This window comes from Equus przewalskii, chromosome 29 (assembly GCF_037783145.1).
Source record: "Equus przewalskii isolate Varuska chromosome 29, EquPr2, whole genome shotgun sequence".
In the NCBI taxonomy this organism is placed as follows: Eukaryota; Metazoa; Chordata; class Mammalia; order Perissodactyla; family Equidae; genus Equus; species Equus przewalskii.
This window is the reverse complement of record NC_091859.1, coordinates 46,599,329-46,725,735: the sequence shown is the minus strand read 5'-3', so window position 1 is coordinate 46,725,735 and position 126,407 is coordinate 46,599,329. Positions and strand designations below refer to the sequence as shown.

At 51.0% G+C, this 126,407-nt stretch overlaps 9 protein-coding genes across 44 annotated transcripts; 6 read left to right on the top strand and 3 right to left on the bottom strand.

The window, feature by feature from the left end:
* Positions 1-8,110: 8,110 nt before the first annotated feature.
* On the bottom strand, positions 8,111-39,174 carry MAPK8IP2 (mitogen-activated protein kinase 8 interacting protein 2). Its single transcript, XM_070599367.1, has 14 exons — positions 39,093-39,174; positions 38,584-38,715; positions 18,373-18,825; positions 17,313-17,418; positions 15,679-15,975; positions 15,445-15,538; positions 14,142-15,362; positions 13,719-13,794; positions 13,420-13,592; positions 13,224-13,333; positions 12,446-12,550; positions 12,230-12,300; positions 9,369-9,467; positions 8,111-8,944 (listed from the first exon to the last, which is right to left on the bottom strand). Exons 3-14 carry the CDS (start codon positions 18,435-18,437, stop codon positions 8,872-8,874), a joined length of 2,490 nt encoding a protein of 829 aa, XP_070455468.1. The 5' UTR covers positions 18,438-18,825; positions 38,584-38,715; positions 39,093-39,174; the 3' UTR covers positions 8,111-8,871.
* CHKB (choline kinase beta) lies at positions 38,709-42,667 on the top strand. 4 transcript variants are annotated; one of them, XM_008540652.2, is made up of 11 exons: positions 38,709-39,799; positions 39,894-40,002; positions 40,180-40,293; positions 40,489-40,622; positions 40,908-41,003; positions 41,140-41,198; positions 41,284-41,365; positions 41,494-41,602; positions 41,746-41,849; positions 42,114-42,195; positions 42,364-42,667. In XM_008540652.2, exons 1-11 carry the CDS (start codon positions 39,576-39,578, stop codon positions 42,436-42,438), a joined length of 1,188 nt encoding a protein of 395 aa, XP_008538874.1. In that variant the 5' UTR covers positions 38,709-39,575; the 3' UTR covers positions 42,439-42,667. The 4 variants fall into 4 exon arrangements, with proteins under 4 accessions (XP_008538874.1, XP_008538873.1, XP_070455471.1 ...); XM_008540651.2 differs by lacking the exon at positions 41,746-41,849; XM_070599370.1 differs by having other exon boundaries at positions 39,894-40,293.
* Positions 42,668-43,060: 393 nt separating this feature from the next.
* CPT1B (carnitine palmitoyltransferase 1B) lies at positions 43,061-78,482 on the top strand. 18 transcript variants are annotated; one of them, XM_070599362.1, is made up of 20 exons: positions 43,065-43,307; positions 43,748-43,907; positions 44,312-44,451; positions 44,744-44,921; positions 45,146-45,247; positions 45,433-45,570; positions 45,667-45,744; positions 46,708-46,815; positions 46,891-46,975; positions 47,640-47,835; positions 48,218-48,403; positions 48,485-48,590; positions 48,680-48,796; positions 49,238-49,402; positions 49,482-49,616; positions 49,755-49,907; positions 50,543-50,656; positions 51,216-51,308; positions 66,243-66,351; positions 68,171-68,550. In XM_070599362.1, the coding sequence occupies exons 2-20, from the start codon at positions 43,767-43,769 to the stop codon at positions 68,329-68,331; spliced, it is 2,505 nt and encodes an 834-aa protein (XP_070455463.1). In that variant the 5' UTR covers positions 43,065-43,307; positions 43,748-43,766; the 3' UTR covers positions 68,332-68,550. The 18 variants fall into 18 exon arrangements, with proteins under 18 accessions (XP_008538871.2, XP_070455467.1, XP_070455463.1 ...); XM_070599351.1 differs by lacking the exon at positions 68,171-68,550 and adding an exon at positions 78,174-78,482 and having other exon boundaries at positions 43,071-43,377; positions 47,406-47,835; XM_070599357.1 differs by having other exon boundaries at positions 43,071-43,377.
* Positions 78,483-78,661: 179 nt separating this feature from the next.
* KLHDC7B (kelch domain containing 7B) lies at positions 78,662-83,543 on the bottom strand. The gene has a single exon (XM_008540653.2). The coding sequence runs from the start codon at positions 83,416-83,418 to the stop codon at positions 79,804-79,806; it is 3,615 nt and encodes a 1,204-aa protein (XP_008538875.2). The 5' UTR covers positions 83,419-83,543; the 3' UTR covers positions 78,662-79,803.
* Positions 83,544-92,056: 8,513 nt separating this feature from the next.
* Positions 92,057-94,325, top strand: CIMAP1B (ciliary microtubule associated protein 1B). Of its 2 annotated transcripts, none has more exons than XM_008540654.2 (7): positions 92,057-92,193; positions 92,587-92,728; positions 92,913-93,116; positions 93,383-93,487; positions 93,662-93,783; positions 93,921-94,061; positions 94,197-94,325. In XM_008540654.2, the coding sequence occupies exons 2-7, from the start codon at positions 92,620-92,622 to the stop codon at positions 94,275-94,277; spliced, it is 762 nt and encodes a 253-aa protein (XP_008538876.2). In that variant the 5' UTR covers positions 92,057-92,193; positions 92,587-92,619; the 3' UTR covers positions 94,278-94,325. The 2 variants fall into 2 exon arrangements, with proteins under 2 accessions (XP_008538876.2, XP_008538878.1); XM_008540656.2 differs by having other exon boundaries at positions 92,092-92,193; positions 92,439-92,728.
* TYMP (thymidine phosphorylase) lies at positions 94,199-99,298 on the top strand. Of its 6 annotated transcripts, none has more exons than XM_070599346.1 (10): positions 94,606-94,812; positions 94,999-95,231; positions 95,398-95,600; positions 96,084-96,182; positions 96,621-96,750; positions 97,103-97,221; positions 97,715-97,877; positions 97,976-98,206; positions 98,424-98,564; positions 98,743-99,298. In XM_070599346.1, exons 2-10 carry the CDS (start codon positions 95,009-95,011, stop codon positions 98,913-98,915), a joined length of 1,482 nt encoding a protein of 493 aa, XP_070455447.1. In that variant the 5' UTR covers positions 94,606-94,812; positions 94,999-95,008; the 3' UTR covers positions 98,916-99,298. The 6 variants fall into 6 exon arrangements, with proteins under 6 accessions (XP_070455446.1, XP_070455443.1, XP_070455447.1 ...); XM_070599347.1 differs by having other exon boundaries at positions 94,651-94,807; XM_070599345.1 differs by lacking the exon at positions 94,606-94,812 and adding an exon at positions 94,199-94,332 and having other exon boundaries at positions 98,424-99,298.
* Positions 99,282-114,475, bottom strand: NCAPH2 (non-SMC condensin II complex subunit H2). 6 transcript variants are annotated; one of them, XM_070599338.1, is made up of 20 exons: positions 114,117-114,475; positions 109,120-109,221; positions 106,419-106,474; positions 106,224-106,308; positions 106,074-106,142; positions 105,865-105,944; positions 105,653-105,786; positions 105,266-105,349; positions 104,709-104,839; positions 103,877-103,948; positions 103,524-103,590; positions 103,265-103,372; positions 103,118-103,171; positions 102,891-102,961; positions 102,717-102,810; positions 102,558-102,629; positions 102,402-102,457; positions 102,217-102,318; positions 101,982-102,131; positions 99,282-101,915 (listed from the first exon to the last, which is right to left on the bottom strand). In XM_070599338.1, exons 1-20 carry the CDS (start codon positions 114,366-114,368, stop codon positions 101,775-101,777), a joined length of 1,980 nt encoding a protein of 659 aa, XP_070455439.1. In that variant the 5' UTR covers positions 114,369-114,475; the 3' UTR covers positions 99,282-101,774. The 6 variants fall into 6 exon arrangements, with proteins under 6 accessions (XP_070455439.1, XP_070455442.1, XP_070455438.1 ...); XM_070599341.1 differs by having other exon boundaries at positions 106,419-106,597; positions 109,128-109,221; positions 114,117-114,343; XM_070599337.1 differs by having other exon boundaries at positions 100,276-101,915; positions 102,402-102,454.
* Positions 100,691-101,519, top strand: SCO2 (synthesis of cytochrome C oxidase 2). The gene has a single exon (XM_008540661.2). It carries the CDS (start codon positions 100,691-100,693, stop codon positions 101,489-101,491), a length of 801 nt encoding a protein of 266 aa, XP_008538883.1. The 3' UTR covers positions 101,492-101,519.
* Positions 114,472-119,261, top strand: LMF2 (lipase maturation factor 2). 5 transcript variants are annotated; one of them, XM_070599331.1, is made up of 15 exons: positions 114,525-114,658; positions 115,181-115,434; positions 115,587-115,615; positions 115,753-115,970; positions 116,046-116,224; positions 116,687-116,828; positions 116,997-117,131; positions 117,202-117,307; positions 117,381-117,477; positions 117,564-117,746; positions 117,871-118,039; positions 118,118-118,229; positions 118,302-118,398; positions 118,488-118,547; positions 118,676-119,261. In XM_070599331.1, exons 1-15 carry the CDS (start codon positions 114,565-114,567, stop codon positions 118,883-118,885), a joined length of 2,085 nt encoding a protein of 694 aa, XP_070455432.1. In that variant the 5' UTR covers positions 114,525-114,564; the 3' UTR covers positions 118,886-119,261. The 5 variants fall into 5 exon arrangements, with proteins under 5 accessions (XP_070455433.1, XP_070455431.1, XP_070455434.1 ...); XM_070599332.1 differs by having other exon boundaries at positions 114,472-114,800; positions 118,488-119,261; XM_070599330.1 differs by having other exon boundaries at positions 114,499-114,658; positions 118,488-119,261.
* Positions 119,262-126,407: the final 7,146 nt, after the last annotated feature.

Sequence of the window (126,407 nt, the reverse complement as noted above, 5' to 3'; positions counted from 1 at the left end):
GCCCCCCGCTGCAGGCTGCAACTTCTCTTCCAGTGGGGCCTGCAGTCACCTAAGGGTGCCTTGATTTCAGATTTCTTGAGGACAGAGAGGAACTGATGCAGGCACACATTCTGTGCATCACATCCAAAGACCAACACTCCACAAGAACTGAATGAGTGCTGATACCCAGGCACAACCTGCAGGCACCTTCTCCAGGTCTGCCGCCCCACCTGGGTGGTGAGCATCACTTGTTAGTTCAACAGATGTTTATTCACCACCCTATGCTGTGCATTGTGCTGGGGCCCAGATCATCAGAGGGGACCCATCCCTGCTCCCACGCCTGCTTACTGTCTAGCAAAGGAGATGAGCATCGACCCTGGGATCTCAGACACGTGTGGAATTCCAGTGTGCTAGAAGCCTCTACCTCTTATGAGGTGGGACATGTGGATATTGCCTGGGAGGGGACACTAGGGAACCTTTGGGTGCTACAAATGTTCTCGGTCTTGATTGGGGGTAGGAACGTTGTACATACATATGTGCAAAGCAATCATGCTACACAAAATTTGTGCACTTGATGTCATGTGTATTTTATGCTTGAATAGAAATAGAAGTTTAACCATGATAAATGCCACAGAGGAAGAGCACTTGGTCCCACAAAAGCATAATCATTGGGGTGGGGGCAGATAACTAAACTGGCCAGGGATGCTGAGGACTGAGGAGGCTGTTCAGACCTACCCTCTGCACCCCCACTGGAGAGAGAACCAGGTTCTCCCACTCTCCCATTCCACTTTTGGTTTTGCTGTGATGCTTTTATGTGCAGAAATGCTTGTTTCTCATTGTTTTGGCTGCTTTAGCGTGATACACCCTCATACAGGCAGTCGTGTGCACACACTTTCCTGTATTCATACAGACTCAATCGCAAACACACAGGCACAGAGACATGCACACACTCACTCACATATGTGTGTGCACACTAGCACACATACACATGCAGCCACATTCAGACACACACTTCTCATGGCCCCAAATGCTGTCTGTAATGTCCCTGCACCTCCCCTTCTCTCTCCTGTGAGCCTGAGATCATCAATCCAGCAGGCTGACAGCTTTCCCTTCCACAGAGCAGCTTCCTCAGGGAGCCTGGAATCCTCTGGAAGGAACTAAGTGTGTTTGGAACGGATGGAACAAACACGGTGCTATGGTTTCCCCTCAGGTGCACTAGGAAGGAAGAGGAGATATTGGAGCCCAAATGACCAGCAGGCAGAGGGACTGCACCAGCAGGAAGACCATCCTCCCCTCCCCATCACCCCCTCCTTGCTCACGTGCTCCCCTGTCCCCCAAGTGACCAGAAGGGGGAGGGAGTAAAGGGGATGTTTCCATGGGACAATATTTAAATTCAGCTCTTCTCTGAATGTTTTTAGTTACAAAAGTAACATATACTCATCAGAGCACCCCAGGCAGCGCCTGCAACCTCAGTCCGAAGTAGGCAACGCCGTCCGCTGGGTGTGTGTACCTCACACCACTCTCTGTGCTCATGCAAATCATGTGTTTTAACCATGAGCCTTCAACTCAATTCTCATCTCCCCTGAGACGCTCGCTGCCTTTCAGATGCTTGGTAAGTCCCGTCACCTCCTTGGCCTGATGTAGAGGCAGCAATCACAGAGGGAGGGTGCACATTTTTAGGCACCCCCAGCCTCCTTGGCTTTTTTGTGTGAAGACCCTTCCTCAGGGTGGTCACAGCTGTGGGGTCGGAGGCATGACCCCCCTCCAGCACAACCTGCATCCTCCTGGACAGCCCAGCACCCTGTTCAGCAAGGAGGGAGAACTGAGTCCCTCTCCTCAGGCTGTGCCCGGGATTCCACGGCAAGAGCAGAAACACTTCCTCATCATTTTGCAAACACAAAAATATGGAACAAGCGGCCACGTTAGACATTGGGTGCTTGGAGCCTGCCCCTCCCAGGGAGCACCCAATTCCCTGTTGAGGACTACAGCCCCGCTCCAGCCTGGAGAGGCTGTCAGTCCAGCTGCCCGCCCCTGCCCAGAAGTGGATCTCCAGGTGGGGGGGACCCACAGGGTCGGGGAAGAGGGTCAGTTCATCAGCCCACAGCAGAGCTGGGCCAGGCTGGAGGCAGGAGCTGCTACCCACTCATCCCCAAGGTGGCCACTTGCCCCCTATAGTGTCCCTGGTCTTGCCTTCTTTTCCAAGCTAGGAATCCTCAACACCCTCCCAATAAATTCTCTTTTGGTTAAGTTACCCAGAGTCAGTTTCTATGGATTGGTTGTGACCATGGAATGCCAAGTGATACAGAAGGAAATTAAATACTAATCCTCACCCCACTAATCTCAGCAAATGGGCTAGGGTGAGAGGAGTGGGACATGGTTCCTGCCATCCATGGGGATGGATGCTACCACAGCTGGGTTCAGTGTAATGTGCTGATTTTGGGGAGGTGGAGGATGGGGGACTGCTTCTAGGAGACACTGAGGCGGAAACCTGGGGGTCCGCCTGTGCCCACCCTGCCATCCCCTCCCAGGGACGTGCCCTCCTGGGGGAGGAGCCTCATCTGAACGGGTTCCTCCCCCTCTTTTGCCACCCCTGACTGGACAGGTCACCTGCCCTGAGACACCTTCCTGTGTGAATAGACAGTCCAGTCCCTCACTGGGGGTCCCTGAGAAGGACGGGGCGAGGTTCCAGTGGTGGTGGGGCTGAGGCAGCTCACTCCATTCCCCTTCCCAGGAGCTTCTTCCATGCCCCTCAGCTGATGTAAGAGTAATGCTGCCGACACCTGTGGGGGCATGAGCCTCCTCTCCATGAAATCTCATGCAGGACGCCCCAGAAGAGAGCAGGTGTGTCATGCACTCTGGGGAGCAGGTTCTGTCCAGACAAAGGCCATGGAGTAAGGGGCCCACAGAGCAATGAGCAGGGTTCTGCAGAGGTGGAGGTTTGCACAGGGCAGGCACCAGGCCTGTACATACCAGGTAAATGCCAGGGACCAGCTGCTCTTATCTGCTCCAATGTGCACAAAGGAAGTGAGAAATCAAATCAAAGTTGTCCTTTTGTCAGCAATTCAAATGATAGCTGAGATAGTTTTTAGGGCTAGATTGTTTTATCCTCCTCTTTGCAGAGCTCCATGTATAAGAGGACTTCTCATTCACAGGTGCGAGGGTGCAGTACTCAGTGCAGCTGACTTTGGATTCTGTGGGTGCTGCCACAGGACAGGAACCAGGACATGTATGCTGGGTTTTATGCCAATTCCATAAAACATGACCCAGGCTTGGGGGGGCCACATTCAGGGAGAGACCCCATGCTGAGTATCAACTCCCATCCCACACATCCCTCCACTCCTGTGTCCACAACTGCAACAAGGTGAGCCAGCTCATAAGGTGGCCTCAGGGGTGAGGAGCCTACACTTCTGCTCTGCTCAGCACCAAGGCTTAATGAGCTCTCTCCGGGGGGTGCCACTTACTTCTCCATCACCCTGACCCTGTCGGGGCCTTTCGACCTCCCCTTGGTGGGCAGAGGTGGGTCTTCCACCAGGCTCCCCGGTCACAGGTTATGCTCTCTGTGCCTCTTTCCAGATCAGAACCACCACTCAGCTCTAAAGGATCAGAAGCCAGGGTGGATCTCGCTCCTTCACTGTGCTCTCAGCCTGCACGTGAGCTGCTCTGAAGGGGTGAACACACCTGGGGTGGCTCTCAACCCATGGGGGCCAGGAGTCAGCAGTAAATGTTCCTGCGTCCCATCCTTGGGTGGACGGTTCAGGGAGGAACTCTCATGCTTCTCGGAGGAGCACCCAGCCTTGAGGATGGGCTGTGCCTGCCTCCTGCCCACTCCTCACTACAGCACTCAGTGGGGCTTTTGCAAAATCAGCCAGCTGCCCCTTTGCCCTTGCACTTCCTCCTGCCTGGAACTGAACACAATGCTTGGAGATACCGCAACCTTCAGGCAGTCATGAGGACAAAGGCCTCAGGACCAGGGAGGAGCCTTCTAGCAGCCACGCCAGCCTCCAAAACTCCTGCTGCACAAGAATTGCCCTGACTGATTCCACTCTCCTCCTGGGTTTTCTCTTGGAGGTGAGTGCTTTGCCTCACACCTGTTACATGATCCATGGTTGAAATATCTCTATTAACATCCAAAAAGCATATTGTTCTCTATATGTAGAATATAAAATCCAGAGTGTACATGTATTCGTTTTACCTTATTAATTACATTTTTAGCTCTACATTTCTTTCTTGTGAACTGATCAAGAGAAATTCAAATCCATTGCCATGATTATGTGTTTCTCCTTTTTCTTGCCACACAAACATTTTTTATTTTGCTGAGGAAGGTTGGCTCTGAGCTAATATCTGTTGCCAATCTTCCTCTTTTTGCTTGAGGAAGATAGTTGCTGAGCTAACATCTGTGCCAATCTCCCTCTATTTTATGTGAGATGCTGCCACAGCATGGCCACCAATCAGTGGTGTAGCTCCACACCCAGGAACCGAACCCGGGGCACTGAAGCAGAGCACACCAAACTTAACCACTAGGCCTCAGGGCTGGCCCCCAACCACACAGACATTTTGAATCAAGTATTTGTTAGTCTGTAGTTTCATAACTAGAGACTCAGGTGCTAAGATCATCATTCTTCATTGCACCTGTGTCATTTCAGCCTTGGCTACTTTGCTTTAATCTTTTTGCCTTAAATTCTTCCTTGATTCCCCTGATCTTCCTCTTGCCTCAAACAAAATCAAATAAAACCCATATATAGAAGAGAGGCTGAAAAAAAATACACCAAAATATTAGCAAATAGTTGTCTTTGAGTTGAAAAGATATAAAGATTTTTTACCTTCTGTTTTCTGCAGTTTCCAGAATTTCTATAATGACCATGTGCTACTCTTTATAATGGATAAATAATACTTAAAAAAATAAAACAGAGAAATCGTACTGTCTGGCGTTTATAAAACAGTGATGAGCACTAATTCAATAGGGCACTGCTCCAGGCCTGTCTGACAGGTAAACTTGTCTAAGCCTCTTAACAATGTTTTGAGATGGGTACTTTTATTGTGACCAAAACAACTTTTTTGGTTTGAGTTTAGTTAATATATGTTTACTTATTTTATTTTTAGTTTTTCTGTGGATGTTTCTATTTGTATTTGGAGGTCTCTAATAAGCCACATATAATACTTGAAACAATTAAGACATGTTCAGAAAAAAAGGAAGACACCCTCTGACTGACCCCCAGTGACAATGACTGCTAGCCTTCTTTGTATTTCCTTTCAGTTTTTCAACATATAGTTTCCAGCATAGATTCTGTTTATGTATTTTCCCTTAGCAGCAAAACAAATATTTTCTGTATTATTACTAAATGTAGTAAGCACATTTTTTAACATCTGCCCAATATTTCAATTAGGTAAATATATCTTAATTTAGTTAACCCTACTTGATGGTCAATATTTAGACTATTTTTATGCTTTCAATATTTTAAACAAGAATGTGTACAAAGCTTTTTATTTAGGATGCTACCCATGACTAGATTTCCAGAAGTCAGTCCCGGTGCTGGAGGTTAACTTGCTCATCACACAGGGTTCTGCAGGCCCCCAGCATGTGTGCCAGGCTGCTCCAGGCTCTGGGAGGACAGGGAGCATCAGCCATACACCTGCTCTCTCGGACTCACAGTCAGCAGCCTCTGCCAGGGGAGCAAGGGGGAGTGACACCTCACCCAACTCCAGGGCCCAGAACCCCCCAGGACCCAGAAGAAGAGGAGGTCACCCAGCCATGTACAGTGAAGGGCAGCAGATGCCCATAGGAAGCTCAGAGGTTCCAAGGGCAGAGGTGGGGTGGAGGGAAGAGGGGACTGGAGAAGGGCAGGGACAGGGCAGGCTGAGGCTCGACAGGGAGCCACTGCAGAGTTTGAGGGAGAGTGGCCTGCTCATGTTTCTGTTTAAAAGCCTCAGTCTGGTTGCAGGTGCAGGTGAATTCCCAGATGTAGGTGGAGGCAGGGAGCCTGGAGGAGGCTGTTTGATGCACAAAGATCCAGGAGGAAACTCAGGGTAGTTTGATCAGGTAGAGAAGGGGGGATGGAAGGACAGACTTAGGGGCGGGGGTGTAGCAGGGAGTCTACGGTGACTTCCGGACTCCAACTCAGGTGACTGAGAAAAATGTAAAACACAGAACACAGATGAATAGGGCAGGTGGGGAAAAGGCTCATGTAAGTTTGAAGTGTCTGCAGCACCCACTAGGCAGTGTAGGCTCTCTGCATCTCAGTGCCCCTTGTTAGGGTCATTATATTTACAGAATCCTGCAAAGCACCAGCCCAGTGACTGGCCGAGGGAGTGCCCCTGGTGGTCAGCTGGGGTTGGTGAGTTAATACACAAGGCACAGAGCTGAGCCAAGCCGTGCTGAGGCAGAACACTGGGGCCCTCGGCACAAGGAAGGCATCCAGTCTGAGGAAGGGAGGAAGCCAGAGAGGGAGAACCCAGGACTGAGCCAGGGACAGGGTCTGGAGCATAGCTGAGCTAGAGGAGACCGTGAGATCTGAGAAGGAACAGCTGGAGAGGGGAAGGAAAGTAGGCAGGTGCAGCTGACCAGGTGCAGGAAAGGAGGCTAGAGAGGTGGAAGAAAGGTGGGCAGTTGCGGGAAGGGCCCTACCAAGAGGCAGCTGTTCCAGGTAAAGGATGCCCAGCATGTCCAACCGCTGTCCTAAAGGGCCAGCCAGGAGGGAAAGATTAACAATAGAGAAAAATGGGGAGACGAGTTGGAGGCAGGGGCCAGGCCCAACAGGGATAGGGGGGTGCCTTCCCTGAGATGGACAAGGGTAGCGGGAGGGCAGCGCGTGAATTCCCACCTGCCTGAGAGTGAAGGAAGTGCAGAGGGAGCAGGTGGGTGGGTGGTGGGTCCCCGTGGTGGTGCAGCGGTAGGGGTCTGGGGGCCATGCCCCTCATGCCCAGGTGCAGAGGGGGTGCAGGTTTCAAAGATACACATCCAGGAGCTCTCTGCCTCTTTGCGACTTTAATTAGTGAGAGTTTTCTCAGAGATGTTCTACTTTGTCTTCTTGACGGGTGGAGTTGGAATGTTCCATGTGCTGGTTAACAAGCTGTTTCCACCATGCCAGGGTCTGGTCCCTGGTCTGTTAGTGGGGCTGTCTGCATGCTAAAGGGCTGGGTCATTTACTGACTCTTAACACCACGACTATATTTCTCTGTTTGCTGGCTGCCCTTAATTTGAGTAGAGGAGTGTGATTTTTATAGATAGTAGTTTTAAACTTTCATGTAGTGAATTTGTCTGTACTCACTCTCATTTGATATCCTTCACCTTGTCTTCCTGGTGTTGTACTAGTCCCCAAGTCAGGAGAGGCACCCAGGTCACCCTCAGGAAGGTGCTGACTGCCATGCTTACCTCAGCACCTGAGAGCAGGGCTCACCCCAGGGAAGCCTGGGAAGCCCTTTCTCTGGGAGATCATGTCTACACTCACCTAAGGACATGGTGAAAACAGTTACCTCTTCTTCTGGCTTCTGTGGAGAAGGTTTTTTTTTTAAGATTAGCCCTGAGCTAACATCTGCTACCAATCCTCCTCTTTTTTTGTTGAGGAAGACTGGCCCTGAGCTAACATCGTGCCCACCTTCCCCTACTTTATATGTGGGATGCCCGCCACAGCATGGCTTGACAAGCGGTGCGTAGGTCCAGACCCAGGATCCTAACCGGTGAACCCCGGGCCGCCAAAGTGGAACATGCAAACTTAACTGCTGCACGACCGGGCCGGCTCCTTCTGTGAAGAATTTTTTAAATACTAATTTTAAGATCTAAGCAGATTGACCCTTGCTCTCTCACACACACACACATGCTCACTCAGACACAGTATGCACACACTGATCTGAGCCATGCCAACTTCCCTTGCACACCTGCTCCACTGTAGGTGGAAGGAACACACGTCTCATGGCAGGGCCCTCCCTCTCCAGCCTCAGCTTCCTCGCTGGCCAAGTAAGTGTATTTGGGGAGAATCCCCAGGGGCCCCAGAGGGCACCACTGGGCACCTGGTGTGATTTTGGAGAGTACTGAAGGGGTGAAACTTCTCTCAGTTCCATCACTCTGGGGTCTTGGTCCCCATGGCCCCTGGCCTCGTATCTGCCCCCAACCACCACCACCCAGAGACAGCCAGGGTCACACCAAGCAGAGAGTTTATTGAGGTGCTAGACTGCGGGGAGTGTTTGCAGCGGCAAAGCGGATGCTGGTGTGGCCGGGACCCGGGGCAGGGTGCCCTCCTCCTAGCAGCATCTGGGGGCTTGGGGTGAGCATCAAGAACTACTCCTAGTCTCCCCCAAGGCCCTTCTGGGGAACCCCTCCCTGCTTCCCCCTGAGCTCCGTGCAGGACGGTATAGGGGATCCCTCTCTTTGTCCTTGTGGTCAAGGATGGGATGATCCCTTGAGGTTCACTATAAAAATTAAAATTCCTTTATAAATCACAGGAGGGGCAGGAGGGGATCACCCAGGAGCCTGATGTCACTGGCCACCTACAGCCTCGCCATCCTCCAAACCCCCCTCCCAGTTCTGACCCCAAAGTAAAGAGCAGAGGGTGAGAGTTTGCAGGCACAGAGAGGGGCAGAGACAGACACGAGGAGAAAGGAGGGAAGTCAAGGGGCAGAGGAAGAAGGGATCAGAGGGGAAGTGGGGAGGGGCAGGCTCCATTCTCCCGCAGCCCCTGGGAATGAGGAGGAGAGTCCTCAGCACAGCCCCGGAGACTCCCTGGACAGCAGGTCCACGTGCCCCCAATCCAGTCCTTGCCAAAGCCGCAGTGGCCTGTTGAGACACCCCCAGCCCAGCTGCACCTGGAGCAGGAGAGCGGCGGGCGGCTACTCCAGGTAGATGTCCTCTGTGGGGCAGGCGAACTCCAGGTGCACCTGGAGCAGGAGAGCGGCGGGCGGCTACTCCAGGTAGATGTCCTCTGTGGGGCAGGCGTACTCCAGGTGTTCCTGGTAGTACTCCAGGAAGGCGCGGCTGGGAGAGAGAGCACCATTCACCAGCCATTTAGGGTGTGGCTTCAACGTCTGAGCCACCCATGCTCACACTCCTCCCTCCCCACCCACCTGGGTCAGCCCATGTGCCCCTAGACTTCACTCCTCAGCTCTCCTGGCCAGTGACCTGCCCTTTTCCTCGCTCTCTGGCCTCCAGGCTCCATTCCCACCCCCACCCCCTAGCTGGGCAATGTGCCTGCACCACTTCCACCCCTAGTATCCTCCTCCAATGTAGCTTTCCAGCCCACATCTTCCTGACTCCCTACCTCCACTGCTTCCCACCTGACCTTCCCTCTCACTCCTGCCCAAACTCTCCACCCCTTCCCTGTTCCCAAGTCTCCCCACCATCATCCCATCCATCTCCACACCGTCCACCCTAATTCTCCATCACCCTGCCAACCACTCACCCCACACTCTGGGCCACAGGCCTCATGGACTCCTGGGAGACGAAGACGTGGCAGGCGAAGCGGCTCAGCAGAGGGTGTTTGGTGATGAAGCCGAAATAGCTGCAGCGGGAGTCGGTGTGGAGGGTGTCAGAGCATGGACCCACACCGCAGCCCCCCAGCACCTGGAGAGAAGAAGCAGGGCTCGGGGCGGGAGTGGGACAGGAGAAATGTGTGTGTCACACGATTTCAAGGTTTGAGGGAGCCTTTTTGGGTCCCAGTCCAAACTCAGTGCTGGGCACCTCTGAGGAGACAGTGATCTGGGTTGACTCCTCCATGGCAATGGCGTCCAGCTGCATCCTCCATCTCCAGAGCCAGCACCACAGGCCTCTGTGCTGCGCCCACCTCCCCCCAGTCTGCCCCTGCACCACAGAGCAAGGCCTCTTCCCTGCCTTCTGGGTGCCATGTCTCGACTGACTCACGCCTTGCTCGTGTCTCCTGGTACCCTGAGCCTGCCTGGTCCCACCTCTGGTCCTGCAAACTCACAGCTATTTTCCGAGCTCTGATGTGGGTCTTAACATCCCCGCTGGATCTGCACAATCCTCTTCCCGGAGAAGAACCTCACACCCTGGCTCTGTCACTCATTTAGTCCCTGCTCCAACTCTGCTTCATATGTGCCTTTCCTGAATTCGCCCTTCTTGTTCTCATCCATTAATAAAAATTAGTGTCCAGAGGGATGATCTGTTGGAGTCGTGCAGCATTGAGACTCGAGACTCCCCAGCTGTGGCCCATCTGATCCACATCGGGTCAGATTAGGGTTTCATGGCTCCACCAAAGTGGAATCCACGTGATAGTATTGCTGCCAGGACCACGTGTTCATGTTGTCTGTGAACACGTCACAGCCTTGTCTTAAATGCTGTGTTCAAATAATCACACTCGGTCACTGATACTTAGATGCTGCTCACCAACCGCAAGCACCAGCCTAAGCAGCTGACATTAATTCACACAAACCTCAAGCAGTGCTCTCAGGGAGGTGTCCCTATCTATCATCTCTAGATGAGGGAGCTAAGGCACAGAGAGGTCGGAAACTTGCCCAAGGATACACAGCCAGTCTGCAGCAGTGCTAGGAGCACTTGTGGCATCTGTAATCTTAAAGGTCACAGGCTCCACCTCATGCAAACACAGCACCTCAGCATATTGCTGACCCACTATTACTTCACAAAGAAAAGAGTGAACCATCTGCCTAACACCGTGAGGGATTGGGCTGAGTTCTGGAGGAACAAATATTAGGAAGGAATGGGCCAGGACAGCAGCTCCTCGGTCCCCTCCCCCTCCCCTGCCATGTCGTGGTCCTGAACCAGTGGCCTGACCATCCTTCTCCCATAGAATTGCTCCCAGGTCAGTGTCCAGCTCAGGAGGCCTGAGCTTGTGACATCCAGTTTTCCTCTTCCCCTCTCGACAGTGCTATCCTCAGCCCAGGTCAATATGGGCTGTGGGCTGCCATGCAGACGGGTCCTCATGGTTTCCGAGTGGCCCCGCTGTCTGGTCTGAGCCCTGGTGTTCTATCCCATCTCTTCAGCCCTCAGAGCAGCATCTAGACGGGGGATTCCATCAACCATCTCCCTCTTCGATGGAGAAGCAGCCACACTAGGCTCTGACTCTACTGAAGGGCAACACCATCCCCCAGCCAGCAGATAGAGCCCTCCTCATTCTCTTTGCCACAAAAGTGTCCAATGACATACATGGCAGCCTCAACGTCTGTCACAAGCCTCAGCCCCAGCTGCACTGTGCCCTTCTTACATCTCACCTGCCTTTGAGGACCTGCTTCCTCCAACACTCCATCGAGTCCTTTTGAGCCTCTGGTTGGCCCTGTCTGCTCTCTGGTTACCTCCTCCTATCTCCTTCATTCAGGATACTGGGATCCAGTGGGCAGGAGTCTGGCTGGGCAGGAAGACTACAGCCCCCCTACAAACCCGCGGGTTACAATGCCAGTACTATCGCTCCGCTCTCACTCCTGTCTCTTCTTGCCCCATCTTGTGCCTGCAGGGATCTACCTGCTCCAAACGTATTCCTTTCCTCCAGGTCTCCCTCCTACACTCCAGACCGATGTTAACAAATGGCCATTCTAATCTCCTGCCTCTGCAGTTGAATGCCGCATCTCCAGGCTGTCAGGCCCTTTCACACTGTGCCCCTTCTCTTGGTGTGTGGGTTACTATCTGTCCATCACCCAGGTGGCATGTCACCCTTGATTCTCCCTCCACGCCAGCTTCTACATCCAATCAACCCACGTGCTGCTTGTTCCACCTCCTAAATGCACCGAGATAACCTCAGTGGCCACTTGACCTCCTGCCAGCAGCACCTGAGTCCATCCACTCCGCACAGCAGCCAAAGCCAGTGTGTCAACCTGACTGTGCCACACCACGGCTCCATCGCCAACTGGATTAAGCACAAGCTCCTTGGCATAGTCAGAAGGGCACAGGTACCCCTAGTGTCCCACTAGCCTCATCCCAGCTGCTCTGGAGACCCCCAGTACCCCTTGCCCACAGCCTTGGCTCACCTGGTTTCCTGCCAAGAAGATCTACCCTGGCACCTACTTGTCCTTTCAGGTTGCAGTTGCCTCCTGAATCCCAGAACTCACCCGCCTGCCTCCCTGCTGGAACTGCTCGCTGGGGCCACAGAGAGCCATCCACCAGACCTCTCACAGATGCTTCTAGCACTTACTTGTCTGTGTGTCTGTCTCCCCACCCAGACCAGATGGGAGCCTGTTTGATCCGTGTCTCCTGAGCCCAGTGGGTGCAGGTGGGGGTCTGGGGGGTGGAAGGTAGGGATTGTGTATGGGCAGCCCTCAGGGTTTGTGGGGACTCTGAAGAGGGTAAGGCTCTCACCAGCTGTTACGGGGGTGGCAGCCGCAGAAGGAGATGTTCTTCATCTGGAAGAAGTGGCTGCAGTGCTGGAACTAGAGCACAGGGGAAGAAGCACGCCGAGTTAGACGGAGATGACCTGGGCTACTCCTGCCACCCCTGTGGACGTCCTTTGGTCAGACCTTCTTGCTTTACCCCACACCCAGCCTTCCCTGTGCCTCAGGCCCCCCACACCCCCACCTCTGGTCCTCCGCTTAGACTCAGCTTGACACCCCGAAGAGAAATCTCCAGGTCACAAGAGGCAGGAGGACGCAGGTGGACGGTCAGTTTCCGAGCAGTGGCAATCTGGGGAAGAAGTCAGGGTCTGAGAAGAGGGTCTCAAGGGCCTTGTAGGGCGTCTTTCTCTCCTCTTGGAGGAATATTTTAGAAAATGTTTAGAGACTCTTGGCACTGATTCTGGAAGATGGGAGCTGGTGGTCTTGGCCATTCCTCAGTCTCAGGACCAGCGGTCACCTCTCGCACTCAGCGTGCCTCATCTTCCTTCCATTCCTCCAGCCAGGACCACAGCCCCTGCCACCCCCGGCCTCCTCACTGCCCATGCCCATAAGCTGGTGAAGCGATCAGGTGCAAAGCTGTCCTGCGCCCCTGCTGCTCTCCAACTCAGTCACAGGACCAGCAGATGGCAGGCGCTCACGAAATGTCTGCTGAGTGAATGAGTGAGCAAATGAGTCCCAAGAAAGGGACTCTGTGAAAGTTGGTCTTGATTTTCAGACAAGAGGAGGATGTGCTGAAGGGGAGGAGGGGCCAGTGGGAAGGTTGGGACCCCACTGAACCAGCTGAGAGAGCCCAAGGGGTGTAGGACGGCTGCTGAGTTCTGCCCTAAGCACGTCTGCACAGGCCTCTGAAACAGGCTCCAGGGGGCCTGCCCCCTGAAGCCCCTGAGATACCCTCTGAACCCTCCATGGAGGAGGTGGGAGGCCTGGGGCCTCCAGGGACTGTGCCACACCTCCAGACTGACCTTCTGCATGGCTGCGCACAGGATGCCATTGCCCTGGTGACAGGGCACCTCCACAGAGCCCAGGAACTGCACATCAAATCGCTCCACCCAGCAGGGACTCCGCTTGCTCCCTGGGGGTGGGGGTCACAAGGGGATGGGGTCAGAGGAGTGAGGGGGGTCAGGAGTAACAAGACGTCCCTTGGGAAGGGGGACTCACCCAGCAGGTCCTTGGCAGGACCGGGCACTGCGTGGGCGTAGAAGGCAGGGAAGACCCCACGCTCGCCTGTGCGCATGTTGAAGCCACGGAACCAGAAGTCGTCCTCCTCAGCTTCCACCAGCACGGGATCATCCACATCCAGCTCCAGCTCATCGGGATGGCGAGGGATGAACCTGAGATCAAGTCACAGGTGGGAGGTCATTGGGGGAGGGGTGGGACTGTCCAGACTGTGTCCAGCAGTGTTCTGTAATGTCTGTAGACTGAGGCTAGGGGCACCTATGGCAAGGGGAAGGCTGTACCTGAAGACAGCCCGATGGGTTTGCTCTCTCTCCTCGCCATTGACCAGGCAGGAAAAGAGGCCAAAGGACTCGGTGCCTGAAACACAGAGACAGGAGAGACAGAGACTCAGAAAGAAAGGAAGGAAAGTCCTGCAAGGCCTGGCCAAGTTCTCCTCCCCTCAGCAGCCCGGTGTGGGTGGTCCTGAGTCAGGGAGGGAGCAAGAACCCACCCATGAGGGACTGGAGGCAGAGCAGCCCTCCCCACCACACTCCTCCCCGACTGGGGGTCTAGGGAAAGCCCCAGGCCCATGTCCTGGGTAAGACAGCAGTGCCCAGCCCTGACCACGGGCCCCCCCTCCCCCAGATCCTTAGGCTGCCCTGGGCACTCTGCCTGGGAGCCTGTTGTTCCCTGGGACCATCCCCCTTTCCCTACCGCCCACTCACTGGAAGATCGAGATGTGCTGTTGACAAAGACATTGAGGAACTTCTTGGAGAAGGTGAGGTCTGGGCTGTCTGGGGAGGCGTCCCCAGGGCCCTGACCACCACCTAGCAGTGCAGCCCCAGTCTCTTCTTCGCTTGTCTCACCACCACTGTCCTCGCTGTCGTCGCCCAGGCCTGCACAGCGCCGCAGGCTCACCAGCTCCAGCTGCGTGTGCTCATCCACCACCAGCGTGTACTTGACCGCATCGTACACCAGCGAGGCGTCCAGTGGCGCGGCAGGGCCCGCACCCATGCTCCCAGGGGGCCCAGCCTTGTCCGCGGCTTCATCCTCCTCTTCTTCGTCCTCATCATCCTCCTCTGAGCAGGCGGCGGAGCAGGCGCGGCCAGGGCGGGTAGCGCGGCCCGGAGCGGCCCACAGCGGTGTGATGGTGTCGCGTGTAGGGTTGCTTAGGAAGAGGCAGGGCCCGGGCTGCGCGGGGCCAGGCCGGGGTGCGGAGGGCGCGGGGGGCGGCGGCCCGCACAGCGTCTCCATGTCCACCAGCTCCACGCCGCCTGGCCCCACATCTGCCTTGGGTGTCTCGGGGACCCCGCCGGCCGGCGACGCAGGCTCCCCCGAAGGACGCGGCGCGGGAGACAGGCACTGGCCGGGGCAGCGGATGGGCGAGGAGCCCTCGGAGATCATGCGGCTCACCAGGTTGCTGAGCAGCCAGGGCGAGTCCGCGTCCTCGCTGAGGTCTGGCTCCGACTCGGACCCCGATTCGTACTCACTGTTGGTGTCGTCGGGGCCCACGGGCAGAAAGGCAGGGCGGCGAGGGGGCTCGCGCGGGGGCTCGGGCTCAGGCTCGGGCTCCGAGGCAGGAGATGAGGCCTCCTCGATGGAGTTGGTGAGGTGGGAGGAGCGGCCGCTGCTGCTGCTGCCACCGTCACTACTCAGCTCCAGCTCCGTCTCCGAGATGGAGGAAATCATGCGCCCCAGGCGCGCGCCCGCCGCGTCCTCCGAGTCGGAGCCCGGGGACGATAGCTCCTGGCTGCTGCGCCGGTCCCCGCGGCCCCCGCTGGAGCGGCTCCCCAGGTCCGCCTCGATGCCGGGATCCGAGGAGGGCGAGGCCCCATCTGGCGCTGGGGGACCCGCGGGCTGGTTCCCTTCGCAGTCGCAACCTGGGGGCACAGACGACTGTGCCCCGCTGGAGCTCCCGTCTGTGGGTGGGAGGGGTGCTGGCGGCTCTGCGGAGCAGGGAGATGCGTCAGCCAGCCTACCCCCTCTACTCCTCCCCCTCCGCTCGTGTGCCCCTAGCCTCCCGCTCACCTCTGAGGGGCTCCTGGGGGGGTGAGCGCAGCACTGTCTCCTGCCAGGAGGCTGGAGGCGCTGGAGCAAAGCCTCCATTGTTGTTCAGGGAGTCCTGGGGGAGGGACAAGAAACCAGCGCTGAAGACAGGCTCCAGCTCTCAGGGGTACGAGGGGCAGGCTGTCATGAGAAGAAGAGTCCCGGATGCTGGGAACCCAAGTTTAGCTCCAGAATGCTGTGGGTCTGGGAGCTCACCTGGGCTCCCAGCGTGGTCAGGTGGAGCGTGGTGGGCCGGTGCTTGTGGGGCTCCTCCAGGGAGGGGGAGGGGATCAGGGGCTCCCGGGCAGGGGCCTCTGAACTAGGGCCGCCTCCCTCCTTTCCCTCTCCTTCTCCTTCCTCCTCTTCTTCCTCTTCTTCCTCCTCCTCCTCTTCCTCCTCCTCCTCCTCCTCCTCCTCTTCTTCATTGTCATCAATCATCTCAAACTCCTGGAAGTCATCCTGGAAGGAGCAGATGGGGTGCGGCTGCTCCGAGCGCCCCAGGGAGAGGCTGTCCTGCAGGAAGGAGGGACAGGGCAGAGCTAGGGCAGAGCTGGGCCAGAGTGTGACAGTGACTCGTGGTCCCAGGTGGCAGGAAAGGGGAGAACAGGAAGCAATAAGTCAAGGGAGAGAAGCCCCCAGTTCACTCTGCTCCCCACCAACAGCAGTTTTTTAAAAAAAATCTGCTTAAGATTCATAAGGATCACCCCAGTTCTTGGTAAGAGACCAAACTCCTAAGCCTTGGTGATAGATTCTCAGAGTGGCCCCAACCCAACTGCCAGCCTCATCTCACCCCCAAATCCTTTCCTTCACAGCATTTTAATGCAATTCACGATTACTGCACAGTCTTTGGTCTGTCTCCCCCACCAAGCTGCAAGCCCCACCAGTGCAGGGCCATCTCCATAATGGGTACTGGTGTACCCCACCCCTGAGAACAGGACCTAGCCATGTGGATGCTCAGTAAATACCAAATAAATGTATGAAGGGAGAGACGGCCAGCACCCAGGATTCAACAAGCTTGCATCAACCTCAGGGCCTTTGACACAGTTAATTCCTTTGCCGGCAATTCCTCTCCTCCATTCCCTCCTACCTCCCTCATCTGCCCAGCTCCAGCTAGTCTTCCCTAAGGGCAGGGTTGTGTGCCATTTCCACTGGGAAGTCTCCCTAAAGGCTCAGTCTCAGTCTCGGTGGGGTTCCTAGTGTCCTCCTATTGGAATCCAGTCCCCGACACTCAGGCAGCCATTCCCTCTTAGTGTCTTTCCCCCCGATTAGGTTATAAGCTCCCGAGGGCAAAGGCCACATCTGTCCTGTTCTCCTCCCAAGCACCAGGAAGCCCCCAGCACTTGCCACATGGCAGTCGCTCAGAAATATTCTTAAATGAATGAAAAGAGAAACATGGAGAGGCAGCAAGGAGGAGAAGCAGCAGGAGATGGGGGAGAAAAGATTTCAGGGGTGGAGACACGAGGCGGACAGAGGGAGGCTTGAGAGGTGGGGACAGAGCTGGGGAGGAGACGAGGTGAGATGGCAGCTGGAAGGGGTTAGATCTTTCTGGGAAGTGATCTGAGGACAGAGGGCACCCAAAGCAGAGGCACAGCTCCCCTCCCCCAAGCTAGCCAGGTGATAGGGGTCAGGCGAGGACTGCTGGGGAAGGCCCTCTGTGGAGGGCCTACAGTCTGTTAGAAAAAGAGGTTTGATATCAAAGAAGACCCCAGGCCAAGAGGCCAAGAGAAAGGAGGCAAATTAGAGGATTCCATGTTTCAAAGCTGAGCGCAGACCCACCCTATAACCCCAAGTGAATGCTAAGCAGAGCCAAAGTGAGGCTCTCCCTTGAGAGCCCCCAGCCCCTGCCCCACCTTCTCGCAGTGGTCCGAGTCATAGCTGAGGCCCAGGCCACAGTCATCGGTGATCTCAGACAGGTCTTCATCGTCAAATTCTTCCAGGCTTATGTCCTGGGGAGGCCTGGAGGAGACCGGGGTCAGAGAGCAAGGGCAGGGCTCCTGAGAGAGCCACCAACCCTGAACTCCCCGCCAGGGAGCTTGTCCTAAGGAGGAGCCAAGGGAGACCCCCAGCCCCTGGGCCCCATGGTGTCCAGAGCCCCCAACTCCCAGACCCGCATCCTGCTGTCATCTTGAACCACAAGATCTGCTCTCCAAAGGATCCCCCCACAATCTGAGCCATGACCAGCCCAGAGGAGCCACTTGTCCCCCCAACCCTTCTCCTAGTCCTCCTCCCTCACAGAGCCAGCAGCCTCTCCTCCCTCCACACTCAGCTCCAAGCCCCTCTGGGTCACAGCCTCAGCCTCAGGGGAGTCAGGCTGAGCAGAGCAGGGGGAGGGGTGAGCAGAAGCTGCAGCAGCAGGAGAGGGAGGAGTGTTCTAGGAGCAAAGTCTGGCCACTTTGTCTCCCTCCTCCAGCCCAAGGCAGGCCTACACCCAGAGGTCCAGCCCTCTCCCCACCCCAGCCCCTTCCCCCAGGCTCCAGGCTTGATTTCAGCTCTCTCCCTCTCTGAGCCCTACAGGCCAGGCCAGGCCGCCAGTGAGAAGAGACCAAAAGGACACTGCCAAGCACAGAGGACGTGCTTCTTGTCCTGCCAGGCAGGCTGTCCCTCAGAGGCTCTGGCCCAGGACCTCCACCCTTGGAGGGGTCAGTTGCCCAGGCCGGGTGCGGCAATGGATCCCAGCGGGAAACGGGGGGAGACAAGGGGAGGACAAGACTGGAGAGACCCTGAACCGAGGCTGGGGGATGGGGAGCAGGAGTCAGAGGCCTCAGGACCAGAGAGGGGCCTGGGGCTTGGGTCCCCAAAGGTGATGGGGGAGGGGTGGCAGGGTGGGTCGGAGGGGTCTGGGGACAGGGTCAGAGAGGGGGCTGCAGGAAGGAAAGGGCATGCCAAGGCCCAGAGCGCCAAAGTGCGTACCTGCAGCCTGGCGGCGACAGCGAGTGGAAGGTGGAGAGAGAGAACATGTCCGCGCGGTCCGCCATCTTCTCGGGGAGCCCTGCCGACCGCGGGGGGGCCGAGAGACGGCTCCTCCCTCGTCCTCGCCTCCCGACGCACCTCGTGACACGCCCTGCGACACCCGCCCGCCGGCACCTCGACGCCCCGCAGACTTCGCGCAGCGCGAGTGGCAACGCCGCAGGGACAGGAGGGAGGAGGAGGGACAGAAGGGAGGAGGGACAGGAGGGAGGGGCTGGGACGGGGGAGGGGGAGGAACAGGAGGGAGGGACCGGGAAACGGGGGAGGGGACAGGGCAGGGCAGGGGACGCTGGTTGGAGGAGAGAAAGTGGTTTGACTGACAGGTTTTGGTTGGCGAAGCACGGGGTTTGTGTGGTTTGGTCTCTTTCAGGTGATCAGGTTCGCGTACAGGAGGATCTGCGGGTGGGGAGACATGAGCGTGAGAGCCTTAAATAAGGAATCTGCGGTCGGGAAGTCGGAGGAAGGCAGCGGTCTGGGTCCGCAGATCTCTGGTTAACTGGTTTTTCTGGAGGGGGAGGGACTCATGGAGGGGTGGGTGCGGCCCCAGGAGCTGCACAGACGTCCCAAGGAATCAGAACGGAAGAGTTGGGGTCCCAAGCCTGGAGCAAAGATGGTTAGGGCTGAGCCTGGCACGCATCGAAATAGGCTGGCGGAGCTGTCCGCCTTTAGGTGCTGATCAGGGATGGTCGGAGCTGTCCCACACAGCGTGCTGATTGGGCCGACGGAGATTTCTCCCTAGAAGGTGCTGACTGGGGCTGGAGGAGCTGTTCCCCCAAAGGGTGCTGATCGGTGCAGGACGGAGACATCTGCCCAAGGAATGCTGATCCAGGCTGGATTTCGGAGTTGACCGTACAGAGGATGCTGAAGGGCTAACACTGGACTTTCAGCACACAATACAGACTACGCAGGCTGGACAGAGGTACTGGTGGGCATTGGGTGAAGACTACGTTCATTCAATTGGAAAAACTGTTTCTTGAGCACCAAGTGACTGGCACTGTTTAGGGCACTGGCATGTTCTGGCTTGATATGGAGCCATGTAGGAGAACGAGGGTTGAAACTGAGCTCAAGGAGTCAGATTAGGTCAGTGTCAGCTGGCGCTAGAGTTGGGGAAGGGCAGATCAAGGTTGTGAGTACAGTGGATAAAGACAGGTTGGAGGAGCAGGTTAGGGACTTTGTGGATAAGATTTGGCTAAGGAAGGAGGTTGGAGTTTCAACCAGAGTGCAGTGAAATTATCCTTTTTCCCCCTTGATCAAAATGATGTGCCCTGACATTTGTCTAAATTATTTCTGTGGAAAACTATTTCTGAGGGAAGAATGAGGCACTTGAGTGATTAATGCCTGGAAACCGCAGGGCAGAAGGAGTGTGTGCAAGTTGCAAAGGGCAACATCATTCTTTGGGTGGTGATCATTTCAGCTCGGAGAGAAGGCCTATGGCCAGGGGGCAGATCATGCCCTCTTTTGTGCCCCAACTACAATTTACATTTTATCTCAATTATAGTGTTTTCCCAAGAATGGCATTTACTAGTTTATGTTTCCCTCCCTAATGACTGAGAGCTGCAGAATGGAGACACTATCCTATCTCTCTTTGAACTTCCAAGCTCCAAGCACGGGGCCTGGCACACACTAGGTGCTCAGTAAACATGCGAATGAAGGAACGAACGAGTGAGAGGGCTTAGGGGCTCTACCAGGTCTGGGCTATTAAGTCCTTGTTGTCATGTTGTCTTTTCCATTTTAGGAGCATTAAGAACATTCCCCATTTCTGAGGTTCAAGGAACCTGGACATATCAACCACTTCCTGGCTTTTACCACAAAATTCCAGATCTCTTCCCAGAATTCATGAAAAGTTTTGACCCCCAACTTCCCAGACTTCCTTTCAATCCTGAGTCTTGTCACTGAACTGGTTAACTTGGACATCCACATAAATGAGGCATCCAACACCTTGGTCAGTCAGCTCCTTGACTTCTGACCAGACAACAGTATTTGACTCTCTCAACTCTAGTGACCTCTCCCATTAGGAGCCTCCAGATTTACTTCCACCTGGAATTGCACCAACCTGAAGCCTTATATTCCTAAATCCCATCTCAGATCATCACTGCCACAACCCTCCTCAAGCCTCTCCCCTTCCTTCCCTCTCTCTTATCGGAGGATTCACCCTCAGATTCCAGGAGTACAAAAGTCATGAACTGTGGGGGCTTCCACCTCCAATTTTATCTGTGAAGTCTTCCATCTGTCCCCAGAGCACAGATGGAAGGTCACCAGTCTTAGAGTCTGAGAGACTGTGGTACCAATCTTTACTTTTCCATCAAGTTTCTGAACGTGGGCACGCTACTCAATTTTATGGACCTCAGTTTCTTCATCTGTACACTGATGCTATGAGGATCACGTGAGATATGCGTGTAAAGCCTCAGGCACAGGCCCTAGCTCTTATTCATGAACATTCAATGTTCCTCTTCCCCCTGCTCCTCATACTGGGGCCCATCTCTTCCCAACCCCTCAGGACTCTGCTCTTTCCAGCTCAGGGATACATTGATGAAAAGACAAAATCCTTTTCCTGAAGAGGTTTATGCTCCTTACATCTTGCACATTTTATCAAATTTATATGTGTTACATCATGTGATCCTCACACCATCCTTGTATGGATGAAAGAAGTGGGATCCACTGGGAGCTGACCAATTCCTCCTTGAAGTTCTTTCTTCCCTCAGCTTGTGGGCCCCATGCTGTTTTTCCTCCTACCTTCTTAACCACGCATTGTCAATGTCCTTCCAGACTCCTTTTCCTTCCCTTATATGACAAATCAAGATGTTTTGAATCTACCATCTTAATACTTTGGTTTGCTCTATGGTCCACTAATGGTACCGATAGTACAAAAAATAAAATTGACTGGACTTATATGGGAAAATTAGAGTAGCAACAGTTTCAGCGATTCTGACCACAGACAAATCCTTAAAAGTCAAAGGTCATTTTCCTGACAATTTTCTCATAGATAAGAAAATAAGTAAATGCAAACTATCAGTCTTTTATTCTACTCAAATAGCACAGAAATCACAAACACAAAGTAAAAATGCCAATGGCTAAAACTGTGAACAGAAATATATAATAAAGATGAAAAGCTTAACAGCCATAATTTGTTGGGAATGCTGTCATAATCAATAACTTCACCACTTCCTGAATCTTGATATTAAGCATCCAACTTTCTGACCATCACCTCCTATTTTTCTTGTTTTCTTACTGTATTACCATGACGTCCACAATTCTCTGACTCCATAAGAAAATTGTTCCAGTTACTATGGCTGTGTAGCAAATTACCACCAAATTTAATGAATTAAAACTACCTTTTTACTCTGCTTACAGTTTTAGGGTCATAAATTTGGGAAGGACTCCAGTAGGAAGTTCTTGTCTGGGGTTTCTCATTTGGTTTGGCCAGAGGTCAGCTGGGCTGGATGTCCAAGATGGCTCACTCACAAGGTTGGCAATTGACACTGACTGTTGATGGAAGCTCAGCGGGGCTGTCAACCAGCACCTACACCTGGCCTCTCCAGCATGATGGTCTCAGGGTAGTGGGACCTCTTACATGATGGCTGGCTTCGTCACAGTGAGTGTCCTAGGAAGGACAGTTGGAAGCTGCATGGCCTTTTCTGATCTAGCCTTGGAAGTCATATGCATACCTATTGGTCAAAGCAGTCACAAGCCCATCCAGATTCAATAGAGAGGTCAGAGACCCCACCTCTCAATGAGAAGAGTATCAAAAAATTTGGGGGCTGTGTTACAAACCACCACAGGCCTCCAGTCCTCCCATTTTTCTCATCACCAATTCAAGTCCTTTGCTTGGAATTAACCCTCTCTCTTGCATCATCAGCTTTTCCTTCTCTTCTGGATCACTTCCATCAGCAAATTAGCATAATCTAGTGTTAAAATAAATGGTATATTCTCATCCCTGTCCATATAAGGAATCCAAATTCATGGGGTTTACAATACCGTTATGTCTTAAAGGAAAGGGCAGTAAAAAAAAAAAATCCTTCTGGTTTAAGAAAGAAATCTCACAAATAGTTATACCTTTCAGAAAACAGATTTCTACCAATGAGGAAAAATATTATGACAATTAATGGGAATTTGAGTGTTTTAAAGGGATTGTTACTATTAGGAAAGACCAACAATCTCTGAAATCTAAACATCTTAAAAAAACTCCTTCATGCCATGTACATGCCCAAAGACAGTTATATAATAATCAAATACAGAACAGGATTATACATTTTCACACAAGTCTTTGCACTGGACCAATGTCATAGTCCCATATAGGACTGCATTGGAGCCTTGACAAAAATTCTCTCTCTGACATATGAATCAGAGAATTTCCTGTTTACTGTGATACAGGCAAAGAGAACACCCTTGGTAAAGCATTCCAGGAAATGTCAGGCTGGGGAATGCTTGGTAAGAATGGCTTCCCAAGTTTGCCCAGTTCCTCCCAAAGATGCACTAAAGTTGATGGCAATGGTGGTCTGCCTGACCAGGGAGAGGTCCTAATAGGTTGTGGAAGGCCCTGAGTAGGGACTTACCAGGCCTGTTATACCCACAAATTTGTCACCCTGGAATTCCAGCATAACTACCTTATTTGGTTAACAAAAACTCCCTTTATCAAGCTATGTCTCCCCACCCTAACATCTAGGTTCTAGGTAAAATATTACTACATAGACCACAGATTAGATAATAATGAGCAGGCAGCTGGCACTTCTTCCCTTCCCTGCCTCACTTTCTCACCCACGCACCTGTATTTCCTGCATCTCTAAATAAAGTACTTGCACTTGAATGCTTGTCCCAGCCACTACTTCCCAAAGAATCCAATCTAAGGCACCCTCTTAATTATGAAACCCACATTGAACTTAACAAACCCTAAAGGCAACCAATATCTTTACCTTCTTCCTGAACGATACAGGACCCTAGGAGACTCTGACTCTATTTACTCCAGTCCCAACTTAAATTCTATTATTATGTACTTAAATTTTTCTCAAGGTCCCAAAAGGAATCGTTTATTTTGCTTTAAACAGTCAATGTTTACTCAGACTTACCTAAATGCTTACCTCTTTCTGTGTTCTTCATTCTTTTTTGAATCTCAGACCTTCCTGTGATACCACTTTCCTTTTGCCTGAAGTATGTTCTTTAGAATTTTATTTATTGAGAGCTTTGGGTGGTAAACTCTCAGTTTATATAAAAAATGTCTTTATTTTGCCCTGACTCCTAAAGAATATTTTTACTGGATATAGAATTCTAGGTTGGGTAGTTTCCATCATCATCTCAGAGGCGTCAGTCATTCCACTGTCTTCCTCTGAATTCTCTTGTTGCTATGAGAAGTCACCTCTCAGCTGCCACTCCCCTGAAGGTCGTTTCTCTTTCCTTCCCAGCTGCATTTAGGACTTCTTTCTTCGTCTTTGGTGTTCTGAAGTTTCAATACAGTGTATCTAGGTGTATATTTATTTTACATATTTTTTTCCACCTGAGGTTCACTCAGCTTCTTAACTATATGGATTTTTCTCTTATCAGTTTAGAAATTTTATAGCCATTCTCTCTTCAAATATTGCCTCTGCTCCCTTGCGTCTCTTCCCCTTCTGGAACTCCGATTAGACTCATGTTGGAGTTCCTCATTCTAGCCTCCATACCTCTTAACCTCTTTCATGTTTTCCATCTCTGTGTCTTTCCAGGCAATATTCAAGACAATTTATTCACATTTCTCTTTTAGTTCACTAATTCTCTTTTCAGTTGTTTATAATCTGCTGTTAAAACTATGTACTGAGTTTTAGGGGCCAGCCCAGTGGCACAGTGGTTAAGTACACACATTCCACTTCAGCGACCAGTTCGGATCCCAGGTGTGGACATGACACCGCTTGGCATACCATGCTGTGGTAGGCATCCCACATACAAAAAAAGTAGAGGATGATGGGCATGGATGTTAGCTCAGGGCCTGTCTTCCTCAGTGAAAAGAGGAGGACTGGCAGCAGTTAGCTCAGGGCTAAGCTTTCTCAAAAACAAACAAACAAACAAACAATGTACTGAGTTTTAAATTTAGTTGAAATTAAAATGCAACCACAATTTCAACTAAATTAAAACTTTCATTTTAGAACTTCAATTTGGAATTTTTCAAACTGCTTGATTAGTCTTTATAGTTTCTTAGTTTCTGCACATATTTGCAACCTTGCCTTTTATTACTTTAATTATATTGAACACAGGCATTTTATAATCTGCTTGATAATTCCATTATCTGAAATGTGCTGTCTGTGGTTACTGCTGGCTTGCTCTCATGATTGCTCGCTATCTTGCTGCTTAATGACTTTATATTTTTTAACTTAGAGATACTTGTTAGCCTTGGGATTGTCTTTATGAGAAACTCTGAGGCCTAGGAACAAGGTAGGTACCTTCAGAGAGAATTCATATTTGCTTCTACCAGGCACCTATAGGCATTACCAACCTGAGATCACTCTATATTCAATATTCCACCAACGGTTTCTTGGACCACCCTGACTGTATGAATTTGATCTGCCCACCCATGTGAGAGCCAGCTTCTTATCCTAAATTTTCAGCATCTATCTCACTCACTCACTCACACGCGCACACACACACACACACGCACACCACTTTGCCCTCAAATTTGAAATAGTCAATTTTCTTTGCAGTTGCCAAAGGAGGCTAGAAGTCCAAAATCAAGGTGTCAGCAGGGCCACGCTCTCCCCAAAGGCTCTAGGAGAGGATCCTTCCTTGCCTCTTCCAGCTTCTGGTGGTTGCTGGCAGTCCTTAACTTGTAGATGCATCACTCTGATCTCTGCCTCCATCATCATGTGAACTTCTCCCCTATGTTTCCATGTCTGTGTCCAAATTTCCCTCTTCTTATAAGGACACCAGTCATTGGATTAGGACCCACCCTAATCCAGTGTGACCTTATCTTAACTAATGTCATCCGCAATGAATAAGGTCACATTCTGAGGTCCTGGGTGGATGTGAATTTTATAGCCTATTCAACGCAGCATAAGCTTAAAACCCCAAATCCAAGTTCTCTTGGTTCACCAAACGCCTCTGATCAAAAGCAGTGTGCAGTGCTCCACTGGCTCCTCGGGGCTCACATTTTACTTAGTCCCTTATTCTCTTACTAGATCATTAATGATTTTAGAAAACACTTTTTTAGAAAGTAGCTTATCCTGGACTTTTAACTGTTTTTAGCAGAAAGTTCTATTTAGGAATCTAGTTTGCCATATTACATCTCCATTTATTTTATCAAGCTACAATGCGATAAGAATAGCTCAAGAAAATTAATGAATTATATGTCTATTTCACTTATAAGCATATATACAAAAGCTGCAACAAAATATTAGCTAACGAAATTCAACAGTTTAATTTTGTAAATGCATTCTGATCACATGGGGTTTAACCCAGAAATCCGAGGATGGCTCAACATCTCACTTTCACTTTCAATGGTAATCCAACATATTCACAGACTAGGAAAGAAAAACTGCATGATCATGTCAATAGATGTGAACTTAAAAACATTCAACAATTACAATTTTTAATGGCTTACAGCCGTTATGGAATAACAGTTATTGAACCTGCCCTCCTGCCAAGGGGGGAAAAAACCCCAGGACACTGAACAAAATATAGGAAGAAACTATTTTCAGACATTTGGACAAAGGACAGTACAGGCCTGTGATCCCTGAGAGAAGGGAAACAACTGACAAAGGCCTACAATTGTCTTGGTTTTCCATATGGAGGCATTTCCAGACTGCAGTGCACTTAGAGAGAGGCAGTCTTGATGAGTTTAGAAGATAGAAGTCAGAGTTTGGGGAGACCGAGTTATTTGGAATCTCCAGATAAAAGTACTACAGAGAAGGGAACTACTCAGAGAAAGAGTTTCAGAAATCTACAATAGGATCCCCCTAAGTTTTGGTAAATACTAAATTGTGCTTGTGTAGAATAAAATTCCATAAGGTGGGATAGAGAAAAACTATTGGGGGAACTGTAAGGTGGGAATTCCAGAGCTCGTGTAGGACTCGGAGATATTCAAGATCCAACAGCTAGATGGTGAGACCATATTGAACACCTGGCACATTCAGTAGAGCTAAACCAGCCCCAGAGTAAAGGCCACTTTAGACCGCCGCTAACAAAGTTTTAAAACAAGCCTCAAAAGAATCAAGCTGATCCAGAAGAAACTTAACTGCCAAAAGCAACTTCAATACTCTTTAAAGGAAGATAAGGAAACGCAGGCACTCATGTCCTGCATCCAATAAAAAGACCTGCAATGAAGCAGGAAAAACTTGGAGGGAAAAAATCAGTAAAAACAGATTCATAAAGAATAGAAACAACGGAATTAACAGACATAGACTTTAGAACAGCTATTATGAATATACCCATGGACTTAAAGAAAACATGAATACAGTGAGCAAACAAATGGAAGATGTAAAAAAAAAAGAACCAAATGGAACTTTGAGAGATGAAAAGTGCAGCATATGAAATTAAAAATTTACTGGATGGGATTAGCAGTGCATTAGACACAGAGGAAGAAAAGATCAGTGAACATGAAAACAGAGTAATAAAAACTATGCAAACTGAAGCAGAGAGAAAAAGAGACTGAAAAAAATAACAAAGCCTCATTGACATTTGGGAAAATATCAAGCAGTCTAACAAGTGGATAATTGGAGAAACAAAGGGCCAGCAAAAAAAAAAAAAAAAAAAAAAGTATTTGAAGAAATAATGGCTTGAAAAATTTCCAAACTTTTTCAAAACTATAAACCCACAGGTCCAAAGTACTCAACAAATCCCAAGTAGGATAAACACAAAATAAACTACTTCAAAGCACATAATGATCAAATTGCTGAAAATTAGCAATAACAAGAAAATATTAAAAACAGAAAAAGAAGACACACATATCAGGAAACAAAGACAAAAATTCTTTCTGATTTCTCATCGGAAACAATGCAAACCATAATAAATGAAACGGCATCCTTAAAGTGCTGAAAGAGAAAGAATATCAATGTGCAGTGGAAATGTCCTCCAAAAGTGCATGTGAAATAAAGACAACTTCAGACAAACTCTGAGATAATTTTTCACTAGCATATCTGCAATGCGAAGAATATTAATGTAAGTTCTGCAGAATGAAAGAGTGCACCTGAGGAGAACCTGGGTCTACAAAAAGTAATAAAGAGGACTGAGGGAAATCCTAAAAGGCTTTTTTCTAATGTTTGAATTTCTTTAAAATACAATTGACTGTATAAATTTTAAAAATCAGCAATGTATGATAGAGTTTAAAACATATGTGTAAGTAAAACATATAAGAAGAATAGCAAAAGATGGGAGGGAGAAATGGAACTACACTGCTGTAAGGTTCTTACATTATATGTGAGACAGTATACTGTTACTTGAGGGTAGACTATGATAAGCTAAAAATGCATAGTACAAACCCTAGAGAAAACATTTTTAAAAGTCACAAAGCGATAGAGCTAATTAGCTAAGAGTGGAGATAGAATGGAATTCTAAAACATATTTGGTTAATACAAAAGAAAGCAAAGAGGGAAAATAGACAAAACTAAGATGGGACAAATATAAAACAAGTAGTGAGATGGTAGCCCAACAATGTCAATAGTTACATTAAATGGAAATGTTCTAAATACTTAAATTAAAAGGCAGAGACCGTCAGATTGTATAAAAAAGTGAGACTCATCTATAGGCTGTCTCAAGAAATGAACTTTAATATGAAAACAAAGGTAGGCTAAAAGTAAAAACTGGGAAGAAAAGAAAAGAACCAATGCATTAGAAGGAAAGAACAGAAATCAATGAAATAAAAAACATACAAACAATTGAGGTAAATCTATAAAACCAAAAGCTGGTTCTTTGAAAAAAATCAATAAATTTGCTAAGCCTCTAATTAATCAAGGAAAAAAGTGAGTAGCTAGACACAAATTACCAGTATCAGGAATAAAATCAGGAACATTACTATAGATTCAACAGATACTAAAAGGATAATTAAAAATACTATGAACAACTTTCTGCCAATAAATTTGACAACTTAGATTAAATGAATAAATTCCCTGAAAGACACAAATTACAAGAACAAAGAGAAAAATCTGAATGGCCCCATAGGTATTAAAGAAATCGAATTCCCAATTAAAAACTTCCCACAAAGAAAACTCCAGACCCAGATTGCTTTACTGGTGAATTCTAAAAAACACTTAAGGAAGAAATAACACCAACTTTACATAAAACATTTCAGAAAACAGGAGGAAGGAATCCTTCCCATCTCATGTTACAGATCTAGAATTAGTCATTACAGAAATTTTGGGGAAAACTGTATTACCAAAGAAACTATGATCCTGGTTTGCCAAAATCTGTGACCATTGACTCCTAGAATAATCCCTACAAACGCTAGTAAGCATCCGACCCCACAGAAAAAGCTGTGCAGACTCCAAGTAGGGTATGCTCTTCAGTGCCCTCCTCAGATGTGGACATGATGCATAACACAGGAGGAACATCCCAGAGGACAGAGCCAGGGGCTGTCAAAACAAGGAACTTCTTCTCCTGCCAGGGAAGGGGTCTTCACTGTTCATGCTCAATAGGATTTGGAAATTGCCATAGACCAGAGACTGCTATATGTTTCCCTTGTTACCTTTTCTGAATAGCAGTTTTCATTGTATTTATCTTTTTCTTACTCTCTCATTGTATGTTTAGGACACATAAAATATCTTTGTTTATAAATCACTGAATTTGTAAACTATAGTTCATGGATTATGTTGGGGGGACAAATAATATATCTCCATTTTTAATGCACCAGACCACAAGGATCTACATCTGGACCTTTTGGAAGAAACAGCATATAACTCAGAGAATCTAAACTTTGACCTGGATGCTGCAACTTTTACAAATGGTGTCCCTCAGGGATAAGATGGGTGTGTTCCATATATGGGAAAAAGAGGGTGCATAGATATATAAATGGCCAAGGGAGTGGAGTGTAGCAGAAACTGCTAATTGCGTCCCCCCCCCCCAATATCTATTCGCTTGTTCTCCTATAATTTTAGAATCCTTGTGGTTTTTTTTTTTTTTTTTTTTGAGGAAGATTATCCCTGAGCTAACTACCGCCAATCCTCCTCTTTTTGCTGAGGAAGACTGGCCCTGAGCTAACATCCATGCCCATCTTCCTCTACTTTATATGTGGGACGCCTACCACAGCATGGCATTTGCCAAGCGGTGTCATGTCCACAACAGGGATCTGAACCGGCGAACCCTGGGCCGCAGAAAAGCGGAACGTGCGAACTTAACCACTGTGCCACCAGGCCAGCCCCAGAATCCCTGATTTTCAATTGGCCATTTAGCCCTCTAAAATAAATATATTTTTCAATCTCCCTTGCAGCTAGTGGCATGTGGCAGCTTCCAGGTATTTCCCTTAAGAGACTGCTGGCACAAGACATTTGATCTTCTTACTCAGCCCATCCTTATCCAACTGCTGGCTAAAAATCAGAAGCACTTGTTAGAGCAGTCATATTGGATCATAAAGTAACCTTGGGAATGGAGGACATAAAGGCAGAACAAGATAAAAGAAACCTGGATCCTTAAGGACTTCATGGAATAGAGCCACCATTCAAGCCCTTATCTCATGTAAACTGCATAGGATTGCACAGGCTGTGCACTGTGTAATTCCAGGGACCCCATTTAGTGTATTCTATGTGTTCAACCACACACAGCATCACTAAAATTTCCCTTTAAGTCACTGTTATCTTGGGCCTTTGTGATTAATGGCCAAATATTATCCTAATTGCTACAGAGTACAAATTGCGATCACCAGTTTAGAGAGAAATTTAGCAATATTTAATAAAACTGAAAATACACATATCCTATGATCGCTACAATATATTATCGCATTGGTTCTCAAAATATAGTCTGTCTCCAAAGACAGTGGAGTCTCCAAAGGTCAGCGAAGTCAAAATTATTTGTGTAATACTAAGATGTTATTTGCCTTCCCACTGTGTGGACCTTTGCACTGACAGTGCAAAAGCAATGGTGGGAAAAACTGCTGGCTCCTTGGCACAAGTCAAGGTGGTGGCGCCAAACTGTACCAATAATCCTCACATTCTTCACTGCCACATGCCTACAGTGTAGGGGGCGCAGTTTCACTTACGAATTTTCTTGATGAAGCAATAAAAATTAATTTTTAATTACTTAACAATTCTTCATATTCAGAGTGATGACTAAACCCCTACACACTAAGATACTGTGGTTGTCACCACCACTTACACAACTGTTTAAGTTGGCAGCTGAACTAACCACTTTTTTCATGAAACACTTTTTTACTTGAAACAAAACTGACAAACTATGGTTATTCGCACTTGGGTATGTGGCAGACACTTTCTCAAAAATGAATAAAGTGGGGCCAGCCCCGTGGCCAAGTGGTTAAGTTCGTGCTCCACTTTGGTGGCCCAGGGTTTCACTGGTTCGGATCCTGGGCGCAGACCTAGCACGGCTCATCAAGCCACACTGAGGTGGCGTCCCACACAGAACTAGAAGGACCTACACTAGAATATACAGTATGTACTGGGGGACTTTGGGGGGAAGAAGAAAGAAAAAGAGAAGATTGGTCACAGATGTTAGCTCAGGTGCCGATCTTTAAAAAGAAAAAAATGCACAGAGTGAGCATATCACTTCAAGGAAAATAACTGATGGTATTTGTTGCCAATGATAAAATTTGAGTTTTAAGTAAAAATTAGAATTTTGGAAAACCTGTGTCCATCACCATGAGCTTTAAGTTTCCCAATACTTAAATATTTTCCTGATGAACTTGGTGGTAACATTAACAAGTATGATTTTTGGGTATTACATAATAAAGTAAGTCAAAATTTGGAGGAGCTACACAATTCAGTGAACTGATGTTTTCCAAATGACCAATGAATGCATGATGTTTCAAAATTATGCATGAGTAAAAGACCCATTCAGCGTGCAAGATAGACCAATGGATTTACATGTAACAGAAGACAAAAATTCACTGATAAGGTTTCAAATTCCAAATTGCAACTAACCTTTAAGAAACCACCCCTTGTCAAGTCTTGGTGTAGTTATCAACAAAGATCCACAAGTACCTGAAAAAGCTATTGAAAATGTTTCCAACTACACGTCTATGTGAAACTGGATTTTCTGTGTATATTTCAACCAAAACAACATATAGCAAGCGACTGACTGCAGAAACAGATATGGGGAACCAGCTATCTTCAACTAAGCCAAATATTAAAGAAACTTACAAAAACGTAAAAACAATGCTATTATTCTTAGATTTTTATTTTATAAAAGTTATTTTTATAAGAGTATTTATGTTAACATGTAAGGATTTATCATTTTTTTTCAGCAAATTGATGTAATCACTTATTTTTATTTTCAGATGTACATCATATTTCCAATTCTGTGTACATCATGTTCACCACCTGAAAACTAATTATAGTCCATCCCCTCACATGAGAACTGATCACCCCTTTTACCCTCCCCACCTCCCCCATGGTAACCACCAATCCAATCTCCAATGCTATTTTTTGTTGTTGTTGTTTTTATCTTCTACTTATGATTGAGATCATATGGTATCTGACTTTCTCCCTCTGACTTATTTCACTCAGCACAATACCCTCAAGGTTCATCCATGTTGTCACAAATGGCCAGATTTCGTCATTTCTTATGGCTGGGTAGTAGTCCATCGTGTAGAAATACCACATCTTCTTTATCCTTTCATCCCTTGATGGGCACCTAGGTTGCTTCCATGTCTTGGCTATTGTGTATAATGCTGCAATGAACGTAGGGGTGCAAGTATCTTTATGCCTTTGTGTTTTCAAGTTCTTTGGATAAATACCCAGCAGTGGAACAGCTGGATCATATGGTAGATCTATCCTTAATTTTCTGAGGATACTCCCTACTGCTTTCCATAGTGGCTGCACCAGTTTGCACTCCCACCAGCAGTGAACAAGGGTTCCCTTCTCTCCACATCCTTGCCAGCAATTGTTGTTTCCTGTCTTGTTAATTATAGCCATTCTGACCAGAGTGAGGTGATACCTCATTGTAGTTTTGATTTGCATTTCCCTGATAGCTAATGATGTTGAGCATCTTTTCATATGCCTGTTGGCCATCCATATATCTTCTTTGGCGAAATCTCTGTTCAGATCTTTTGCCCATTTTCTAACTGGATTGTTGGTTTTTTTGTTGTTGAGCTGTATTAGTTCTTTCTATATTTTGGATATTAATCCCTTATCTGATATATGGTTTGCAAATATCTTCTCCCAATTGTTACATTGTCTTTTCGTTGTGTTGATGGCTTCCTTTGCTGTGCAGAAACTTTTTGGTTTGATGTAGTCCCATTTGTTCATTTTTTCTTTTGTTTCCCTTGCCTGGTCAGACATGGGACTTGAAAAAATGCTACTCAGACCAATGTCAAAGAGCGTACTGCCTATGTTTTCTTCCAGAAGTCTCATGGTTTCAGGTCTTACATTCAAGTCTTTAATTCATTTTGAGGTTTTTTTTGTGCATGGTGTAAGGGAATTGTCTACTTTCATTCTTCGGCATGTGGCTGTCCAGTTCTCCCAACACCATTTATTGAAGAGATTCTCCTTTCTCCATCGTATGCTTTTGGCTCCCTTGTCGAATATTAGCTGTTCATAAACGTGTGGGTTTACTTCTGGGCTCTCAGTTCTGTTCCATTGATCTGTGTGTCTGTTTTTGTGCCAGTACCATGCTGTTTTGGTTACTATGGCTTTGTAGTATAACTTGAAATCAGGGAGTGTGATACCTCCAGCTTTGTTCTTTTTCCTCAGGAATCCTTTGGCTATTTGGGGTCTTTTGTTGTTCCATGGATTTATCATCATTTTAAATGAATAAACAAATTACCATACTTCTTCAAGGATTCAGGCAGAAAAATCAGGCTGGACTCAGAACTTTTCAACTGCAATATTCAAGGACTAGGACACAGTGGCATGATGAACTGAAAGCTGTGAGGGAAAGCAACAGTGACTGTGGTAGGCTGAAAAATGGTCCCCCCAAAAGATATCCAAGTACTAACACCTGGAACCTGTAGATGCTACCTTGTTTGGAAAAAGGATCTTTGCAGAGGTGATTAAATTAAGGATTTTGAGATGAGGAGATTATCCTGGATTATCCAGGTTGGCCCAAAATGTGATCACAAGTGTGCTTACAAGAGAGGCAGAAGGAGATTACACAGACAGAAGAGGAAGCAATATTGACCATGGAGGCAGAGACTGGAGTGATGCAGCCACACACCAAGGAATGGGTGCAGCCATCAGAATCTGGAGGAGGCCAGGAATGGATTCTCCCTTCGAGTCTCCAAAGAGAATGCAGCCCACACCTTGATTTTGGCCCAGTGATACTGATTTTGAACTTCTGGTCTCCAGGACTGAGAGAGAATAAATTTGTTGTTTTAAGTTACCAAGGTTGTGGTAATTTGTTACAGTGGCAATAGGCAACTGACAGTGACCCAAGAATATTCTACCTAGTCAAGTTGTTATCCAATCACAAGCATATGGATACTAATTGAAGTCGTGGGCATAAATGAGACCAATCAGGGTTTACAACCCCAACAGACCCAACACATATCAAATACTTTACAACCCTTCACCTCCTGGAAAAGAAATTCAAGACATAATCTATCAAATATATTTTTTAAATCAACATAACGGACTAACGAAGAAAAATATAGAGACTGGGGCCAGGTCATATACATGACAAGTCTATTCCAGTACATTCTTATCTTCTCATCAAGTAAGATGCCAATGAGTCCAGGCTTCATTCAGCCAAGAAAGCACAGTTACAACTATTTCCAGCACTTTAACCAAAACACTGAGTCCAGAATCCCTTTGGAGCACACCCTAGTCGATAAATTTGAAGTACAGTTAATTCTTGGCTTTCTCGCCTCATAATCCATTCCCACACACATTCCCCCAGATTTTTTTGCCGATATAAACTGGAAATAACCTTTCTTTTAGTGTGTCTTTTTTGGGTTCTTCTGAAAGCAGAGCCTAAGACAAAGACTTGGGTATAAGTGGTTTGTTCAGGATATGATCCCATGAAACAGAAGTGACAGAGGGGGACAGTGAGACAGGAAAGGAGGTATCAAAACATAGCAGTGTGTTCCTGAGGTTACTGCTCTGGGTAACAGCACTTTGACTTCACCAGGACCTCCTGAGAAGTATACAGGATGCCTCCTAGGGTTGTCCAACTATTCATCCACTGACTCCTGTCTCCAGTCCCTGAGGTTGCCCCCAGAGACCTAAGCTGTGTTGGTAAGCAGGCCAAGTGGGCTCCTGTGGCATCAGAGAAGCCCTGGGGCAGATGGTGCAGAGACACACAGCAGGTGCCAGAGAGGCAGCTCTGTAAGTCCACTGCAATTAAAGGTGTGATGAGGGCATCAGTCAAGACACCAGCACTTGCACCCCTCAGATCTACTTGGGCACCATATTAAGTCCGTTCTGTCATGATTCTTTGAGGTGAAGGCTGGTTACAACCTTTACAAAAGACTTAATATAAGAGGGTTAAAACAAATACAGTCCCCACTGCTGCAGCTGCTCTTGAGGCTGTAAGTGCTATTTATTATCTCCCTTCTCCTCCACCTGTCCTAGACTTCCCTCATCCTCAGCCAACATCACAGCTAGCTTACATGGCTTGCCTGATGGCCTTACCCAGATCTCCATCCCTGAGGGGTCTGAGCCCTTGGCTGCCTTGCCCTTGGCAGGCTGTGGCTGCTGAAAATGCCTTTTCACTGTTGTCACTTGGCATGGAAGCAAGCAGACAGACCCAGGTGAAGCCTCCAAGTGCCAGACCAAATCCTGATTGCCCCATTAATTAGCAGCAACCCTATCTCCTCGTAATAATCAGGATCAATTATCCCCTCCTTCTCTGCCTGCTGGTCCACCAGCATGAGGAGTTCAAAGTGGGTGGAATTCGCAGATTCAGGTTCAGCAGAGGTGTCCTTCCCTGGAAGCAGTGGAAGACCCCTCATGGAAGTGTTCCCTACCTGGAAACCAGGGGCTTTAATCCAGCAGACCTTAATGCTGTAGAGACACAATGTGCAAATAATACAAGTGGAGCACAGAGAATGATGGTGACAGAGAGCTAATCTCAACCCCTGGATTCTTGGACCTGTGTCTTTGTTCCTGGATCCACATATTCTGTCCACTGGAGGCACAGCACCATATACTGGGCTTTGATTCAGGTTATATACCCCAACTCCTCAGATACATCCTAGAGCTAGGACTTAGCTAAGTCTTTAAGAGATCATTACATCTTTCAGTTAGACTGACTGCTTGTAGACAAGGCAGGATATTAGAGAAGCAGTGGATCCCTTGGCAATCCATACACCATTGTACCTCTTTCACTGTAAAATGAGTTTCTTGGCCCAAAGTGATGTTATACATGAACTCACGTTGGTAAATCGAGCATTCTCTAAGCTCCTGAATAGTGATGCCACTCAGACATCGTGGATCAGAAAGGCAAACCCGTACCCAGAGCATGTGTCAATTCCAGTAAGATGAATTAATGCTCCCTCCTGGGTGGAAAGGATCTGCTGTAACCACCCCATCGCCAACTCATCCAGGGATGGTACCATATCAGGAGCTCAGCACTACTCTTGGCTGCTAACAGGTCAGAAATTCAGCAGCAATAATAATTAGATAAGCCCTGATAAGAGACCCCGTGTTGGTGGGCATAAACTGCAGTCCTACCACGATGGCACTCCAGTCATGGGCCTGATGCACAAGCACAAAAGGACAGAAGCTGGCTGAGCTTTATCTAGCCCCCTTTGTTGCTCAGTGACCCCTCTGCAGTGAGTATTAACATGAGGCACAAAGATTCACAGCCTTGTGATCACTCGCAGAGATCCATCTTCTTTCCCAGACCTCCTTGTCTCCAATATTCCCCTCCTGCTTTTTCCAGGTGCCTGACCAACTAGCAAGACATCTGTCACAACCCAGATGTTCATGTGCATCTCTTCCTTACGCCACTACAGTGTCCACTCCACTCCCTCCCTCCAAAGTGGATATCCAAGCATACTGCTTGAAGCTCCGCCCTCTGGAGGATTTCTCATTACTGTCATTTAGAGCCACCCTGAGAGGGACTGCAATGCAGCAATGGTTCATCTTCAGCTCATACCAACACATCAAGCTGATCCATCTCTGAACCAGACCTGAATTTTTCTTCCTGTCTGCTAAAAAAGAGGCATCGGTGCAACAAGGTAGGAGATGTGGAGGCCACAGCCACCTCTTCCTATAAACGACTTGTGCCCTCTATACAAGCTTGGGTCCTATCCTTTTTCATTGTGCCATGAGTTGCTACTGAGCCTGCCTAACCTATTGGTTTGGTGGGTCTGTCAGTATCTGGCTCAGGTCACATGGTCATTTGATGCCCCATAATCAGGCACTCAGTCTCTACTTGGGTCCAGCAGTGTACCAGGAGCTGCTTTCAATTGCTGAGTAGTTCTCCACTGCAGTAGGCATCGTCTTGCTTCAGAATCCTAGGAGTGTGCGCTGCAAATCTCCTGTTACAGCCTGCCAAAGGTGCCATGCAGGGTCCCTACCTACCACAAATAAGCCCAACCCTAACCCATTGGTTTTGCTAAGTGGCAAGGGAACTCACCCTCCAATATGGATCTTCAACAGAGCCCTCCTTTACTCTGGGCCCCACTCAAAACTAGCAGTCTTCCAAGTTACCCAATAAATAGGTCAGAACAGTATTCCCAAGTGTGGTACACACTAACTCCAAAATCCCAACATGCGTCAAGCGCTATGCCTCCTTCTTTGTGATAGGGATACCAAATGCAAAACTTGTCCTTATCTAAGAGGTGATGCCCTGATCTGCCCTACAATGCTGCACCCCTGAAAACTTCACTGATGACAGGCTCCAGAACTTCTGAGGGTTTCTCTCTCACCCCCTGACATGAATTGTCTTACCAAGGACAGAGCACTTGTCACTTTCTTCTTCATGGTGTCCAACTAGCATGATGTCATCAATGTTATGTGGAACATCCAGATGAACAAGGTCTCAATGGATTATGTTGTGACAGAGAGCAGGAGTGTCAAAACAGCCTTGAAGCAAGACAACGAATATGTTTGGCTGTCCTTCCCATATAAACGTGAACTGCTGTTGGAAATTTACTCTTTATTACTGGAAATTGAAAAGAATGTTAACCACATCAATAATTGCATTATTAAGTGCCAGAGATGCATTAATTGGTTCCAGTAAAGATACCTCATCTGACACAGCTGCTGTGATTGGAGATACTACTTGGCTAAGTCTGTGGTACACCACCATTATTTACTTGAATCCATCTGGATTTTGCAGAGACCATTCAGGTGAATTGAAGGGGATGTAAAGGGGACAACCACTTTTTTGTCTTCAAGAGTGACACAACCTCTGCAATCCCACCTGAAATGCAGCATTGTTTCTGATTTAGTATCCTGGAGGGGGTGGCAGAGGGATGGGGAGTTTCAGGGGCTTCCACTTTGCTCTTCCTACCATAATCTTTCTTATTCCACAGATAAGAGATCAATGTACAGGCTCTTCCTACTGCTACATGTAATCATCCCAAGTGTGCACTGGGACCAGAGAAGTAACCACAGGACATGGGTCAGGATTCCATTTATCACCTGACTTCCATAGCCCCTATTCTAACCAGTGGCTCACGATGCTTCAGGTACCCTGGCATAAGTGTCAGCTCAGATCCTGTATCTAACAGTCCTTGAAAGATCTGGAGAGTCGCTTTTGCAAAGTCAATTAGTTGCTTTGTTAAGTGGCTCTAGATCCCTTTGGGGAAGGACTGGAGGAGTATGTTTTGTATATACTTATCGTGGCATTGTAGAATCCTTCCTGGAAGGGACCAAGGTCCTTTTCGACCAGTGAGCTCTAGGTGTCAAAACTAGATTTAAATAGAGTGAGGGATCGTGATTTTCCACTGCAGCAACTGACATTCGCCTTCTGATCAACAACTCTTGATGTCTTTCTGGTTACTCAAATCAAACAGCTCTAGTCAGCTGCCTACCTATTTCACCCCAAAGAACACCATGGTCCAACAGGCACTGCCACAGATCCCTGTGGGTCAGGTCATGCTGGCTGCCACTCCAGTCTGGGGCAGAAGCAGAAATGCAGAAGACGAACCTCAGGCGGGACCCCATCAACGTGAGTCTGAGCGCTCTTCGGTGAACCAAGGAGACGCGGTGCGGCCCCGGGTGTCTGCTCTAAGGTGTGAGCCTACTCCTCCTGGGAGTGATTCTGTAATTGGTTCTAGGTCTAGAGGCAAGAAGGGGAGTAGAGTGGGGTATGGAGATGTTAGTGTCACTCAGGGCAACAAGACCCACCTCCCAGAGTTGCGCTCCAATCCACTCGGCGGTGACTAGGGATTTAAGGGTTTTGGAGCCATCGGGATTGTCCCAAGGGTCCCGATCTTTCATTCACTCATCAGCAGATATTTACTCGGCACCGACCGTGTGCCCCACACTCTCCAGCCCTAGAGGTGAGTCACACACACGTTCTCCTCCCCTTGGTGTGATACGCACTCAGGGCTGGCCACACTCAGTGGCTCAACTCCTTGCTCCACTGTCCCGCCCACTCCCCTACCCAGGCGAAGGCCCATCTTCCCTCACCGGCAGTTTCCGGGGCACACCTACCCTTAAGCACTCTGCCCGCTCCACTCCCGCGGAGAGACCAATTCGCACGCTAGCCGCGGACACGCCAGCTGCCCATGTGATTTGCCCACGTGACTTACCCACGTGACACGCTGCAGGGCGGCAGGCCCAACCCCTCATGGCGCTTCTGATTGGCCCACGCTGTTTCTTAGTTCCGGCTCACAATCCAACAGCAGCCTGCCTTTCGAGCGGCCCCGCCCAGAGAGAGAGGCCATTGGTCTTAGCCCTGAGCAGGGGCGGGGAATGGCGGAGACGCGCGGAATCTGGCCTTCGGAAAGGGCCCCCGGACCAGGCACACGGAGAGAGCCGAGCGGCGCCGCAGAGAGCCGAATAGAGCCGGAGAAACCCGAGTGTGACCGGAAGCTCAGGTTAGCCGGAAGCAGAGCCGAGCGCAGCCGGAAGAAGCCGAACCCGTCCGAAGTGGGCTGAGCTCGGCTGGGCGTTGGGCCCGGCCAAGCCCGCGCTATGGCGGCCGAAGGGACAGCTGCGGCCGGAGGCGGGGCTGTCGGCGGCCGCTTGGCCAAGGACAGCTTGCTGCGGTCTAAGTGCCCCGACGCGGCCTCGAACGCGCGGCGCGGCTCAGCGCGGTCGCGTGACGCCGAGCGCCGAGCCTACCAGTGGTGCCGCGAGTACTTGGGCGGCGCCTGGCGCCGAGCGCGGCCGGAGGAGCTGAGGGTTGACCCCGTGAGGTGGGAGTTCAGAGGTCAGGGGGCGTGTGCGGGCGGGAGCGCCGAGGGTCCCAGGCGGCTGGCCGGGGGCTGAACGCGCTGCCGTGGCTTGCAGCGGGGGCCTCAGCAACCTGCTGTTCCGCTGCGCGCTGCCGGACCACCTGCCCAGCGTGGGCGCGGAGCCGCGCGAGGTGCTGTTGCGGCTGTACGGGGCCATCCTGCAGGTGAGGGCCGGCGCCGGCCCGGGGGGCAGGACCCCGAGGCTCGGGCGGGGCCTTGTCCGCTCCCGGGACGGCGTTCCAGGCAGAGGACGCGCCGGCTGCCGTGGGAGGAGAAGGCAGCCCCTCCTGTGTGTCGGTGCCGGTTTGCCTCCGGCCCCTTTGCTGTCCGTCTTCCTTCAGGGCGTGGATTCCTTGGTCCTCGAAAGCGTGATGTTCGCCATCCTCGCAGAGCGGTCACTGGGGCCCCAGCTCTACGGAGTCTTTCCAGAGGGCCGGCTGGAGCAGTACATCCCAGTACGAGCCCAGCCCGGCCCTGACCTCCCCAAGGCACCTCCTTCCCCAGCCCCTAGCCCCCTTCCCAGTGTCTGCCTTCACATCCCTCGCCCCAGGTAGGGAATTTTCCCCAAGACCCTGACCTCCCCCCATTCCGCCACCCCGCTCCCCTCCTGCCCCAGCCCCCTCACCACCCTGATAGGTTCCTGGGTGCAGAGTCGGCCCTTGACAACGCGTGAGCTTCGAGATCCGGTGTTGTCAGCCGCCATTGCCACGAAGATGGCCCGCTTCCACGGCATGGAGATGCCTTTCACTAAGGAGCCCCACTGGCTGTTTGGGACCATGGAGCGGTGAGTCAGGGGCCTCCTCAAGGCTCCTGCACACCCGGGCTGAACCCTCATGCTGGCACTTACCACCCTGGGCTGTGACTGGCTGCGTACATGACTCTGTCCAGCCCTCCACTTGTGTGGATCAGGTGTCCCCGGGTCTAGCATGGTCTCACAGAACAGGCTTCCAGACGTTTGCCAGACAAGTCATAGTGACAGGAAAACGGGTAGGATAGCCTGGCCTGGGGTAGATAGGAAAGGGGTGGGGAGGGATAGTAGGATGACTATATCCTATTCTTTGGGCTTCAGGTACTTAAAGCAGATCCAGGATCTGCCCCCGACTGGCCTCCCCCAGATGAACCTGCTGGAGATGTACAGACTGAAGGATGAGATGGGCAGCCTCAGGTGAGGGCAGGCAGGATGGCGAGCAGAAGAGCACAGGGTCCTCCCCAAGATTTGGTGAAGGCTGGGGTCAGGGAGGGTGGCTCTGACCCTCCTCTAGTCACTGTTGCTCAGGACCCATGCCCCTGTTTCCCTGCAGGAAGTTGCTAGATTCTACCCCATCACCAGTGGTCTTCTGCCATAACGACATTCAGGAAGGTAAAACATGTCTTGAGTTTCCCAGCCTAAGGTGAGGAGGCCCAGAGGGCCCTGGAGTGACCAGAATCCTACCACATTCTCCTAGGGAACATCTTACTGCTCTCAGAGCCAGAAGATGTCGACAGTCTCATGCTGGTCGACTTTGAGTACAGCAGTTATAACTACAGGTGAGGGTGAGAGGACGGCTTCCCATAGGTCTGTTCCCTCAGTACCCTGGAAAACAGACCTAGCTTTCATCTGTGCATCCCAGCCACCCAGGGTATTTAGGGACTGAGTATCCACCTTATTCCTTCAGGGGCTTTGACATCGCGAACCATTTTTGTGAGTGGGTTTATGATTATACTCACGAGGAGTGGCCTTTCTACAAAGCACAGGCTGCAGACTACCCCACCCGGGGACAGCAGGTATGTGGGCTAGAGGCTGGGCAGCAGGACCTGGCCTATAAGGGATGAGGAAGGTGAAGTTTGAACGAAATGATGAGAAGGGGTGTTAACTGGGAAATGCTCCACAGTCTGCTTATTTCCTGACTCTCATCTGTTGATGTCAGCTTCATTTTATTCGCCATTACCTGGCGGAGGTAAAAAAAGGTGAGACCATCTCCCGAGAGGAGCAGAAGAAACTGGAAGAAGATTTGCTGGTAGAGGTCAATCGGTGAGGAAAGATGGGTGGGGTGGGGGTGGAGCAGGGGGCAGAGGAAGATGCAGACAGTCAGACTCACGGGGCTACAGGTAAGGGTGCAGTGCAAAGTGGGGGCAGGGAGCAAGGATGAGGTATGAGGCTGACAGGGAGGGACAGTTTGAGAGTGGTAAGAGTCAGGACAGGGTAGGGGTTAGGGCAGCGGGGCTTGACCAGCCTCGAGGAGGGGATCCAGGCAATGCCAGATGTCCTCTGAACTCTACTTTTCTGTACCTTCAGGTATGCTCTGGCATCCCATTTCTTTTGGGGTCTTTGGTCCATCCTCCAGGCATCCATGTCCACCATAGAATTTGGTTACTTGGTAAATAACCTGGGGTGGGGGGGCTAAGTCGGGGGAGGGGAAGCAGCAGGGGCATCTGTTCTCCAGAAAATCTGGGCAGTCCTGGGTGGCCTATGGGCAGGCTGAGTGGGGTTGGAGTGCTAGTCCCATGCCTTCTCACTGACGTATGTGATGGGCTTCCTTCCCTAGGAGTATGCCCAGTCTCGGTTCCAGTTCTACTTCCAGCAGAAGGGGCAGCTGACCAGCTTCCATCCCTCGTCCTGACTCTCTACCTCCCAACTCCTTGGATTTCTCCCGGAGCCTCCAGGGCAGGACCTTGGAGGGAGGGGCAAAGAGCAGGAAGCCCTGGGGACTGGGCTGAGCCCCCCGGAGTCAGACTGGGGTTGAGGAGGCTGACCTCACCCCAGGTTTGAGCAGGTCCTCACTGCAGGCGAGCGGGCGGGAGCCCCTGGGCTGTGTACCTAAAGACAATAAACAAGCTCGTTCCCTCACACTCTGTCTTAGCCCTGCTGGAGTGCAGCAGAAAGTACCAACCAAGAAATGCACATAGATTGACAAAGTGACCACTGCTCTGAGCCTCAGTTTCCCCTCCTGAAAAGTGTGGCTGCTTAGTGCTTCTGGGCTTGAAAGTGGTTAAGGGTCCTCTCTGCTCATTGGAACCAGCTGCCCTCCTCACTCCCTGGCTCCAGCTTAGAAGTGATAAATATTAAGAGGACTTGGGTGGGGGACTGGGGAGCATTGGGGGTACAAAGAGGGCCTGGGGTGAGACTGCCCAACCCTGAGCACTGGAGATCAAGGGACAGACAGCACAGCTGACACACTGATGACCTTTCCCCTACATTTGGCTATTTTTAGCTCTAATGCAGCCACCCTCACGTGAGACCCTTTGGCCCCCCCCCAGGTTCCCAGACCTTTGAGCAATCTTGGGCTTGCAGAAACCCGACCCCCCCCCCATTTCCACCACCGAGGGGAGGGGATTCTGGTTGCCGCCCCCCATCTGTTTTCTCAACCCAAATTTGGGAGTGGGTGTCAGGTTCCCAGTGAGGGCGGGGCGTGGATGGTCAGTCCTGAAGGACGTGGGGACACGGGCCAGAGCGACTGGCCCCAGACGCGGACAGGAGCAAACCCAAGCCGTGAGTGGAGTGGGGGGCAGCACAAGGCTACCTACTTTTCTCGGAGTCCTGGGGCGGTGCACGGGGCGAGGTGCGCGCCGGGATCCCATTTGGTCGGGGTTGGGTGGGGGGTCCTGGATGGACTCCGCTTCCCGGGGCGCCTCTTGCCCCCACCCCAAGGCCGCCCTTTAGTGTCCTCCGGGCTCGTGAGGTTTTCAAGGCCCCGATTCTTGCATCACTGCGGCGGAGCCTCCCTGCAACGCCGGCACGGCGGTTCAGCGGCCGTTGGCGGGGGCTGGGGGACCAGCCACGGGCGTGCTAGGGGTGGGCGCTGGCGAGCGGGGCGGGGGGGCGGGGGGGGGGGGCGTGGGCGGGGCGGGGCCTGGGCGTGGCGGGCGGCCGAGGGCCAGCTGACCTGAGCCGCCCCGCACACCCTCCTGCACCCTCCTGCTCCCTCCCAGGTGCCAGCCAACCCCCAGGATGGCGGAAGCACACCAAGCCGTGGCCTTTCAGTTCACGGTGACCCCAGATGGGGTCGACTTCCAGCTCAGTCGGGAGGCCCTGAAACACGTTTATCTGTCCGGGATCAACTCCTGGAAAAAACGTCTGATTCGCATCAAGGTGGGCGCAGGGGGTTCTCCTGGCCCCTTCCTCCCAGCAGGTGCAGAATAGAGCCTCCCAGGGAGGCAGAGGCCAGGTGTCAGCTGCTACCCCATAGTCAAGGTCCTTCACTCACACCTTAGCTGGCAGTTCCGCTGGGTGATAGGCTCTACCAGTGCAGAAACCAGAGGGGTGCTCAAGGTGTGGAGGGGAGAGGGGTGTGCAAGAAGTGACAGTGCAACACAGTGAGTAATTGGGCACTGCAGGTGTGGCAGTGTGGAAGAGGGAAGACCAGGCATGAAGGAGGAATAAGAACACAGCAGGTGAGGAAGGGAGAAAGCCTCCCAGGCAAAGACCTGGACCTCATGTGCCTGCTTACCACAGTCCTTCCTGCTCCATAAGTGTGCCTGTTTCTGACCCCACAGAATGGCATCCTTAGGGGTGTATACCCTGGCAGCCCTACCAGCTGGCTGGTTGTCATCATGGCAACAGTGGGTTCCTCCTACTGCAACGTGGACATCTCTATGGGGCTAGTCTGTCATATCCAGAGATGCCTCCCTGAGGGGTAAGAAGCGGGGCCAGGAGAGAGGGTTGGGTGGGCTGCAAGGCCAGGGTTCCTGAGCTGGGCTGATACAGGACAATAGCCATTGGAGGTCATAGGGGCAGCCTTCCTTGGGGACCACCATCATCTCAATCCCACGTTCGTAAGTGGTATACTCAGATGTGAGTGTGCCCAGGGAGCTTCTTCTTTGACGCCTCCCCCAAGATGGCTCACAACCACCAAGACTGCAGAGTCAGAATTTCCCCAAGGCTGGCCTTGCGTGGACCCCCTGCAGCTCTCTCCCTTTCTGTGACAGATGTGGCCCCTACCAGACACCGCAGACCCGGGCACTTCTCAGCATGGCCATCTTCTCCACGGGGGTCTGGATGACGGGTATCTTTTTCTTCCGCCAAACCCTGAAACTGCTTCTTTCCTACCACGGTTGGATGTTTGAGATGCATGGCCAGACCAGCCACTTTACCAAAGTCTGGGCTGTGAGTAGAAGCCAGTGAAGGGGTTTAGGCATCTGGTTTGAGACCCCGGGCGAGCCTCATTTAGGGTTCTGAGCTGAAGGGGAGGGGCATTTGGGGCACTGGTCCCTGGCACGTGGTTTGTCCTGATTCTGAGGATCTGGGGCCCAGCTCCACAAGTGTTTGCTAATTTGTTTCCATTCTTTCCTCTGGCTCCCACTCCAACACTCTCTGCTCTGTACCCCCAGATCTGTGTCCGCCTTCTGTCCAGCCGGCGGCCCATGCTCTACAGCTTCCAGACATCTCTGCCCAAGCTTCCCGTGCCTAGTGTGCCGGCCACAATTCAGCGGGTGAGGCCTGGGTTGGGCATCCCAGTGGGCAGAGTAGGCTGGACTCAGAGAACTTGTCCAAACATAAGGGTCTATCCCCTGCAAAGAGTGGGCTTGAGAGCAATGGGCCTGGGGTTGGAAGAGGGTCAGGACAGAGGTAGCCATTACTGTCTGGCCCCCACACTGACGATAACCTGGCTGGACAGTACCTGGAATCTGTGCGGCCCTTGCTGGATAACGAGGAATATTACCGCATGGAGATGCTGGCCAAGGAATTCCAGGACAAGACTGCCCCTCGGCTGCAGAAGTATCTGGTACTCAAGTCGTGGTGGGCAACTAACTATGTGAGTTTCCCTTCCTTGACTTACTCTCGCCAACCTGTATCCTGGCTGCCCACACCCTACCCTTCCCCCCAGCACTAACTTCCCTCTCGCCCATAGGTGAGTGATTGGTGGGAAGAGTACATCTACCTCCGAGGCAGGACCCCCCTCGTGGTGAATAGCAACTATTATGTCATGGTAAGAGCCAGAGCCATGGGCGCTCTTGTGCGCTCAGCTTTGTCCCCAGCTCCAGGTCTCAGGGCAAAGGACCTGGAGAACAGCCCAGAGTCCTGGTGACAGTTTCCACCTGCAAGTGGGGGTTCTGGAGTGAGGTCTGAGGGAAAGGGAAGATGAGGGAGATCCTGGAAGAATCTCCAGGAGTCTTAGCAGCTTAGGGATGATGGGGATACTGAGGATCGGAGAATCTAGTAGACCCATCACCTGACACTGTCCGCTCTTGAAGTCCCTGAGGCTCACTGCCCTGCTCAGCTCAGGCTCCGTCACATCCTTCCTTGGTTCCCTCACTGGCCTCCCAGCCATGGGTTCCAACTGTCTTGACACCATTACCAGGGAGCTTCCTTAAACATGCCTTCCTTGGTGTCACTCTTTGGATCCAGAGCTGCTTCTGTTAGAGTCAGGTGGTCACTGTCTGCCCCTGTCCCATGTGACTGGCCTTCTCCTGCTCCCAGTACAAACCTTGCATAGCCAACTGGGTCTTCCTGCCACCCAGCCATGGTCTACACCATGCACCTCTCCCCTTTCCCACGGTCCAAAGCACACTCTGAGTAAGATGCTGGAATCCTCCTCCTCCACAAAACTGTCCCTCTAGAAACTTATATACAACTTGTCTGTACCAGAGGTTTTAAGCTGCTTTTTAGTGGTGGGAACCACTTTCTTAAAGCAAAATAAACAAAACAGGAGCAAGTGAAATAGGTTATGGAAAAGCAGCTCAGGCCAAATCTGGAGCAGAGGAGTGACGTGATGAGTTATGCATTTCATGTCTGGCAGTTCACTCTGACAACATACGCAGGATGGACTGGGGGGTGGGGACAAGACACCTCAAGTCCTCTGGCAGGGAGACCCAGGTGACACCCTGGACAGAGAGGTGCTGCTCTGCACACCTGTCATAGCCACCCTGAAGGCTCTGCTCTCTCTCTGTAGGACTTTGTGCTCGTCAAGAACACAGATGTGCAGGCAGCCCGCCTGGGAAACATCGTCCATGCCATGATCATGTATCGCCGTAAACTGGACCGTGAAGAGATCAAGCCTGTGAGTTGTGTTAGGATTGAGGGCACAACAGGGAGAGGAGGCCTGCCTCTGAGCCCTGCTGGGCATTCCCTCCAGGTGATGGCCCTGGGCATGGTGCCTATGTGCTCCTACCAGATGGAGAGGATGTTCAACACCACCCGCATCCCAGGCAAGAAGACAGGTACTGGGCACCCATCATGGGGCCATTGGGATGGAGCCCCCTCCCTCCCAGCTGTGGGCCCACCATGGCTAGATGCCCTACTATGTGCTCATCAGCAAGTGTCCTTGGTGACTCAGAGTTGTGTAACTGTGGAAAATAGTCAGTTTGTGACACCTGCTATTTACAGGCACAATGCTAGTGCTGGGACCCTGCGGGGTCCCTCCCTTCCAGGAGCTCACAGTGCAGGGGAAGGTAGTCTCCTTATAAAGAGCTGCAGGAGGTGTGCTGCTGCCCTGTGGCGCTTACAAGACGCCCTTCAAGGAGCCCATAGAGGAGGTCGGGTGGGCTCAGCGAGGGATCTTGCAGGGGCAGCAGCCTGCGTTTCTGACACTGGGACAGTTTGTGTAATTTTCTTGAGCTTCAGTTTCCTCTTCTATGAAATGCCTCATAGGACTGTTGCTGCCATTAAACGAGAGGTATGGAAGCGCCCAGCACAGGGCCTGGCTTAGTGCAAATGATCCTGCCCCCCATACTGGGCAAGGAAGGCCCAGGCAGAGGCCTGGCAAAGCAGGGTCCTCATGGGTCATCGAGTGTGCAGTTGGTGAACCCGTACCAGGGTGGAGTCGGGGGAAGGGCGGTGCTCCCTGCTGCCCTGCCTTGGCCTGCCCACTGGCCTCTGTCGCAGACGTGCTGCAGCACCTCTCGGACAGCAGACATGTGGCCGTCTACCACAAGGGCCGCTTCTTCAAGGTGTGGCTCTATGAGGGCTCCCGCCTGCTCAAGCCCCGAGACCTGGAGATGCAGTTCCAGAGGATCCTGGATGATCCCTCCCTGCCTCAGCCCGGGGAGGAGAGGCTGGCGGCCCTCACTGCGGGGGGAAGGTATTGGGGCCTGTGGGCATGGGCTGTCCTGGCTGAGGTTCATGGCCCCATGAAGAGAGGAGCTCGGCCCTGCATGCTGCCTAGAACTTGAGGCCGGAGGCATGAGCAAGGGAGGGGCATGCCGGGCATGTAGTCCTCTGTCCAAACCTGGACCCCCGGTAGTGAGGGACACTGATGGCAACTTCAGTGGGGTAGCTGCCAGAACCCGCTGCACCTCTGCCCATCTCTAACAGGGTAGTGGTTACGTGGGGGTGCACAGAGGATGGGAACACCTTCCACGATCACTTGGCAATCCCCCCTCACCCCAACTCCAGTCCCTGGGAGGTACCTTGGCCCACAGCCCACATTGACCCCACTGCTCACCCTGCTCTTGTGCCCCTAGAGTGGAGTGGGCGCAGGCACGCCAGGCCTTCTTTGGCTCTGGCAAGAACAAGGCTTCTCTGGATGCCATCGAACGTGCTGCTTTCTTCGTGGCCCTGGATGAGGAGTCTCACCACTACGACCCTGAAGACGAGGCCAGCCTCAGCCTCTATGGCAAGGCCCTGCTGCATGGCAACTGCTACAACAGGTACAGCACCAGCCCTGCACACGGCCCCGCTGGGCTTCTCCACCTGCCCTTACATCATTGTTCCCTCTTCTGCTCCTGCAGGTGGTTCGACAAGTCTTTCACTCTCATCTCCTTCAAGAATGGCCACGTGGGCCTCAACACAGAACATGCGTGGGCAGACGCCCCTATCATAGGGCATCTCTGGGAGGTAACAGGCCCAGAGAGGGTTCCTGCAGGGCAGGCTCAGGGGGCAGAGGGTAACGAGGACAGCATCTCAGTGTGACCTTCTCCCTGCAGTTTGTCCTAGGCACTGACACCTTCCACCTGGGCTACACGGAGGCTGGGCACTGCATAGGCAAATCGAACTCCATGCTGGCACCTCCTCAGCGGCTGCAGTGGGACATTCCTGACCAGGTATGCAGGACAAGAAGGGGCAGGGACAGGCATGTGAGAGTGACAATTACCTAAGACGCTCTGCCGCCTCCTCCACTCTGGCCCAGCCCCACTCTCAGGGGGAAGGAAAGGAGCTTCTGAAGGGACAGGTCCAGACTGGCCACAGGATGAACAGAGATCCCAGGGCCATCTGGTGGTTAGAGAGAGATGTGAGGTGGGAGCCTCATGTCCACGCAGCCCCTGTCAGCACCTCCCTCCTCCCCACAAAGCCCAGCCTGGCCTTTGGTGGCTGATGCCCTTCAGGTTGTCCTTTGTGTCCCCTCCTCCTGAAGTGTTGAGGTACACTGAGGCTCCCCAGCCTTGCCCTTCATCCATTACCCAAACCTCAGGCCTCCTAGACATGACCCTGAAGTCCTGCTTGGAGAGCTCTGCCCCTAGCTGACCCTTTCCATGTCTGAACAGTGCCAGGCAGTCATCGAGAGTTCCTACCAGGTGGCCAAGGCACTGGCAGACGACGTGGAGTTGTACTGCTTCCAGTTCTTGCCCTTTGGCAAAGGCCTCATCAAGAAGTGCCGGACCAGCCCTGACGCCTTTGTGCAGATCGCCCTGCAGCTGGCTCACTTCCGGGTAGGAGCCCTGCCAGGCTGCTGAGCGGGCAGGCAGCACCAGGGCCCACCTGCCAGATTCACCCCTCTGTGTTCCCCAGGACAGGGGCAGGTTCTGCCTGACCTATGAAGCCTCGATGACTAGAATGTTCCGGGAGGGACGGACCGAGACCGTACGTTCCTGTACTAGCGAGTCCACAGCCTTTGTTCAGGCCATGGTGGAAGGGACCCACATGGTGAGCCCCCCATGGCCACATGGTGAGGTGACACCTCCACCCCTAGGGGGTCACGGCCACACTGTGAGGTGATCCCTCCACCTCCTGCCCGCCTTGAGGGTCGGGGCTACTCTTTACTGCTTCACTTCTGCCCCCTAGAAAGCACACCTCCAAAATCTCTTCCGGAAAGCTTCTGAAAAGCACCAGAATATGTACCGCCTGGCCATGACGGGGTCTGGGATTGACAGGCACCTCTTCTGCCTCTACGTGGTCTCCAAGTACCTGGGGGTCAGCTCTCCTTTCCTGGCTGAGGTCAGTGTTGTTGACAGGCATGTCTTCTGTTCCCGTACCCTCTCCTAATGGATCTCAACCTGTTTACTGTCTGGCTGGCTGGCTGGCTCCCCTGAAGTTGCCCTGGAGGGCTGGGGCCAGCTTTTCTGCTCCACACCGCACCCAGGCCTGTGGTCCTAGCACTGAACAGGAGCATTCCCTGTAGAGCTGGTGTTCTTGTGAGTGGAGAGGTACAGAAACGTGTGATATGTCAGGTGGTGACAGCGCTCCTGAGAAAAGTGAAGAGGCTGCAGGGAATCAGGCTGGGCAGAGTCCAGGTAGAGGGAACCTCCAGTATCCAGACCCTGAGGCAAGGGTATGTGGTGTGTGAGGAACAGCAGGGATGGAGGGGGCAGAGCCGAGGGAGGGACAGGGTTGAAGGAGGGGAGGTCAGAGGGACTGGCAGGTCACATGGGCCTTGAGACTCAATGGAGGGTTTTGTGCAGATGCTGTGGTAGTGAAAACAGACCCTGGGGACCAGGGGCAGCAGTCAGGAAAGTCCTGCACTCCATTCATTCCTGCATCCTTGGCCGGGACACTGCCTGGCTCAGGCACCACCTGTGAGCAGGTGTGCGCTGAGTGCATGGCATCTGACCACTGCGGCCTCCCTGTTGCAGGTGCTCTCAGAACCCTGGCGCCTCTCCACCAGCCAGATTGCTCAATTCCAGATCCGCATGTTTGACCCAGACCAGTACCCCAATCACCTGGGCCCCGGCGGTGGCTTTGGCCCTGTAAGTGCCCTTGAAGAGGGCAAGCAGGCAGGACCAGGGCCCAGGGGTTTCAGTGGAAAGTGCGGGGCATTGAGGAGGTCAGACCAGAGGCAGGAACACAGCCCTGGACCTGCCCTATGTGAAAACAGAGGGTAGTTGTCGACCCCGGCGGACAGGTGCCTGGGACCCCACCCATGCTAACCCCTGCTGGAGTGTGACCATGTCCTGTGCTGGTCTCCCTTCTGAAGTGTGCTTCTGGGAGAGTCCAGCCCGCCCACCAAGACATTCATGTGGGCTAGTATGTCAGGGAGCTAGAGATGCCCTGGCAGTGATCTTGATTCTCCTGAGGGAAACATGAGGTCCTAGATCCCCAGGTGGGGTATGGAACTGCAGGGGGCAGACCTCTTTGATGTTCACACTGTTTCCTGGGGGTGGTCCTGACCTCAGGAAAAATGCAGCGTCTGGGGGTGGGGCCCCTTGCTGCAAATCTTGTGAGGAGAGCATGGATAACATCAGCTTGCCTCATAGATCTTCTAGGTTTGGTTTACCTGTTCTTCTTCACCCCTTGTGCTGCCCTCAGGTAGCAGATGATGGCTATGGGGTTTCCTACATGATTGCAGGAGAGAATACCATCTTCTTCCACGTTTCAAGCAAGTTCTCAAGCTCAGAGACGGTAAGTCTCTCCTGCTCCCACTCAGGCCTGAGGAGGGGGCGCCGTCCATGGCCCTGTCTGGCTGGGATAGAGTCCTTGCTTGTGGGGACAGAGGGGTGGGGGGCTCACCTGGAGGCTGGTCTTAGCTCTTGGCTCCCACAGAATGCTCAGCGCTTTGGGAACCACATCCGCCAAGCTCTGCTGGACATCGCTGATCTTTTCCAAGTTCCCAAGGCTGACAGCTGAGGGCTGGAAAAAACACCAGCTGCCCTTTCATCCCCAAGTTGTGGAGGAAGGGGCCTGTGGTCACCTTACAGGCACAAGGAGTGGCCGTGCACAGGTGCCCAGGTTCCAAGGACAGCTCTGGCAGCAGGATCTCCCCAGGCAGACACTGCTCCCTGTGGGCCAAGGTGGTGGAGGTGGGGTTGGAGCAAGTAGGGAATTTTGATTTTTTTTTTTTTTGCTAGATACCAATAAAAATAAGGCTGTGTAATTCTCTCTTAGCACTTAGGTACCTGTGTTTTGCTTGAGAACTAGGAGCCCCTCTCCCTGACCCAGCTCAGGCCAGAAAGGGAAGGGAAGGGCTCGGCTGGGAGAATGAGAGAGGCTTGTGACCTGCTTTGAAATGTACGTCTCTGCTGAGGTCACTGTCCACACCCACATATGCACTTGGAACAAATTCTTGCTTCAGAACCTTCACCTGTTCCCTGGGGCCACTTCTATTTGTTTGTCTGCCAGAGAGTGGGGCCCACCTTGCCTCCTCCACGCACAGGCATGCCCTCTGCACCCCTCTGCACTGGAGCACAGCCCTGTGAAGGCTCCTCTCAGGAATAAGGAGGAGCTGCAAAAGTAAACACAAAATAATTTTTATAGAAAGTATACACAAGTACTCAATTACTATTGCTGCATGCTTGAATGAACTAGATCTCAGCACTCTGCTAGGTGCTGATAACCCAGAAGTGAATCAGATATAGTCCTGAGCCTTCTCTTAGGAACCAGTGTTTTTGAGCACTGCCATCTACTTGGCTCTGTGCTGGGGATTCAGTGGTGAACAAGGCACCACATGCCCACATAGAATCCACTGCTGGGTGAGGCAAGCATGGATCAGGGGATAGAACGGCTGGCAGAGAAACCAGGAGGCTTTTGGAATAATCCATTTAGCAAGTACTTATTGAGTGCTGCAGTATGCTGGGCACTGGGATATAGCAGTGAACAAAACTGGCAAAAAGAATCTCCCTGAAGGGCTCAGAGTCTAGTGAGGGAGACAGGCAATAACCAAGAAGAATGAGTAAAGTACATAGTAAGTCAGATGGTAATAAGCACGAAGGAGAAGTCAGTACAGGGAGGGAGCAATGGAGGTGGGTGGCAATTTCAGACAGGGTGGCAAAGGCAGGCCTTCCTGTGAGGGCCCTTTGACTCAGACCTGAAGGAGATGAGGGCAGAAGCCATGTAGGTATCTGAAGGGCAGAATCTTCCTGGCTGAAGGGAAAGCTAGAGCCAAAGCTTCAAGGTGGGAGGTGCCCGCCGCGATGGAGGAACGGTACTGTGGCTGGCATGGAGTCAGGGAGGGAAGAGCAGGAGGGGACAGGTGGAGTGGGGTGGGTGGCACGGGCCAGACTCTGGCTTCTCTGAATGATGGGGGAAGCCATTGGAGTTTAAGCAGAGGGTGACATAATCTGTCCTAAATTTTAATGGGATCACTCTGGGCATAGTAAGGACAGAAGTAAGGAGACCTATCAGAGGGTACAGCTCATGATGGTGGCAGAGTTGGGAGAAATGATGGGACTTAAACTAAGGAAAGGAAAATCAGGAAGCTAAGAACATCAGAGGTAGGACTGACAAACGTGACAGTGAGGCATCAAAGATAACTCACATCTTCTCTTTTGGGTGATTGGGTGATTAAATGAGATTTTTAGGGGCCAGCCACGTGGTGTAGTGGTTAAAGTTCGGCATGTTCCACTTTGGCATCCCAGGTTTGCCTGTTTTGGATCCCAGGCGCAGACCTACACGATTCGTCAGCCATGCTGTGGCGGCAACCCGCATATAAAGTGGAGGAAGACTGGCACAGATGTTAGCTCAGGGGTAATCTTCCTCAGCAAAAGAAAAAAAAGATTTTTAAAATGTTGAGTTTGATGTGCCTATAAGACATATTCGTGAAAATGTCTCATAGACTTTTGAAAGTATAAATTGAAAGTCAAGGAGACCTAGGCTCCTGATAACAGCTTTGAAGGTAGGTAAAACCCTGAGAGCACATGAGAAGATTCCCAGGGCAGAGGTTCCTAACCTCTTTTGGGTCTCCATGAGACGCTTAGAAAAGTATGTCTATGCTCACAAAATGTTACATCAGAGTTTTCTTGGGCTTCCAAAAGAGTCTTCATAGACCTCTGCCTCTTGGGGTGCCTTCCCAAGGTAACCTACCCTGGGAAAGTGTCTGGGTTTTGGTAGGCTTTTGGGCACATCAGCTCGCCCAGCCATGGGAGAGCAGTGGGCAGAGTTTCCGACAAGCTGGCTTTTAATTAATGTTGAAATTCAGTCAAAGTTCTTTTATCTGATTATTCTTGGTTAAAATAAGAGGAGAAACCAGAGTGCTGAACCAGGATATAACCCTCTGGTGACAACCACTGGACCCAGATAAGCTCCTTGTGCCCCATGGGTTTGCAGATCTGCACTAGTTAAGACTAGCAGCCATAACAGATAAGTCCTGAAATCTCAATGGCTTAACCCAATAGAATTCTTGCTCAGTTGGCTGAGACAGAGACTCTGCTCCATAACATTATTCAAAGACTTAGACTGACAGGGGCCCTGTCTTCCTCAGATAGCTCAGAAGTTGCCTTAGGCATCAACATCCATCAGGTACATGGGGGAAGAGAGAGACATAGGGTCACTCGTGGGAGGCTTTTATGGACCTGACCTGGTAGTGATACACAGCACTTGCATCCACATCCCACTGGCCAGGACTCATACTGCAACTGGGCTGGGAAATGTAGTCTGGCTGTATGCCCAATATATAAAGGAAGCATTTGGTGAACAATTAGCTGGTTTGGGATGCACAAGGGCATGGGCAGACCAGACTGACATTCCCTGGCTCCCTGAGAGCCCATCCTTCCTGCCCTGGGCTCTGCAGGGTGCTTCAGATATCCCACCTCCATCTGCTGGGCAGAGTCCCCTCACATACCACCCCAGCTCATCTCCTCTGAGTCTCCTCTGCCCCTCACCAAGAACCCTGAGCCCCAACCACACTCTCTTTTCCCTAAAGGAGGCAGGCTCATCCGTACCCTTGCCTTTGCCTTCACTGAACCTTCTGCCTGGAATGCTGGGCCCTTTCTTAGCCTCTCAAATTCCTACTCTTCCCTGAAGCTGCCTTCATTACCCATCAGAGTTATTCCTGAGTCATGTTTTTTTGGGCACTATAACTGAAATCAGTTCTCGGAAGTCTAGAAGAAATTATTGGAAGTATGCAGGGTGACTCACAGGTGGCAAGGGACAGCCAGAGAACCAGGTTGGGAAGGGGCAGGAACCCGGAAGCTTGGGGAAGGGGTGTGGTCCAGGCAGCAGACTCCTCAGTAGATAAGCAGCTACTCACTCTGTGCCCAGAACTATCTGGCTGATCTCTAGCTGTTTCTCCTGGTGTGCAATCAGTCTGCTAAAGATCAAAATCCCTGAGAGAAAATTCAGTGGGTCCTATGTTTGTCAGGAATCTCAAACAAAAGGTGTTCAAGGTCTGAACTTAACAACCTTCCAAATTGGTTTTGCTCCCACTTTCCCCATCTCAACCAGTAGTATCATCCTCCAGCCACTAACCCATTCCCTCTTTCTCCCTCACTTCCCACATTACCAAGCCCTGTCAACTCTTCTAAATGGCTTGACTCTGTGTACTTCCCTCCTCCATGACCACCACCTCCCTGTCCACACCTCCATCATCACACACCCAAACAACAGCAATAGCCTGCTCCATTGCTGTCCTCCATCTAGCAGCCAGAGATACCTCTTCACCATGTCATTCCTCTGCTTATCACCCTTCTAAGGTGCCCCTCACCCTCTAAATGAAGACTGAGCCCCTTGGACTGGCCTGTTGAGGTGAGAGGACCAGAGCTTTATGTGCAGCCCCTCTAGAGTTGAGCACCTCCCTCACCTGTCCTTGCTTGGTAATTTGTGCTTCCACTGCTGGAGGCCAGCAGCACCTGGCAGACCTGGCCTGGACCAGCGTTCACACTTCCCAGCTCAGCACTTGGGCCCTTACCTCATCTTCCTGAAACTCTGCTTCCTCCCCTGTAAGACAGATGTAATCATGTCAGCAGCGCATGGTGGTTGTGAAGGCTGCAAATATTGGGGCACTTGGCTACTCATTCAACAAATGGTTAATAGCACCTGCTATTAACCATTAACAAGTGTTGTCCTGCACACTGGGGACACAAGGGTCAAACAGACAGACAGGGCCCTCTGTGTATGGCCTTACGCCCATGGAGCCAAGGAGAGGAACAAAACTGTCACAACTGGAGGTGCCCTCTCATCTCAGCCCTATTCTCCCACAACTTAGGCCCCTCCTCAACCCAGGCCCTCGGCCTATCAGAGACCACAGGCCCACGTGCGGACCAGCAGGGGGCAGGTGCGGTCACGTGCTTTCAGCCCGCCCCTTCCGCTCCACAAGCCTAGCCAATGAGGGCGAGAGGCCAGCTCCGGGGGCGGGTCTGGTAACGGAAAGGGGCGGGGCGTCCATCTGACCAGCCGCCTCCTCACGCCACCCGGCGGGGGCGGGGGGCGGCCCCGGAGCAGGACACGGTGCAGGCAGAGTAGGAGGTGAGCTCCCTGCGCCCCTGCCCGGGGAGACAGCGTCCCAGGGCTGCACCCACCGCCTCACCCTAGACCCCTCACTCCGCTTCCTCACCTCCCACTCCGACCGCTCACCCTGGTCCCCTCACCCCGCACACCCCAGCCCTCACCCCGGTCCCGTCACCCCGCACTCCCCACCCCTCACCCCGGTCCCGTCACCCCGCACACCCCACCCCTCACCCCGGTCCCGTCACCCCGCACACCCCACCCCTCACCCCGGTCCCGTCACCCCGCACACCCCACCCCTCACCCCGGTCCCGTCACCCCGCACACCCCACCCCTCACCCCGGTCCCCTCACCCCGCACACCCCACCCCTAACCACGGTCCCCTCACCCCGCACAACCCCACCCCTCGCCCCGGTCCCCTCACCCCGCACACCCCACCCCTCGCCCCGGTCCCCTAACCCCGCACACCCCACCCCTCACCCCGGTCCCCTCACCCCGGTCCCCTCACCCCGCACACCCCACCCCTCACCCCGGTCCCGTCACCCCGCACACCCCACCCCCTCACCCCGGTCCCGTCACCCCGCACACCCCACCCCTCACCCCGGTCCCCTCACCCCGGTCCCCTCACCCCGCACACCCCACCCCTCACCCCGGTCCCCTCACCCCGGTCCCGTCACCCCGCACACCCCACCCCTCACCCCGGTCCCGTCACCCCGCACACCCCACCCCCTCACCCCGGTCCCGTCACCCCGCACACCCCACCCCTCACCCCGGTCCCCTCACCCCGGTCCCGTCACCCCGCACACCCCACCCCTCACCCCGGTCCCCTCACCCCGGTCCCGTCACCCCGCACACCCCACCCCTCACCCCGGTCCCCTCACCCCGGTCCCCTCACCCCGCACACCCCACCTCTCACCCCGGTCCCCTCACCCCGCACACCCCACCCCTCACCCAGGTCCCCTCACCCCGCACACCCCACCCCTCACCCCGGTCCCCTCACCCCGCACACCCCACCCCTCACCCCGGTCCCGTCACCCCGCACACCCCACCCCTCACCCCGGTCCCCTCACCCCGCACACCCCACCCCTCGCCCCGGTCCCCTCACCCCGCACACCCCACCCCTCGCCCCGGTCCCCTCACCCCGCACACCCCACCCCTCGCCCCGGTCCCCTCACACCGCACACCCCACCCCTCGCCCCGGTCCCCTCACCCCGCACACCCCACCCCTCACCCCGGTCCCGTCACCCCGCACACCCCACCCCTCGCCCCGGTCCCCTCACCCCGCACACCCCACCCCTCGCCCCGGTCCCCTCACCCCGCACACCCCACCCCTCGCCCCGGTCCCCTCACCCCGCACACCCCACCCCTCGCCCCGGTCCCCTCACCCCGCACACCCCAGCCCTCACCCCGGTCCCCTCACCCCGCACACCCCACCCCTCACCCCGGTCCCCTCACCCCACATCCGCCAGTCCTCACCCCCCTCCCCCTCTCCTCACCCCGCACACCCCACACCCCATTCTCACCTCACACACCCTGACCCCTCACCCCACACCTCATCCAGACCCCTCCTGCACATCCTGGACTCTACACTCCCTGGACCCCCTGTCCCACACACCCTGAGCCTCTCACCGGTCACCTCCTACACCTGAGACCCCTGGACTCCACACTCTATGCCCCTCGAATTCCTTCACATCCGCACAGCGGAAGTGTCCCCGAGCCTCACAGCCCTCCAACCCCACACATCACACACTCACACACACCCCTCCCAAAGGATCTCTGATCCGCGGGCCCCTCATCCACTCACCTTTCTCTTTCCAAGAGAGATCCCAGACTGTTAATCTCTTCACACCAGGCAAGCCCCTCAGATCACAAGCGGACCCCAGGCCCTGCATTCTGTACGCCTCCTGATTCCTCAGTCCCCATGACCCCCGGTCCCTCAAGCCCTTCACACCCAGAGTGACCCCCAACCCAGTCCCTCCCACCTCACACCCCCTCTGCCCTCGCAACCCCCTTGGTCTGCCCTCACCCCCATTCCCCTGGGTGTGGGCGCTGGCCCAGGCCTTCTCCCAGTCCTAGTTCTGCCGTCATCCTAGGCAAGCTTATCAGGAGGGAACGATTGTGCTCTAATCCCAGGTCTTCCTCGCCTCAGCTCTACCCTCTCCCTGGATCTGCTTTCCAGACACATCCCTCCTCTGAGACCAGCCTGGCCACAGCCGACACCCCGCCAGCCGTCTCATGCTCTGCCCCCCCGCCTCCCTGCCTCTCAACTACATGTCCCTCTGCACCTCTGCTTTGTCCCCACCCGTCGTCTTACACACCGCTTAAACCTTTCTTACTTGTGCTCTCACCTTGTTGGTCCACCACATGCACATTTCAAACTCCCAGGCCAGTTACACTGCATCACCCTAGGGTCTTGAAGATACACGCTCAGCTACGCTGCACTGCTTCTCTGCTGCATGTCTGAGCCCCTCTAGGGGGGCACGCAGCTTGCCAAGCCTTTATCATTCTCTTCAAACCAAGAATGTCTATTCTTAGGAGAAAAACTTTTCATTGCCATTCGTGGGCAAGCTAGAGACCTAAGGCCTGAATTTGGACCACCTGGAGCCTGACCTACCTTCCCCTTCCCCTTCCTCCTCCCCTCACCTTCCCTTCCCTTCTTAGGGTAAAGTGACCTTTTTTTTCCTCCTGATTCTTCAGCCTTTTCTGTTCAACTACCCCTTTCCACACAGCCTAAAGTCAGGCAAGTCTCTGCCTTTGTAAATTCAAAAAACAAAAAGCCTTCACTCTCTATCACCTTCTCATTGTCTCCTGTTTTTCCTACCCTCCTCATCTAAATCTACGTGTTCTATTTTGTCTAATGATCCATTGTCTTTATTCATTGAAATCTTGTTGCTACTTTTACTGCTCCCCGAAACAGGTCTCACTGAGATGACCAGTGACACCCAAATCAAATGTCCTGAATTCACTGGGCCCTTTTGTAAGATTTGACAGTGGTGTAACATCTCCCAACTTAAAAGACACCCGTGACTCTACATAAGGTTCCAGCTACTGGCCCCCCCTACTGCTTCCCCTTGCACCAAAACACACAGGTTTCTACTTCTCCTCCTCCCTTCTCTTTAAACACATTTCAGTCAGGTTTTGTCCCTGCCACTCCATGAAAACAGCTCCTGTCAAGGTCACCAGTGACCTCTAGATTGTCAAATCCAATGGTCACTTTTTATTCCTTATGGTCTTTGATATGAGACACAATTGATCACTCTTTGCTTGCCTTCTTCACTTGATTTCCAAGACACTGAACTCTCCTGGTTCTCCTTCTACCTCACTGACTGCTGCTTTCAGTTGTCTTTTCCTCTTCATCTTCCCGAACTCTAAACGTTGGAGAGCTCAGACCTCTCTTCCATCTATCCTCACTTCCTAGGTGATTTCAACTACTCCCATGACTTTAAATGTCATCCAAACTTCAATGGCTCCCAAATATGGATGTTCAGCCAGACTTTTCATCATGCTCCAGATTCATATTTCCACTTGGATGTCAGCAAATACTGTTGGCTCCATTTTCACAACATACCTGGAGTTCAGTCTCTTCTCACTCTTTCACCACTAACACTCTGGTCCAAGCCCCATCATCCGCTACCTGGAGTTTTGCAGCGGCCTCTTCTCTCCTCGACCCTCTCCACCCCTGTCTATTCTCAACATTGCAGCCAGAGTGATCCTTTTAAATCATAATTCAAGTCATGTCACCTCTGTCAAATTCCTCTAGTATCTCCTCATCTCACTCAGAATAAAAGCCAAAGCCCTGTGTAAACTGCAGTATCCTTCCCAACTTCTCTGCCTCATCTTCTGACATCCTATCCTCTTTCACTCCATTCCAGCATTGCTAGCCTTCCTACTCTTCCTCAACCACACCCAAGCACACTTACCCTCAAGGCCTTTGTTTCTTCTGATCCCTCTGCACAGAACTCTTCCCCAAGATAACCACAGGGGTCGCATGCTCACTTTTTTTGAGTCTGTTTCAAGTTTCACCTTCTCAGAGGGTATTTCTGCAGTTCACCAGATATGGAGTGGCTTCTCCCACTCCGTTGCTTTATGGCCTCCCTTACCCTGCTTTATTTTCTCTATAGCACTTATTACCACCTGACATTTTATTTATTTATGTGTTTATTGCCTGTCTTCCTTGACTAGAATGTAAACTCCACAAGGCAGGGCTTATTGTGTGTTTTGTTGCTGATATACTCCCAGCACCTAAAATAGTGCCTGACATTCAATAAATATTTGTAAACTAAGTGAATTAGTTGGTCAGTCCCTCCCCTCTTCCATTGGCTTCAAGTACACACTCCGCATTTCCCTATATTTCTGACTGCCTATCAGTGCTTTTTATGGGCTTGTTTTCTTCTCCTCTTAAGTGCTGTTGTTTTTAAGAGCTTCTTCCTGGTCCCATTTTCTCTTTTCCTTTTATACATTCACTGTGAATAATTTCATCTCTTCCCATAGTTTAAACCACCATCAACTCTTTATTTTCAGCTTAGCCTCTATCTAGGGCTATACTCCTGTATTTCAACAGAATGTTGAATAGCTCTGCCTGGATACCCCATAAGCACCACACACTCAAGCTGTCCCAAATTGAGCTCATTAGCCTCCCTATCTCATCCCTCCACCCCCATTCTTTCTCCTCCTTTGCTCCATCCATCCTGACACTCAGGCTCAAAACCACCCACTGTATTGTTTGAGGCAATTGTGAGAAAATGTAGTGCTGAAGAGCTCCATTTCTAGAATCAGAGAGGACTGGGTTTGAATCTAGCTTTGCTACTGTTTAGCTGTGTGACTTTGGTTAGATTCTTCTGTAATCGTGTTTCCTCATCTGTACAATGCAGAGAGTATTAGCACTTACTTCATAGCATTGTTGTGAGGATGAATTCAGTCAATGCTTGTTGAGAATTAACACAGTTCCTGGCACATATTAAGCATGAAATAAATGTTAGCGTATATATCTTTTGGATTCCTATCTCTTTCTCATCTAATTATCGTAAAATATTTTCTGAGCAACTACTCTGTCTATACCTAGTGTTTCACAGACAGTCATGCCAACTATTTAATTTGGTAAACTTAGGTGCCTACTGTGTGCATAGCTATGTACATCTTCATAATAACCTGCAAAGGAGCTATCATTTCCATTTTACAGAAGAACAAACAGAGACTTAAAGAGATTGGCTAACTTTCCAGGGTCTCACAGCCAGTAAATGGCAGAGCCTGGATTCTATCCCAGGCTTTCAGGGTACCTAGAACCTTTCTCCAGTTGCTTACTACATTTTGTCAGTTCTGTTCATCGTATATTTATCAAGAATTTATTGAATACCAGTAGCGTAGTATGTGAGAGCACAGACTGGAAGCAGACTGCTGGGGTGCATTTCTCAGATCTGTGTGCATTTGCTGTCCAATCTTAAGCAACTTAGGTAACTTCTCTGAGCCTTGTTTTTCTCATCTGTAAATTGGAATCATAATAGGACTTACCTTATAGGGTTTTTATAAAGATTAAAATGCTTAGAACAGTGTCTGGCTGGAAGTAGATATAGAAGCTGTGGGAATGTAAAAAGAGGTGCACACCGACCTTCAGAGCTGGCTGGTGGGAAATGTAAGGAAAGACTTCTGGAAGAAGTGACCCTTGAGCTGAGTCTTAAAAAACAAGAGAGAGCAGGGAAGGGCATTTCAGGCAGTATAATAATGATGTATGTAAAGGCATGGAGGCAAGAGAGAAGATGATGTTTTCAGAGTTCTCAGTGATGTGGCTATACGGGCCATTTTATGTCAGAAGGCTTTGGTTTGACTGAGCAAGGACTTTTGGATGAATGGCTATTGCTTTTCAAAGAATCTTGCTTTACAACAAGTTTCTTTTTACCAGACTGATTTCCTTGATGGCAGGGACTGTGTACTTAGTTATTTTTTAATCCTCAGTTTCTGTAGTACTGCTTGGCATATAGTAGATACCCAAATTTACCAAATTAAATATTTAATATGACTGAAGCTTAGGGTATATGTGAGGACATGGGTAGCTTTTGATAAACATGAGCTTTGATGCCTTTAAAGGCATTATTTAGGCAGAGAAAAGACTATTTGAATGTTTACTTTGGTCTTAAAAATTAATATTTTATTAAAGTTACAATTTAAAAATCCAGTCTTCCTTGAGCATTTGTTTAGTTTATAAATCTTATTCTAAATAAGATTATTTATTAGATTTTTTTTCTAAGTAAGATTATCTTATTCTAAACTCTTAATCTTATTCTAGGTCTAACAAATTTTAATAGTAACTTAATGTTTTTGATCTATTTACAAACTTAAACTCATTTAATTATAAATTACTATATTCCATTTCTTTGGTACCTCAATTGTCTTAATAACAAAACTTCCCACTTTCTTAAATAATTCTTATAAATATCCTAAGTCAGACTTATAAATATGATGAACCTCACCTTCTCTTACATGTCCTAAAACTCTTTATAAACTTACTAAGATTTTGATTTACAATTACAACCCATAATCAATTTAACATCTTAAACCAGAATGACAAAGCTGACCTGTTACTCTAATAGACCAAATTCTCTTAAACGTACAAAAGCACAAAATACCAAATATTCCCAGTAATTCCAGTTTTTTATGCTCTTAAACATTTCCTATCTTAATTCTCTACCTTCCCAGCATGATAAGTTACTCACCCATTAAGGAAGTACTCATATTATCCCACACAATTTTTGGAGTTCCCTTCTCTTGTACTTTTTAAAGTTGTCTTCTCAGCTTGCTGAGATTTCATAATGATCAGAGGACATTGGCTGGGATCCAATGCCTCTCTGGGAGTCTGGACTTGACTTCCAGAACATGACTCTCCTGATTTTCCTTCTACCTCTCTGGCCCCTCTTTCTCAGTCTCTTTGGCTGTTTCCTTGGAATCTCCCTGATCTTGATGTTTGGCCTCTTCTCCATTTGCATTCTGTCCTTTGATCTCACCCATTCTCATGTCTTTAAGTATCACCTGTATGCTGATGACTCCCAAATTTCTATCTCTAGCCTACCTTCTCCCCTGAATTCATTTATCCAGCTGCCTACTCAACATCCCCACTTGGCTGCCAAATAGGTATCTTAAATTTAATATGTTCAAAACTGAATTCTTTCTTCCCCACCTAAACGAGCTTCTTCTAGTCTTCCCCCTTCTCGGTTAATGGTACCTCCATTTCTGGTCACCCAGTCAAAAACCTTATCATCGTCCCTGACTCCACCTTGACTCATTGGCAAATCTTGTCAGCCCTGTCCTCAAAATATACCCTGATTCATCCTCCTTCGTACACTTTCATCACTCCTATGCTGATCCAAGCTGTTATTATCTCTCACCTGCATTATTCCAGTGGCCTCCTAAGTAGTCTCCCTGCCTTCACCCATGTCCGCACAAGCTATTCTCAACCTAGTGGTTTATTAACATGTAAATCAGATCATCACCCTCCAGGCTCCCATCTCATTCAAAGAAAAAGCCAAAGTCATTTCAGTGGCCTACAAGGTCCACGATAATTCCACCCCCTTTGTTTTGACCTCATCTTCTACTACTTTCCTCTTCACTCTCTCTATATCAACTTCACTGCCCTTGTTGCTCTTCCTCCGGCTCATCCAGCAGGCTCCTTACACAGGGCCTTCGTTCTTACTGTTTTCTCTGCCTGGCTGCACTTTCCCCATATATCTATATGGCTCGTTCCTTTACTTCTTCAGATTTTTAGTCAAAATCACTTCAGCGAGGCCTTCCCTGCACACTTATTTAAATTGCAGCCCCGCCCTACACACACTCCCACCCTACATCTCTGGTTGAGTTTTTTTCCTTAGTACTTATCCCTTCCTTATGTTTATTTCACTTATTAATATTGTTTATTGTCTTCTCTCCCCACTAGAATATAAATTCCATGAGACCAAGGATTTTAATCTGTTTTGTTCACTGCTGTGTCTTCAGTATCTAAAATAGTGCTCAATAAATATGTGTTGAATGTATGGGTAAAAAAATAAAACTGGAACTTTATAACTTAATGGATTGAGCAAGTAGCCCACACAACTTAGGTATGAATTGTGTCATTACCTACCTCTTTACCTTCACACAGATTTTTGTAACTACCACATGATAGCATAATTTTATTCCATTTTGCATTTCTTTAGCTCCTTTGTAAGAAAACTGTAGAGATTTTTTAACTTTACAGAGTTTTTTGTTATTTTCATGGATCTTTTTTCATCACATCTCTTGGAAATATAGAACTCTTGTAGATTTTAAATAATATCTCATTAAATTCTGAATCTCTCAAGGCTTTCTTCAGTTGTTTGGCCACAACTCAGAATTGGAGGAAAATGGGAGCAGTCAGGAGCTATATTACAAAGAATCTTATATCTATAGTAAAGAGATTTATTTTATCCTGAAAGAAATAGGGAGCTATTGAAGGATTTCAAACAGAGTGACATGGTCAGATTTGCATGTTAGGAAAGGTTATTCTGGAGGTGAACTGTAAAATGGATTGGACAAAATGAAGCTACAAGCAGGAAGACGAGTTAGGAGTCCATGACGGTTGTCCAAGTAAAAGGTGGAGAGAGCCTGTACCATTAGTTCCAAACTTTATATTTCAGGTCCAACTTTTCTCCTGAACTCCAGGCCCATATATTCAACTGCCTATTTGAGTCTCCACTTGAAGGCCTAATAGGCATCTCATATTAACCTGTTAAAAATAGAGCACTTGTTTTCCCTTCTAATCTGCTTCTCTCCTAGTATTCCCCATTTCAGTTAATAACACCACCATCCATCAAGTTGTTCTCACCAAAATTAGGAGTCATTTTGATTTCTCTTCCTATTACTTGGCCCTGCAAACTTAGACACATCAAATCCTCTACCAAATTCTGTTGGCTCATCTTCCAAAATATAGCTCAAAGCCTTCCACTTCTCACTATTTATATCATTACCACCTAGTCCAAGCCACTGTCATCTCTAGACTACTCTAGTGCTCTCCTGACTCACTGGTCTTCCCATTCTTGCCTTTTCTCAGTCTTCTGCAACAGCCTACTTTCCAAGCAGCTGAAGTCATTATTTTAAAATATAACCACATAATCCCCTGCTGTCAACCTCCAGTGGCTTTCCTTCACACTCAAAATAAAACCAAACTTCTTGCCTGCTTAGCTGATCTCATCTCATACCACTCTTCTCCTCAACCTCATTCTACACTTTCTTTCCATTCCTTAAAACACACCAGGGCCACTCCCACCTTTTCTTGAGCTATTCCCTCTGTGTAGAATTCTTCCCCCAGGTCTTCACATGCCAACTCCTTTTTGTCATTCAAGTGGCAGTTGAAATGTCACTTCATTAGAAATGACTTCTCTGAGCCAGCCCTGATGGCCTAGAGGTTAAAGTTTGGTGCATTCCACTTGAGCAGCCCATGTTCAGTTCCTGGGTGCCGAACCACACCACTCGTCTGTCAGTAGCCGTGCTGTGGCAGCAGCTCACATAGAAGAACTAGAAGAACTTACAGCTAAAATATGCAACTATGTACTGGGACTTCTCTAAAAAAAAAGAGAGGACTTCTCTGACTTTATAAACTAAAGCACCCTCCCCATGAAAGATCCTTTTTATTACACCATGCTGTTTTATTCTATTTATTTTCTTTGTAGCAGTGACCACAAACTGCAATTATCTTTACAAATCTGTTAACTTGTTTATTATCCCCCTGGACTGGAAGCTCCATGAGAGGATGGGTTTTTTCTTTCTGGATCCACAAATAAACTGCAGTATCACAGAGCTGTAGTAGGTGTCTGGCACATAGTAGGTGCTCAGTAAATCTATAAGTACTGGCCCTCAATGAAAGCAGCACTCTTGGAGAGACAGCAAAGAGACTGATAGGAGAGACTTTAAAGAGCTGGGCCAAGCTATGAACTCCACAAGGGCAAGTTTCAGTTCACTGGTGGCTCACAAGAACTGGACCTTCCTGACCCATAGATGATTAAATGTTTATTCCATGAACAAATAAAATCGGTGAGTTTTAGTGACAGGTTAGGAAGAAAAGAGAAGGAGGAATTAAAGATGACCTCAAGTTTCTGGCTTTGGCTGCCCAGCTATGAATAGTGGAGCCAGAATTGAAATGTTGCTCTGTTTCACTTCCTCTTTCTGTGCACTGTCTAGATGGCTGATTCTGACCCTGGGGAAAGAAACTATGACAACATGCTAAAAATGCTGTCAGACCTGAATAAAGACTTGGAAAAGCTATTGGAAGAGATGGAGAAAATATCAGGTAGGATGTTTTCCCAGGGAGAGGACCTTCCCCCTTCTTTCCAATAGCTCAGATCTTCCCTACAGTTCTGAGCTCAAAACAAGTGCCTTCTTAACAAGGCCTTCCCTGACCACCTCTCAACTTCTATACCATGGAACTACTGTGTCACAAAATTTGACACTTACCACTGAATATTGCCTTGAATTGTTTTCTGATTATTTTATGTTTGTTTGCATCTTATTTCTGCAACTGCTCTGTTAACTTCTTGAAGGCAGAAATAGTGATTTCTTCTTTTGTAACTGGACACAGTGCTGGACCCAAGCCCAAGTACTCAGCAAATGATAAATGATGCTAATATAATACCTGTGAACAGAATTGGAACATTTTCTGTGAGTTGTTTAAATAAAAAGATTTCAGAGTAATAGTGCCAAGACTAGTAAGGTGCTGAAATGTGAGGTACAGCTCAGTGGAATAAAGCAGCAATACAACTGAAAAAATTTCTCCATTTTTGGAAAAGAATGTTAATCTTTTATTTTATTCCACATGTTTCCACTAAGTGTCAACCAGCAGTGGTAGTAATACCATTATAATTTCTTCAATTTGTTCTTTACTAATTCAGAATATGTATAATTCTTATAATTTGTGAGCCTAAGTTTTGCCAGAGAAAATTATAATGTAAAACAAATTTTAGAAAGCATGCATACTCTACTCAAATGAAAACAAACTATTTTTAAGGACATTCTTAGTTTGCAGATAATCTCCATTCATTACAACAGACTTTAGAAAATTTCTACTTTAGAAATGTTTGCAATTTTTTTTGCCTATGTACTTGAAAGGTTTTTACATATTTTTTAAGTACCTTTTTAAAAAAGTTCTATAATTCATTTTCCACAGTAAGTTATATAATTCCTTCAATCTAATTAAATATTCTCTTATTTAACAGTGTTTACTGAGCACCTACTCTGTGCTATTCTAGGAATACAAAGTTGAATAGAGATGCTTCTTCATTAGTAGAAGGGGGTGGGGGCTAGAAACAGACATCGAGGCTAATTATAATTTAAATATATAAATTAAAATGAAAACATTTTAATTTTATATTACAATTGTGTTGTGGCAAGTGCTGATAATGGTGTACACTGAGTGCTGGGGAGGGAGCAGAGGAGAGTCTGACTGCTTGGGGAGGCAAGTGAGGCTTCAAACAGAGCATTAGGGAAGGGGTAGAGATTGGACAGATGAGGTGGGGGTGCCAGGAGTAGAGAGGATGGGCAATCCAGCAGAAGAGATAACCAAGGCCGTGTGCCCGTGAGAGAAGGCCTGACATACTCAAGGAGCGAGATTAGCGCATGGGATTCACAAGGTGGCAGGCCAAAGAAAGAAGAGGCCGAAAGATGAGAAGAAGGGTCTTCAGTGCCAAGCTACAGAGTTTTACCTTTCTTATCTAGGTAATAAGGAGCCATTTGGGATTTCAAGGAAGACAGTTGTGTTTTAGAAAGATACCTCTGGTAAAAGTGTGAGGGATGGTTTGGAGTGGGAAGATTGGAGGCAGGAAGATGAATTACAAAGCTTTTGCAGAACTAAAGACTAAAAAGGAGCTAGTCAGTCTTGGCACTGAGAACAAGAAGGAAATAGCAGATTTTTGTGATAGAATCTCTTATTGATTTGTAACAACTCTTTATATATTAAAACTATAAAGTCTTTGTTCAAAATTGTAGTAAATATTTTTCCCAGTTTGTTGTTTTCCTTTTAATTTTATATATGAAGCTTTTATTTGAATGCTTTGTTCATTTACTTTTGTTCCTTTTGTTTTGTTTTGTTTTTGTGTTTTTTTGAGGAAGATTAGCCCTGAGCCAACATCTGCTGCCAATCCTCCTCTTTTTGCTGAGGAAGGCTGGCCCTGAGCTAACATCTGTGCCCATCTTCCTCTACTTTATATGTGGGACACCTACCACAGCATGGCTTGCCAAGCGGTGCCATGTCCGCACCCAGGATCCAAACCGGTGAACCCCGGGCCACCAAAGCAGGACGTGCGAACTTAACCACTGCGCCACCAGGCTGGCCCCACTTTTGTTCCTTTTTAAATCAGGAAAACATTTGGGGCTGTGGATTTATCTCTGGATATATCCTTTACCGCAACCCATAAGTACTGATAAATAGTGTTCTTTAAGTCACCTTTATTAAGGTATCATTTATAAATAATAAAAGAAACACATTTTAAGTGTACAGTTCACTGAGTTTTGCCAAATATATACAGCAGTATAACTAACACTACTGTCAAAATACAGGACATTTCTGTCACTCCAAAAGGTTTCCTTCTGCCCCTCCCCAGTCAGTTCCTACTCCTCCTTTTCCAGCAGCAGGCAACAATTGATATTCTTGCCTAGAGGAGTTTCATAGAAATGGAATCACACAGTGTATACTCCTGTGTCTGGCTTCTTTTGCTCACCAGGTCCAGTCAGCATAATATTGTCAATGTAATGGACCAGCTTGATGTCCTGAAGAAGGGAAAAGCAATTAAGGTCCCTGCTGACTAAATTATGAAGTAGAGCTGGAGAATTGATGTACCTGAATTAGGATAGTGAAGATGTATTGTTAGCATTGTCAGCTGAAAACAAACTACTTCTGGTGGTCTGTACTAATTAACAGGTATAGAGAAAAAAGCATTTGCCAGATCAATAGCTGCACACAAGGTACCAGGGGGTGTGTTAATTTGTTGAAGCAACAAAACCGTATCTGGAACAGCAGCTACAATTGGAGTCACCACCTGACTGAGTTTATGATAATCCGCCATCATTCTCCAAGATCTGTCTTCTGCACAGGCCAAATAGGCAAGTTGAATGGGAATTTGGTGGGAATTACCCCCTGCATCTTTCAAGTCCTTAATGGTGGAACTCATCTCTGTAATCCTTCCAGGAATGCAGAGTTGCTTTTGACTTAGTACTTTCACAGGTAGAGGCAGTTCTCATGATTTCCACTCAGCCTTTCCTATCATAATAGCCCTCACTCCACGGATTGGGGAACAAATAGGAGGATTCTCCCAGCTGCTACGTCATTCTATTTCGATTATGCATTGCTGGAACTGGGAAAGTTACCACAAAGTGAGTTCAGAGACCCACTGGGCCCACTGTGAGGCAGACCTGAGCTAGAACTCCATTGATGACCTGACCTCCATAAGCCCCTATTCTGACTGTTAGTGATGTTTTGGGTCTCCAGAAATTAGTGACAGTTCAGAGCCAGTGTCCAGTAATCCCCAAAAGGTCTGAATATGTCTCTTTTCCCAATGTACAGTCCTTTAGCAGTACTGTTTTAGGGTCCCTGTTCCTGAAGCTGATGGTCATGTAAGGAGGAAAAATAACTAAACAAGCAATTACAATAGATTTTGATGAGTATTTCGACTGAATAATCTACATGGTGCTATGGGATAGCCAAAAGGAGAACCTAATTTAATATAAGGAGCCAAGGAAGGCCTCCTAGAGTAAATGACTTCTCAGCTAAGACTCAAATATGAACATGAGTTCACTGAATGAAAGAGGGAGGTGGAAAAGTGAGGGGATAAGAGTTTGGAATACAGAAAGAGGAGCAGGTTTGGAAAGAGATGGGGGAAAGTGTGTTCAGTTATAGACATGCTGAGTTGGAAGTACCAGTTTTACATAGAGTTGGAAATATTCTATACACTGTCAAAAATATAATCACAAAGCTCAATGTAAATTGGTACAGACATTATGGAAAATAGCATGGAGTTTCCTCAAAAAATTTAAGATACAACTACCGTATGGTGTGCAATCCCACTTCTAGGTATATATCCAGGAAATGAAGGAAATGAAATCAGTATCTCAGCGATATCTGAATGCCTATGTTCATTGGAGCTTTATTCATAATAGCCAAGATATGGAAACAACCTAAGTGTCCATCAGCAGATGAATGGATCCATGACTGAAAGTCCACAGAAACAAGAACCAACACATTTAGATCTCCAAGGACTGTAGATGATGTCAGATGCAGAATGTAAATAGCTATATATAAAATGATTAAAGAAGTAATGGATGCAATTGCAAAGATGAGCATAAATGAAACAGGAATAGACAGATTTGAAAAAACAAGTGGGGATTCTAAAAAGGAAAAATATAATTGTGAGATAAAAATGAAATCAATAACAGTTAAAGAGATAATCAATTGGAGAACAATAAATCAAAAAGTGATAAATTAAAAATATGAAAAGAGGGGGCCAGCCCCATGGCCAAGTGGTTAAGTTCATGTGCTCTGCTTCGGCGGCCCAGGGTTTTGCCAGTGCGAATCCTGGGCATGCACATGGCACCGCTCATCAAGCCATGCTGAGGCGGCATCCCACATGCCACAACTGGAAGGACTCACAACTGAAAATACACAACTATGTATCAGGGGGCTTCGGGGAGAAAAAGGAAAAATAAAATCTTTAAAAAAAATGAAAAGATTCAGAGATTTGTAATACACACAAAGAAGGTCTAACATATATCTAATTGGGATCTCAGAAAAAAAGATCTTAGAGACAATGGAACAATGACAATATTTAATAACATAATATCTGTGAATTTTCCAGAACTGATGAAAAATTGAATCACAGATCCAAGAAACAAAACGCATCTTAAGAAAAATAAAATGACATCCAAATCTGGACACATAATAGTGAAACTTCAGAACACCAAAGGCAAAGAGAAAAACTGCAGGAAGCCGGAAAGAAAGAGATCATACAAAGGAATGACAATTGGAATGAATTTTTAGCAACAATTCTGAGAACCAGGAGCTAGTAGAATAATGTCTAAATGTCATGAAATCACTATTGACCCAGAATTATGCATCCAGAAAAATTATCTTTCAATATTGAGGGCACAGTAAAGACATTTTGCAAATGAACAAAAACTAACAATATTTGTCACAAAGAGACCTGTTCTAAAGGAACTGCTAAAAGTTACACTTCAAATAAAAGGAATATGATCCCAGAAGGAAGGTCTGAAATGCACAAGGTAATGGAAAACAATTAAAATGTTAGACATGTAGGTAAATCCACATAAATAGTTCATTAGGTACATTTTCTACCTTCCACATTACTTCTTATGACAATGTTGCTAAATTTTCTGCCACTACGTAACAAGAATTCCCTCTCCAGCTTCCAATAAGATTTTCCTCACCTCTCTTTGAGTCCTTATTGGAAGCTTCCTCAAAGTCCAAAATCCTATGAACAGTGTGTTCAAGACACTTTAAACTTTCACTAATGCTCTCTTCAAAATCCTTACAGTTTTTCCAGCTTCCACCCACTATCCCATTTCAAAGTCACTTCTACATTTTAGGTTTTTCTTACATCAGCACCATACTCCCAATACCAAAATCTGTGTTAGTTATCTATGGCTGCATAGCAAGTTAACCCAAACTTAACAGCTTAAAACAAAAAAATAATTATTATCACACAGTTTCTGAGGGTTAAGAATCTGGGAGTGGGTTAGCTGAGTGGTTCTGGATATGCTTTTCATGAATTTACAGTCAATCTATTGGCCGTGGCTTCAATCTCTGGATATTTGACTGAAGGCTGGAGCTCATGTAGCTGTTGGCAGGAGGCTTTCTATGTGGCCTCCCCATAGGACTGGTAATGACATAACTTCCCCTAGAGGAAGTGACCCAAGAAATATATATATATATAAAATCTCTACATATAAAATAAAGAGCGAGCCCAAAATATAAGGTACAGTCTTTTATAGCCTAATCTTTATAGAGAAGATACAGTCTTTATAACCTAATCTTATAAGTTACATGCCATCGCTCCACTTTTGCCATATTCGACTGGCCACGCAGATCAACTCTACTACAATGTGAGAGAAAACTACACAAGGCTGTGACTACCAGAAGGCAGGGACTACTGGGGCCAACTTGGAAGCAGGCTACTACATTTATGTAGAACATCTAAAAAACATATTATTGGAAATAAAGCTTAACATGGTGGCTGGATATAAGATCAAGATATAAAAATTAATTGCATTTTTACATACTAACAATAAAGAATTAGAAAACATTTTTTTAAAGGCACCACTTACAACAGTAACATGCACACATCTATGAATTAGCTTGGAAGAAGTTTAACAAGAAATATGCAAGACCTATATGCAGAAAATTACAATACTTGACTAATATATTAAAGATCAAAAATAAATGGAGCTATAGTCAGATTCATGAATAGAAAGACTTAATGTAATAAATGTGTTCATTCTCCCCAAATTCCATCCAAGGCTTCAAAGTAGTTCTAATGAAAATCCTAATGGAACTTGACAGGTTGATTCTAAAACATTTGTGAGAGACTTAAAAGCCCAAAGTAGCTAAGATACTTCTGAGGAAGACAAGGACAGGGGATTTACCTTACCATTATCAAGATTTATTTATAAAACTATTTAATTAAGACAGTGTTATATTGGCTTAGGGACAGACAAGTTGAGCAACAGACATCCCCTGACTTCTGGTGGTTTGATGCTATTGTTTGACTTATGATTTTTTGACTTTGCAACGGTGCAAAGACAATATACATTCAGTAGAAGCTGTACATCAAATTTTGAATTTTTATCTTTTCCTGGGTTATCAATGTGCAGTACAATCCTGTCTTGTGATGCTGGGCAGTGGCAGTGAGCTGCAGCTCCCAGTCAGCCACGCGATCACAAGGGTAAACAACTGACACACTTACAACCATTTTGTACCCTTACAACCATTCTGTTTTTCACTTTCATTACAGTATTCAATAAAGATATTCAACACTATTACAAAATAAGCTTTCTGTTAGATCCACCTGTAGACTAATGTAAGTGTTCTGAACACATTTAGGGTAGGCTAGGCTAAGCTATGATGTTCAGTAGGTTAGGTGTATTAAATGTATTTTCAACTTATGATATTTTCAACTTAGGATGGGTTTATTGGGCATAACTGCATCATAAGTCCAGAAATATCTGTAAAACAGAGAGCCCAGAAACAGATACATATACACACAAGGATTTTTATACATAACAGAGGTGACATGTAGATCAGTGAAGGAAAGAAGGGACTTTAACAAGTAAGCTGGAAAAACTGGTTATCCGTAAGAATAAAAATTTAAAATGTGGGGGATCCCTACCCCCACATACACAAAAGCTGCGAAATGATGAGAACTTAAAGATCAAAAATAAGTTTAAAACTTTGGAAAGGAAATAGGGAGGAATATCTTTGTGACTTTGGGGATAGGGTAGAATTTCCTAAGAGGCAAAAAATGCTAAACACAATAAAAGACTGAGAAATTAAACTTCATTAATGTTAAAACCTTGTATTCATCAAAAGATAATTTAGGGAGCCGGCCCGGTGGCCAAGTGGTTAAGTTCGCACACTCTGCTTCCGCAGCCCGGGGTTTCACTGGTTCGGATCCTAGGCGCAGACATGGCACCGCTCATCAAACCATGCTGAGGGAGCATCCCACATGCCACAACTAGAAGGACCCACAACTAAAAATACACAACTATGTACTTGGGGGCTTTGGGGAGAAAAAGGAAAATTTTTAAAAATCTTTAAAAAAAAAAAAAGAATGCCACCCCCTCTCAAAGAAGTCTTTCCTGAGCACCCTTCTTGAAATTGGAAATCTTTTTTTCTTGGCACTCTCAACCCTCCTTCAGTGCTTTATTTTTCTCCTTCGTATGTATTACCTTCTAACATACTATGTAAGTTCACTTCTTGTTATTTATTACATAAGGGTCATGAGTGAAAGAATTTTTGACATTTTTTTCTCACGACTTTACCCCAGAACCTAGCCAAGTGCTGGCCGGTACTAGGTGCTCAATAGATATTTTTTAAAAGAATGAATGTCTTAGTTCCCTGATTTTTTAATGGATTTTGAGAAAGCTTGTCTTAAGTTTCCTGGCATCTCCCTTGTTTAGTACCATGCTAACAGTGAAATATAGATTGGAATATGTTTGTTTCCCTTGGTACCCACTTGCCTGGCACAGTGATGAGAGTATAGTATGTTTTCAATTTGTGATCGATGATGGAGTCGACTTTGTTTTCTTCCATTCCCCTGTCTGCCACAATGGATCCTCATTTGTTGTTTCCTAATTTGCTTTTATTTTTTAGTCTTCCTTTATGGTTCTCTGGCAGAGAGGTTGACATCATACTTCTCAGTTCATAGCATGTTGCCATCATTGGTCCATATAACAATCCTCACTTATTTTTAAAATGTATTCATGCTCTTTTATTTCCATTCCCCCTTTTGTTTGGTGTATCCCTTTTTTGTGTGTTTTTGTAAAATGTACTTTTGTTTTTTATGCATGTGTTTTTAAGTTATGTAAACTATCTTGTGCTATATCTCCAACTTGTATACTTTCTAAACTCAAGACTATATTATGAAGACCTATTTGAGTAGCCACGTATACATCTTATCTATTACTTTTAACTGCACTATAGTATCCCATGGTAAGCCACTACTTTTTGCTTCTCCATTCTCCCCCGTGATGGACACCTAGATTGCCTACAACTCTTCATCACCAAAAACAATGCTGCAATGAACATCTTTGTACATCTATGCTTATGGACTTATGTGATAATTTTAGGGAATACTTCCAGATTACTTCACAGAATGGCTGAATTAGACTATACTCCCACCAGCAGTGCCTGGCGCACATCTTAAATTTAATACATATTTTATTGAGATGTGAAATTCACATAAAATTAATCATTTTAAAGTATACATTCAGTGGCATTTAATACATTCACAATGTTGTGCAGCCACCAATTCTATCTAGTTCCAAAACATTTTCATCACCCAAAAAAGACACTCCATACCCATTACGTAGCCACTCCCATATCTCTCTATCCCCAGCACCTGAGAACCACCAGTCTGTTTTCAGTCTCTATGGATTTACCTATTCTGGATATTTCATATAAATGGAGTCATACAATATTTGACATTCTGGTTCTGACTTTTTTCCTTTAGCAGAGTATTTTTGAGGTTCATCCATATTGTAGCGTATATTAGTACTTTATTCCTTTATATGGCTGAATAATAATCTATTGTATGGATATGTCATGTTTTATTTCTTCATTTATCCATTGATGGACATTTGGGTTGTGTTCACTTTTTGGCTATTGTGAATAGTGCTGCTATGAACATTTGTGTAAGAGTATTTGTTTGAGTACCTGTTCTTAATTGTTTGGGATATTACCTGGGAGTGGAATTGCTAGGTCATATGGTAATTCTATGTTTAACTTTCTGAAGAATGTCAAACTGTTTTACACAATGGCGCACCATTTTACAATTCCACCAGCATGTACAAGGGTTTCAATTTCTCTACATCCTTGCCAACATTTGTTATTTTCCATGATTTTTTAATTACTGGATTTCTTATCTTATTCTTATTGATTTGAAGTAGTTTTCTGTATATTCTTGATATTAACCCATTATCAGTTAGATATTGTAAATTTATTTTGTTGTACCATTTGTATGAAAACTTTGTCCATGTTGTCCTTAGTTGAAAAAATTTTTTGGATAAAAATAAATTCACCAATATTTTTGCCTTATGGTTTGTAATTTTTAAGAAGTCCCTGGGTCATAGGTATCCTGCTAAATTTTGATCTATAATTGTAATTTTACCTTTTGTATTTATATCTTTAATCCATCTGGAGTACACTGTCCTTTTTTCATTGGTTTTTGGTGTTACTTTCATTATGTGCTAAATTTCCATATATACTTAGGTCTATCTCTGAGTTTACTGTTTTCTTCCACTGGTCTATTTGTCTGTACCACATTATTTTTTAAAATAGGGCTTAAAGGGTGTCTTGATATCTAATTGGGCATATTCCCCCCTTTTAGCTTTTATTTTTTAAGATTGACTTAGCTATTGTACCTTTATTCTTTCATATATATGTTTATAATTTACAAATGCTGATAATTTTCTCTCTTAACTTCTAATCCTTACACCTCTTATTTTTTAAAAAAATTTTTGTTCCATTTACCAGCATCTCCAATACCAGTAACATTATTAGAAGAATCCTTGTTTGATCCCAATCTTAAAGGGAATGTATCCACAGTTTCTTCATTAAGTATAATGTTCACTGTATAAGTTTTTGGTATGTCACCTCAATTATTTATTTTAGAGTAAGAGTTTCTGCTTTCTCGAGCACCTAACACGTGCTAGGCAGTTTACATATTTAATCCATTTAATCTTCACAGCAAGCCACGAGATTGGGACATTGTCTGTCCTTTACAGATGAGGAGACTGAGGTTAGTAAGTTTAAGTAACTTGTTCTCGGTGACACAGCTAGCAAGTGGAGAGCTGGGAAGAAAACTCTGCTCTGACTCCCAGGTCCATGCTCCATGAACCTGCTGGCAGGTGGTCTGAAGGGATGGTCTGCAGGCTCCCTCCACCAGAATTATCCAGAAGATGCAGGTTCCTGGGCACCATTCCCAACCTGCTGGACAAGATCTTCTTTGAGTTGTGAGAGGTGCCAGCAGTCTACATTTTAACAGGTGTTCCAAGTGACTCTCCAGCTTCCAAAAGTTCAATAATTCCTGTACTACCTATATAGTCGTATTTCCTGTATTTGTTGAGATATTGTACATACCTTTTCTAACAGGTTTTCCCTAGCCAAACAGATGTTACTTTCTGTAAAACTTCGAGTGTGCCACGCTGCTGACCTCAGTTGTGTGTAGATATACATGTACATTTATTGTTAATCATTCTGCCTATCCCTTCTTTGGTTAATTTCCTTGAGGACATAGTTTTCCAAAGTATCCAGTATTTCTTAGCCCAGAAAAGAGGATTTTTTTCTTCTTCTCTCCAAAGCGCCCCCCACCCCTACCCCGTACACAGTTGTATATTCTCGTTGTAGGTCCTTCTAGTTCTGCTGTGTGGGACGCTGCCTCAGCATGGCTTGATGAGCCATTCTAGGTTCACGCCCAGGATCCGAACCAGCGAAACCCTGAGCCGCCGAAGTGGAGCCCCGGAACCACTCGGCCATGGGGCCAGCCCCTGAAAAGAGGATTTTGAAGGAGATGTATTTACTGTGGTTGGCTGTCATGCAGAAGGGAGATAACCCATGTATTTCTTAGTTGTAGAGGGTAGAACCACACCAGTGGGGTGGGTACTGCAGAGAGGAGGATGTAGAGGTGGGATTTTTGCATGCTTCTGTTGAATTTGTGCAAGAAGCACACATTCACCCATAGGCCCACAGGCCCTCCAGTTGCTCTCAAAGGGAAGGAGCAAGAAAGTCTGTCAGTGCAGTGGTGAGCACCAAAGGGCAGCCAACATGGGCCACAGCAAACCTTCCCAGCAGGAAGAGCCCCTGGGCTGGCCTTAATGAAAGCACAAAGGTGCCCAGGTGGAGGTGGGCAGGCATCCCAGGCCACTAACAGAGGTAACATGAGGCTCAGTGCCTTCCGGGACTAGGAGTGGTCACCCTACCTGAGCGTGTGAACTTGGGTAGGTGTTATAACTTCTTGGGAGTCACCCTGCAACCACTCGCTGTGAGCTGTGGATAGATAAGGACCTGTGTTTGCTCTGATTTTTCCTGACATTTCATATCACACTGGCCTCCAGCCTTTTAGTGTCATGGGCTGATGTATCCAGAATTTAAGACCTGTGTGAGATTAGAGAAGTTTCATTACTGCTTTATGTAGGGAGCAGTTTTAATAAGGGTTTTTATGAGCCCTATAACATATAGCCTATCAGCTTTCTCTCCTTAGAGTAACTGAGTGACTCAGCAGGGTCAGGTTCCTGGGATGCTGAGCATGGTTGGAGGTGTCCTTCCCTCCCCAGGATGCCCCAGAGCTGCAGCCCTACCCTGTGGCATGACCAGGGCCTGTCTGGTTGTTGCAGTGCAGGCCACATGGATGGCCTACGACATGGTGGTGATGCGTACCAACCCCACACTGGCAGAGTCCATGCGGCGGCTGGAGGACGCCTTTCTCAACTGCAAGGAGGAGATGGAGAAGAACTGGCAAGAGCTGCTCAGTGAGACCACGCGCAAGCAGTAGGCTCCCTCCCCGCCGTGGTCGCCATGCTGCCGTTTGCCTACGGGGAGAAGCTACTGGGGGACAGCCTTTCTGCCTGGCAGAGTAACAGTGACCCAAATATGTAGCTGTTTGCACAGTGCTCGTTTCTCAATAAACTTATTTTCAGGCACAACCTGAGGATGCCTCTCTTTCCTACCCAGCTTCATATCAGATCTTGTGAACTAAACCTGATAAGTATGAGATGCAGATGCTTTCAACGAATTAAACATATTTAGTGCCAGTAGTGCCACGCATAGAATAAAAAGCAAAAAAGTTTCCAAACAGGGGCAAACGAAGTCAGAGGGCAGGACAGGCAGCAATATTCAGATTTATTCACCTTCCTATGGTAGTTCCAAAGTGGATAAAGGGGAACATTATTTATTCAGTTATGTACCCTGGGCACTGTGCTAGGTGCTCACATAGGTGATCTTATGTTCTCAAACTCTCCTGAGTGACAAATGTTCATCATCTCCATTTCACAGATGAGAAAAACGAAGTTAGATATCTTGTCCAAGTCCACACAGCTAATAAGGGGCAGAGCTAGGCAGAAACCCAGGTCTCATTGAAAAAGGGGATTGGTGGGAAGTGGGGCAGGCTTCTGGAGGGGCTGAGCAGGCAGGAGAGACCCCACAACGATGCGGAAGGGCATAAGCCCAAGTAGTCCTGGCCAGGTCTGGGCTGGGATTATGGGCAGGGGCTACAGACAGCAGAGCAGTTTCACAGATAAGAGCTCTAGGTCCTTGAGGACCAGTCAGACAAAGGAGGGCTACCGAGTTGTTCCTGGGGAGAGCCAAGCCAGGCTCCCCACAGCCTCAGGACAGGCAGAAAGTCCCAGAAGCAAGGATGTTTTCCTGGGACTTCTTTGCCCCTGGTTCCCTGTTCCGCCCACTCATGGGCTGCTTGCCTAGCTTGGAGCCCTAGGGTCAGAATGTAGGAAGCACCAATGTGTTTCCAGCCATCTCCTTCCTCGGCTCAGCAGTCACAGAGCTTCTCAGTGGGACAAGTCCTGGTCCTTCAGTACACATCAGTGACCTGGCTCTCAAAGTACCGGGGAGTCCCACAGGCATATTATTTCCAGGTAGTGTGGTTGGTACTATGACAGGGGAGCCTGGCTTGTGGAAGCCCAGAGAAGGGGAGCTCTGCCTTGAGGAGGGGTTGTGAGTGAGCCAAGGCATTGGGTAACCAGGGAAGGAATTGGGGCAAGAACTGAGTCATAAAGGCAGGAGCAGGTCACAGAGGCAGGGAACCTGGGCTCTCTCAGGGGAGGGGCAGGGAGTGGACAGGGGAAATCACCAGCCTTATTATAAAAGAAAAGGAAAGTTGTCCCAGAAACAACAACAGAAAGTTCTGGATCCCAGCCACCTCCCTGTGCCCCACTTGCCCTCAGACCTCCCACCCCTTGGCCCCAGGGCCTCCCCGGAAAGCATTGGCTCTCCTGGTGCTCTAGCAGCTGGTCAGAGGGCACTCTGCAGCGGATCTGCAGGGGGAACAGTCAGGACGAATGGACAGAGAACCCCCTTACTTCCCAAGGGAAAGGGCTGCAGCTCCTTGGCCTGGAACTGAGCAGTCCCCTCGGAGACCATGAAGGTGGCCGTGACCTGGTGGTTGAGGCAGTAAATGGTGTTGCCCAGAACTGTGCAGCGGAGCGGAGCAGGGTCAGGCAGCGGCAGGGAGGCAGCTTGGCTCCAGGACCCTGTTACGGTGTTGTAGCGCATCACAGCGGCACCCACACCCCGCAGCAGGTCAAAGCGGTATAGGAAGCCTCCGAGCGCCACCATGTCGCTGGAACGCCGGTGGCTGGCACTGTAGGGGCACTCGTTCCACGAATCCTTCACAGGGCTGTACCTGAGCAAGCGGTAGAAGAGGTGGCCCCCAGTGACATAGATGTCCCCACGGCAGGCCACAGCCTTGTGTGCCACAGGGAAGGTGCCTGCAGGGAGGGGTGCGCATGAGGTCCAGGCATCTGTGCGCGGGTCATAGCACTCCATGCTGTACAGGCACTCACCCCCGATGGCATAGAGAAGCCCATCCAGGGCCACCAGTTTGAGCTGGGCACGGGCCTGCTGCATGGGCTGCACCTGGCTCCAGATGTTGGTCAGAGGGTTGTAGCAGAAGACCTCATTGGTGCAGACAGCCTTGGTACCGGAGCCACGGATGCCCCCCGCCAGGAACAGATAGTTGTGCATGGTGCAGAGAGCACAACCCCTCAGCGGGGCCTCCTCAGGCACCTGTGTCAGGCGCCGCCATCTGTTCTCTTGGGGGTTGAACATGTGCAGGTGCATGCGAGGAAGCAGGGGCACAGACCCGGCCTCAGGAGCCTCCTCCCCACGGGGGCCCCTTGTGAGCCCCGAGCGGCTCAGCTGGTAGAGGCTGGGCAGCACAAGGACCCCCAGCACCGCCTGGCCCCGGCCCGTCCGAAGGCTCAGGATGCGCTCCCGGTCAGCCCCACTCAGCCTTCGGTAGAGGTTTGGGTCTCCCAGCACTTGAAGCAGATTGTCACTCATCAAGGCATAGGCGTCCTGGGCCAGGCCACGCTCCCCGTGCTGCTGGGCGAAGGCCAGGACGTCCAGGCAGCTGCCCAGACCCAGTCGCCGCTGCAGAGCTGCTGCTGAAGCCGGCTTGCAGGCTGGGGAGCTGGGTTTCCAGGGCCTTTCCACTACCCCCCAGCTCCCGGGCCTCTGCAGAAACACCATGAGTTTGCGGGCCTCTTTCTGCTTCTCTGTGAGACCCCCTCCACTGCCTGGGGGGCTGTGCCTCCCCACTGGCGCCTCTCCCTGGTGTTGCCCTGTGGCCTCCTGGCTGGTCTCCCGCTCAGAGCTCTCGGCTATTTCACACAGGCTGCGTTTCCTTGGCCGTGGCCGGGGAACAGGCTGTGAGTGCCACCTCGCAGCAGGGGAGGGTGCAGGACTAGGCTGTGTCTGCTCAGGGGGCTGTGAGGGTGTCCTGGGCATTGCAGCTGGTGGCAGTAGGGAGTCCAGACATTTCTCCTCAGTTCCATTTTCTCCTGGGCCTGAGGGAGGGCCTGGGGTGAGAGCCCTGCTCGTCTCGGAGCTTCTCTGCTGTGGCTGACGTCCAGCCCCAGCTAGACCCCCTGTGCCTACCTCTGCAACCATCCTGACTGAGGAGCTGTGCCTGTCCTCCAGGGTGGGGACAGCCCCTTCAAGGGGAGAACCAGACTCTCTGTTCTCAGAGTGTGTGGAAGAGCTGGCATCTCTAAGGCTTTCCAGAGCTGCCCTCGAGGCTCTCCCTTGGGGCCTCTCTTGCCTGGGGAAGGGGTGACTCCTAAGAACCATAGAAATAAGGTTTCCCCACCTGGTTGAGATCTGCCCCTCCTGGTTGCCCTGGCAGAGAGCCACACTGGGCTCCTGAGATGCAGGTCTTGACCCACTAGCTGGGGCAGGGGCTGGGGCTGCAACTGGGGCTGAGATTGGGGCAGGGGATGGGGCGGGGGCTGGCACTGCTCTGAGATTTTCATCCTCAGCAGGACCCTGGCTAACCCTGAGGGGCAAAGAGTCTGAAGGACACGAGTTGGGAGGAGTCGGGGTTACAGGAAAGAGACCTCGGTGCAGATGTACTGTGGGCGGGGAAGCTGAGGGTGGGGGATGCTTAGGGGTGTGTGCGGGGAGGGTGGCTGAAGGGCTCAGGGCAGGGGCGTCGCTGAGGATGTCTGTGACTGGCTTCCCTCCACCCAGACCTCCAGCTGCCTGTGCACTGCTCTGTTCCCCCTGGCCTTGCCAGGATCCACTCCCTTCTTTGATGCCTGGGCCCGCTGGCTTCTCTGTCCTGCCCGGCCCTGAGCTGAAGAAAGACTGGTCTCCAGAGCCATTGGCCTCAGCCTTTCCCACATTGCAGGCCTCTGTGGTTCCCTGCCCTTGGGACAAGAGGGGGCGTCCCCACTGCGGTTCCTCTAGCCATGGGCCCATGGAGCCTGGGGCCTGACTGAAGCTCCTGGTGACAAGAACCTCCTTTCTTGCCCAAGGCCAGCCTTCCACGGAAGCTGGGGACCCCTGAGACTCCTTGGAGGCCTGGGGCCCAGACTCCCTGCTCTCAGCACCTTTGGCTCCTGAGTCCACGGCTAGGCCTGGGGCTATTAGAGGCCCCTTCTCCCCAGGCCCCACCTCTGAGCCACCTGTTATGGGCCTGGTCTGCAGGGTGTGTGATGGCGGCAGCTCCTCGGGGAGAAGGGGTCTCTGGGAGCTTGCAGAGAGGCTGCTGGCTGCATCCACGGTATCCCACACACTCACCACAGTGGCCAGGCATAGGGGGTCCAGCTTTGTGGGCTGGCAAGTTCTATCTCCTGAGCTGTTGTCCACCTGCCACCGCCGGCTTCCTGGGCCTCTCCCCAGTGAGCCATGTGTCCCCACACCTTGTTGCCAGGGGCTGGTGTCCTGTTTCTCTGTGTGGACGGGGCCCTGGTGAGCTGGCACCTTGGCTCGGACGCCTCCTGCCTCTACCTGCATCTCCACTTCTCTGCCAGGACTCCGAGAGGTGAAGTGTATCAGCAGGGGGGCAGGTGTCCCCCCTAATTTTTTCCTATCCAGGAGGGCAGCACATGGCCTGAAAGGCTCACGTCCTTTACCTTGGGGGGCTTCTGGGGTGGCAGTACCATACTGCTGTCCCAAGGCCCTTCCACTGGCCATCTCGCCAGGTATTTTGAGTGGCGGTTCAGCTGTGGCAGCCAGACCTCTACCTCCCGTGGGCTCCTGATCCTGGGCTCCTGCTGCTGCCAGACTCCCCTGGTCGTGTCCTGGAAGGTCTGACTTCCCTTGCCCTGAGCTGGGTCCCTCGACGCCATCACTGACCTGGTACTTTGGGAGCAGGGCTCCCCTGTCTCCTCCTGCCTGAGAAGGCTGGGCCTGGGGGGCTGTGGACACTGGTCCTGCCACCTCCTGGTCCTGTCCAGAGCCGAACCAGTGCAAAGCCAGTGCTGTGGCGGCCACCACAGCTAGCGCCAGCAGAGTCAGCACGGTGCCATCCCAGTCGTCGTCCCCGTCCACATCCCAGCCCCAGCCAGGGCTGTCAGGCTCCAAGGCACCCCGGATCATGGTGCTGGGCTGCAGACTCAGCATGAGGAGCTGGGGCAGCAGGCTGGAAGCTGCGTGTGCTGCACACAAGCCTGTCCTGCACTCAGGCCTGGGCTGCCGTCTGCACAGATGACATCAGCAACACGCCCCGCCCAGAGGGCTGCTCCGTTAAGGTGGACCTGTGCTGGGGGCTAGATACTCTTCCTCGCCTGGGAGGAGGTGAGTCTCTCTGCCTCCACCCAGGCTTGGGGGTTTGTCAGGAGGGCCTAGTTGGAGATATCAGGAGACAACATAATCTGCAAAAGCTCCAGATCTCAGGGGCCTCTCCAGGCCCCCCAGCCCAGCTCCTGCCCCCTTCTCATTTCCCACAGGTTTCAGTGGCAAATGGCAGTGTTCCTCAACACTTCCAGTATCCCAACCAACCTAATCAACCCTCACACCCCTAAACTCACCCCAGACACCAGTGTCTCTCCTTTGAGCCTGGGTCCAGCCTCAGGGGGCTCTGTCAGGGAAGAGTTACCCACAGGGAGATGTTATCTGTGGCTTTAGCAACATGATGCAGCCCTGATGAAATTACCAGAAACCCAAGAACCCAGAAACACACTACAGGGTGGCTGGGGGGATGGGGGAGACATGCCCTGCGGTGCCAACCCTGCAGGCAGGTCTCAGACTGAGGAGGGAGAGCAGAGAGGGCACGAGTCCTGACAGGAAGCACCATCCAGCACAGAGACGGGTAGCTTGAGAAGGTGTGACCTCCTGTCACCACAGGGTGAAGTGGAGGCTTGCACTGTTCTCTCCGGGATACATAAGGGCACTAAGGGTGGGCCAAGGCTGAAGCCCCAACACCCGCTCCTCCAGCAGCCTCTGGACTTTCCTTACCCTGAGTTCAGCAGAGATGCGATAGAGTTTTCAAAAGGAATTTTCCAAGCTGTCAAGAGGAAAAAATGAATGAAATACAGAAAATTCAAAAGTTGTATTTCCCTCTTTATTGGCCTGGCTTATTGCAACCCACGTGGCTCTTCTAGAACCCCCTGGGCCACTGCCTGCACCCTCTGGACTGTCTTGACTGCCCAGATGCTGCTCTCACTATGCCCCTGGAGAGCCCTGAGCCGTCTGCTCCTACTCCCCTTACCGCATCAGCCAGCCCCCAGGGTCCTTTAGAAGCCCTCCTTCGTCCCCCGTGCTCTATCAGCCTGACCTTTGGGTGTCTCATCTCAGTTCTGGCCGAGTCACTCCATCCCCATCCTCCTTGTCAGCACTCAAGCCCCTCACAGGCAGGCATGTGGATGCTCGCATGGGGCATGCACCTGGCCTCCCCCTAGCACTTGGTTTCTCTGAGGAAGAGATTTGTCTCTTCTGTCTGCTTCTCACTTAAGTTGATCTTAGGAGTAAGTCTTGGGACAGGTGCCAGGTGGGGTCCAGACATGAAAAAGAGCCTGGAGTCCCTGGGACAAAGACAGGGCCCCCCACAATGTGTATTTGTTCCTTCTTCTGGGACACAGGACTTCTCCCTACTTAGGCAGCAAGGAGATGGCCAGGAAGTGGCCCTGGCACCCAGCCTGGGCTCTGCTGAGCCTTAGTATCTCACCCATCTGGTCGCCTCCCAGCACCCCCCGCCCCGCAAGCATATTAGATGACAGTAAGAGGGTGGAAGGTGGGCCCATGCCTTAAGGTGGACCTCAAGTTGGGGGCAGACTTTCTGGACACTGCCCTTAATCTCTGTCCTGGCTCCAGGCTCTGCCTCTGGGTTAAGTTTAGGGTCCAAAGACCTTGAGACAATGGAAGTGACACCCCCATCTACACCTCCTTATAGGCCATGCAGTACACCATTAGGTATCTCCACCCACCTTCTTTTTTGGTGTTGTTTTTCTGAGGAAGATCCTCCTTGAGCTAACATCTGTGGCAACCTTCCTCTATTTTTCTGTATGTGGGTCGCTGCCTCAGCACGGCTGATGAGTGGTGTAGGTCCACACCCAGGAACCAAACCCACAATCCCAAGCCACTGAAGTGGTATGCACTGAACTTAACCACTAGGCCACAGGGCTAGCCCCTACACCCAGCTTCATGAAGTTCCCTCTTGTCAGTCCAAGCCCCAGGTTGCTGTCAGAGAATAGAAGTGTCCACCAAGTGATACCTTAGGACACCATAGTGTGGAGGAACTGAGCATAGGAAATCAGCCCAACCAACTTCACAAGGCGCTAAGAACCATGGTCGGTCCTAGAGACACACAGGTGACCAAGGAAGGGTCTAGTCCCATCCTCTTTGGAAAGAAAACACCCCCCTTTGCCAAAATCCAGATCAAAGGAAAAACTCTGCCCTGCATGGAGAAACTTCTTATTGGGAAGGTGACTGAGGACATGCTACCTCCCTAAATTTTGGGAGTTTTGCCCTCCTAACTTCCTAGAGAGAGTAAAAATGTAGTACTGCTGAAAAGGTAACAGAACTTCAAAAGCACATGGGATCACCTACACAAGTTTTGAAACATAAATAATTGTTCTAGTTGTGCCCTTTCTGGAACATCTAGTGGATGAAAAGCATAGTGAAATGAAGACAGTTCCAAATGGAAAGCTGAATACAAATAGACAGCTAATATACATAAGTAGAAAACCCCATCAAGTGTAGAGTTTCTCTATTACCGGAATTTTTAAAAAGAAAGAAATATTGTATAATCAGCAATGATGATATAAAACAAAGAATATAATATTATTATATAATCCTATTTATATTAAAAGTATATGTGCATTTTTATATATGTGTAAATAAATCTAGAATAATGTTTAAGTCTTAGAAAATATAAATCCCAGATTTAGTCATTACACCCAACAAGGAATAGCTCTGAAGGAATTCATCTGATTTGGGAAAAGTTTACATGCAAAAAAAGTTATTTAGGGCCAGCCCTGTGGCCGAGTGGTTAAAGTTCCGTGCACTCTGCTTCAGCAGCCAAGAGTTCACGGGTTCAGATCCCAGGTGTGGACCTCCTCCACTCATCAGCCATGGTGTAGAGGCGTCCCACATACAAAGTAGAGGAAGATCGGCACAGATGTTAGCTCAGAGCCAATCTTCCTCACCAAAAAAAGAGAGAGAGAAATAATACAATATGATTTATAGTGGAAAAAGTTAAAATATGTAAGCATTCAACAATATGGAAATGATGAAGAAAATACGCACATGACTTTAAAATGTGGTATTGAAAAACTTATTTAAATAATTATTGATAATGTAGCTGTGAAGTTTAATACAAATATTAATGGGGAGTCTTGTAATAAATGAGGCATAAAATAAAATCTTTAAAAAAGGATAAACCTTGGGGCTGGCTCAGTGGCACAGCAGTTAAGTATGCACATTCCACTTTGGCGGCCCAGGGTTTGCCGGTTTGGATCCTGGGTGTGGACATGGCACTGCTTTGCAAGCCATGCTGTGGTAGGCATCCCACATATAATAAGTAGAAGAAGATGGGCACAGATGTTAGCTCAGGGCCAGTCTTCCTCAGCAAAAAAAAAAAAAAAAAAAGAGGAGGATTGGCAGCAGATGTTAGCTCAGGGCTAACCTTCCTCAAAAAAAAAAAAAAAAAAAGGACAAACCATGGAAGGGCAGGAGAAGAAAGAGCAAAGCATAATGAAAGTCACCTCTTATTCCAAGGGGAGAATATACACTGTCTGAATCTTGAAATCAGTTGCTAAATTCAGTCCAAATGTAAGTTTAAATTTTTTAAAAATTCTAAATCGATGCAGACATTTGCCACATACAGGGAGTGGAAAACAATGTCATAAAGATGACAACTGATAGAAGACAATTCAGCAATTCAAAAGACCCAATGCATCTCAAGCAGGAGAAAGAAAAGGAAATGAATACCAAGATACATCAGAGTAAAACTGTGGCAAACACAAAAGATGGAAAATCTCAAGAGGAACAAGAGAAAAAAGACAGACAGCCTACAAAGGAATGATAGCCTTACATCTGACTTCTCAATGACAGACAAATGAGGTCAGAAGACAATGCAATGAAATTTTCAATGTGCTGAAGGAAAATAACTACCAATCTAAAATTCTATACTTACAAGAAATATCTTTAAAGAATGAAGGCAAAATAAAAACATTTCCAGACAAATGAACACTGAGAGTCTTCACTGAAGGAAATTCTAAACTATATATTTCAGGCATAAAGAAAATCACACCAGGGGCTGGCCTGATGGCACGGCGGTTAAGTGCACACGTTCTGCCTCTCAGTGGCCCGGGGTTCGGATCCCAGGTGCAGACATGGCACCGCTTGGCAAAAGCCATGCTGTGGTAGGCGTCCCACGTATAAAGTAGAGGAAGATGGGCACGGATGTTAGCTCAGGACCAGTCTTCCTCAGCAAAAAGGGGAGGATTGGCAGCAGTTAGCTCAGGGCTAATCTTCCTCAAAAAAAAAAAGGAAAAAGAAAAAAAAGAAAATCACACCAGATGAAAGAACTATGAATGCCAGAAGGAAAGAACAAGTGGTGAGTACATGAATATCTAAATAAACATTGACTTTATTATACAATAATCAGGTTTTCTGAGTGTCTTATGTAGAATTAAAAGAAAAACAAGAAACAATGAAACCAAAGTTGGTTCTTTGCAAAGATCAACAAAATTTATAAACCTCTAGCTAGAGTGACCAAGAAAAAAAGGAAGATACAAATAACTAAAATCAGAAATGAAAGTGGGAACATTACCACCGACCTTATAGAAAAAAAAGGACATTATAAGAGAATACTATGAACAATTATATGCCAACAAATTAGATAACCTAGATGAAGTGGACAAATTCCTAGAAACACACAAACTACCAAAACAAACTCAGAAGAAATGGAAAATCTCAACAGACTTAGAACAAGAGGTTGAATCAATAATCAAAAACCTCCCAACAAAGAAAATTCCAGGACCAGAGAGCTTTATTGGTGAACGCTATCAAACATTTAAAGAAGAATTAACACCAATCCTTCTCAAACGCTTTCAAAAAATTGAAGAGGCAGGAATACTTCCTAACTTATTCTATGAGGCCAGCATTACCCTGATGCCAAAACCAGATGAATACATCACAAGAAAAGAAAATTACAGACGAATATCCTTTATGAATGTAGATACAAAAATCCTCAACAAAACACTAGCAAACTGAATCCAGCAGCATATTAAGGGGATTATACATTGTGACCAAATGGGATTCATCCCAGGAAAGTAAGAGCGGTTCAACATAAGAAAATCAATCAATGTAATACACTGATTACAATACATTAACATACTAGAGCACATTAATAGAACAAAGAAGAAAAAAGCACTTTAGAGGTTGGCCCAGTGGCGTAGCAGTTAAGTTCCTATGCTCCACTTTGGCAGCCTGGGGTTCACAGGTTTGGATCCCAGGCGTGGACCTACACACTGCTCATCAAGCCATGCTGTGGCAGGTGTCCTGCATACAAAGTAGAGGAAAACTAGCATAGATGTTAGCTCAGGGACAATCTTCCTCAAAAAAAAGAAAAGAAAAGAAAAGAAAAAGAAAAAGATTTTATCATCTCAATTGACACAGAAAGAGGACCTGACAAAACTCAGTACCTTTTCAGGGTAAAAAAAAAAAAAAAAAAACAACTCTCAGAAAACTAGGAATTACAGGGAACTACCTCAACATGATAAAGGACACTTAAGAAAAACCCATAGCTAACATCACACTCAATGGTGAAGATTGAAAATGTTCCCTCTCCCTAAAATCAGGAACAAGGACAGAATGCTGCATTCACTGAAGCTATTCAGTATTGTACTGGAAGTTCTAGCCAGAGCTCTCCAGAAAATAATAAAAAGGCATCCATGGGGCCAGCCCCATGGCTGAGTGGTTAAGTTCGTGCACTCCACTTTGGCAGCCCAGGGTTTCGCCAGTTTGAATCCTAGGCGCGGACATGGCACCACTTATCAGGCCATGCTGAGGTGGCGTCCCACATGCCACAACTAGAAGCACCTACAACTAAAAATACATAACTATGTACCAGGGCACTTTGGGGAGAAAAACGAAAAATTTAAAAATCTAAAAGAAAAAGGCATCCAAATTCGAAAGGAAGAGGTAAAACTAACTCTAGTCACAGATGACACGATCTTATACATATAAAATTATACATTGAATCAACAAGTAAGCAACTAGAGCTAATAAACAAATTCAGCAAAATTGCATAATACAAGATCAATACACAAAAAATCAGTTGTGTTTCGGGGCCGGTCCGATGGCACAGCGGTTAAGTTCGCACGTTCTGCATTGGCGACCCGGGGTTCGCCGGTTTGGATCCCGGGTGTGGACATAGCACCACTTGGTAAAAGCCATGCTGTGGTGGGCGTCCCACAAATAAAGTAGAGGAAGATGGGCACGATGTTAGCTCAGGGCCAGCCTTCCTCAGCTAAAAGAGGAGGACTGGCAGTAGTTAGCTGAGGGCTAACCTTCCTCAAGAAAAAAAAAAATCAGTTGTGTTTCTATACACCAGCAACAAACAATCTGAAGAAGAAATTAAGAAAGCAATTTAATTTACAATACTATTTAAAATAATTAAATACTCGGGAATAAATCTAACCAAGGAGATGAAAGACTTGTACGCCAAAAACTACAAAACATTGCTGAAAGAAATCAAAGAACACATAACAGTTGAGGAAACAAAGAAAATCTATTATGTTTTATTTAGAAGCATTTAGGTGGGAGAAAAGGAGGACGCCTCCAATGAAAGATGGTAATGTTGAAGGTAGAACTCATACATACCTTATATATTAGTTTTAAAATTTGTGAAAAATAAGAACAAAGTAAATCGAAAGAAAAAGTAAATCTCTTCCTTGCCAAATATTACAAAAAACTTCAACGATGATAAAACAAATCCTGACTGACAGAGAAACTGAGCAATCAGTGGGAAGGGAGAGGGGCCAGGTGGTGCAGCATGTACAGAGCGCCCTCTGGCGGTAGATGCTATGCATAACGTCTTCCAAAATAAATTTACAGAAAGGGCCACCGAAACTGTTCAAATCTAATTTCAAGTGGTGTAAAATTTTGAGTAGCTATTTAAAAACTGGATTATAATTTATCTCCATGTAAAACATACATCCATTAATAGCTCGAGGCACATCTTTTTTTTTTTGAGGAAGATTAGCCCTGAGCTAACATCTGCTGCCAATCCTTCTCTTTTTGCTGAGAAAGACTGGCCCTGAGCTAACATCCATGCCCATCTTCCTCAACTTTATATATGGGACTCCCGCCACAGCATGGCTTGACAAGCGGCGCCATGTCTGCACCTGGGATCCAAACAGGTGAACCCCGGACCTCCAAAGTGGAATGTACCAACATAACTGCTGTACCACTGGGCCCGCCCCACATTTTCTCATTCTTAATTTTGTATACTTTTACTTTTCCCCCTTGATCAAGCTCATTAAAGCATTTATCTACTTAATTGTCTTCTTTTAAAAAATAGCTATTGTATTTATTCATCCTATTATTTTGTTTGTGTTGGTTCCTGTTTTATTCTTTTAGTTTATTTTATTCTTTTTTCTGTTTGTATTACTAAGTATTTCTAAGACAAACAGTAAGTTTTATTTAAAATTTTTCTTCATTAATGAAGTCATTTAAGGCTATATGTTTTCCTCTGAATACAGCTTTGGCTATGTTCTATAGAGTTGGGTATGAAGGGATCTGCCTTTTCAGTGTTTTATATATAATTTGTAACTTCACATTTAGGGATCTACCTTTGCTCTGTTTTTTTTGTTTTCTTCTTCTTCTTCTCCCCAAAGTCCCCCAGTACATAGTTGTATAGTCTAAGTTGTAGGTCCTTCTGATTGTGCTATGTGCAATGCCTCCTCATCATGGCTTGACAACTGATGCCATGCCAGTGCTCAGGATCCAAACCAGCAAAACCCTGGGCCACCAAAGCAGAGGCCCGGAACTTATCCACTTAGCCACAGGGTGGCCCCTGCACTGTTTGATACACAATTTGTAACTTCACATTTGAGTTTCTCTTTGATCCAGGGCTTTTTAAGAAGAGAATTTGTTAATTTTTAAGTATTTGTTTCCTTCTTTCTTTCTTTCTTTTTCTTTTTTTTAAGGATTGGCACCTGGGCTAACAACTGTTACCAATCTTTGTTTTTTTTTCTGCTTTATCTCCCCAAACCCCCCCTGTACACAGCTGTATATCTTAGTTGCATGTCCTTCTAGTTGTGGGATGTGGGACCCTGCCTCAACGTGGCCTGATGAGCGGTGCCATGTCGTCGCCCAGGATCTGAACCCTGGGCCCCTGCAGCGGAGTGCACGAACTTAACCACTCGGCTATGCAGCCAGCCCCTGTTTCTTTCTTTTTTAAAAACTGTTTTATCGTTTGTTTAGAATTGGTTTAGACTGATCAAATCATGTGTCCTATCATATCGCTTTATTCAACTTGTATGGGAGTTTTTGGCCCAGTATGATTATTCTTTGCAAATATTCCATGGGCTTAAACACATGCAAAGTTCTCTACACTTAACGTTTAAATTGAGTATGCGGTTTGTACTGTTCAATTTCTTTATTCTTATACTTGTTTTTCTGTGCAGATCTGTCCATTTCTGTAATGGGTATACTGAAGCCTGGGGAGGGTGTCTGGTCCGTGGCCTGGCCTGCAGGACACGTGCCAGTGCCATGGACTCCAAGGAGGGCCCCTGCGGGCGAGGGGCGGAGTCAGGTTGGTGTCGGGGGCGGTCAGTCCGGTTGCCAGGAGGCGGGACCTGGACACAATGGGGTCTGGGAGTTGGGCCGGGCGGGGGCGGGAATGCAGGCACTCCACCTTGCCTTCCCAGCTGGGAGCCACGGGAACAGGTCAGTGCGTCAACTTCGGGGCCCCCACTCGGCCCCCACGCCGCCCCTCGCCCCGGCATCCTCGCTCGATGCCCCTAAAATATCCCGCTCCTCACCCACCCCCACCCCCGAACTCCGGGTAATCCCCTTCCCGCAGTGCTGAGTCCAAACTTGGCGCTCGCACACACGCCCCTATAGAACTCATTTTGGGGGTAGGGGACGAGAGATGGCCTTGAAGCTCGGTCCCTGCTCCACGTCCCCCACAGAGCTGGATAGCCACTGTTTGTTTTCCTGGCGCCTGGGATACGGGATGGGCCCCGCCCCCGGAGTCGGGCTGAGCTAGACCGGAGCGGGGAAGAGCGTTTCCCGCGAGTTCGGGGTGGAGGGGCCGGGGCCGCCACCTTCTGTCCACAGGTGCTGCAGGCCGTAAGCACACCTCACCACGCCATGGGCTCGGACGTCTGGGTCGGCCCTTGGCGGCCACACCGGCCCCGTGGCCCCATCGCAGCGCTCTACAGAGGCCCAGGGCCCAAATATAAGCTGCCACCGAACACGGGTACCAGCGGCGGGGTCAGGACTGTGCGGGGCGGGGGTCAGGCTAGCGAGGTCCGTCTCGGGAAGGGGTGCTGCACCCCGGGCTGGAGGGTGGAAGGGAGGGAATTCCGTTCTGGGGGGACGGTGGGCTTTGCCCAGGGCGAGAAGCGGCCAGGCCGCGTGGTAATGCTGGGACACTCCCGCAGGCTACATCCTACACGACCCGTCGCGGACCCGCGCCCCCGCCTTCAGCTTCGGCACGCGCCTCCCCACGCAGCAGACTTCGTGCGGCCCGGGGCCGGGCCACCTGGTGCCCGCTCGCATGACTGTGCGCGGCCCAGACGGCAGCCCCGCCTACTCCATCTATGGCCGCCCGCGCCACGCAGCGCCCTTCCTCACTCCCGGACCAGGTCAGGACCCCTGGGACCCCGGCCTCCCCAACACCTAGCCGCATCAGGGGAAGCCCACTCGGGAACCCCCCACCTGAGCCCCGAGCCCCCCTCGGGTACCCTAACACTAAATTCGGTACCCCCATATCCAGATCTCAAAACAACTCCAAGCCCCACCGAGCTTTGACAAATTGTGGCTCGGATTCCTCCTATTCCCAGGACGCCAGCCCGGGTCCCCACAAGGCCCCCAACCCGGTTGTGGCCCACACCCTCGGTCCGCCCCGCAGGCAGGTACTTCCCAGAGCGAGCGGGGAACGTGACATACCCCAGCGCGCCTCGGCACACCATCGCTCCTCGAAACTGGGGCATCCAAGCGGAGCAGCAGACCCCAGGTGAGACCAGAAAGGCCCATTCCAGCACCATGACCCTTCCTATTCCCTGACCGGGAATCGCTCAATCGCTCTCCAGGCACTGGGACCACCCAGTACTCGCAGCGACGGGGAGACCCTGGGCCTGTCCGCAAATAACCACCCCCAGACCCCATCTCTCGGTGGCTCCCTCTCCAGGCCCCGGGACCTACACAGTGCCCTCGCTCTTGGGCCCGCGCGTCATCGGTAAAGTCTCGGCTCCGACTTACTCCATCTACGGCCGCAGCGCAGTGGGCTGCTTCTCCGAGGACCTCAGCAAGGTGGGGGAGGGGCTGCCGTGCACAGAGTAGCAGGGGCCAGCTGCGCGGACAGCAGAGGGTCAAGAAACAAGGGGTGGGAATCAGTGGTCAGCGGTGAATGGAGCCCGGGCCCAGCGCTCCTTCTGCGCCTCCCGCAGACCCCGGGTCCCTGCGCCTACCACGTGGTGAACCCTGGGATCTACAAGTCACGGGCACCCCAGTTCACGATGTTGGCACGGACTTCGCTCCCCCAAGACAACACCCTGAATCCCGGGCCCGCCGCCTACAACGTAGACCAGGTGGTCAAGGGTCAGAGGCCGGGATGAGGGTCTGAGGTCCGAGGTTTGGGACCAGGGTCCTGGGGGTAACGGGAGTCCCGGCGCGGAGCCCGAAGGCTGGCTCCGCGAGGGCAGCGACGCCTCCTGGGTCCGCAGCCCCGGAAGCCTCGCGGCTGGAGCTTCGGGATCCGGCACTCGGACTACCTGGCCCCGATCGTTACGGACGTGGATGACTGACCGACCGGGCGGCCGCGGCCCCATAAATGTTTGCTTCAAGCTTCCCGAGCTAGCAGTGTGTCCGCCTCTTTGTGCTTGACTCGGGAGCACGGGCGGGAACGTGGAGCGGAGAGACTCGGGGCGGGGCGGGGGCCTCGGGGCGGGAGACTCGGGGCGCGGGGCGGGGCCGAGATGCCGGGGGCGCGGGGCGGGGGTCCCGGGCGCGGCGACACTCCAGCCGGCAGACCCTGGAAGGGTGGGGCGGGGGGCGGGCCCGCCACGTCCCGGAAGTCGCGCTCTCGTGGGTCTTCGTGAATGGCTGGGACAGAATCGAGCAGGGTTGTCCCGCCTCCTTGAGGCGGCTATTGGCCCAGGACCCTGCCTGTCTGAGCGGCCCCACCCGCCCGCCGTCCTTTGGCGGCCGTTGGAATCGCGGCCCTGCCCACCCGCCGGCGCGTCCAGGGCGGTGTCCCCTCGGTCTGTGGCCGCGGACACGGCAGGGCGGAAGGAGGCCAGAATCCTAAGGGGGACGGGCCAGGGCCGCTGCACAGGTCAGGTAGGGCTGGAGTCAAGTGGTGAGGTCTAGAAGTTGGCGCCAGACGCAGAGACTCGCGCACGGCAACACAGACCCGGGAAGAGGGGCGGGCCCAAGAGAGACGGGCAGGGGGTTGGGACAGGTGCGCCTGCCCCAGACACGGACGCAGGGCGGCGGCAGGTGCCAAGTGTGTCTTGCACCCCGCAGGCACGGAGCGATGGCCGCCCCAGCGACCTCAGCACCCTCGGCCCCACCCGCCCCGGTCGCGCCTGGTGACCTCTCGGAGGGCGGGAGTCGGGGCCCTCCTGACCTCCCGCCGGAGCCCAAGCAGCTCCCAGAGCTGATCCGCCTGAAGCGAGACGGAGGCCGCCTGAGTGATGTGGACATCAGGGGCTTCGTGCGCGCCGTGGTGGACGGGAGCGCGCACGGCGCGCAAATCGGTGCGTAGGGAAGGCCGGGCGCCCCTGACCCGACCCAGAGGTCAGTCCCGGAGACTGCCTGCCCCAGGGACGCCATAGCGCCCCACCACTGTCACTGACCTCAGGATAACCCATCGCGTGGGGAACGTTCCCTCATGCTGCCCACACCACCGTACCCCACACCTAGGGGCCATGCTCATGGCCATCCGACTGCGAGGCATGGATCTGGAGGAGACCGTGGCGCTGACCCGGGCCCTGGCCACGTCCGGACAGCAGTTGGAGTGGCCGGAGGCCTGGCGCTCGCAGCTCGTAGACAAACACTCCACAGGAGGAGTGGGTGACAAAGTCAGCCTGGTCCTGGCACCTGCCCTGGCTGCCTGTGGCTGCAAGGTTAGAAGATGCCTCCTCTTCAGACCAAAATCTTTGACCTCAAAGAGGCTAGCAGTCCACAGATAGCTTCTAGCCTCAAACCTGGCCCAAAGAGAGCCCCCAAAGGCAGGACCCAGTTTTCTCACCCCCCACCCCCAGGCAGAAGTTTGGTCCTCCTCCCCATCAGTCCCCCATAACAGATCCAATTTTCCAGCTTCCCCTTCCACTTCAGTACCCCATACAGGACTCCTATGGGAAGAGCTGGATACTCCTCTTTCTCAGTACCCCAGACTTGTGTCCCCAGGGATAGGTACCAGCCTCCTCCCTGACTGACACCCCCATCCAAACCAGGACAATTTCTGTTCCCTCTCCACCAGCTGGACACTCACTACAACTGCTTAGTAAATACTTAACTCCAGCTGAAGGCCTAACCAGGGAATGTGGGAGGGAAATGTGGAGGAGGGCGATGACTACGCGGGTGTACTCAGCATCCCTGCCCAGCAGGTACCAATGATCAGCGGACGCGGTCTGGGGCACACTGGGGGCACACTGGATAAACTGGAGTCTATTCCTGGATTCACTGTCATCCAGAGCCCAGAGCAGGTACAAGTGGATCACTGATTGGTCATTGATCTGGGTTATTGATGGAAACATTGGCCAGAATTTCTGAAGGATCACTGATGGGTCATTAATCAGAGTCACTAACGAGGATATTGATGAAGTTATTCATGGGTCATCGGTGGTCATTGGACTTTGGTCAAGGTCATCAATGGAACTCTGCAGTCATTAATAGGGACTTGGTCAAAATCACTGCTGGGCCTCTGATCAATCATTAATGGGCTATAGGGCATTGGTCAATATCCCTAATGGGTCAAACTAGTCATTAATGAGGACTTATCAGAATCCTCCATAAGTAACTGGTCCTGGTTTTGGACATTTGTCAAGGTTGATAATGCGTCACTGATCAGGGTCAGTGATGAGGTCATTGATCAGAGGTCTATGAGAGTAACTAGGAGTCCTGATGCAGAGGGGTTTTGCCAGATGCAAGGGCTCCTGGAGCAAGTGGGCTGCTGTATCGTGGGTCAGAGCAAGAAGCTGGTTCCTGCTGATGGAATCCTTTATGAAGCCAGAGATGTGACAGCCACTGTTGACAGCCTGCCACTTATCACAGGTGACTTGACCCCAGACTCCAGGGTCCACCACCTGCATGTTAAAGACCCCTGACCACAGAGTCAGGGTCCTCTCATCAGGGGACCATGGGACCTCCCCCAATCACAGGTGCTCTGACCCCACCCCAGGGTCAGCATCCCCTCATCACAGTATGCCTGATCACCAATTCAAGAGGGTGACTTGACTGATGCACAACCCACCAAGCCCAGTCACCACCATCATAGGGGACTTGACCCCAATGTTCAGGGCTCCTGACCCCTCATGACTGACTGAGCCCAGAGTCGGCATCCCCTGCATCTCCCAGGAAGCACCAGGCTCTCCATCACCTCCAGCCCCTCTGCCACCCTCCACAGCCTCCATCCTCAGTAAGAAGGTGGTGGAGAGCCTGTCTGCTCTGGTGGTGGATGTGAAGTTCGGAGGGGCTGCAGTCTTCCCTAGCCAGGCACAGGCCCGGGAACTGGCAGAAGTGCTGGTGAGCTATGCCCACTGGAGCCTGTATGGGCCCTTGTGGGGGTCCCTGGGTGGCTGTGGCCTCTCTGTTGGGGTGGGTCTCCTCATGTGGCCTCAACCTCCCCTTCACAACTCTGGCAGCCTGATTCCCACATGCTTCTCAGTGGACTCAATGGTCCTGCCTCATCCTGGCCTCAGCCAGGACCCACCTTCCCTGCTGGCAGTCCCTCCCCCCTTCCAGTGACTTATCCAAGCAAGGCTGACCAGGCCTCGGGTCTGGGGAAACCCTCCACAGCCCTCTGCCCCAGGCCAGGTACAAGATCATCCTGAGCCGCACAGCTGAGGTCAGTCATCTGCCTGCTTCAAGTCGCCCCTGCCCCTGCCCTAGGAGACCCCCTCACTCCTGGGGAACTGGCAGCCAAGGGTGCAGCAGGAGCTGGAGTTTGAGGACACTTGGGCAGCAAGAGGCCCGTTGGGATGCCGGGCAGGGTCCAGATGAAACCTTGTCTCCCCAGGTTGGCGTGGGAGCCGGCCTGGGGCTTCGGGTCGCGGCGGCTCTGACGGCCATGAACAACCCCCTGGGCCGCAGCGTGGGCCACAGCCTGGAGGTGGAGGAGGCGCTGCTTTGCATGGATGGTGCCGGGCCGCCGGACCTGCGAGACCTGGTCACTAGGCTCGGTGAGGGGACTGGTAGAGGTGTGGGGGCCTACGCTTCAGAGCCGGCCCCTCCGGGAGGCCCCGCCCCCGCTTCACCTAAGCCCCCTCCCCGCCGGCAGGAGGGGTCCTGCTCTGGCTCAGCAGACAGGCGGAGACCCAGGACGAAGGCGCCGCCCGGGTGGCCCAGACCCTGGACGACGGCTCAGCCCGGGACCGGTTCGAGCGGATGCTCGCGGGGCAGGGCGTGGACCCGGGCCTGGCCCGAGCCCTATGCTCTGGGACTCCCGCGCAGCGCCGGCAGCTGTTGCCCCGCGCCCGGGAGCAGGAGGAGCTGCACGCGCCCGGAGACGGTGAGCGCCCGGAGACCCCGGTTCCTTGACCCCCAACCCAGGCCCCGCCCCTTTTCTTGAGTCCCAGTTCCCTTTCCTTCCCGAAACCCCGGGCCCTGGCCACTCCCTTTCCCCCGGAGCTCCTGGCCCCTCCCCTTCCCGAGGCTCGGCCCCGCGCCCTCCCTCCATCCCTCCCCGGCCGCGGCGTCCCCCGCCCGCCAGCACCCTCTCCCCGCAGGCACGGTGGAGCTGGTCCAGGCGCTACCGCTGGCGCGCGTGCTGCACGAACTCGGGGCCGGGCGCAGCCGCGCCGGGGAGCCACTCCGGCCGGGGGTGGGCGCCGAGGTGCTAGTCAGCGTGGGTCAGAGACTGCGCCGCGGTGAGCGCCGATCCTGGCCCCTCCTCGCCCCCGCCGGTCGCCTCGCCCGTTGGCCGCCCGTCTGGCCGCCCTGCTTGCTGGTCGCCTCGCCCGCTGGCCGCCCGTCCGGCCTCCCCGCTTGCTGGCCGCCTCGCCCGCTGGCCGCCGCGCCTTCTGACCCCTTTGGGCCGCCCTGCAGGGATGCCATGGCTTCGCGTGCACCTGGACGCGCCCGCGCTCAGCGCCGCGCAGCGCCGCGCTCTGCAGGAGGCGCTGGTGCTCTCGGACCGCGCGCCCTTCGCCGCCCCCTCGCCCTTCGCAGAGCTCGTTCTGCCGCCGCCCAGGACCATGTCCACCCACACGCAGCAATGAAGCCGAGAGTGCCAAGTCCTATCCATGCCTGTGGGGAGATTAATAAAGGGAAACCTTTAAAATGGGGTCCAGAGGACAGGAGGGAGAGTGCCACATAGCGCCGGCGGGCAGTCACAGGAAGAGAGTCCGGGACAGGCCCCAAAAGAGAATCCTCAGTACAGGAAGAAATGTGCGCTGCATTCCAAGCAAATCACCGCCCCAGCCTGAACTCTCCTTTCCTCCAAGAGACTTTGATTCAAAACCCTCCTAACTTCCTCCTTTTCTACAAAATAACATTCTCCTGTCTTGTTTGCTAGATTTGCCTATGGTCCGCCATAGCTTGCACAACCGGAATTGCAATTCTTTGGCTATTTCTGAATAAACTCATTTTACCGGTAGAATAACTGGCTGTTATATTTCTAAGGTCCACCTTGGACACCTGGCGCCGGGTCCAGCCGCGGTAGGAAGGGCTGGCCCTCGAAGGAGGCTCCAAGGGAGGTGTGGCCAGCGGGGGAGGGGCGAGGCCGAGCGAGGAAGCCCCGCCCCGCCAGGCCGCGTGTTAGCGGGCGGGTCCCTCACCTTTTGCGCACGCGCACAGCTGAGCGCGCGCCAGCTCCACGCGTGCGCGGCGCCGTTGACGCATGCGCGCTGGTGCGGAGCGCGCGGCGGAGGGGCCCTGGCGCGGGGAGTGGGCAGTGTACTCTGACTCGCGGCGCCAGCGCCTGGCGGGGAGCCTAGGGACACCCCGGGTGGAGGGCGCGGAGGGCGCCTGGGCTGTGCTCGGCGCGTGGCCCACGCCAGTGTCCAGCTTTCTGACTTTACAGCCGGGCAGACGGCGGCGCGTTCCGGGAGGGCGCCCTGGAGGGGGTGCTTCGGGAGGAGGGGCCAGGAAGCGCCCACAGGCTGCCTTGCTTGCCGGGCACGTCTCGTGCACCGCTTGGAGCCCGTTGAGTAAAGGAGAGGCTGGTAGAGAGGCTAAGGGCCGTGCGCACGGTCAGCCAGCCCGGAGCGCCTGGGAACCCAGGGGCCGTCCGGCCCGCAGGAGTCCTCGGGAGGGTCCTCAGCAGCAGCTGACCAGGTGAGGGGTCCTAAGACCGCCGCCTAGCAAGCCTCCGGAGGTCTCTGTGAGGAGGGCACGGAGGTCACCGGAGCAACGGCGGGGTGGACGGAACCGTGGGCGGAAGTGGGGTGGGGTCTGTGGCAGGTGGACGTCTTGTTTCTCTGCTGGTGAGCGCCCGGGAAAGAAGGTTCGGGGCGGGGAGAAGCGGCGTCGGCAGGTAATCGCGGCCCACGGGCGCCCTGGACGTCGCGGGGTCCCTGCTGGGCACGGTGGAGGGGCCGGAAGGCTGCGGCGAGGCGTCACAGGGAGGAGAGGCTGCGGTGGCTGAAGCGAGAGGCTTGCTCGCCTCCTTTCAAGAATTGGGGGTTTATTGCAGACAGACACACGTGCTCAGGACCAGGCAAAGCGTGCACTTGGAACGCTTCGGTCAGCGCTCATGCCGAGGCCCGGGCGAGTGGCCGGGCCGGACAGAGCTGCAGGTGCAGGACAGAGCAGGGGCCAGCGTGGGATAACTGAGGCTCACAGACTAAAGGACAGGAAGGACAGGCGTAGACGTTCAGTGACGCCTAAGCTGGAGGTTGAGGTGTCAGAGAGGCAGCAGTTCTGCACGGCTGCTAGCCGAGTGTGGGGTTGGTCCCACCACGGACGCCTCTCCAGAGGGAGGGGGCCGACTCAGGAGGCTGCGACACCTTCTGGCTCCTGACACCTTTGTTCTTTTCCAGGAAATATCAGATCCATGCTGCTGCTGGCCCTGGCACCCAGGGCTTGGCTCAGGCTCCCTCAGCTGAAGCGCCTGGTCTGCCCTAGGACCCTGGGAGGTGATTCCCTACGCATGAGGTGCCAGCTCTTGTCAAGGCAGGGTCCTGCAGAGACAGGCAAACAGGGCCAGCCCCAGGGCCCTGGGCTTCGAACTAGGTTGCTGATCACAGCCTTGTTTGGGGCTGGGCTGGGTGGGGCCTGGCTGGCTGCAAGGGCTAAGAAGGAGCAGTGGCGGCAGCAACGGCGGACAGAAGCCCTGCGTCAGGCAGCCGTGGGCCAGGGCGACTTCAGTCTGCTGGACCACCGGGGCCAGGCTCGCTGCAAAGCTGACTTCCGGGGCCAGTGGGTACTGATGTACTTTGGCTTTACTCACTGCCCTGACATCTGCCCAGATGAGCTGGAGAAGTTGGTGCAGGTGGTACAGCAGCTGGAAGCTGAGCCTGGCCTGCCCCTGGTGCAGCCCATCTTCATTACTGTGGACCCTGAGCGGGACAGCGTCGAGGCCATGGCCCGCTATGTGCAGGACTTCCACCCGAGGCTGCTGGGCCTGACTGGCTCTGCCGAGCAGATTGCTCAGGCTAGCCACAACTACCGTGTATACTACAGTGCTGGCCCCAAAGACGAGGACCAGGATTACATTGTGGATCACTCCATTGCTATCTACCTGCTTAACCCTGATGGCCTCTTCACAGACTACTATGGCCGGGCCAGGTCAGCTGAGCAGATTGCAGACAGCGTGCGGCACCACATGGCTACCTTCCGCAGTGTCCTGCCCTGAGCTAAATCATTAAAGGGGGTGCGACAGAGATGTGTGTGCATGATTTGTACCAGCAGCTCCTGGAGGCAGGGCAAGTAGGAGCTCAGGACCTAGTCACTTGCCAGGGGTGCAGGGGACGGGCAGCCCATTTCTCTGCACAGAGCAGGAGTTTTTTAAGGGGCAAGTGGAATGGTAACACCACTTTATTAGGCTGGGCCAGCCAAGAAGCAAAGGTGAGCAGACATGCCCAGAAGCCTACGGGACAGGGCTCCAGGGCCCACCCCCCAGGCTCAGTGCTCCCGATTCAGGGCTGGGCCATGGAGGGGGCAGCATAGGTCTGGAAGCGCGTGTGGGCCCGCTGGTGTGTGAGTAGTCTCAGGGACATGGTGTCCACGGCCTCCTCCAGCCCTGGCTGCTGGGTGATTTCCACCGTGTAATCATTGGCCTGTAGGAACAAGGCATCAGCAGAGTCCAGGGACTGCTTCCCTCCCAGGCTCCCTGGGCCACTTACCAGTTGCAGGGAGGCCAGCATGGAGCGACACACCTCGAAGGCAGGCTGGCCAGCCACCAGCTCCGCAAAGGGACACCACTGATTGAGCTGGCTAAACCTTGAGACCACCTGGTCCCCATAGGTGTGGATGTCAAAGGGCACATGCTGCTCCTGCGAGGAGGAGGAGCAAGGTCCTGGGGCAGGCCTATGGGGAGGCTCCCATTCTCAACCAGAAGCCCGGCCCACCCCACCTCACCTGTTCCTGGAGCAGGGGCTGGATGGTATCCTCCCAGTCCCTGATGCGCTGGGTCAGCTCTGACTCCTGGACGAACTTCTGAGAAGTGGTGATGAAGAGTTCCTAGGGAAGGACCAGGGCTACCGCTTTCTGTGCCAGCCCCCCACCCCTACCCCAGCTCCCCGCCCGCTCTGACCCAGGCCTACCACATTCTTTCGGACCAGCTCCTCATAGGTCAGGGTCGCCGGCATGGCCTCTGCTTCTGGAAGGGGGCAGCTGTGAGCTGCTGTGGCTGTGGGCCAAACCCTCTCCTCCCTCCGGGTCCTCATGGCCCCCTGGCGAGCAGCCCATCCCAGACCTACCCAGGTCTGCAGCTTCCCTGGGCTCTTCTCTTTCAGGCTCTGCATACTCCTCGGGCTCTAGAAACTCATCTACTGGGAGATGGAGAGACCCCAGCAGGAGGCAGGTCAGCTGGCAGCAGGTGCTAAGCCCTCACCCTGGCCTGCCCCAGTAGGCCCCACCTGCTGCCTCCAGGTCCTCCAGGGAATCCTCGAGGCGGTCCTCCTCCTCAGGCCACAGTCCTTCCTCAGCCCTCGGCAGCCACCGCTCAGCCATCTGTGCAGAGAGAATCTGTGAGGGACAGGGCTGTCTCCCGCTAGGGGCCACGTGGGGTCCAGACAATGGCTGGTACTCACCTCCCTCCTCTGCAGCTTCCGGAGGGTCTCCAATTGCTCCCTCACATGCTGCCAGTATAAGACCTCCATATCTGCACAAAAAGGCCTTGTGAGAGGGACCCCCACATGCTGCCCAAGCCCATCCCAAGCCACAGAGGGCCTGGGGCATCCCCAGGCTGAGGGGAGGTGGGCAGTAGAGTGTGGCACTGTCACGCCTCAGCAGAGCCCACACAGGGCCTTGGCCTCACCTGCAAAGGATGGGCCCTTTCGCCGGGGCCTCCTGCCGTCAGTGTGGTCAGCATCTGCAAGAGAATGTGGTCAGCAGGAGCCAAGCCAAGTCCCTGTAGGCCACATCTGGACCCTCAGCCCTGGCGCAGCCCCAGCCCACCACTCACAAGTAGCCAGGTACCACTGGTGGAAGTCCTGCGGCTTGGCAGCACCCTTCCTCTTACGCTTCTGTCCTGGAGCCTCCTCCACACAGTGGGGCACAGAGTAGGGCCTACCTGGGGGCAAACGGACTGTCGGAGCACAGGTGCAGCCCATGTCTCCCAGGAGCGATCGTATGAGGGAGCACAGCCCCACCCCCACCCACCACTCGTGCCCCAGCGAACCCAGCCAGACACCTAAGTAGCTGTACCTCCTCCACCAAATTACCTTTCTTGAAAGGCTTTGTGTCCAGGGAGTCAAAGGGGTCCAGGCTCTGCCAGGGGTCTGGGGTCTCCTGAGCACAGAGCACAAGCAGACCCTGAGAGAGGGTGGGGGACGTGCACCCTCCCCTCAAAGCCCAGACGCTGAGCACAGTGACAGCAGGGAGGGGTTGGCCACACTCCAGCCAGGGTCTGAAGATGACACAAGGGAGAGGTACCCCAGAGCTGTGGATGAGGGGATTCAATTTCTGGGGAAGGAAGATTTCTCAAGAGCCAGCGAAGGGCCTCGCACTAGGACCTAGGGCCTCTGAGGCTCTGAAAGCTGGCAGGAGTGAAGGGGTGGGTTGTGGGCTGCATTACCTTCAGCCGGGATGCAGGCTCCAGGGCCTCCCGCCGCTCCCGCAACAGGCACCTTCCAGGCTGGGCGGCACTCTGCAAAGAAATGGCCCCAGATTCCCCTCTCCTCCTTCAGTCAGGGCCCAGGGAACCCCACCAGCTCCGCTCTGGGGTCACTGCCATGAACCCTGTAGGGACCCTCTCTGGGGACTGGAAGTTCAAATAGTTCAAGGACTAAAAAGTAAAACAAAAATTCTAGGAAAAGTTTTAGGAGAACATACAAATTAGTAAACTAGTGGTCATGGGGTTACTCTTTTTTTCTTTAAAAGATACAAAAAAAGAACAATAATATGATAAACATCCATGTGTATACCAACCAAAATTAACAAATGCTGCTATTTTTTCCTGTAGGCATCAGGTTTTTTTAAATAGATAACAAGACTTCTTAGCTCTAGGCTGGAGCACAGAGCCAATCTGCAGGTCAGAGGCAGCAAAGGCCTCCAGGCCTGCCCCCACCGCCTGACCTCAGAAGCCGGCTTTGTCCACTGCTGCCATCCTGGGGAGCAGCCGGGAGCACAAGAGCCTCAGACCCTTGAACACCAGCCCACCCCTCAGAGAAGGCGTGGCTGCTCTGCTCGGAGAGGGAAGGGATGTGGAGGATGCTGCCCAAAGGGCTTGGTGCAGGGCCAGGGCCAGGGCTGGCTGGAGGACACGCCCACTGCCCTGGTGTGTAAGGACCAGAGAGGAGGGGCTAAGACCAGCGGGCCTGCCTTTGCTGTGTCAAGTGTGGCTGCCCCAGAGCCAGGGCTCGCCCAGCTGATAGCTCAAGCTTTGCAGGCCTCAATGTAGGTCCCACCTGCTGCAGGATCCTGGGCTCCTGGGGCTCCAGAGGGACCTCGGGGACCATGGCCTCAGGGAGTTCTGCTGCCCCCTCTGCATCCTCATCCTCACCCCCACCTCTGAGCATTGGTCCTCCTGGAGAGGTGCCTGGGCAGGGAAGAAGAGACTGGTCAGCCCAGAGGAGCCCAAAGACAAGACAGCAGATGGGGGGCCCGCGCCTCCAGGGCAAAGAGCCAGGCTGCCCTTGGCCAACACCCGAGAGGCCATTCCCTCTCCCAGCTTCATGTGTGAGACCCAGAAAACATAGCAGGGTGTTTTACACTCTCCCCACCACACTGCCCATAGAAGACAGGGTAGGTCCAAACCTCAGAGGCCAGGAAATGGTCAGAGGGTGGTCACTGAACCAACAGCACATTGGGCTGAGGTTGGGGGGCAAGGCCTGGGTGCAGAGGAGCCAGCTCCAAGGCTTCACCCCACCACAGACCACAGGGGGGCAGGCAGGCTGGGGTGGCCAAGCACAGCTCCATGCAGAGCCCAGTCATCCCCCGAGCCCTCCCACACACACACAGGCACCTGGCTCCTGGGAGATGCTGGGCGCAGGGACGGGACTGCTGCACACAGAGACTTCCATTGGCTGCTCCTCAGCCCTCTCGGCCTCTGGGATAGATGAAGAATTGGAAAGAGTCAGCCCAGCACCCCTGGAGGGCCCCTCCCAAGGGTCTAGCAGAACCAAGGCTGGGGAGGGAGAACAGAGCCCTGGCACAGGACTCGGGCACCCTGGGACTGAGCCAGCTGCAGATAGACAGGGCAAGGGGACAAACTCCAGCAGACCCGTCCTCAGCTGGTGCCTGAGGAGGGAGGAGCTCATGGGGCCAGAGCTGGCAGCACAGGGGACCGGACAAGAAGCCCAGCCTGGTAGACCCTTCCTTCCCACCAAGCCCCCCACCTCCAAGCCCTCACCCTTCTGGTTCCTCAGCAGCAGAGTCTCCATGGGGGACATGCCCACAGGCTCCAACATGAAGGCTCCTCTGGGGTGGGGGGTGCATGTATTCATCCTGAAATCCTTCCGGCTGGCCAGGACCTCCCCATGACAGCTGTGCTGGCAAAAACATTCTCTGTAGAGACGTTTCCCAGGCAGGCCTCCCCCACCCCCACCAGCCTCAGACCTGTACCTGTACAAGGGGCTCTCATTCTTCTCCACCTCATCAGGGGCTACCAGGGCCATGGGCAGGAGGGGGACAATGAGGACCTCCTGCACAGAGGCCGAGAGGGGTGAGCCATGGGTCCTCTGGGTTCCGGGTGGGGAACCCATATGAGATGACACCTTCCAACACCCCCATCAGCTAAATGGGGCCCCCACTGCAGGAGGAGGGGCACTCACACTGGAGGCCTGGTCATTCCTCAGATCCACATTAGCACGGGAGTCAGGGAGGTCATCCAGTGACAGGAACTGTGGGAAGACAGTGAGGGCTCAGCTGTGACGCTCGGCAAGTGCATAGTGGGTAGCAGTCACGTCCCCAAGAAACCTCACCTCATCCTCCACCTCCTGGGGGGCCCTGGAGCTGGCGTCCCCACTGGCCCCATCTTCCCGCACTGAGGAGAGCTGCTTGGCCCGCCTAAGAGAGAATCGATGTGTGGGCCTCCCGGGAGGTTGCAGGGGCCTCCCGAGCCGCATGAAGGGCAGACACACAGGCCTCCACCTCTTGGTTGTGCCTCCAGTACTCACTTCTTGCCAGAGATGAAATCGAGAGCCTGGTAGACCAGCGAGTAGAGGTATTCCACCTGGCAACCAGACACAGACGGTGAGGAGACAGACAGGAGGGGTCCACCGCCATGCTCCAGGGCCCTCCACAGAGCCTTCCAAACCAGCATCCACAATCTCCAGCACAAGTCCTGCCAACCTGGCTGCCAAAAATACTTCTCCAGTGACGCTAGTATGTCTCACCAGAATCACTCTAACCTCCCCCTCGGCACCCCACTCCAAACGGCAGCAGGTGGGCCCCTTCACACAGCGGCATCCCGCCTGCGCTCAGGCAGCCCTGCACTGCCTTTGCTGCTCCCACATGAGCCTGCGTGTGGCCTGTGTCCGTGCTGCTCCCACCCAGCACCCCTCACCAGCTCTTTGCCTTTCTACAGGCTCAACCCACTGCCACCCCATCTCCGGGAGCCCCTGTGAGTCTCTGCTGCTCTATCACAGCTCCAGCCACAACTGCTGGGGCTCGCAATCTCCTCCAGAGAAAAGGTCCCATTCTTAGAGTGAGGGTCAGGATTTTCAAGATGCTGACCAAACACCCACCAGCGGGGTGTACACAGCTGCTCAGGCTATTCCCTTGGGGCGATGGCGCCCAAGAGCACAGGGAACCCTCTCTCTTTGGCCCTGCCTTTTTTTGCACGCAACAAATGTTTATTGTGTTTGTTTCCCATATGGGGCTCTGCACCGGACACTGCATACAAGGAGCAAAACGGTGGCCCCTGATCACTTGGATCCCATTTAGTAGAAATAATAAACATTAACTTTTTTAAGTGTTGGCCACATATACAGGACTGTGCTTCCTGCTTCACCTCACTTAATTCATCTGAATTAGGAACCATTGCTGTTCTCATTTTATGAGAATAAACTGACAGAGAAATAAAGTAACGTGGAGCAGTGGTGGGTCTAGGACGGGCACCCAGGGATACAGGAACCTGGTGCTGCCCTATCGAATATGGCAGCCACGTGTGGCTCTATCAACTTAAGTTTAAATTAAAAGTTAATATAATTCAAAACTCCTCAGTCACACTGGCCACATTTCAAGGGCACAGAAGCCACATGTAGGTAGTAGTTACCATATCTTTTCCATCACCTCAGAAAGTCCCACTGGACAGTAGTGACCTAGAGCCTACACTCTCACACACCCTCCAGACCTCCCTATTAACACCTTGGTGCGCTTGCTTTATCACATATCCATCCATCTATTCGTCTATTAGTTCACCTTATGTTTTGTGCTTTCAAAGTTAGTTGCAGACATTCCTTCTTAGGACAAATGCAGGACATAGGAATCCAATTTAATGGGATTATCTAGGACAAAAACCAATGAAATCGTAGACTGTCTTAATAACTTATGGTGCCCAGAGGTCAATCCCTGTGCCAGCTACTTTCCCTTCTCTTTCTGGTTTGGACCCCATTATCGAGCTCCTCAATACAGTTCTTCAAAACTCTCACCTCCTATGCACCTTTGATTTCTCTCCCACTCACTAAACCGCCAATCTGGGATCAGTGCTGTGGCCCACTTTTCCTTGCTCCTCCACTAGAGGATAGCTAAGCACCAGTGGAGGGAAATCACATCAATGTACCTGCTGGTGCCCTTGCAAATAGTAAGGTACATTTAATCTCCATTAGACTATCGAGGCTTTCGACTAGTCTTTTGCATTCCCCTCAGCAAATACTTTGAACTTTCGCCAAATTTCATTCTCCAAATTTCCCATCCAGTAGCTGATTCTCAGTAGCTGACTTATATTCTCCATTATGAAAATTGGGGCCTTAGGCATGAACTGCCCAAATCCCTGTGCCCAACTTCACTATATCAATATTTATTTCTCCCTCTTCTCCTGAGATGAGGTCTTTTTTTTTTCAAGGAAAGCTCGCCAGCCCATGCTCCAGACCTACCCCACCTATTTCTTCTGGGATTTTGTTTCATCTCTCTGCCCCTGCTTCACCTCCAGGGTTTTTAGTCCTGGCTGTCACTGAGGATATTTTAAGAAATCCCAATACCTGGGCCCCCAGGGGTTCCGACTTAATCAGCCTAGGTTGAGGCCGATCTCTCTCCCGCCTTTCTCAGTGAAGTTTCTCAACAGGAGCCCAGGTTTCCTCTGTGCGCCTTACCATCTCCCGTCACTCTCCTGCCTACTGGAGTCTGGCCCCCTTATCACCAGAATCCCGGGTGACCTTCTAATCGCAGACCCAGTGGAAACCTGAAAATCCTTATTGTATGGGTCCAATTCACTGAATTCAATATTTCTGGTCTCTTTTCTCCCTCCTGAAATTCTCTACTGCTCTGATGTCCATGACAGGATGTCTTCTCCACTTATCTCCCTCTGACTTTTCCTTGTGAGCACTTCCTAAATATTGGTTTTCCTCAGGTGTTCATTCTGCTTTTCCTCTTACTCTACCACAGGTTTCTCGACTGTGGGACTACTGACACTCTGGACAGGACAATTCTTTGCTGCATGGGGCGCCCCTATACATTGTCGAGTGTTTAGCAGCAAGTCGACAATTTTAAATCCAAGCTTGTTCTTCAGTGATAGAGGTGATGAGGACTCAGGGGAGGAGATGGGAGGAGATGGGAGGCAGGTCAGAGGCAGGTGAGCCTGTGCCTGCCCCAGCAGGACAGCGGACCTCAGTCCTGCTCGACACTAAAACGCAAGACCAGCAGCCCAGCGGGGCCCACCTTCTTACTGTAGACACAGGCGGAGCCCTGGATCAACAGCGCTGCCTCAATGAAGTTCATTGTAGTTTTGCCTTCGTCAAAAGAAATGCAGATCTGGTCCAGCTGCAAGACATAACACCAGGCCAGTGGGAAGCTGAGTCTGTGCACACTACTCCCAGGGCAGCCCACCCAACATGCCCCCTCCTCCCAGTGCCTCTGACCCAGGGTGCCTGGTCACCACGAGCAGCTCCTCAGACTAACAGCTCTGGCTCTGCTTGAGGCTCACTGGCTATCCATTTTTTTTTAGAGGGGAAAGACAAGTCTTTCTGATTTCCCCTGTTTCCTGTAACCTCTGAGACCTAGAGTTTTGGAAGCAGGAGCTCCTTTCTGGAGGTGCTGGAGGCACTCCACACTGCGTCCATCCAAGTCAGGGCCAACTCAGACTCCGGCAGGAAGATCCCTCACTCTGAAGAAGGAAAGGGGAGCCTCAGGGGTGGGGAAGACAGAAACAAAATGCAGGGCTCTTGATCCTTTGAGCAGAAAACTCAGGAAACACTTCCAAGGGAGTCCTCCTCCTTCCTCTGCAACCCCCAACCCCCGAGAGCCTGAGCTCCTATAACCTCGTAAATGTCAACATCCAGTGACCATATGCCATATGTTCAATAGGAATTTCGGTTAAGACATCCAAATGGTGTTTGAAGAAGGCAGTTGGAGGTGTGGGTTTGGGCTTAGACATGAGGTCCCACTTGGAGCATGCATTTGGGTGTCATTAGAAGGCGAATGGAGGGTGAGGTCCTGGCAGTGGGTGAGCCAGCCTAGGCTGAGAGTGTCATTGAAGAGAAGGGCCACCTGTCTAGCTCAGGGCCTGGGTGGCTCAGCCTCCCTCTCCTTCATATTCCCTCCTTTCAGGCAAAGCCCTTCACATATGTCTGGAGTGCTCCGCACTATCTCAGGCTGTCGTGCTCCTGGTTCCTTTCCCTCCCCTACTGACCTCACACATTCCCTCTCTCCTTCAGGAATTAGTAGAAATGGCATCCTCCCAAACTCTCCCTCGTCTTTGTGCCACCACAGTGCCTGACATCTCACCTCGCTCCCCAGCACACCCCAGCTTTGGACGAGTTTGCATAATACTCATTTTCCTGAACAGTTGAATCCTGTGTCTGCTAACTGCCTTTGTGTGCATGGTTGTTCTTCCTAAGATGCTGCTCCCTTCGTCTGCCTCGGGAGCATCTGTCCATCTTTCTGGCTTAGCTCTTAGCTCTGACGTCACCACTTCGTTTGTCCATCAGATGTCCGTTGGATGCCAGTATCAGGTGCTTGGCTAAAGGCTGGAATTACCCTAATGCCGCTCAGTCCACAGAGGGAGGAGAGACTCAAACAGTGAGACACGACCACCCTAACGGTGTCAAGGAGCCTGAGGCGTGTCCCTGGAAGACTGCAGAAGAGTTCACACTGGGCACAGTTGGGGGCGGGTGTTCCAAGCAGATGGAAAGTAAAGGCCTTCTTCAAACACCATTTGGATGTCTTAACTGAAATTCCTATTGAACCAGTCCACCCTGAACTCTAGATATCAGCCCCCACACCAGAAACCCAGCAGTCTTAGCAACTTCCTGCCTTCCTTACCCTCCCCCATTGAATCCACACCCAGTTCCCTGCCAATTCCATGCTCCACCTTGACTTGACTGCCTGCTCCTCTCCTCGGTGCCTGCCGCTCCCGCTCAGCCAGCCTCACCTCTTGCCTGGACCTCTGCAAACTGGGTTCTTTCCGCCCTTCACTTCCCTCCAGTCTACTCTTCACACATCAGCCAATGCTTGTCTTAAGACATACATTGCATTACATCACTCCACTCAGAGCCCTAATGGCTTTCTGTCCCTCTCAGTAAGGAACTCAAAATCCTAAACAGAGCCTCCCATGCTGACCAGCTTCCCTTTCCAGCTGCTCGCTCTCCCCTGCTCACTGCACAGCGGTACACAGGCCTACTTCCAGGTCCTCCATTGAACTAAGTGTTTTCCCACCTCGGAACATTGGAACACTGTGTTCTCTCCACCTGGAACATTGCCTGTGAGTATGCAACTCCTTCCATCCCAAACAAAGTTAGGTCCTCTACTCAAACTCTTCACGGAACCCTCAACTTATCTTCCAAACCTCTCATCAGTTTGTGATTACACAAAGGTACACACAGTGGTGAGGGTGGGCTCTGCTCTGCCACCTACTAGCTAGGACTCCGAGCATGTCACTTAACCTCTCTGTAGAACTAAAACTTGTATTAGTAGGGCTTTTGTGAAGATTAAATGAGTTTATATGTCTAAAGCACATAAAACAGCAGTTAGCATGAGTAAGCACCAAATGTGTGATATTTATTACAACTCCATGCGGTTACTGCCTTATCCATCTCCCCACAAGAGTAAAGCAGGGACTATTGCGTTTGCTTGCCACTATTTTCTCAGGTTTGTTTTGTTTTGTTTTTCCTAAAGATTGGCCTGAGCTAACAACTGTTGCCAATCTTCTTTTTTTTTCCTTGCTTTTTCTCCCCAAATCCCCCCAGTACATAGTTGTATATTTTAGCTGTGGGTCCCTCTAGTTGTGGCCTGTGGGACACCGCCTCAGCGTGGCCTGACGAGCAGTGCCATGTCTGCGCCCAAGATCTGAACCAGCGAACCAGGGCCGCCAAAGTGGAGCGCACGAACTTAACTCCTCCGCCACGGGGCCAGCCCCCTTTTCTCAGGTTTAGCATGGTTCTTGGCACACAACAGACACTCAACAACAAGAATAAATAAATGGATGAGAGGATAGTAACATGACGTGTTAAAAAAAGAACATGCTGGTAGCTGTGTGGAAAATGAAAAGACAAAGACAAAACTAGACACAGGGAAATCAGGACTTCAGGGGGCAGAAAAGACATATGAAGCAGGAGGGGAGCTGACCAAGGTAGGAAGCCGACTTACCAGGCATCCCTAAGGACCCCGCTTGAGGTGAAAACCTGAATCCATAGTAGTCCCACCCAGCACAGTACTCTGCATTTCCTCAGCAGATTGTGTCCAAGCAGAAGTCAACCATCAGATCAAGTGTTCATTTAACACACACTTATTTGGCACCAACTATGTGCTGGGCACTCTATTAAGCAAAGGGAAGAGACCATAAACATGGTCCCTACCATCGTAGAATTTACATTCTAGGTTGAGACCATGAACAAGTAAACAAGGTAAAGAATAGCTGTAAAGACACTGTAAAGTACATAAGGTACTACGACAATGAGAACTATTTTATTTTATTTTATTTTATTATTTTTTTTTTTTTTGAGGAAGATTAGCCCTGAGCTAACGTCTGCTGCCAATCCTCCTCTTTTTGCTAATGAAGACTGGCCCTGAGCTAACATCCGTGCCCATCTTCCTCTACTTTATATGTGGGACGCCTACCACAGCATAGCTTGCCAAGCGGTGCCATGTCCGCACCCGGGATCTGCACCTGGGATCCGAAATGGTGAACCCCGGGCTGTGGAAGCAGAATGTGCGCAGTTAAGTGCTGTGCTACCAGGCCGGCCCCAACGAGAACGATTTTAGGCAGGGTGGTCAGCTGACATTTAAAGTGAGACATAAAGAACGAGAAAGAATTAGTCATAAAAAGAACTGGGCGAAGAATATTCCCCAGTGGGAGCAGAAAACATAAAGACCCTCAGCCAAGAATGAGCTTAAGTGTTATAGGTTGACTGGATGGAGGGAACAGGTGGAGAAGAGCCCGAGACAAGGCCAAATCTGTAAGCAGGGCCAGATTCAGAGAAGAAAGTTTGGATTTTATTCTGAGAACAATGGAAAGCCATTACAGGGTTTTAGGTAGGGCAGTGCTGCAGCCTGATTTTAATTTTTAAGAGTCACACTTGCTGCTGTGTTGAGCATGAATTGGATGGGGCCAAAAACAGCAGTAGGGAGCCCAGGAGGAGCTTACATGAATCAGAGCCAGATGGTGGCCTGGACCAGAGAAAGTGGAGAACAGATGAATTCAAGTGAAATTCATGGATGAACTGGGTGTGGAGTATGGGGTTCCCCTAGAATGGCTCTTAGCTTTCACCTCTGGCTGAACGGTGGTGCCATTTACTGAGATCAGGAAAACTAAGATTTGAGCAGGAAAATAAAGAGCTCCACTTTAAATATATTAAATCTGAGATGTTTGTGAGACATCTAAGTGGAATGTCAAGTGAGCAGCTGGATACACGAAGTAGATTCAGAGAAGAAATCTGGGATGGAGATATAAATCTGGGAGTTGTCCTTTAAAATCAAGGAAATAAACAGGATTAGTTTAGTGGAAATGTGTAAGGAGGTGGCACAGGCCTCACCTGGAGGAGCTCAACATTTAGAGATTGGATAGGAGAGAAAAAGTAGGCAATGAAATTAGAAGAAAATCAGAACATCAAAACTTGTTTCAAGAAGGAGGGAGTGGCCAACCCAACAAATGCTGCTGAATTGAATAAGATGCAACTTCTAGTGTCCCTTGGTTTTGGTAGGATGGAGATCATTATCGATCAAGATAGAGGCAGTCCAAGTGGGCTGAGGAAAAGTGAAGCGCAGAAACGGAGCGGACAGCTCCTTAGCGAGGTCTAGACAGAACTGTCAAATATGGAAGAAAGATTAAATGCTGATGGGATGGAACACGGCAGTAGCTTTAAAGTGGTTTGAAAATCCAAGATAAGAAATCCCTCTTAATCGTGATCCAGATCTCTCAAACACCCAAACAAGGATACATATTCTAGTCTATTCCATCACCTCAAAAAAAAACGGTAGTCACCCCTTACTAAATCAACCTCAAGGCTCACTTATAGGTAACGACCTGTAATGACAGCCCCAGGCTAATTTAATAAGGGGCGATTTCGGGAGGCAGAGATGGAGGTGCGGAAAAAAGAAACGAGCCTGAGGACAAGTGAGGCCAAAGCGCTGGATGGACACAGACGAGGAGGCAGCAGGGCCGCCCAGCAGCCCCCGGCCCGGCGCTCCCGGCCCGCGCCACTCCCCGGGGCTGCCCTCACCTCCTCCAGATATTCGCCCAGCTGGGCCGCCACGTCCACCTCCCAGTTCTTGGTGAGGTCGCGGATGGGCTGCAGGAGGTGGGCGAAGCGCGCCTCCACGTCCTCCATGTCCGGGAGGGGCCGGGGCCGGGGCGGCCCTGGGACCGCAGGGCCGGCTTGGAGGGGAGCCAGTGCCTTCAGCCCGCCACTAGTTCTGGCGCCATTTTGCTGTTCCCGCCCAGGAAGAAACGTAACGCGGCGCCGCGCGCACATCTATGACGTAGTGCGGCCAGAGCTGGCGCCGGAAGGGCCGCGGGGAGCGCTGGAGGCGGGGTCGAAACGGGGGCGAGACCAGGGGCGGGGGCGTTCCGGGGGCGGGGCTTGCTGTTGCTGCTGGCTGGCTGGGTGGCTGGCGGGCTAGCGGGCGGGCGGACCCGCGGGCTCTCGTCCAGCCGGCCGCGTAGCGGACATGGCGGGTTCCCGGCTCCCGCGGCAGCTTTTCCTCCAGGGCGTGGCCGCCGTCTTTATGTTCGCCTTCGCTTCCCTCTACACGCAGATCCCGGGTGAGGGACACCCGCCAACACGTGCCCTGTGCCCTCTCATCTCCCCACCCGACACTCACTCTCTGGGCGCGGGAGTGAGGTTGGGCCTGGATGCATGGGGTAGCGGCTGCGGTTCGTGTCCTGCGTGCCTGGGCTATGGAGGGTAGGAGGGTGTGCAATAGTCCGTTTCTCCCAGGGTTCCGGGTTCTGCCCTGGGGCGGGGGCCAGAACCCTGAGGGGAGTGGCCCCAGAGCTGGTGGGGCAGAGAGGTGATAAAGCTCTGACCTGGAGGAGAGGGGAACTGGGCTCTGCTGAGGGGAGAGCCTGACCTGGGGAGTCGGGTAGGCCTGCGGGGCCTGGCCTGGGGTCAACAGGTTCTGACCTGGGTGGAAGGGTCTGGAGGGTCTGCAGGTCCTGTCCTGAGGGGGTAGAGGCTGCAGGTCTTAACCTAGGTTGGGGGGTGGTCTGCAGGCCCTGACTGATGGGGGAGTTCAGTCTTTGAAGTCAATGTCCAGGGCCTGGCCTTGACATGCCCTCCCACAGGGCTTTATGGTGCTGAGGGCATCTTACCTGCACGGAGGATGCTGCGGCCACAGGGCAAGGGGCGCTGGCAGCAGCTGTGGGAGACCCCGACACTGCTGTGGGAGGCACCGACACTGGGGCTGGACACAGCGCAGGGCCTGGAGTTGTTGAGCCTGCTGGGCACCCTGCTGGCCCTGGGCGCACTGCTGCTGCGCCGGCTGCGCCACCTCCTCATCTACCTGGTGCTCTGGGCCGCCTACCTGTCAGCCTGCCAGGCAAGTGGAGGTGCCAGCTGCCCCCCTGCACCACTGGAACCCTTGTCACCAATTCACTCCAGCCCCATCCACCCTCCACCCCACCCCGCTCCCTGCCATGCCTGCCTCCACGACACACACACCCTGCTCCCTGACAGCCCTTCTCCCTGCAGGTGGGCCAGGTGTTTCTTTATTTCCAGTGGTGAGTGACTATTGGGTGTGGGGCTCAGCAGGCTGGGTGGGGTGGGAGCGGGGTATGTTTGCCTTTCTGGGGAGGACCCTCTCAGGGGAGCAGACTTGATGGGGAGCGGCCCTTTGTGCTATTCCTTCTCCCCATAGGGATTCCCTGCTCCTGGAGACTGGCTTCCTGGCCATGCTGGTGGCCCCCCTGAGGCAGCACCCCCACTACAAGCAGGCCCCCCAAGGGGCGCTGGCAGGGGCCTTGCCCCATGAAGGCCTCCCCTTCTGGCTCGTGCGCTGGCTGCTGTTTCGCCTCATGTTTGCCTCGGGTGTGGTCAAGCTGACCAGCCGTTGCCCCGCGTGGTGGGGGCTCACTGGTGAGGGTCCTGGCCTAGATATAGGGCAGTCTTGGGGGCTCTGCCCAGCCCTGACCACCCACCCATCACCTGCAGCCCTCACCTACCACTATGAGACGCAGTGCCTGCCCACACCTGCCTCCTGGTTTGCCCACCACCTGCCCGTCTGGCTGCACAAGCTCAGCGTGGTGGCCACCTTCCTTATTGAGATCGCAGTGCCTCCTCTGTTCTTCGCTCCTGTTCGCCGCCTGCGCTTGGCAGCCTTCTATTCCCAGGTGGGTGAGGGCCTCACTCGTCAGGAAGACAGGCGGGGCATGGCCTTCTTCAGTACTGCCCAGTGGATCCCACTGGGGATTGGGTGGCTGCTGCCAGCATTCAGAAAGTCCTCATGGACAGAGGGACAAGTTAACTTGGGGTGGGAAGGTGTACCCGTGAGGCAAGCCTGCATCCTCACTGGAGGATGTCAGTCTTAGGTCGGCAGAGCCAGGTGGGGAAGGGCTACATGAGGCTCGCTGAGCCTTGGTGTTCTCCAGGTGGTGGTGGGGAGCATGGAAGGCGTGAGCAGGGGATTGAGGACAGATGGAGTGGGAACAGAAGATAGGCCAGGGGGTGGTGAGGAGGGGCGGGTGCCTTCAGGAGAGACCTAGGCAGGGGATGCAGAGGGGCCCAGAAGCAGGCTCTGAAGGGCCCTGGAAGGGGACGGCCCTCGGGAGCTCTGAGTACAGCCCCTCCCCCAGGTCTTGCTGCAAGTCCTAATTATCATCACTGGCAACTATAACTTCTTCAACCTGCTCACTCTGGTGCTCACCACTGCCCTCCTGGACGACGAGCACCTGGCTGCCAAGTCTCGCAACAGCCAACGCAGGAAGACGCCCGCCTGTGAGTGTCAGCCTGTCCCGGACAGCCAGCCATCCTTGCCCTGCCGCCCATCAGGGTGTCTCCTTCCCTCCCACACCCCCAAAGTGACCCCTGCTCTAGCTCAGCCCCAGCCCCCTGGCTGCAGACTCTCTCTCTTCGCAGCTGACCTGTGACTGTCTTGTCCTACAGCCTGGCCCAAAGCTCTGCTGGCCATGCTCTCATGGCTGCTAGAATTGACCACTTATGCGCTGCTGGCCTACGGCACCGTGCACTACTTTGGCCTGGAGATAGACTGGGAGAAGCACACCGTTCGCTCCAGAACCAGTGAGTGCCAACTGGGGGGCCGGAGGGCAGGGGCTGGACCACCCCTCTTCACACCCCTTTACTTCCACAGCCTTCACCTTCCACCAGTTCTCCCAGTGGCTGAAGATGGTGACCCTGCCCACTATGTGGCTGGGGGTGGCCTCCCTCACCTGGGAACTGCTGACCGCCCTCTGGAGGTATATGGTCCAAGGGGGTGGGGTAGAGCTGTGCAGGGCAGGCCTGACTGCATTTTGGTCCCCTTCCCCTAAGGTGGACCCAGGTGCGAGGGTGGCTGCAGAAGCTCTGTGCTGCAGTCCAGCTGTCCATCTTTGGCACTGCCACAGTGGCCTTGTTCACAATTAGCCTGGTGGGTAGCACTTCAGAGGGGGCAGGGGGAGGAGGTTGGGAGGGGACTGGAGGGGCAGTGCTGAGCCTCTGCCCACCTGCTTCCAGGTGCCGTACTCCTACGTGGAGCCCTCGACCCATGGGCGCCTCTGGACTGGGGCCCATCGCCTGTTTGGCGCTGTGGAGCACCTGCAGCTGGCCAACTCCTATGGCCTCTTCCGCCGGATGACTGGTCTGGGTGGACGGCCTGAGGTGGTGCTGGAGGGCAGCTATGACGGGCACCACTGGACGGTGAATGCCTCTACAGGCCCCTGCCTGGGGTGCCCCAGGGCTCCCCAGGGCGGTGGGAACCCACTGCAGGTGGAAGCGGGGACCCAGTTTCAGCTGACCGTGCTAACCCAGCACTGCCCAGCAGGAGATCGAGTTCATGTACAAGCCTGGGAACGTGAGCCGCCCACCCCCCCTCATCGTGCCCCACCAGCCGCGCCTTGATTGGCAGATGTGGTTTGCAGCCCTGGGCCCACACACGCACAGCCCCTGGTTCACTAGCCTAGTCCTCCGCCTGCTGCAGGGCAAAGAGCCAGGTGAGGCAGCACAGACGGGCGGGACCTGGGAGGGGTGGGGCTGAGGGAACAGCTCTCCCTGAGCCCCTGTCCCTGCAGTCATCCGCCTCCTCCAGAACGATGTGGCCCAGTACCCCTTCCACAAGCAGCCACCCACCTACGTGCGGGCCCAGCGCTACAAGTACTGGTTCTCGCAGCCTGGGGAGCAGGGGTAAGGCTGGGGCACCACACGGGCACTGGGACCCAGGCTCTGGCACCACCTGAATGCCCTGTCCTGTTGCAGTCGGTGGTGGCGACGCCAGTGGGTAGAGGAATTCTTCCCACCCGTGTCCCTGGGGGACCCGTTGCTGGACGCGCTGCTCAGGCAGTTTGGCCTTCAGGTGGGAAGGCGTCAGGCTGGGGGAGGACACAGGGGTGACCCCCGCCCACAGGAGTTATCACTGTGGACCTTAAAATCCTGCCCCCACAGGACAAGAGCCCGGCCCGGACCCGCAGCTCCAGCAGCACCCTGGCCCAGGTCCTCCATTGGGTACGGAAACAGCTGTCTCCCCTGGAGGCTCCCTCCCTGCTCTGGGGGCTCCTGGTCACACTGGGGGCCATTAGGTTCATGCAGGCCCTGCTGGGCCCCCGTCCCCCCCGCTCCTCCCCTCTGGCCAGGGAGGAGAAGTACAGGTCTGCCTCCAAGAAGGACTCGGGAGCTGCCAGCACACAGGCTACCCCAGCCCCCGACAACGGCAGCAGCGGTTCTCAGACCCCCCGGCGGAAAAAGTAGCTATGTTCTACCAGCCACACGTCCTGAGAGGGTCAGGGTCCTCAGCACATCTCTGGCCTTGTGCAGCAGGACATGACCCAGCCACTGTGCCTTAGCAGCCACCTTGGCAGACGCAAGCTGGGGTGTTGCCCTCTGGGGCAGGCTCTGGCTGCCCTGCTGCTTTGAGGGCCCACTGGTCCCCCCATGCCAACCACGTCCCTCCCACAGCACCCTCTGGCCTGGAGGACAGCCCAGGAGGCGGGGGTGGGACCAGGCTCAGAGTCCTCCACAGGAGGTCATAATCAGGGCTGTGGGAGGCCCTTTCCCTCTGCCCTCACTGTACGGGTCCGAGTTTAGAGCCCCTGGCCCCAGCCCCTGCACAGAAGGGATGAAGCCAGCCTGCTGAAGAGGAGGAAAGGTGGTCCTTCCACACCAGCCCATCCCATCAGTCGGATCCATGAACCAATAAAGGCATCTTTGTGCTTGACCACATGCTGGCGTTTCCTTCCCACTGGGGAGCTCAAGGATGGTGGGCCTTCTCTGCCTCTCGGGGTGGACCCAGCCCAGATGCTGTCCAGCCAATTGCTGAGCTGGCTTCCTGGCTTCCTTTGCTCTCCCATCCTCAGTGTTCCCCTCTATAAAATGGACATGAGGCCTGGCCCAGCATTGCCCAGAGCCTGAACCTCAGTCTGGCACAGCCTGACTGAACTGTCAGTTCCACATATCAAGGCTGTGAAGCCAGTGGTTGAATGTGGGGCCTGGAACCATCTGATGGCCAGCTGGAGAACTCATCAGAACCTGAGCCCTTCCTTCTCTCCTGCTCCCGCTTCCTCATCTTGGGAAAGAACCAAAGAGTCAGAGTGCTGGACCTTGCATGGGCAGGACAAAGGAGAGATGGAGAAGGTGGCAGGGCAAGCACCAGGGCGCCAGGTCGGGGCAGTGCTGAGCAGCATTCAACAGAGGGCAGAGCTGTCAGGTCACTGGCAGAGCAGTATGGGGTGTGGTGGGGAGAGGAAGGAGGAGCCGGAGGCCTTGGATCAGAGGCAGAAGAGGGAGGATCCATCTGACCACCTCTGTTCTGACCACTTCCCGGGAAGAGTGTACTGGTGGGAGCGGAGTTGAGGGCACTGTCCAGGTTTCCGTTGGGAGTTCAGTTCACTTCAGGAGGTCACTGCTCCCTGTGGGAACTTTCAGCACAGCCTCCCCTGCCCCTGGCTCTGTCCTCACCCCCTACCCCTCATGCTCCACCCCAAAGACCCCTGGACAGCCCCCTGGTGTGCCCACCTCCTCCCCCTGTGTCACTGAACCCCCTTCTGACCAACCCAAACAGACAGGGCTCCATGCTCAGCCTGTGCCCACAGCCACACGTGGCTCAAGTGGACCTGTGACCTGAGCTCATGGATTAAGTGATCTATAAGTTGACTTTTGGTTTAAGACGGTAATATATTTAAAATTTAAAAACCTGTTCTTTTAAACTCAGTTTATGAATTTCTCTTTTGGGTTTTGTTTTTGTTTTTTGTAACAGCTTCCTTGAGACATAATTCACATGCCATACAATTCACCCACCTACAGCACACAATTCAGTGGCTTTCAGTAGATTCACAGTTGTATATCCATCACCAAAGTCCATTTAAAACTTTTTATCGCCTCAGAAGAAACCTCATTCCCCTTAGCTGGCATCTTTCAACCCCACCTCCCACGTCCTAAGCAACCACTAGTCTACTTTCTATCTCCATGGAGTTAGCTATTCTGGATACTTCATATAAATGGAATCATACAATTTGTGCTCTTTTATGTCTGGCTTCTTTCACTCAGTGTAATGTTTTCAAGGTACATCCAGGTAGTAGCATGTTTCGGTACTTCATTCCTTTTTATGGCTGAATAATATTTCACTGTGTGTTTATACCACATTTTGTTTATCCATTTATCCATCAATAGACATTTGGGTTGTTCCCATCTTCTGGTTATTATGAATAATGTTGCTGTGAACACTGGTGTACAAGCATCTGATTGAGTCTTTGCTTTCAATTCTTTGGGGGTGTACCTACGAGTCGAATTGTAGGCTCACATGGCAATTCTATGGTTAACTTTTTGAGGAACCACCAAAGTGTTTTCCACAGCAGCTACACCATTTTACATCCCCTCCAGCAATGTATGAGGATTCCAATTTCTCCACCTCCTCATTAACATTTGCTATTTTCCCTTTTTGATAAAAGCCATCCATGGGGCCTGCCCCAGGGCCAAGTGGTTAAGTTCGTGCGCTCTGCTTCGGCGGCCCAAGATTTCGCTAGTTCAGATCCTGGGCGCAGACATGGCACCACTCATCAGGGCACGCTGAGGTGGTGTCCTACATGCCACAACTAGAAGGACCCACAACTAAAATATACAACTACGTACTGGGGGGATTTGGGGAGAAAAAGCAGAAAGAAAAATAAAAGAAAATTGATAACAGTTGTTAGCTCAGGTGCCAATCTTAAAAAAAAAAAAGCCATCTTAATGGGTATGAAATGGCATCTCATGGTTGTTTTTATTTGCATTTGCCTGATGACTAATGATGCTGAACATCTTTTCACATGATTATTGGTCATTTGTATGTCTTTAAAGAAACATCTATTCAACTTCTTTGCCCATTTTTTGATTAGCTCTTTGTTTCTTCATTGTTGAGTTTTAGTTCTTTATATATTCTGGATACTAATCCCTCATCAGATATGTGATTTGCAAATATTTTCCCATTCTGTGGATTGCCTGTTCACATTCTTTATAGTGTCCTTTGGTGCAAAAAGTTTTAATTTTTATGAAGTTCAATTTATATTTTCTTTCATTGCCTGTGCTCTTGCTGTCATATCCAAAACATTATTGCCAAATCCAAGATCATGCAGATTTTCTCCTATGTTTTCTTCTAAGAGTTTTATAGTTTCATCTCTTACACTTAGGTCATTGATCCATTTTGAGTTAATTTTTGCATATGCAAGGGTCCAACTTCATTCTTTTGCATGTGGATATCCAGTTTTCTCAGCACTATTTGTTGAAAAGATGATTCTTTCCCCATTGAATAGTCTTGTCACCCTTGTAGAAAAATCAACTGACCATATATGCAAGGGCTTATTTCTGGGACTTCTATTCTGTTCCATTGTTCTGTATGACTATCTTTATGCCAGTACCACACTATTTTGGTTACTGTAGCATTGTAGTATGTTTCAAAACTGGGAATTGTGAGTCCTCCAGCTTTATTCTTTGTGAAGATTGTTTTGACTATTTGGGGTTCCTTGAGATTCCATATTAATTTTAGGGTGGATATTTCTATTCCTGCAAAAAAATACCATTGGCTTTTGATCAGGATTGTGTTGCATCTGTAGGTCACTTTGGTAGTGTTGTCATCTTAACAGTATTATGCCTCCTGATCCATCTGTTTTCAATTCCTGTCTTCTATTTAAATCTAGCAGGTTTTAGCAATAACTCTGAAGGGTTCCATTTATAAATTTTAAATGCCTAAAATATTTTAACTTCTTTACAAATTTTTTGAGAGTATATGAGTGATGCTTGTAATATTCTTTTATTTTATTTTCTAACCATTCAGTGATCCGACCTAATCTTTGCAAGCTTCGAAAAAACCACAAATGAATAAACATGCAAACACATTGAGCCAAAAATTCTCTTGAATGTCCGCATACCACAGATAAACTCACTAAGATTGACCACAGGAAAAACCTTGCCACAGCCTATCCTGGTGAGACGCACAGCACCTGGACACAGCACTGTGTTGGCGCCAACTTTCAGCTTTAAATTTGGAGTCCAGTGTGGCCAGATTAGAACATGAGACCCCGTAGCTGCTGGGGTAGCACCAAGTTTCTCCCTTTTTTGGCTTCTAAAAGGAAAAGTGGAAGAGGAGGGGCCAGCCTGGTGGTGCAGCGGTTAAGTTCTCACATTCCGCTTCGGCAGCCTGAGGTTCACCAATTCAGATCCCAGGTGCGGACATGGCACTGCTTGACACGCCATGCTGTGGTAGGCGTCCCACGTATAAAGTAGAGAAAGATGGACATGGATGTTAGCTCAGGGCCAGTCTTCCTCAGCAAAAAGAGGAGGATTGGCAGCAGTTAGCTCAGGGCTAATCTTCCTAAAAAAAAAAAAAGTGGAAGAGGAGGTGCAGCCCTGCCTCCTGCTCAGACTCATAAGTTGGATTCCCCATCCGTAGGGATTCAGACTAGGAAATCTGATATGACACCCACTCCTTGGGGTGCCCAGAACACTGATGTATCCACCTTTCTGATTTATGCCCACCCCCCAACAATGCACTCACTGATGCAAGGCAGCCATTCCACACCCTATCCAAAACCCTTGCTCACACCAAGGTGGGGAGGTACCCAAAGTCTGGTCCATTCCTGCACCCAGGTCACTTCCAGGTTCCAGCTTGACATCCACTCTCCTTGAGCTCAGCACAAGAATTCCTGTCTGGAATTCTGTGTTTCAAATTCTGAACTATGAAGTTAGCCACCAGGAAAGAAACTAAAATCTGATTAGTGTTTGAAGGGCAGGAAGGAAAAAATTCTTTTGCTTGGTTGTGCTTGTTTCTGCAACAATCCTGAAGTCAGGCTGATGGATAGGGCATCCTCCGCATGCACCATTCTGAGGCATCGGAGTCCTTGGGCCCATCTGCAGAGGGTGCTGCCAACTTCCTCTGACCCTGCTCACTGGACTTGGCAGTGCTTGAGGCATCCAGGGGTCTCCTGGAGCCTGTCCGGTGCATCCTCCCAGCCTCCCAGTCGCATACCAGCAGCCCTTTCCCTGACGAGGTCAGCACTGGTCACACCCTCACTTGCCTACTCATCCAGTGGCAGAGGCGCTCAGAAAAGCCAAGTGGCTGACCATGTCCAGTTCAAGGGAAGTGTTGCTGTGTCTCTGGGAGGAAGCAGAACAACATTCCACAATTCAGCCTTACCCGGAGTCACTGCAACAGGCAGCAAGTTTCACCAGAGGTCACTGGGTACAGGGGTGAAAGGTAGTCACCCACGTGCACCAGATGGCTCCCAGATGCTATATCCTGGGCTCATCACATGGATTTTCCTCATCCTGACTCCCAAGGGCATTATCTCCAAGCTGGCACCATGGCTGGGTCTTCAAGTGGCCTTTGCACCATTCCATCAGATCATTGATTTGAGGGTCTTCGGTGTATGAGGGGCCTGCAGATACCAGCCTCTGCTTTACGTCTTTCACTCTGAAGAGCATCTTTGGCCAGAGGCAGTGCTGTGCAGAGTACCTCAGTATGGGATTTATGAGTTAGTGGATGACGATGCTGGAGGAAGCACAGGCAGTGGGGATAAGAAGTCCAAATACACACGAAGGGGTGTTAATGACGACAGATCCCTGTCCAACATCACAGATGATGTCCACTTGGTGGCCAACTGCTCCCCTTGAGGGAGATGCATGCTGTGAGCTCTGGGGTGCCAGTACTGGTGGCCCTTGAGTCTTGTGAGAAAACTACCCGTGGTTGCACTCACACAGGGCCTCCGCTTCTGCCCTCATGGAGCCCATGGAGCAAGCATCGGGGTTCCTGCAAAAGGAAGTCAACTGGCATCCATGGGCCAGGTCATCTGGTCTCAAGACTCTTACATTCTTAACAATTATTGAGTATTGAGGACCCCAAAGAGCTTTAGTTTTATTTTTGTTTTTGTTTTTGTTTTTTTGCAGGGGAAGATTTGCCCTAAGCTAAGTGTTGCCAATATTCCTCCTTTTTTACCCCAAAGCACCAGTACATAGTTGTTCTTCTGGTTCCGCTATGTGAGCTGCCACCACAGCATGGCTACTGACAGGCAAGTGATGTGATTCCATGCCTGGGAACCGAACCCAGGCCACCAAAGGGGAGCTCACTGAACTTTAACCAGTAGGCCATCAGGGCAGTCTCCCAAAGAGCTTTCGCCAACGAGGGTTATATCTATCAACATTTAGCACATTGGAAACTAAACTGAGAAATTCTTTAAATATTTACGTATTAACGTTACTTAAACATAAAAATAAACTCATTACATATCACTATAATAACAATTTTTTAAATAAAAAATGACTGTATTACCAAAAAAATTAAGTGAGAAAGACTGGCATAGTTTTACGTCTTTGCAAAATCTCTTTAATGTCTGGCTTCTCATAGCTGCTTCTGGTCAATCTGTTGCCATATGTTTTTGGTCGAAATATATGAAAAAAATCTGGCCTCGCACAGATGTGTAGTTGGAAAAGGGAAGAGTATTTTAGCAGCCCTTTCAGATTATTGTGGATACTCTTCTTTAACACCCCATCAAAACTCTACGTAGTAGTTTCTTAGACGTTCACTGCAATTTGAAATCTGAAACCAGACCAGCAAGCTTTTCGTCCTCTGTCACCTGAAGACCCACTGTTGCATCATGCACTCTGAATGGATGATTTTACTCATGCATGATTTTGAAGCATCATATATTGATCATTTGGCAAATATTGGTTCATTGAGCTATGTAGATCTTACAAATTTTGACACATTCCATTGTACAATCACAAAAAAAACCACGTTCGTTAATATCGCCACTGATCTCATCAGAAAAATCTTTGAGTACAAGGAAGTTGTCAAGTTCACAGTGGTGGACACAGGTTTTCCCAAATCCTAATTTTTCTTGGGCCATTTGTGCCGTAAGAAGCAGCCATCCTTCCTCTAGGGCCTCCTCATTTTCCCCTTGGCCTGGCCTTCCACAGGCTCTTCCATCCAGAGTTGCAAAGGCTGTTATTAGATGTTCTGCTCCTCCAAGCCATGGACTGCCAGATTTCCAAGACTAGCAGGGTGTTTCCCACTTTGAATCCCAAACAGGCCTGATAACAAAATTCCAGATTCCTCTAAGACTTGATTGCTTGCAATCCACTTTCTCAAAGGAAACTGACTGGCTCATTTAAAGAGAAAGATGACTGATTGCAAGGGTACTGGAAGGCCTGAGCCCTGGGTGGTGGAAATAGGGCCTGCTGCTAGAGTCAGCCCAGGAGGAGCTGGAGGAGAGGCCATGTGCACAGAGGCAGAGGGGTCAGCGGGGAGGAATGCTGGAGGAGGCTGGAGGGCAAGCCAAGCCCCACCTGCTCCCTGCAGGCTTCTCAGCTTCCCCAGTGCCTGGGGTCCCCAACGAAGACTGACAGTCCCTTGGGTAGACAGGAATATGGGGCCCGGGCCCCTGCTGCTCTCCCCTCACCCTGGGGCCTTTTTGGAAGTGGCCAAGTTAGGGTCTGCAAGGGACACAAAGAGCAGGGGCAGGGGCAAAGGCAACCACCCTTGCTCTGCACTGGGGAGGCTGCCCAGGGATGGTGTCAGGATGGAAACTTTGGACCCAGAGGGGCAGCCTGCCAAGCACACCCCCTCTCCAGCCCTGGTGATGTGGATTAAGGCTGCCCCAGCTAGAGAAGCCCAAGGTGACCTGGCCTACATGCCAAACTATATGACCCAGTGGACTTTTTTTATGGTATGAATTAGGACTGCCCCAGGGAGAGAAGCCCAGGGCATCCTCACCTACATGCCGATCTATATGGTCAGATTCGTATCTAAAGTTATATGACCGCACAATAACCAGACCCCATCTGCACTGAAATCATTTAATGACTTTTTACATCATCTTTTCTTTTTTCCAGTAAAAATAA

Excerpts from the sequence above, each read along its gene's own strand:
- CHKB (XM_070599369.1), top strand. The coding sequence starts at position 39,576 with ATGGCGGCCGAAGGGACAGCTGCGGCCGGAGGCGGGGCTGTCGGCGGC. Across the intron at positions 39,800-39,893 it reads CTGAGGGTTGACCCCGTGAG|CGGGGGCCTCAGCAACCTGC; the intron begins GTGGGAGTTCAG and ends CGTGGCTTGCAG. Across the intron at positions 41,199-41,283 it reads CCATAACGACATTCAGGAAG|GGAACATCTTACTGCTCTCA; the intron begins GTAAAACATGTC and ends ACATTCTCCTAG.
- NCAPH2 (XM_070599338.1), bottom strand. The coding sequence starts at position 114,368 with ATGTGCGCGCGGCGCCGCGTTACGTTTCTTCCTGGGCGGGAACAGCAA. Across the intron at positions 106,309-106,418 it reads GATTTCATCTCTGGCAAGAA|GCGGGCCAAGCAGCTCTCCT; the intron begins GTGAGTACTGGA and ends ATTCTCTCTTAG. Across the intron at positions 103,949-104,708 it reads AGCCCAGGATCCTGCAGCAG|AGTGCCGCCCAGCCTGGAAG; the intron begins GTGGGACCTACA and ends ATTTCTTTGCAG.
- CIMAP1B (XM_008540654.2), top strand. The coding sequence starts at position 92,620 with ATGGGCTCGGACGTCTGGGTCGGCCCTTGGCGGCCACACCGGCCCCGT. Across the intron at positions 93,117-93,382 it reads CTTCCTCACTCCCGGACCAG|GCAGGTACTTCCCAGAGCGA; the intron begins GTCAGGACCCCT and ends TCCGCCCCGCAG. Across the intron at positions 93,488-93,661 it reads AGCGGAGCAGCAGACCCCAG|GCCCCGGGACCTACACAGTG; the intron begins GTGAGACCAGAA and ends CTCCCTCTCCAG.
- MAPK8IP2 (XM_070599367.1), bottom strand. The coding sequence starts at position 18,437 with ATGGCGGACCGCGCGGACATGTTCTCTCTCTCCACCTTCCACTCGCTG. Across the intron at positions 15,363-15,444 it reads CCCCCAGGAGCCCCTCAGAG|AGCCGCCAGCACCCCTCCCA; the intron begins GTGAGCGGGAGG and ends CCTGCTCCGCAG. Across the intron at positions 13,593-13,718 it reads ACCCATCGGGCTGTCTTCAG|GTTCATCCCTCGCCATCCCG; the intron begins GTACAGCCTTCC and ends ACTTGATCTCAG.
- KLHDC7B (XM_008540653.2), bottom strand. The coding sequence starts at position 83,418 with ATGCTGAGTCTGCAGCCCAGCACCATGATCCGGGGTGCCTTGGAGCCT.
- CPT1B (XM_070599350.1), top strand. The coding sequence starts at position 43,232 with ATGGTCAGTCCTGAAGGACGTGGGGACACGGGCCAGAGCGACTGGCCC. Across the intron at positions 49,403-49,481 it reads TGCAGCTGGCTCACTTCCGG|GACAGGGGCAGGTTCTGCCT; the intron begins GTAGGAGCCCTG and ends TGTGTTCCCCAG. Across the intron at positions 49,908-50,542 it reads GCTCTCCTTTCCTGGCTGAG|GTGCTCTCAGAACCCTGGCG; the intron begins GTCAGTGTTGTT and ends TCCCTGTTGCAG.
- TYMP (XM_070599345.1), top strand. The coding sequence starts at position 95,009 with ATGGCCGCCCCAGCGACCTCAGCACCCTCGGCCCCACCCGCCCCGGTC. Across the intron at positions 95,232-95,397 it reads CGCGCACGGCGCGCAAATCG|GGGCCATGCTCATGGCCATC; the intron begins GTGCGTAGGGAA and ends CCCCACACCTAG. Across the intron at positions 98,207-98,423 it reads GCTGCACGCGCCCGGAGACG|GCACGGTGGAGCTGGTCCAG; the intron begins GTGAGCGCCCGG and ends CTCTCCCCGCAG.
- SCO2 (XM_008540661.2), top strand. The coding sequence starts at position 100,691 with ATGCTGCTGCTGGCCCTGGCACCCAGGGCTTGGCTCAGGCTCCCTCAG.
- LMF2 (XM_070599330.1), top strand. The coding sequence starts at position 114,565 with ATGGCGGGTTCCCGGCTCCCGCGGCAGCTTTTCCTCCAGGGCGTGGCC. Across the intron at positions 117,308-117,380 it reads CTGCTGACCGCCCTCTGGAG|GTGGACCCAGGTGCGAGGGT; the intron begins GTATATGGTCCA and ends CCTTCCCCTAAG. Across the intron at positions 117,747-117,870 it reads ATGACGGGCACCACTGGACG|GAGATCGAGTTCATGTACAA; the intron begins GTGAATGCCTCT and ends ACTGCCCAGCAG.